The 127500-nt window shown below is 44.7% G+C and overlaps 3 protein-coding genes and 1 long non-coding RNA gene across 4 annotated transcripts in view; 1 reads left to right on the forward strand and 3 right to left on the reverse strand.

Moving 5' to 3' along the window:
- Positions 1–17930: 17930 nt before the first annotated feature.
- LOC143296339 (FHF complex subunit HOOK interacting protein 2A-like) lies at positions 17931–66482 on the reverse strand. The gene is made up of 18 exons (XM_076608217.1): positions 66340–66482; positions 64798–64876; positions 63795–63967; positions 62502–62606; positions 61794–61916; positions 59234–59368; positions 57520–57713; positions 54349–54534; positions 52094–52173; positions 50232–50341; positions 43087–43375; positions 41833–41881; positions 40629–40719; positions 38507–38647; positions 33323–33463; positions 32623–32726; positions 27856–27897; positions 17931–18173 (listed from the first exon to the last, which is right to left on the reverse strand). Exons 1-18 carry the CDS (start codon positions 66394–66396, stop codon positions 18065–18067), a joined length of 2208 nt encoding a protein of 735 aa, XP_076464332.1. The 5' UTR covers positions 66397–66482; the 3' UTR covers positions 17931–18064.
- A 135-nt stretch (positions 66483–66617) lies between these two features.
- On the forward strand, positions 66618–84675 carry LOC143296347 (protein farnesyltransferase/geranylgeranyltransferase type-1 subunit alpha-like). The gene is made up of 8 exons (XM_076608228.1): positions 66618–66774; positions 70454–70568; positions 71778–71882; positions 76125–76235; positions 78605–78766; positions 79970–80032; positions 82653–82827; positions 84078–84675. The coding sequence occupies exons 1-8, from the start codon at positions 66636–66638 to the stop codon at positions 84192–84194; spliced, it is 987 nt and encodes a 328-aa protein (XP_076464343.1). The 5' UTR covers positions 66618–66635; the 3' UTR covers positions 84195–84675.
- A 676-nt stretch (positions 84676–85351) lies between these two features.
- LOC143296359 (uncharacterized) lies at positions 85352–89945 on the reverse strand. The gene is made up of 2 exons (XR_013057133.1): positions 87778–89945; positions 85352–87691 (listed from the first exon to the last, which is right to left on the reverse strand). It is a non-coding gene; the product is annotated as an uncharacterized LOC143296359 (long non-coding RNA).
- A 6394-nt stretch (positions 89946–96339) lies between these two features.
- Positions 96340–127500, reverse strand: part of LOC143295936 (ATP-binding cassette sub-family B member 6-like) — a 48690-nt gene continuing 17529 nt past the window's right edge. The window contains exons 11-21 of the mRNA XM_076607628.1: positions 125780–125845; positions 123328–123542; positions 121464–121527; positions 118811–118896; positions 114834–114891; positions 113561–113665; positions 102094–102167; positions 100554–100654; positions 99705–99817; positions 98360–98523; positions 96340–96493 (exon numbers count right to left, since the gene is read on the reverse strand). Of these exons, the coding sequence (XP_076463743.1) occupies positions 96340–96493; positions 98360–98523; positions 99705–99817; positions 100554–100654; positions 102094–102167; positions 113561–113665; positions 114834–114891; positions 118811–118896; positions 121464–121527; positions 123328–123542; positions 125780–125845 (1200 nt within the window). The remainder of the gene's footprint in view (positions 96494–98359; positions 98524–99704; positions 99818–100553; positions 100655–102093; positions 102168–113560; positions 113666–114833; positions 114892–118810; positions 118897–121463; positions 121528–123327; positions 123543–125779; positions 125846–127500) is intronic.

Raw genomic sequence — 127500 nt, forward strand, 5'->3', positions numbered from 1 at the left:
CCCCACCCCCACCCCTACATCAGCCACAGGCATCCCTCTCCCACTTTTTTTTTATTTCGTTTTCTGTCGTCACACTAGAGGCAATGTTGCCGTGTCTTTGTGGGCTTTGGGGATCGATTTTCATCCCAAGTCCATTCCTCATTACACAGATCCTGCCTGTTCGGATACAGGACCACGTGACAGGCATTTTTGTCATGGAACATGGCCCGTGGAATAGGTAAACACATTTTCTTCAAAATAAACAAACAAAACATTCAATTTCTGCTCCATTTCTAACTGCCCTCTTTTTTTTCTTTTTTTTTTTAACCACACATTGCACAACGTCATTCCGACCTGTGTGCCAGGAATGATGGCTTCATCCACTTTAGCGAGGAAGTCCATCTCTTCCCCCCCCCCCCTCCATACACAACAGTGGAGGCATCATTTACTTTCTGACACTTGCTGTGGGCGGGGTCGAACAAACGAACTTAGCGGCCCTAGGTTTGCGTAGCGTGAAGAATTTTTTTTCTAACTCTGTGGAATTAGCCTGAAATGTCTGGACACTAAGCAAATGTATGGCTGTTAAGATAGCTTAATATAGTGTAGAACTGATTGATAGTGAGAAGACGATCAATAAAATAAATGAATGAATGAATAAACGAATGTATGAATGAATAGGCTAAATAAAAACAAAAACGAACAAGCAAATTGTGAGTGATGTTTTATCAAGTGATCTAACAAATGAAAATGATGCAATAAAGATGAAAATAAAGAAAACCTTTTTTATTTTTATTTTTTCAATTTTTTTTAACTGCAGTTCATCCGATTTGAGTTATATTCCATATTGATGACAACAGGATCGAATCTCTCCCGCTTTTGTTTATAGTTTTTGCGTGTATGTGTATGCTCCTCTGTGTGTGTGTGTGTGTGTGTGTGTGTGTGTGTGTGTGTGTGTGTGTGTGTGTGTGACTCAGTGAAGATTTTTTGCTCAGGATACTTATGTTTTATTACATATTTCTATCTGTCCACATCACCACCCTATGGACTTCAATGGCCGACTGCCCGCATGCGAAACGCTTTGCCTTCCGGGCGACAGTTGCTAGTGAAGGTTTGTTTTCTTCGCTCAGAACACAGTGTGCCGACAATGGGCCTGTCTTGATGGCATCTTTCCCAGAGCGAGATGAACTGTTTCAAGGAGCACTGTCTGCTGTAGAGAAAAACACAGTTGACACCAAATTTATTTGTCAGTGTCTCACAGGGCTTTGGAAAAGAGAAGAAGAAGAAGAAGAAGAAGAAGAAGAGAGGAGGAGGAGGAGGAGGAGGAGGAGGCGAAGAAGAAGAAGGAGAAGAAGAAGAAAGAACGAAAAACCTTTCAAGGAAGAAGAAAGACATTTTGAAAACACACCAACACCACGGAAAAGAAGTCTTACCGCTTGGACTAAAACCTGCATAGTGCAGTGAGCTTTGTGTGTGTGTGTGTATGATCAATTTTCTTCTTCGTCATCACGTTTTGGGATCAAACTTGTGCATCGTGGTATCATTTGACTGGAAAGCGCTACTGGTTGTTTTGCCACACCCACCTAGTTACCAACCACCCTCCCCCATCCTACATCTCTATCTCTGTCTCTCTCTGTCTGTCTCTCTGTCTCTGTCTGTCTGTCTCTCTGTGTCTCTGTCTGTCTGTCTCTCTCTGTCTCTTTCTCTGTGTTTCCCTCTATCTGTCTCTCTGTCTCTGTCTGTCTGTCTGTCTCTGTCTGTCTGTCTCTCTGTCTCTATGTTTCTCTCTGTCTCTGTCTGTCTGTCTCTCTCTCTTTCTCTCTCTGTCTCTCTCTCTGTCTCTGTCTCTCTCTCTGTCTCTCTCTCTGTCTCTCTCTCTCTCTCTCTGTCTCTCTCTCTCTCTCTGTTCCTCTCTCTCTCTCTCTTCCCCCCTCTCTCTCTCTGTCTCTCTCTCTCTCTCTGTCTCTCTCTCTCTCTGTGTTCCTGTCTCTCTCTCTCTTCACCCCCCTCTCTCTCTCTCTCTCTCTCTCAAACACAAAATATGCACACAGACCATCAGTTATATCTTTTAAGACCAAAAACATTCTTTTTTTTCAGCCAGTATGTACCGAAACAAAAAATTCCATTTCATATGTAAAGTTCCACAGCTATTTCTTCTATGCATGCATGCATGCGTGCGTGTGTGTGTGTGTGTGTGTGTGTGTGTGTGTGTGTATGCGTGCGGATGTACATATCATATGTGTAAAGATATGTGCGTTCATGAGTGCGTGCGTGCGTGTGTGCGCGTGTGTGTGGTGTGTGTGTGTATGTGTGTGTGTGTGTCTGTGTGTGTCTGTGTGTCCGTGTTTGTTTATGTGTTTGTGTTTATTTTTTTCATGACCACTTGTAAATGCAGACTGCATGGCAACAACAACAAAAGCAATGCGAATCTGTTCTTGTGAATCCTGTGAGCAGATCATGAACATGTGGGAGTGTGTTGTGAAACACAATGAAACAAGGTTGTCTTTAAACCTACGCTTCGGGAATATTAACACATGTTTTCTTGCGTTCAGTATAGCAGAATGATGCAGTGTATGTTGCTGGTTTATGTATGTGCTAAGCTTTCTGCTGATGACAGCAAATATTCCGCCCAAACCTGAGAGAAAATCGTTCTTAAGATAAACATTTATTTTCCATTTAATGCAATCTTTTGAGTCTGTTCTATTCGATAACAGGGTTCCGGTTTTCTGATTTTCTTTTGAGACAGAGAGAGAGGGGGGTGGAGGAGAACGAGATATACAGACAGAGAAAGGGGGTGGAGGAGAACGAGATATACAGACAGAGAGAGATGGGTGGAGGAGAACGAGATATACAGACAGAGAGAGAGAGGGGGTGGAGGAGAAGGAGATATACAGACAGAGAGAGAGGGGTGGAGGAGAACGAGATATACAGACAGAGAAAGGGGGTGGAGGAGAAGGAGATATACAGACAGAGAGAGAGAGGGGGGTGGAGGAGAACGAGATATACAGACAGAGAGAGAGGGGGTGGAGGAGAACGAGATATACAGACAGAGAGAGAGGGGGGGGGTGGAGGAGAACGAGATATACAGACAGAGAGAGAGAGGGGGGTGGAGGAGAACGAGATATACAGACAGAGAGAGAGGGGTGGAGGAGAACGAGATATACAGACAGAGAGAGAGGGTGTGGAGGAGAACGAGATATACAGACAGAGAGAGAGGGGTGGAGGAGAACGAGATATACAGAGAGAGAGAGAGAGAGGGTGGAGGAGAACGAGATATACAGACAGAGAGAGAGGGTGTGGAGGAGAACGAGATATACGAGATATACAGACAGAGAGAGAGGGTGTGGAGGAGAACGAGATATACAGACAGAGTGCGGGGTGAGGGGGGGGGGTCTGTGTTTGCGTCTGTGTGGGTCTGTGTGTGCGTGCATGTGGGTGTGTGTGTGTGTGTGTGTGCGCGCGCGTGCGTCAGTGTGTGCCAGTGCGCGCGCGCATGTCTGTTATATGTATGTGTGTGTGTGTGTCTGTGCGGGTGCGAGAGGGGTGTCTGTGCGTGCGTGAATGCGCGCGTGCGCGTCTGTGTGTGTGCGTGCGTGTGTGTGTTTGTGCGCGAGGATGGGGGGGGAGGTATGTGTGCGTCTGAGTGTGCGCGCGCGTATGGTGCGTCCTCCTCACTCGCTGATTTTTTTTTTCCCCCGCACCCTTCTTTCCAGAACAAATTTGTAACAAAGTTTGTTAGTGCTCAGACAATAATGAGGGGGCGTAGCTCTGATTAGCATAGCTCCCCTCCCGTCAGACACGGCCTCTGATTGGAGGGACTGTCAAGCACGTGCCGTGGAGCTAACCCCCACCCTCCCCTCCCCCCTCTCTGCTGTCACTGGGTGCTCCAGGTCTGACGTCTGATTGGGAAGGGGGACCACCCTCACGGCCAGAATCTGGGACCACTTCCCGAGACTTTCAATCTGCAACACTCGTCGTGTGCACGTCTGGTTGCCTTTCTGGTCTAAGTTTTTCTCCCACTGTTTTTGTTGTTTTGGTTTTGTTGTTCACGTTCCTCTGCCCAACACTCGGCTTATATCACAGATTGACATAAGTTTACATTTGGGCCAACAGCAAAGTGAGAGCTGTATTATCAATGGTTTCTCCAGTCAATGGGAAATCATTTACAGCTTAGTCTTTTGTGAAGGACTATGACTCTCAAACTAGGAGGCAAAATTGCACTGGCTCTTAGTGCTGCAGCCTTGTGGGCTAGCTGGCTTTTGGGAACCATCCCAACGCCGACTGTCCTAAAACCCTCTTGGCTGAGAGAGTGGGGATGTACTTGGGCAAGACACTCTCCACTATAATCAAATTCTAGCCCAAATAGTCGGAACAGCAGTTGCCTCCTCTGCTGTTCTGATGGTCATAGTCGGACACGACTGACTATCATATATATCACGTTCCTCTTCAAAGTGTGAGGACACAACAGTGTGAGTCGTACCATGCCTCATCTAATCTCTGGTATGTAAACGCATGGTGACAGTAGCGTTGTCATGGTAATAATGCTACTGCAACACAGTGGTAAGGGGTAAGTGGCAGAAGCAGAAACAGAATCCACACACCAATAGTTACAGCTTTCATACAGATAAACCACACTGCGTCTTTGGGGAAAAAAAAACAAATCAAAATTTATTTTTCTCTGATCATGGCGAACATGCATTACACTAAAATGGCAAATCCGCCATCACTTAAACAAACAATCTGCAATGGATTCCTGAAGAAAGTAACATAACCACGTCCTTCGTTTCCTTGTGATCAGCTGTCATGCTGCTACACAAACAAAACAATACAGTGCAGTGTTTTTTTGGTGTATGTTCTAATACAGAATGGACTCCAAAATAAAACTTAGCAAAATGACAAACTCGGTCCAGCTTGTACACAATTGCTCAGGTCTGTTTTGGGCTCTTCAATCATCACAATTCCTCAGAAATGGACTCTAAAATAAACAGAGCTGGGTTGTTTTTTTTCTGTAAAAAAACAACAACAAAATAATGTATAAGAACAGACAATATTGCACATTATGAGTCAGTCACAGAAAAAAGATGAATTCTCCATAAAGAAAATAAAGACTGTAAAAGGTTTGGCACAAGGAGCATGGTATTCATTGAAATGTTAATTCATAAGAAACAAAACAGTTATCTACACAGCTAGTTCAACACATTCCTTGACCCAGTTGCATGGTTCTCACTTCCACACACCATAGCACCAAGTCACTCCACATTCTGGTTTTAAGCACTGTGCGTTCACTGGTTCTCTGACACCATTTCAACTGGCACCAAGTCACTCCACATTCTGGTTTTAAGCACTGTGCGTTCACTGGTTCTCTGACACCATTTCAGTTGGCACCAAGTCACTCCACACTCTGGTTTTAAACACTGTGCGTTCACTGGTTCTCTGACACCATTTCAACTGGCACCAAGTCACTCCACACTCTGGTTTTAAGCACTGTGCGTTCTCTGGTTCTCTGACACCATTTCAACTGGCACCAAGTCACTCCACACTCTGGTTTTAAACACTGTGCGTTCTGTACACCATTTCAACTGACACCAAGTCACTCCACACTCTGGTTTTAAGCACTGTGCGTTCACTGGTTCTCTGACACCATTTCAACTGGCACCAAGTCACTCCACACTCTGGTTTTAAGCACTGTGCGTTCACTGGTTCTCTGACACCATTTCAACTGGCACCAAGTCACTCCACACTCTGGTTTTAAGCACTGTGCGTTCACTGGTTCTCTGACACCATTTCAGTTGGCATCAAGTCATTCCACATTCTGGTTTTAAGCACTGTGCGTTCTCTGGTTCTCTGACACCATTTCAACTGGCACCAAGTCATTCCACATTCTGGTTTTAAGCACTGTGCGTTCTCTGGTTCTCTGACACCATTTCAACTGGCACCAAGTCTCACGAGTCATTCTATCTTTTACATATCAACATGCTACTATTTTCTTTGATAACTTTTCAATTATTACAATGTTCAACAAGTCATTCTGTCTCTTGCATTCAGTAAGTCCACACTAAAAAAAAAAAGAAAGAAAGAAAAAAAAATCATCATAATTCCTTTCAGTCCTGGTAACAGCAGAGAATCCACAAGAAACGAAGTAAACCTACCATGCAGAACATCTGAAGCAGAAATGAAGTCTGTCACTTATTTCTGAACCCATATAGTTCACTGATTCATGTACATCAGTGTTGCTGTAAATTCTACACAGACTGCTCTTTCAAAACAATTATTCTGAGAATGAAGATTTATGACAAATATTATCTGTTGCTACTTTCGAGAAACTAACGATACATATACTGCTCCTTAAAAACAACATTTCGCCATCACAAAACGATCCAAGAAGTTAATGCCAATAAGCTAAACAAATGATATGAAACATATGAACATAATCATGCACATGCTTACATGCTATGGCACATGTGCTCCAATGCTATTCCTTAGCTGTTTTTCAACCAATGTGCACACAGGGATTAAAACACTAACAACCAATGTGCACGCAGGGATTAAAACACTAACAACCAATGTGCACACAGGAATTAAAACATCAACAAACTGTCATTCATATTACAGAGTTGAGAACACTGACGTGACACACCAAATATAAATGACCCCGTGTGCAGCATCAGCGATATGAGAACCAATGAAGGATGACAGCCTATAAAGCTGGGCTTCCATGTCCGCGCTGTGTGTCAACAAGAAAACTACATTACAGTTGACATCTGCAGGTACGGTGGGAGTTAGCATGCAGAGAAAAAGTCGCACATCTTCACCTTTCTCATCGGAAGGAAAGAGAAACGAGGAGAGGGAGAGAGAACACACGGACCAACAGAAAGCAGAATGGGAAACAAATTGAAACCAAAATACACATGTTTTACAAACAAGTCATGGTAATTCAAACCAAACTACAGATGTTTTACAAACAAGTCATGGTAATTTACAAATAAACTCCTCTTTCCTGAGGTAAGCTTGATCTTCGTAAACTGGTTTATTTACAAAACAGTACAAATGGCTGAGGTCGGTAATGTACATGCACTGCTCATAATCTGAAAGGAAAAAGGCAGACAGACGGCACATAAACACCATCCTCGTGTTAGACGTTTGATCTTTACATTCAGTAACAGACAGACAGACTGGTTTCATTACAAGTTCTGTAGGTATTCTCCAACATAACAACAGTGGCTAACTCCCAGCTGAGATCATTCAGTGCAACATCCAGTCTGCTGGGATCACATGACCACGGTCACCTGCCACGTTTCATTCTGAATACTGTTCAGTTTCACGTCCATGCATCAAGTGACAGACAATTCAGCATGCCAAACAGTATCAGTGTCAGTATCAGTCGCTCAAGGAGGCGTCACTGCGTTCGGTCAAATCCATATATGCCACACCACATCTGCCAAGCAGATGCCTGACCAGCAGCGTAACCCAACGCACTTAGTCAGGCCTTGAGAAAAAATAAAAAATAAAAAAAAATATTAAAAAAAATAAATGAATAAATAAATAATAATAATATAAATAAATTAATAATAATAATGAAAATAAAATAAATATACAGATAAATAAATAAATAAATAAAATAAGAAATAAATATAAATAACAATAAAAATAAATAAAATAAAAAAAAGTTAAAAAAAAAAGTAAATAAATAAATAAATTTTAAAAAAATAAAGATAAATAAATAACAATTAAAAAAAATAAATAAAAAAAAACAAAAAAAAAAAAAACAGTACAGGGATACTGTGTTGTGAACACAAGCACACTCTGCACTGCTGCCACATGCTGAAAGATCATGTCAGCTGGGTTTCTTTTTCTTGCTTCTCAAAAATAAACAGGATTTGATTCTGGACAAATGTAACACACACACACACACACACACACACACAAATGAACTTATTTAGAATAGGGAAAAAATGACAAACACACAAAATGAATGAAAAATGAACAAGATATAAATCAGGACAAAAATCACACACACACACACACACCAATAATTAACACTCAATGAAAAAACCCAACACAGTATGGATATCATATGAACAATGGAACCCAAACAACTATATATATATATACCCGGTGTGTGTTTATATATATAGAGAGAGAGATCCTATGTTTTAAGTGTGAAAAGAGTGCAAAACATGTCTGTGCCCATGGATTTCAAACCCAAGGCAGTGAAAAACAAGCGCTGCTGCCAACGTAAAATATCTCTGCCCAGCAAGGAAAGAACGAGACACACACACACCTCACACACAGTGCACATGTGGCTCAATACTGTTTGGGAAATGAAAACATCACAGTCACACTGCTGGAGACACACACACACCTCACACACAGTGCACACAATACTGTTTGGGAAATGAAAACATCACAGTCACACTGCTGGAGACACACACACACCTCACACACAGTGCACACAATACTGTTTGGGAAATGAAAACATCACAGTCACACTGCTGGAGACACACACACACCTCACACACAGTGCACATGTGGCTCCATACTGTTTGGGAAATGAAAACATCACAGTCACACTGCTGGAGACACACACACACCTCACACACAGTGCACACAATACTGTTTGGGAAATGAAAACATCAGAGTCACACTGCTGGAGACACACACACACCTCACACACAGTGCACACAATACTGTTTGGGAAATGAAAACATCACAGTCACACTGCTGGAGACACACACACACCTCACACACCGTGCACACAATACTGTTTGGGAAATGAAAACATCACAGTCACACTGCTGGAGACACAATGTATCTGAAAAATACCATCACAAGGAGCATGTCTAATAAAGTTCACAAGGAACACATTTCTTAAAGCAAGGAACAAGTCTTTTCAAAGATCACAAGGAACAAGTCTTTTAAGTTCACAAGGAACATGTCTCATTAAGTTCACAAGGAACATGTTTTTTTAAAGTTAGGAACAAGTCTTTTACGTTCACAAGGAACATGTCTTATTAAGTTCACAAGGAACACGTTTTTTTTTAGAACAAATCGTTTAAGTTCACAAGGAACATGTCTCATTAAGTTCACAAGGAACAAAGTTGTTTTTTTTTAAAGTTAGGAACAAGTCTTTTAAGTTCATAAGGAACATGTCTCATTAAGTTCACAAGGAACATGTTTTTTTAGAACAAATCTTTTAAGTTCATAAGGAACATGTCTCATTAAGTTCACAAGGAACATGTTTTTTTAGAACAAATCTTTTAAGTTCATAAGGAACATGTCTTATTAAGTTCACAAGGAACAAAGTTTTTTTTTAAAGTTGGGAACAAGTCTTTTAAGTTCATAAGGAACATGTCTCATGAAGTTCACAAGGAACATGTTTTTTTAAAGTAAGGAACAAGTCTTTTAAGTTCATAAGGAACAAGTCTTTTTAAAGTTCACATGGACCAAGTCTGTTGAAGTTCACATGGACCAAGTCTTTTCATGTGAATAATTACAACAAGAACTGGTGATTTAATTGTTTGCAAATCACTCGTTACTGAATGGTACATAACAATAAGTTAAATGCCCTGACAATACAATGTAGTGTAACATAGTGTCATTGCACAATGCTTGCACTAAAATGAGTCAAAGCCATTCTAGGGAAATACAGCAAGCCAGAACAATGATCTGACCACCACAGACAGGCACTGAACACCTCCCAAATTTCCTGACAGTAGCATCAGCATTCCTAACAATTCGGTTTTTGCCACACAATGCTGGTGCAAGTATGATTACGATTCTTCTTCTTTTTTCCTCCGTGAATGAATATGATTTTACACAGAGTACATTATCGTTTCCAATGAGAGGAATGACTTTCTCTGTTGTGCTTGGTGCAGAGAAGGTGGGGACAAGTCCATGGCTATTCAGCGTGACACTGGTGAAAACAGGACAAAACACGCAGTCCTACTGACCACAAGTAGAGGTGGGTAATGGCGCCTTATTCACCAAAGCGATGAATCGCTCACACGAATGACATAACTGGTAACATTCCAAACATGCCTTATTCACCAAAGCGATGAATCGCTCACACGAATGACATAACTGGTAACATTACAAACATGCCTTATTCACCAAAGCGATGAATCGCTCACACAAATGACATAACTGGTAACATTACAAACATGCCTTATTCACCAAAGCGATGAATCGCTCACACGAATGACATAACTGGTAACATTCCAAACATGCCTTATTCACCAAAGCGATGAATCGCTCACACGAATGACATAACTGGTAACATTCCAAACATGCCTTATTCACCAAAGCGATGAATCGCTCACACAAAATGACATAACTGGTAACATTCCAAACATGCCTTATTCACCAAAGCGATGAATCACTCACACAAATGACATAACTGGTAACATTACAAACATGCCTTATTCACCAAAGCGATGAATCGCTCACACGAATGACATAACTGGTAACATTCCAAACATGCCTTATTCACCAAAGCGATGAATCGCTCACACAAAATGACATAACTGGTAACATTCCAAACATGCCTTATTCACCAAAGCGATGAATCACTCACACGAATGACACAACTGGTAACATTACAAACATGCCTTATTCACCAAAGCGATGAATTGCTCACACGAATGACACAACTGGTAACATTACAAACATGCCTTATTCACCAAAGCGATGAATCGCTCACACAAAATGACATAACTGGTAACATTCCAAACATCCCTTATTCACCAAAGCGATGAATCGCTCACACGAATGACATAACTGATAACATTCCAAACATGCCTTATTCACCAAAGCGATGAATCAGTCACACGAATGACATAACTGGTAACATTCTGAACATGCCTTATTCACCAAAGCGATGAATCAGTCACACGAATGACATAACTGGTGACATTCCGAACATAACAAGCACAGCTCAGCAAACCTCCCATCTATGAACGACTGTACACGTCTCAACACCAACATGTGACTAGCTTCTGATGACAGATTCTGGACAGGATTTCATGGTAACAAATAAATTTTAAAAAATTCCAATACAATGCATGCAAATTAAGCCAAGCCTCCTAACTGTAGTAGTGATGCTTATGTCCCATATTATTTACAAATAAAACAAAGAAACGGGATCATTTTTTAAACAGAAACAAAACCAAAAAATCCCCCATATAGTGTTCAAAAAGCAGCAGTCCTACACAAAACTGGCTTCATTCAGCAGCACCTGTATGCACACAAAACACTTCCCACGTACATGTTGTGACTCCTCTGCTAGAAAATGGCAAGAAAATGTGACCTCATCTCATTTTGTGCTTGCGTTCATTATTCATTAATGTACATTTTGCTCTTTCGTTGAGAGAAAAAAGGAAACAGATTCATGACAAGGCAGCTGCCAACCAAAGACAGAAAGAAACATCAGTGTATGAACAAAGAGTGTCTCAATGGACCCTTCAGTGACGTGTTGTACAGACCAGACAAAGAAAGAAACATCAGTGTATGAACAAAGAGTGTCTCAATGGACCCTTCTGTACAGACATGCCTGTCCCACAGTCCGTCAATGCAACAGCCTCTACAAATCCAGAACAAACCAAAGTTACCATTACCACCACCTCACAATTCCATGACTCACAATACACCTGGATCTCCAAGTTCCTTGCACACCTAACGACCACACCTGTGCTGATCCTGCCTTTGTTGGTGGTCTGTACCCATCTCTATCACTGCTAAGTCTGTTCAGTGTTGGTGGTCTGTACCCATCTCTATCACTGCTAAGTCTGTTCAGTGTTGGTGGTCTGTACCCATCTCTATCACTGCTAAGTCTGTTCAGTGTTGGTGGTCTGTACCCATATCCATCACTGCTAAGTCTGTTCAGTGTTGGTGGTCTGTACCCATATCCATCACTGCTAAGTCTGTTCAGTGTTGGTGGTCTGTACCCATCTCTATCACTGCTAAGTCTGTTCAGTGTTGGTGGTCTGTACCCATCTCTATCACTGCTTCAAGTCTGTTCAGTGTTGGTGGTCTGTACCCATCTCTATCACTGCTAAGTCTGTTCAGTGTTGGTGGTCTGTACCCATATCCATCACTGCTAAGTCTGTTCAGTGTTGGTGGTCTGTACCCATCTCTATCACTGCTAAGTCTGTTCAGTGTTGGTGGTCTGTACCCATCTCTATCACTGCTAAGTCTGTTCAGTGTTGGTGGTCTGTACCCATCTCTATCACTGCTAAGTCTGTTCAGTGTTGGTGGTCTGTACCCATCTCTATCACTGCTAAGTCTGTTCAGTGTTGGTGGTCTGTACCCATCTCTATCACTGCTAAGTCTGTTCAGTGTTGGTGGTCTGTACCCATCTCTATCACTGCTTCAAGTCTGTTCAGTGTTGGTGGTCTGTACCCATCTCTATCACTGCTAAGTCTGTTCAGTGTTGGTGGTCTGTACCAATCTCTATCACTGCTAAGTCTGTTCAGTGTTGGTGGTCTGTACCCATCTCTGTCACTGCTTCAAGTCTGTTCAGTGTTGGTGGTCTGTACCCATCTCTATCACTGCTTCATGTTCAGTGTTGGTGGTCTGTACCCATCTCTATCACTGCTTCATGTTCAGTGTTGGTGGTCTGTACCCATCTCTATCACTGCTTCAAGTCTGTTCAGTGTTGGTGGTCTGTACCCATCTCTATCACTGCTAAGTCTGTTCAGTGTTGGTGGTCTGTACCCATCTCTATCACTGCTTCAAGTCTGTTCAGTGTTGGTGGTCTGTACCCATCTCTATCACTGCTTCAAGTCTGTTCAGTGTTGGTGGTCTGTACCCATCTCTATCACTGCTTCATGTTCAGTGTTGGTGGTCTGTACCCATCTCTATCACTGCTTCAAGTCTGTTCAGTGTTGGTGGTCTGTACCCATCTCTATCACTGCTAAGTCTGTTCAGTGTCGCTCTCACACTGTTCCTCTTCATCGCCATGGTGACCCAATTAATTCCGCAGCCTTTCTAAATTTCCAGTACTGACATGGTGGTGGTACATGCATATCGAAGCTGGCATTGCAATCATGTGAAGAAAGTAACCATGCTCTTTTGTTTAACCTGATGACATCTTTTGTTTTCCCCAAACAGCCACGTATCTTCTTAACGTGGTGACATCTAGGCTGGTTTTCAGGAAACAAATACAGTTTGGCGAATGTGGATGACAGGCATGTCTGACAGAATGAAACACTGAACTATCTTCACCACAATAATAATCATCTGGAAAGTACTAATCCGTTGCTGATATTTAATGTGACCAGGAATAGGAATACACTAACAAATACTGAAAAACAAAACAAAAAAAATGTCTCTGCCTTCTATGTGTTTATTAATCATTTTTTATGTCAAATGATATGGTGTATGTGTGTGTGAGCGAGCTAGTGTGAATGTATACACATGTGTGTGTGTGTGTCTGTGTGTGTGTGTGTGTGTGTGTGTGTGTGATGTACCTGTGTGAGTGTGTCTGTATGAATTTGGGGAAAATAAATCTTTTCCCCCTACACTGATTCGATTCGTGGTGGCGTGGATAATGTTTATTTCTACTTCAGAAACTGACTTAAGAGCTTATTCTTAAAACATATCTGAGTTAATAAAAGCTCATATGACACTGCCGTTAAAACACTTCTGGAATGTCAATACCTTGCAAAAAACAGCTTTCAATACCAGTGACCTGTTCTGATCATCCTGCTCATTAAAAAGCAGCAGCGATTGAAATAGATGCATTTTCTAGTTAATACATACGCCTAAAAATAACTCTAAAACACTGAATTTTACCTGAATTCTAGTCTTGTGCAATTCCACTGAATTAGACTGGAAATGAAATGAATTACTGAAGCACTGTCAATCATTATTACTGTTGAATTATACTGGAACGTTCATGAATGATCGCAGCACTTTCTGCAATACAGTAAGAACAGGGTATTTCCAAGAACTGCCTACAAGTGGCCTACATACATCCAGATGCTAACAGCACCATCACAGTCAGTCCAAACATTGTCAGACTCATTAATCAACCTCTGAAACTCGTCGTGACATTTCCTCGTGTCTCTTTCGTCTTCATTGGGTTTTTTTCTTTCTCTGCTGTTCCTTCTTTCTTTCCAGGAAAGGACGATAGCATCAACTAGCTGGGAAAGAAATCAAGGCCTTTTTTCAACTGGCACAAGCATCCATTTGTCGCACCTGATACCACCAATAACAGAAAAGAAATTTGTTTTAGTTCACATGCACATCTCCTTTCAATTTTCGCTCACATAAAATCAGTAGCAAAAATATACTTTCAGAACAGATGTTTTTTTGGGTTTTTGTTGTTGTTGTTGTTGTTGTTGTTTTTACATTCCTGAAAACAACATGACTTGTCATAAATGTTTGTTTTTTTCAAAAGAAGAAAAATCAGCAACATAGACTTGCTATTTGTACATCACCACATGTATATAGACTTTGTCCCTGTTACCTCAATACTCATCCCTCAATGTCATCAATAACTCTCTAAGCAGCAACATAATCACACACACAAATCATTTGGTCTGCTCCTTGGGAAAGGCCATTTGGCCAATCACCATTATTCTTTTCAACTAAGGCACTGAAAACAAACAAACAAAAAAGGTCAAGCAAGATTTGACAAAGCCATACAGTAAAATCATACAGCAGACTTTACAGAAAAGCAAGATTTTATATTCAGCGAAGGCTTTTTTTTTACAGTATGTGACCTGGCACAATAACATAAGTCACTGAGTACTTTCAGCAATAAAATATTTGGTTTATTCAAATCCTCCCTTTAAAAATGTCACATAAGAGACATATGACCTGCAATGAATTATGACATAAACACCACCATCAAATGTTCTAAAATGTGCTGGTTCTAAAAGGATGTGCAGCCACATGTACAAAGATTTTTTTTTTTAAGTTTTAAAAATACAATAATATAGATTTTTACTTTCTTTCACCTTTTTGCCGTACAACACTTACACACTCCAATCCACTCACAGAAACGTGCTTTAAAAACACACCCACCCCCTCTATCCTTAAAAAAAAAAAAAAAAAAAAAAAAATCAGCCACGCCTGATTAAAAGACCAATCAGTTTCCCCAGTCCAGTTCCACATCAATGTCAAACACCGTGCAGCCAACACTACCTGGACCACAGCATTGAACAAAGGGCATACTCCAAGCCCCACGACAACAATCAACGTGTCACGAAGTGTGTCACTGGGGGTCAGGCTAGCCGTCAGAATGTGGACAACACACCATCAACATTTCACCATGTCAACTGAAGACAACACACCATCAACACTTCACCATGTCAACTGAAGACAACACACCATCAACACTTCACCATGTCAACTGAAGACAACACACCATCAACACTTCACCATGTCAACTGAAGACAACACACCATCAACACACCATGTCAACTGAAGACATTACACCATCAACATTTCACCATGTCAACTGAAGACAACACACCATCAACATTTCACCATGTCAACTGAAGACATTACACCATCAACACTTCATGTCAACTGAAGACAACACACCATCAACATTTCACCATGTCAACTGAAGACAACACACCATCAACACTTTACCATGTCAACTGAAGACAACACACCATCAACACTTCACCATGTCAACTGAAGACAACACACCATCAACACTTCACCATGTCAACTGAAGACAACACACCATCAACACTTCATGTCAACTGAAGACAACACACCATCAACACTTCACCATGTCAACTGAAGACAACACACCATCAACACTTCACCATGTCAACTGAAGACAACACACCATCAACACTTCACCATGTCAACTGAAGACAACACACCATCAACACTTCATGTCAACTGAAGACAACACACCATCAACACTTCATGTCAACTGAAGACAACACACCATCAACACTTCATGTCAACTGAAGACAACACACCATCAACACTCCATGTCAACTGAAGACAACACACCATCAACACTTCACCATGTCAACTGAAGACAACACACCATCAACACTTCACCATGTCAACTGAAGACAACACACCATCAACACTTCACCATGTCAACTGAAGACAACACACCATCAACACTTCACCATGTCAACTGAAGACAACACACCATCAACACTTCACCATGTCAACTGAAGACAACACACCATCAACACTTCACCATGTCAACTGAAGACAACACACCATCAACATTTCACCATGTCAACTGAAGACAACACACCATCAACACTTCACCATGTCAACTGAAGACAACACACCATCAACACTTCATGTCAACTGAAGACAACACACCATCAACACTTCACCATGTCAACTGAAGACAACACACCATCAACACTTCATGTCAACTGAAGACAACACACCATCAACACTTCACCATGTCAACTGAAGACAACACACCATCAACACTTCACCATGTCAACTGAAGACAACACACCATCAACACTTCATGTCAACTGAAGACAACACACCATCAACACTTCACCATGTCAACTGAAGACAACACACCATCAACACTTCACCATGTCAAATAAAGATGACACAAAACTCCTAACACCAGCTGTCAGCAGCAGACCACAAATGAGATTTAACGTCAGCTGGAGAAAAGTAAAGAAGCCACTGACTGTGCTACAAATGCATGATCTTTGGACGCTACCAGCAGAAGAATAATTCAAGTCTGAAGAATATCAGTGAAAAAAAAAAAGAAAGAAAGAAAAAAGCCCCCAGTTCATGACTTGGTGACAGCGGAGTGATATTTGACAAAGGTATGGCAGACAGTTCATGGTGACTGCGGCATGATGTTTGACAAAGGTATGGCAGACAGTTCATGGTGACTGCGGCATGATGTTTGACAAAGGCATGGCAGACAGTTCATGGTGACTGCGGCATGATGTTTGACAAAGGTATGGCAGACAGTTCATGGTGACAGTGTCATGATGTTTGACAAAGGTATGGCAGACAGTTCATGGTGACTGCGGCATGATGTTTGACAAAGGTATGGCAGACAGTTCATGGTGACAGTGTCATGATGTTTGACAAAGGTATGGCAGACAGTTCATGGTGACTGCGGCATGATGTTTGACAAAGGTATGGCAGACAGTTCATGGTGACTGCAGAGTGATGCTTGACAAAGGTATGGCAGACAGTTCATGGTGACTGCAGAGTGATGCTTGACAAAGGTATGGCAGACAGTTCATGGTGACTGCGGCATGATGTTTGACAAAGGTATGGCAGACAGTTCATGGTGACTGCGGCATGATGTTTGACAAAGGTATGGCAGACAGTTCATGGTGACTGCGGCATGATGTTTGACAAAGGTATGGCAGACAGTTCATGGTGACTGCGGCATGATGTTTGACAAAGGTATGGCAGACAGTTCATGGTGACAGTGTCATGATGTTTGACAAAGGTATGGCAGACAGTTCATGGTGACAGCGGCATGATGTTTGACAAAGGTATGGCAGACAGTTCATGGTGACAGTGTCATGATGTTTGACAAAGGCATGGCAGACAGTTCATGGTGACTGCGGCATGATGTTTGACAAAGGTATGGCAGACAGTTCATGGTGACTGCGGCATGATGTTTGACAAAGGTATGGCAGACAGTTCATGGTGACTGCGGCATGATGCTTGACAAAGGTATGGCAGACAGTTCATGGTGACTGCAGAGTGATGCTTGACAAAGGTATGGCAGACAGTTCATGGTGACTGCGGCATGATGTTTGACAAAGGTATGGCAGACAGTTCATGGTGACTGCGGCATGATGTTTGACAAAGGTATGGCAGACAGTTCATGGTGACTGCGGCATGATGTTTGACAAAGGTATGGCAGACAGTTCATGGTGACTGCGGCATGATGTTTGACAAAGGCATGGCAGACAGTTCATGGTGACTGTGGCATGATGTTTGACAAAGGCATGGCAGACAGTTCATGGTGACTGCAGAGTGATGCTTGACAAAGGTATGGCAGACAGTTCATGGTGACTGCAGAGTGATGCTTGACAAAGGTATGGCTGACACTTCATGACTTGGTGACTGCGGCGTGATGCTTGACAAAGACATGGCTGACACTTCATGACTTGGTGACTGCGGCATGATGCTTGACAAAGGCAATGGCAGACAGTTCCTTACAGAACTCCTCCAAAACAATGATGGCCTCCATGCGACCTTGGTCTTCAAACCTGCACACAGCAACACTTCATACTGGTTCTCCACCAAAACAAAACATCAACAAACAGTATATACATCAGCAATCAGTATAAACATCAGTAAACAGCATATACATTAACAAATGAAATACATCCCCAAACATTACAAATCAACCAGCACTATACATCAACACACATTATACAACATTATACTTTAACAAACAATATAAATCAAATATAATCACAAACAGCTCTTTTCCATATTTTTGGTGTACATTAAAATAAACTTAAAGCTGAGAGATGCTGATCATCTGATTTATGTTTGTGTTTCAAGCTATACACTTAGTGTGGAGATTTAATGTTACCTCCCAACTGTTCCTTATTCTACAACCTTGTTGAACCAGTACTTATTTTATTGTTTTCAAAATCTATTCTTTCGATAAACATTTCAATTCTCTGGCAGAAGGACATTTTGCAACACAACTCACACTTCATATCCATAGCTTGGCATGCCAATACATGACACTAACACTGAGAAACATGCATACACACCATCGCTTACAGTGTTACCAATTTTACTCCACTCCTCTTCCATTTGAAATTTCATTTTCTAACCAATATTGTGAAAGTGATCTTAAAAAACAAAACCAAAAATCCCACAATTTGTGGCATGTGCAAAACTGTTTTTTTACAGTCATCAAAACACAGCTGAAAAAGAATTCTCATATGCATAAACAACAGGATTTTTTGTGCTCCCATTTACATGAATGAAGCCTGACTTTCTATCACATGTTCTGCTTTCATATGTAACACTGTCTTGTGGTGCTGTTCTTGCCATAATTGTTCACTACATATATGTATAAATAAAAGCCATTCCAATTTCTAAATTTTGGAAACCTGATGAACACTTCTCCATTAAAAAAACAACAACAAAAAACCAAACAAACAAAACAAAAAAACCCTGTCCCTATCACTTTTTCCTGACATATGTTGACTTTAACACTTTAAATGTCAGCTGTAAATGATAAATAATGCAAGCTGTTGACATAAATGAAGACACATGCTCTGTGCGTGAGAGAGAGAGAGAGAGAGAGAGAGAGAGAGAGAGAGAGAGAATCTGCATAAAAGTGCAAAATTCAAACAAACGCTTTTGCACTGCATTTTGTAACTGTCTTCATGCAAAGTTCTAAAACGTGAAAATCATACTGATTCATCTCTTTGTCAGCCCCACCCCCACCCCTCCTCCCCCTTTCACACACACACACACACACACGATTCAATGGCTGTGCTGGGCATTACGGGAACAGTGAAGGTTGGTGCAAAAAGCAAACTGAAAAGTTCTCTTCCTTTAAACAAGCCATGGTTCTGTTCTGTCCTAAACTTAACCCTTTGAGCCCTGACCACCGCTTTACCGGTGGTGGGGAGGGGTGGCATAATGCCTGGCCACTGGTTGAGCGGTGCGTAAACACTTGTGTCGTGTTTTGCTATTGGTTGACTTATATTGAAGAGCCAATCAGAAAAACCGTAATATTCTGACGTCAGCGAACGTAGTACCAACATTGCCGCGCCTTTTCACTGTGTTTTGTGCATGTGCTTTGGATAAAAAAGATCGATTTCTACCATGAAGCATGCAGAGTCTCAACCTGACACGCCTCCTTTGATCAACTGATTCTGCATGCTCAGATTCATTTTCAACATCACTATCTGTACCAAAATCATCCGATTCGAATTCCACCTCACTATCAGAGTAATCACTGTCATACTCTACGTCCGATAAATCATCGAGCAGATCAATTACTTGCTGCGTTGTGTACAGTTGTTTTCTCGCACGTTTTGTCCCTGATTTCTGCCCTGACGGGCCAAGTTGAGACTCAGCATGCTTCAAGTGTTTATGCACCGCTCTACCGGTGGCTGGGCATTATGTCATTTTTCTCTGCCACTGGTAAAGCGGTGGTCAGGGCTCAAAGGGTTAAACATACACCATACAACTGTTACACTCAGCTTCCTCTCTCCCAGCAGTCATTCACAGTGCCGGTTTAGTCGCCGGCAACCCGACCCTGAACAGGTTGTACTGGATTACAGGTTACCAGTAGCAGATCTAATGACCTGACCTGACAATACATTCACACCAGTCACCAAGAGAATGACGGTATGTTAAAAAAAATAATAATAAAGCACAAGTAGGTGAATGCAGAAGCTCCAATGGCTTGACCAAAATAACTACAGGTCAAAGCCCTGCTTTATGTCCTAGCACTGCACCTAACTGAAGCCTCTGCCGGTCTACACTTCATTCTGACACAGAGCCGCATCATCAGCACCACATTTCCTCCACATTCTGTAGGTCTACACTTCATTCTGACACAGAGCCGCATCATCAGCACCACATTTCCTCCACATTCTGCACAAACACTGAGCAATGACCATGCTCCTTTGCCCTCATGCTCCAAAGTTTCATGCATACACTGCACATCAAAATGCGACTCCAGTGCAGGGTCTCTACTGCTGTGTGGCCTCCTGGTGACCTAAAACCAGCAGTTCCCTGTGGACTGCCCAGTGCCTGCACTGTGACAGATAAACCTGTGTGTGGGTGTGGAGGGGTGGGGTGGTGGTGGAGGAGGTGGGGGGTGGGGGGGTGGACTGAGTGTGGGGTGAATGGGAACAGCGCAACCGTCACCATCAAGAGTCAACATCAACTGTGAACTCATCACCACTGCTGAACTCTGAACGCAACACTCGGTCATGCCGCCATGGACGGCACAACGTTAACAAACAGCTAACTATCACCATCAAACGAGAAACCCTTCCACACTTTCAGATCATAAATACTTTCACTGCCAGCCAATTCACAGTGCCGCACTCCTTGGTGCAAGCAGCGCAGAAAAGACGGCTTCTGAGAATAGCTGGGGATTCCCCTGTGACAGGCACAAAATGTGGCCAGTCCTACATCCCAAAATGAAGAGCAGTAGGTTCCTGAATAACCAACCCATGATCTGGTGATGCTTCAGTGACATCAGTGTTCTACCTGGCTGTGGTCACCTTTCAGTGACATCAGTGTCCTACCTGGCTGTGGTCACCTTTCAGTGACATCAGTGTTCTACCTGGCTGTGGTCACCTTTCAGTGACATCAGTGTCCTACCTGGCCGTGGTCACCTTTCAGTGACGTCAGTGTCCTACCTGGCCGTGGTCACCTTTCAGTGACATCACTGTTCTACCTGGCCGTGGTCACCTTTCAGTGACATCAGTGTCCTACCTGGCTGTGGTCACCTTTCAGTGACGTCAGTGTCCTACCTGGCCGTGGTCACCTTTCAGTGACATCACTGTTCTACCTGGCTGTGGTCACCTTTCAGTGACATCACTGTTCTACCTGGCCGTGATCACCTTTCAGTGACATCAGTGTCCTACCTGGCTGTGGTCACCTTTCAGTGACATCACTGTTCTACCTAGATGTGGTCACCTTTCAGTGACATCACTGTTCTACCTGGCTGTGGTCACCTTTCAGTGACATCACTGTTCTACCTGGCTGTGGTCACCTTTCAGTGACATCACTGTTCTACCTGGCTGTGGTCACCTTTCAGTGACATCAGTGTTCTACCTGGCTGTGGTCACCTTTCAGTGACATCAGTGTCCTACCTGGCTGTGGTCACCTTTCAGTGACGTCAGTGTTCTACCTGGCTGTGGTCACCTTTCAGTGACGTCAGTGTTCTACCTGGCTGTGGTCACCTTTCAGTGACGTCAGTGTTCTACCTGGCTGTGGTCACCTTTCAGTGACATCAGTGTCCTACCTGGCTGTGGTCACCTTTCAGTGACATCAGTGTCCTACCTGGCCGTGGTCACCTTTCAGTGACATCAGTGTCCTACCTGGCTGTGGTCACCTTTCAGTGACATCAGTGTCCTACCTGGCTGTGGTCACCTTTCAGTGACGTCAGTGTTCTACCTAGATGTGGTCACCTTTCAGTGACGTCAGTGTTCTACCTGGCTGTGGTCACCTTTCAGTGACATCACTGTTCTACCTGGCTGTGGTCACCTTTCAGTGACATCAGTGTTCTACCTAGATGTGGTCACCTTTCAGTGACATCACTGTTCTACCTGGCTGTGGTCACCTTTCAGTGACATCAGTGTTCTACCTGGCTGTGGTCACCTTTCAGTGACATCACTGTTCTACCTGGCTGTGGTCACCTTTCAGTGACATCAGTGTTCTACCTGGCTGTGGTCACCTTTCAGTGACATCACTGTTCTACCTGGCTGTGGTCACCTTTCAGTGACATCACTGTTCTACCTGGCTGTGGTCACCTTTCAGTGACATCACTGTTCTACCTGGCTGTGGTCACCTTTCAGTGACATCAGTGTTCTACCTGGCTGTGGTCACCTTTCAGTGACATCACTGTTCTACCTGGCTGTGGTCACCTTTCAGTGACATCAGTGTCCTACCTGGCTGTGGTCACCTTTCAGTGACGTCAGTGTTCTACCTAGATGTGGTCACCTTTCAGTGACGTCAGTGTTCTACCTGGCTGTGGTCACCTTTCAGTGACATCACTGTTCTACCTGGCTGTGGTCACCTTTCAGTGAGATCAGTGTCCTACCTGGCTGTGGTCACCTTTCAGTGACTGTCAGTGTTCTACCTAGATGTGGTCACCTTTCAGTGACGTCAGTGTTCTACCTGGCTGTGGTCACCTTTCAGTGACATCACTGTTCTACCTGGCTGTGGTCACCTTTCAGTGACATCAGTGTTCTACCTGGCTGTGGTCACCTTTCAGTGACATCAGTGTTCTACCTGGCTGTGGTCACCTTTCAGTGACATCAGTGTCCTACCTGGCCGTGGTCACCTTTCAGTGACATCAGTGTTCTACCTGGATGTGGTCACCTTTCAGTGACATCACTGTTCTACCTGGCCGTGGTCACCTTTCAGTGACATCAGTGTTCTACCTGGCTGTGGTCACCTTTCAGTGACATCACTGTTCTACCTGGCTGTGGTCACCTTTCAGTGACATCAGTGTTCTACCTGGCTGTGGTCACCTTTCAGTGACATCACTGTTCTACCTGGCTGTGGTCACCTTTCAGTGACATCACTGTCCTACCTGGCCGTGGTCACCTTTCAGTGACATCAGTGTTCTACCTGGCTGTGGTCACCTTTCAGTGACATCACTGGTCACCTTTCAGTGACATCAGTGTTCTACCTGGATGTGGTCACCTTTCAGTGACATCAGTGTTCTACCTGGCTGTGGTCACCTTTCAGTGACATCACTGGTCACCTTTCAGTGACATCAGTGTTCTACCTGAATGTGGTCACCTTTCAGTGACATCACTGTTCTACCTGGCCGTGGTCACCTTTCAGTGACATCAGTGTTCTACCTGGCTGTGGTCACCTTTCAGTGACATCAGTGTCCTACCTGGCCGTGGTCACCTTTCAGTGACATCAGTATTCTACCTAGATGTGGTCACCTTTCAGTGACATCAGTGTCCTACCTGGCCGTGATCACCTTTCAGTGACATCAGTGTTCTACCTGGCCGTGGTCACCTTTCAGTGACATCAGTGTTCTACCTAGATGTGGTCACCTTTCAGTGACATCAGTGTCCTACCTGGCTGTGGTCACCTTTCAGTGACATCAGTGTTCTACCTGGATGTGGTCACCTTTCAGTGACATCACTGTTCTACCTGGCTGTGGTCACCTTTCAGTGACATCACTGTTCTACCTGGCTGTGGTCACCTTTCAGTGACATCACTGGTCACCTTTCAGTGACATCACTGTTCTACCTGGCTGTGGTCACCTTTCAGTGACATCACTGTTCTACCTGGCTGTGGTCACCTTTCAGTGACATCACTGTTCTACCTGGCTGTGGTCACCTTTCAGTGACATCACTGTTCTACCTGGCTGTGGTCACCTTTCAGTGACATCAGTGTTCTACCTGGCTGTGGTCACCTTTCAGTGACATCAGTGTCCTACCTGGCTGTGGTCACCTTTCAGTGACATCAGTGTTCTACCTGGCTGTGGTCACCTTTCAGTGACATCAGTGTTCTACCTAGATGTGGTCACCTTTCAGTGACATCAGTGTTCTACCTGGCTGTGGTCACCTTTCAGTGACATCAGTGTTCTACCTAGATGTGGTCACGTTTCAGTGACATCAGTGTTCTACCTGGCTGTGGTCACCTTTCAGTGACGCCAGTGTCCTACCTGGCTGTGGTCACCTTTCAGTGACATCAGTGTTCTACCTGGCCGTGGTCACCTTTCAGTGACATCAGTGTCCTACCTGGCTGTGGTCACCTTTCAGTGACATCAGTGTTCTACCTGGCTGTGGTCACCTTTCAGTGACATCAGTGTTCTACCTGGCTGTGGTCACCTTTCAGTGACATCAGTGTTCTACCTGGCTGTGGTCACCTTTCAGTGACATCACTGTTCTACCTAGATGTGGTCACCTTTCAGTGACATCAGTGTTCTACCTGGCTGTGGTCACCTTTCAGTGACATCAGTGTTCTACCTAGATGTGGTCACCTTTCAGTGACATCAGTGTCCTACCTGGCCGTGATCACCTTTCAGTGACATCAGTGTTCTACCTGGCTGTGGTCACCTTTCAGTGACATCAGTGTTCTACCTAGATGTGGTCACCTTTCAGTGACATCAGTGTTCTACCTGGCTGTGGTCACCTTTCAGTGACATCAGTGTTCTACCTGGCTGTGGTCACCTTTCAGTGACATCACTGTTCTACCTGGCTGTGGTCACCTTTCAGTGACATCAGTGTTCTACCTGGCTGTGGTCACCTTTCAGTGACATCAGTGTTCTACCTGGCTGTGGTCACCTTTCAGTGACATCACTGTTCTACCTGGCTGTGGTCACCTTTCAGTGACATCACTGTTCTACCTGGCTGGTGTTGAAATGCAAAGTTGGCTGTGAAAGGGTTTACCATCAACAGTAACGTTTTACAACAATGACATATAACCTTCACCATGAAACATTAAACAAGTGGCGCTATCACAAAAGGACAGCAGAGATACAGCAATCCATCCTTGAGAAGGTCTGATCAAGTCAGTGAGATGACAGCTAACTCATCACTGCCTTCCAAGCACTAGCCATATACACCTTTGCGTACATAGGTGCCTATACCCTCCATCTCCATTATCTTGACAGCAACTAAGCACACACACCTCTCCGTCTCTGCAGGAATCTTCACCTGTCAGCAGTCCTCTTTCTGTCAAAGGTGGCACACACACATGACTGATGTCAAACTCTCAACTGACTGTATTCATGCAACAGTGAGGGGGTTCACTCCAACACTCAGGATGACACACAAAAAAGTCACACTTTGGAACACAGGTTATGTACAGTAGAGCACAGAGCAGACAGACAACATCTACAAACTGTACAGACACACAAAACAGCAGAATGCAAAACAGACAACATCTACAAACTGTACAGACACACAAAACAGCAGAATGCAGAACAGACATCTACAAACTGTACAGACACACAAAACAGCATCTACAAACTGTATCAGACAGCAAAACAGCACGAAAGCAAACAGACACATCTACAAACTGTACAGACACACAAAACAGCACAGTGCAGAACAGACAACATCTACAAACTGTACAGACATGCAAAACAGCAGAATGCAGAACAGACAACATCTACAAACTGTACAGACACACAAAACAGCACAGTGCAAAACAGACAACATCTACAAACTGTACAGACACACAAAACAGCACGGTGCAAAACAGACAACATCTACAAACTGTACAGACACACAAAACAGCAGATGCAAAACAGACATCTACAAACTGTACAGACATGCAAAACAGCATAGTGCAAAACAGACAACATCTACAAACCGTACACACATGCAAAACCAAAGTGCTGTGGGAAGTCAAACACAGATGTGGTTTACTTCACATTTTCAGTGATGTATCAACTGGTTTTGTTTTTTTAAATTTCATGCTATGTAACAACAGATTTTTTAATTCAAATTTCGTGCTTTGTTAATCTATAATAACTCCACTGTCAATCCACATCACAGACGTCACAAGGGGGTGACAAAAAACAAAACAAAAAAAAAAACCTCAAACACGTAAAAGCCACAACCAGACGAGGACCAACCGAACAAGACATGAGATAATCACAAAATATGGATGTCTCTTTCTTTATTTCTTAGACTTCATTTCCCAGACTGTCTCTTCCCATTCCTCAAGAGAAACCAAAGTTACAGCTATGCGTTAGTTACAGAGGAGAGAGATTTCACGTTCCGGAACATTCCATATTTTTGTGACTCTGACAACATACAGAATACACAATCCATGCATATTTACATTCAAACATCTGTCTGGAGTGACGTTCCGGACTTTCTCTTCCCTTCACACACACACAGACACACAGACATACACAACTCTCACACACACACCTATACACACAAACACACACAACTCTCTCACACACACACCTATACACACAGACACACACAACTCACACACACACACCTATACAGAGACACAAAAACTCACACACACACACCTATACACACAAACACACACAACTCTCTCACACACACACCTATACACACAGACACACACAACTCACACACACACACCTATACACAGACACACACAACTCACACACACACCTATACACAGACACACACAACTCACACACACACACCTATACACAGACACACACAACGCACACACACACACCTATACACAGACACACACAACTCACACACACACACCTATACACAGACACACACAACTCACACACACACACCTATACACACACCTATACACACAGACACACACAACTCTCACACACACACCTATACACACAGACACACACAACTCTCACACACACACCTATACACACAGACACACACAACTCTCACACACACACCTATACACACAGACACACACAAATGCAGTCCTACCTTCTGTTCAATAAATTCCCTCTGCACTTTCCTATCCTCCCTCCGAAATGAAACACTCAGCCAATGATAAGCAAAAAAAGAATAAAATAAAAACAAACAAAGGCACAGACAGACAAAGGCCCTTTCAAACAAGGACAGTTCCACACAGCACTCCAAAAGAAACCCAGACTGCATTCCTTTCCTGACAATGAACACAATGACAGCATGCCGTGTTATCACTACATTTATTTCACGTTGATGCAGGCATGAGTTGGCATGCCAAGGTCTGAAAGTACCCTTACCTCTCCCCGACACTGTTACAGAAAATAGAAACACAAACCGTTTTAACCACACAGACACGGGTTAACAGGGTGAACAGAACAGCAAAGCTATGTGCACTAAGCATAGTGATAACAAGGCTAATGATGCTGCTGTTTGAAACATCAAAGTTCTGATTTCTTCTCTTTTCAAAATGTACAGTATTGGACTGGATTAACCCCCTCTTACAGATATACACGGTTTTAACCGCTTTGACTGAAAAGTTATCAAGTGATGAAGCAAGCAAAATATAAAATAATATTGTACCATAATGCTAACAATACAGCACAGAAAGCAAAATTCAAATGCGCTAACGTGATTAAAACTGAAATGGTTAAGTACTTAAAACTATTTCTAGAACAAAACCAAAGCAAGCACAATCAACCCATAACTGTGTCCTCGTCTCTGTACACATGTGTGACACAGGAGACGGGTATGTTCAGGTGACACCAAGCCCCCAAGCAGTGAGGTATGGAGGTAAAGTGCAGCAGGTCCACACGTGTCAACTCACCACTGGCGCTCAACGTCTACAGGTAGTGCTGACTGTCTACAACTGTCACAGGTCACCACCGTCACATGATAACAAGGTAATAACCTAACATGTCCCAGGGTCTACAGGTAGTGCTGACTGTCTACAACTGTCACAGGTCACCACCGTCACATGATAACAAGGTAATAACCTAACATGTCCCAGGGTCTACAGGTAGTGCTGACTGTCTACAACTGTCACAGGGCACCACCGTCACATGATAACAAGGTAATAACCTAACATGTCCCAGGGTCTACAGGTAACGGTGACTGTCTACAACTGTCACAGGTCACCACCGTCACATGATAACAAGGTAATAACCTAACATGTCCCAGGGTCTACAGGTAGCGGTGACTGTCTACAACTGTCACAGGTCACCACCGTCACATGATAACAAGGTAATAACCTAACATGTCCCAGGGTCTACAGGTAACGGTGACTGTCTACAGGTGTCACAGGTCACCACCGTCACATGATAACAAGGTAATAACCTAACATGTCCCAGGGTCTACAGGTAGTGCTGACTGTCTACAACTGTCACAGGTCACCACCGTCACATGATAACAAGGTAATAACCTAACATGTCCCAGGGTCTACAGGTAGTGCTGACTGTCTACAGGTGTCACAGGGCACCACCGTCACATGATAACAAGGTAATAACCTAACATGTCCCAGGGTCTACAGGTAGTGCTGACTGTCTACAGGTGTCACAGGGCACCACCGTCACATGATAACAAGGTAATAACCTAACATGTCCCAGGGTCTACAGGTAGCGGTGACTGTCTACAGGTGTCACAGGGCACCACCGTCACATGATAACACGGTAATAACCTAACATGTCCCAGGGTCTACAGGTAGTGCTGACTGTCTACAACTGTCACAGGTCACCACCGTCACATGATAACAAGGTAATAACCTAACATGTCCCAGGGTCTACAGGTAGTGCTGACTGTCTACAGGTGTCACAGGTCACCACCGTCACATGATAACAAGGTAATAACCTAACATGTCCCAGGGTCTACAGGCAGTGCTGACTGTCTACAACTGTCACAGGTCACCACCGTCACATGATAACAAGGTAATAACCTAACATGTCCCAGGGTCTACAGGTAGCGGTGACTGTCTACAGGTGTCACAGGTCACCACCGTCACATGATAACAAGGTAATAACCTAACATGTCCCAGGGTCTACAGGTAGTGCTGACTGTCTACAACTGTCACAGGTCACCACCGTCACATGATAACAAGGTAATAACCTAACATGTCCCAGGGTCTACAGGTAGCGGTGACTGTCTACAGGTGTCACAGGTCACCACCGTCACATGATAACAAGGTAATAACCTAACATGTCCCAGGGTCTACAGGCAGTGCTGACTGTCTACAGGTGTCACAGGGCACCACCGTCACATGATAACAAGGTAATAACCTAACATGTCCCAGGGTCTACAGGTAGCGGTGACTGTCTACAGGTGTCACAGGTCACCACCGTCACATGATAACAAGGTAATAACCTAACGTGTCCCAGGGTCTACAGGCAGTGCTGACTGTCTACAACTGTCACAGGGCATCACCGTCACATGATAACAAGGTAATAACCTAACATGTCCCAGGGTCTACAGGCAGTGCTGACTGTCTACAACTGTCACAGGGCATCACCGTCACATGATAACAAGGTAATAACCTAACATGTCCCAGGGTCTACAGGCAGCAGTGACTGCCTACAGGTGTCACAGGTCACCACCGTCACATGATAACAAGGTAACACATCACCAGTCACATGATAACAAGGTAACACATCACCAGTCACATAACAAGGTACCACATCACCTGTCACATGATAACAATGTAACACATCACCAGTCACATGACAACAAGGTAACACATCACCAGTCACATGATAACAAGGTAACACATCAAAAGTCACATGATAACAAGGTAACACATCACCACTGTCACATGATAACAAGGTAACACATCACCAGTCACATGATAACAAGGTAACACATCACCAGTCACATGATAACAAGGTAACACATCACCAGTCACATGATAACAAGGTAACACACCACCACCGTCACATGATAACAAGGTAACACATCACCACCGTCACATGATAACAAGGTAACACCGTCACATGATAACAAGGTAACACATCACCACCGTCACATGATAACAAGGTAACACATCACCACCGTCACATGATAACAAGGTAACACATCACCAGTCACATGATAACAAGGTAACACATCACCAGTCACATGATAACAAGGTAACACATCACCACTGTCACATGATAACAAGGTAACACATCACCAGTCACATGATAACAAGGTAACACATCACCACCGTCACATGATAACAAGGTAACACATCACCAGTCACATGATAACAAGGTAACACATCACCAGTCACATGATAACAAGGTAACACATCACCACCGTCACATGATAACAAGGTAACACATCACTGTCACATGACAACAAGGTAACACATCACCAGTCACATGACAACAAGGTAACACATCACTGTCACATGACAACAAGGTAACACATCACCAGTCACATGACAACAAGGTAACACATCACTGTCACATGACAACAAGGTAACACATCACCAGTCACATGACAACAAGGTAACACATCACCACCGTCACATGATAACAAGGTAACACATCACCAGTCACATGATAACAAGGTAACACATCACCAGTCACATGATAACAAGGTAACACATCACCACCGTCACATGATAACAAGGTAACACATCACCACTGTCACATGATAACAAGGTACCACATCACCGTCACATGATAATAAGGTAACACATCACTGTCACATGATAACAAGGTAACACATCACCACCGTCACATGATAACAAGGTAACACATCACCACCGTCACATGATAACAAGGTAACACATCACCAGTCACATAACAAGGTAACACCGTCACATGATAACAAGGTAACACATCACCAGTCACATAACAAGGCACCACCGTCACATGATAACAAGGTACCACACCACCGTCACATGATAACAAGGTAACACATCACCACCGTCACATGATAACAAGGTAACACATCATCACTGTCACATAACAAGGCACCACCGTCACATGATAACAAGGTAACACACTAACATGTCCCAACACACACTGCACTGCACCAAACAATCTTTATGGAAATCACATCACTTTGTCAAAGCACAATGCTGTCTGCGCTATTTGGGGATTTCTCATGATGACACAGAGGCCCTGAGCACTGACAGTGTGTGAGGGAGGAGGGATGGTTACAAACATTAACAGTACAGGGCACTATTATCAACATCTTGTAAGCAAGACAAATGGAGAGTGTTGATGACAAAATGTACACACACACACACACACATACATTACCAACACCTAGACACCTGAACACCACCTGCCTCTGTATGTATCCAGCCCATCTGATCAGTGTGCAGCATTAGAGTGACCCTCTGAACGTAGTGTGGGACCCCCGACAATTACAGTAATACAGACTGATCACTGTGCAGCATTACAGTGACCCTCTGAACGTAGTCTGGGACCCCGACAATGACAGTAGTTTCAGTTTCAGTTTCACTTTCTCAAGGGGGCGTCACTGCGTTCGGACAAATCCATACACGCTACACCACATCTGTTGAGCAGATGCCTGACCAGCAGCATAACCCAACGCGCTTAGTCAGGCCTTGAGTGCATGCTTACATATTTGTGTACCTATGAAAGTGGATTTCATTTTACGTAATTTCGCCAGAGGACAACACTCTCGTTGCCATGGGTTCTTTTTCAGTGTGCCAAGTGCGTGCTGCACACGGGACCTCGGTTTATCGTCTCATCTGAAAGACTAGACGCTCAGTTTGATTTTCCAGTCAAACTTAGGAGAAAGGGCGAGAGCGGGATTCGAACCCACACCCTCACGGACTCTCTGTATTGGCAGCTGAGCGTCTTAACCATTCTGCCACCTTCCTCCTGACAGTAATACAGAGTGATCAGTGTGCAGCATTACAGTGACCCTCTGAACGTAGTCTGGGACCCCCGACAATGACAGTGATACAGACTGATCAGTGTGCAGCATTACAGTGACCCTCTGAACGTAGTGTGGGACCCCGACAATGACAGTAATACAGACTGATCAGTGTGCAGCATTACAGTGACCCTCTGAACGTAGTGTGGGACCCCCGACAATGACAGTAATACAGACTGATCACTGTGCAGCATTACAGTGACCCTCTGAACGTAGTCTGGAGCATTAGAGTGACCCTCTGAACGTAGTGTGGAGCATTACAGTGACCCTCTGAACGTACTGTGGGACCCCGACAATGACAGTGATACAGAGTGATCAGTGTGCAGCATTACAGTGACCCTCTGAACGTAGTGTGGGACCCCCGACAATGACAGTAATACAGACTGATCAGTGTGGAGCATTAGAGTGACCCTCTGAACGTAGTGTGGGACCCCCGACAATGACAGTAATACAGACTGATCACTGTGCAGCATTACAGTGACCCTCTGAACGTAGTGTGGGACCCCCGACAATGACAGTAATACAGACTGATCAGTGTGCAGCATTAGAGTGACCCTCTGAACGTAGTGTGGAGCATTAGAGTGACCCTCTGAACGTAGTGTGGAGCATTAGAGTGACCCTCTGAACGTAGTGTGGGACCCCCGACAATTACAGTAATACAGACCCTGGACCCCCAAGATGTCTGACTTATGGGAAGCGTTCAACTTACTTCTGGATGTTGTAGGTGATGCCCAGCAGCTGTTTGCGAGCCAGCGTCAGCTTCTGGGAAAACTCTGGCTCTCCCTTTATGTAGGAGCGAATTTCCCCTGACACCTGAATCACACAGTGTGCAACAACGTATGTACGTTTCACTTCGTTCACAAAAATGTAAACAATTTTTAATGCCAACACAAAAATTACTTTGCTTGTCTTTTTAACACTTATCTTTCAGTGAATCGTTCACATTTTGATATGTACCAAAAATTCTGGGGTTGTAAAAATTTTACTTTCATTTGTGTTTTTAATTTAAATGCTTTTTTTATTTTTTTTCACAATTAGGTCATTATTATCATAGATTTCTTAAAAAAGTGTTACATGCTTATTTGCAAGCACTTGTGTATGCTTGTACACACACACACACATAACACACATCACACAGATAGACACCACATACACATACAAACACCACATGCACATACACACCATATACACAAAGACACACACCACACACATACACACAATAACTATGTCTTGTGGATTATCCTGCGTGTGCTCACAACTTACTGCTTTTACTTTGCTGTGTTTAGTTTTAGTGTCTGTAATTCCTCTGACGGGTTTTTTATGACAATTAAATGAGTTCGGAGTTCACACACACACCCACACACACCACACCACCCCCTCCCCCTGACACCCACACATCCCCCACAGACCTTGGTGAGGGTGAGGAAGAGGGAGTGTGCCCCAGGAGAGAGGGCCAGGAAGGGGTCCAGGAGGAACTCATGCAGGGCAGGGTGAGGCATCAGCGCCAGACGGGCCGCCAGTCCTGTCACCAGCAGGTTCACCTCGTGGCTCTGTCACAGGGTCGTCGCCATGGAGACACACACCCCAACAACACGCACACACACACACACGTCATGACAACATGTCGCCATGGATACACACACACACCCCCCAACAACACACATACATTTTATCACAGCATCTCGCCATGGATACACACACCCCAACAAAACACACACAAACTTGAGGACAACATGTCGCCATGGTTACACACACCCAAACAACACACACACAGACGTCATGACAACATGTCGCTATGGTTACACACACCCAAACAACACACACACACGTCATGACAACATGTCGCCATGGATACACCACACCCCAACAACACACACACAGACTTTATGACAACATGTCGCCATGGATACATACACCCCAACAACACACACACAGACTTTATGACAACATGTCGCCATGGAGACACACACCTCAACAACACACACACACACACACTTTATAATAATAATAATAATAATAATGGTATTTGTATAGCGCTAAATCTTGTGCATAAACAAATCAAAGCGCTTTCGCACCAGTCATTCTCACGCAAGCATAACTCTAAAACTGAAAAAAACTAAAAAGACAAGGAAGAGGCAGGGAAGGGAGGCTACTTTGGGAAGAGGTGGGTTTTAAGGCCAGACTTGAAAGAGCTGAGTGTGGAGACTTGACGAAGCGAAAGAGGAAGTTCATTCCAATTGCAAGGTCCAGAGACAGAGAAAGAACGGTGGCCAACAGTCGAGAGTTTGAATCTGGGTATATGTAAGTGGAGTGGATCCGAAGCTGATCGTAGTGAGCGAGATGGAGTGTAGAGGTGAAGGCAGGCACAGAGATAGGAAGGGGCTAATTTGTGAATACATTTGTAGCATAGAGTGCTGATCTTGTACTTTATTCGGTGTGAGACAGGGAGCCAGTGGAGATGTTGCAAAAGAGGAGTGGTGTGCTCAGATCTTTTCTTTCTGAGGACGAGTCGGGCAGCAGAATTTTGTATGCGCTGAAGGGACTGAATGGATGAAGCAGGCAAACCAGACAATAGAGAGTTACAGTAGTCAAGGCGAGAGAGAATGAGAGAAACGACAAGTCTAGATGTTGCGTCAGTGGACAGATATTTCCGGATGGAACTGATGCGCCGCAGTTGACAGTAGCAGGATTGACATGTCTGATTGATAAATGTTTGCATGGACAGTGTGTTGTCAAGGACAACGCCGAGGTTCCTGACTGAAGTGGACAGAGGGATGGATGTACTGCCAAGTTTGATTGTATTAGTTGTAATGGAAGAGAGTTTTTGTTTAGTTCCTATGATCATTGCTTCAGTTTTGTCCGCGTTCAATTGTAACTTATTTAGAGTCATCCAATTTTGAATATCCAGGAAGCAGTTAGATGTTTCTTGCAAGAGCGACAACAGTTTTTCAGGTGTATCACTCTTCTGGAGTTGAGTGTCATCAGCGTAAGAATGATGACTGACATTATGGCGGTTGATAATTTCAGCGAGAGGAGCAGTGTACAGTGTGAAGAGCACTGGGCCTAAAACAGATCCCTGTGGGACTCCATGTTCAATTTTAACGGGTTCAGACTGGAAATTATCAACAATGACAGACTGGAATCGATCAGTGAGATACGATTTGAACCAGTTTAGAACAGTGCCGTTGATACCAAATGTATAATGAAGACGGGAAAGAAGGATTGAATGGTCTATCGTGTCAAAGGCGGCTGACAAGTCGAGAAGAGTGAGAAGGGAGATCTGTCCTGAGTCGGACGCTAGCAGTAGGTTATTCAGGATGTGGAGGAGAGTGGTTTCGGTGCTGTGGTCAGCACGATAGGCAGACTGAAATGGGTGGATGAGATTGTTGAAACAAAGGTGATTGTTGAGCTGCTTCAGGACGGCTTTTTCAAGGAGTTTGGACAGGAATGGAAGATTAGAAACTGGTCGATAGTTTTTCAAAATGTTTGCGTCAAGGTTGGATTTCTTCAGAAGAGGCCGGACTATTGCAGTTTTGAAAGTGGATGGAAACGTTCCAGAGAGAAGGGATGAGTTGACAATGTTGGTGATTGTGGGGAGAAGCTGTGAGACACACTGAGAAAAAACAGAGGCTGGTATAGGATCGAGCTCACAGGATTTTATTGTCATTTCTTTGAGGATTTCATGGACATCTGTTTCAGTTAATGGATTAAAGGAATGGAGAGGAGTGCCGTTGAATTGAGGATCAGGATGAGTAGGTTGGAAAGGCATTTGGTCTAAGATGGTACGAATATTCTGGACTTTGTCAAAAAAGAAAGAAGAGAAGACATTGGGGAGTTCAGATAAAGTGTAGGCAGAAGGAAGAGGAGTCTTTTTTGCAGTGCCGAGAAGATTTGACATGATAGTGTAAAGAGATTTGGTGGATGTGGCATCGAGAACTTGAGAAGAAAAGAAGTTTGTCTTCGCTGATGAGATCATATGTTTGACTTTATTTATTTGTTTTCGGAAGATTTGATTGTGGACTTTCAGTTTTGTTGATCGCCATCGCCGTTCCAATTGACGACGTTTGCGTTTTGCAAATCGAATGTCTTGTGTGTACCACGGGGCGGAAGGTCTATCAGGGAGCATGCGGGTAGTGGGGGGTGCATGTTCATCCAGCAGTTGAGAGAGGACAGAGTTGTAGTGTGTAGAGACATTGGTGTGGGAAGAAATTCTGGAAAGGCGTTCAGCAGCTTGAGAAGAAAAAGTGTTAATGTTGATGGATTTCAGGTTGCGACGAGTAACGGATTTTTTGGTTCTGGTAGGTTTTGAAATATTAAGCAAGAATAATACAGCAGAATGGTCGGAAGAGAGTTCGTCAGTTACAGTCACTGACGCAATCATAGCATCGGAGTCACGTGTGATGAGCCAGTCCAACGTATGGCCAGATCTGTGTGTTGGTTCTGTAACGAGCTGAGAGAGAGAATGATTGGACAGAGATAGATAGAGGCGTTTGACATCAGAGGAAGTTTGGTTGTTGAAATGAAAATTGAAGTCTCCGAGGATGATAAGTTTGCCAGAACGAAGGTTGTAGTAATCAAGTAATGTTCGGAACTCATCGTGAAACAGAGAAGACGTTAGGTTATTTTTACGACTAGGAGGAGGACGATAGAGACAACAGAAGATGATTGAGTGACCGGGAACATTGAGAGTGACTTCGAGCATTTCAAAAGTGTCATGTGGAAAGGCGTGGTTATGGGAGAAGGAAAGGGAAGACTCCAAGATGTCTCTGTAGACGATGGCGATGCCACCTCCACGAGACAGTCGAGGAAGTGACTTGGTTTTGTATCCAGGGGGGGTCAGTTGTTTAATTTTGGGTTCGTGACCTTGTAATTTCAACCAGGTTTCAGTGAGAAATACGATATCAAAATTATTTTCAAAAATATAATCAGAAATATAGTCAGTCTTTTGATCAGGGCAGACAGATTGAGCATTGAACAGGCAGGCATGAAAGAGATCAGAGGCAGGCTGAGAGGAATCTAAAGGTGAAGCAGGTGAGTCAGACAGACAGGCAACGGAAGGAGACGATGGTGACTGAGCAGTGAAGGACAGTGGGAAGGCAGAGAAAGGTCCGGGAGTTGAGACAGGTGTGTAAGGGGTAGAAAGCAGACCAGGGCCAATCACGGGAGATACACCACATTTTGGAACAGTGTCAGAAAGGACAGTGTCACGGGAAGTAAAGGAGTCAGCTTGAACATGAGTGTTGAGGTTGTCGTTGACAGTCACAGCAACAGCAGGGCTGACATCGGAGACAGGACGATCAGTGCTGGGGACAGAGATCCACAAACGGCGAAGTCTGCCCGCTCTAGTTCCTCTTTTTGTCTTTGCTCTGCCGATGCCCAGGCTGATTATGCGCTGCGTCGTGTCATCGTGTCGTTGGAGTTGTTTTTGACTTTATGACAACATGTCGCCATGGAGACACACACCCCAACAACACACACACAGACTTTATGACAACATGTCGCCATGGAGACACACACCCCAACAACACACACACAGACTTTATGACAACATATCGCCATGGAGACACACACCCCAACAACACACACACAGACTTTATGACAACATATCGCCATGGAGACACACACCCCAACAACACACACACACAGACTTTAAGACAAACAATAACCTCACTCTGCATTCCTGACACTCACCATGACACACGGTCAGCACACACGTCACCATGGATACACACCATAAAAACAAACAAAAAACCCCAGACGTTATGGCAAACAAGGTACTCACTCAATTTGCATTCCTGACATTCACCACTGACATTTACATAGTTGTTGTTTTGGGGTGGGTTTTTTTTCAAATAAATTTATGTTAAGTAATGAAATATAATACACATATCTTCCAGTTCCAGAGAGAGGCAGAAAATGTCCATCATCAATTTGATCTGCATTATGAATCCTCGTCACCGTCATCACTTGTCTCATCAACAGGACAGCACAGTGGAGGGATGGCCCAGGAAGCGAGAGAATCTGAGCGCGCTGGTTCAAATCACGGCTCAGCCGCCGATATTTTCTCCCCCTCCACTAGACCTTGAGTGGTGGTCTGGACGCTAGTCATTCTGATGAGACGATAAACCGAGGTCCCGTGTGCAACATGCACTTAGAGCACGTAAAAGAACCCACGGCAACAAAAGGGTTGTTCCTGGCAAAATTCTGTAGAAAAATCCACTTCGACAGGAAAAACAAATAAAACTGCACGCAGGAAAAATTTTTTTAAATGGGTGGCGCTGTAGTGTAGTGACACACTCTCCCTTGGGAGAGCAGCCTGAATTTCACACAATCTGTTGTGATAAAAAGAAATACAAAAATACAAAAAAATGGGTGGCGCTGTAGAGTAGCAACGTGCTCTCCCTGGGGAGAGCAGCCCGAATTTCACACAGAGAAATCTGTTGTGATAAAAAGAAATACAAAAAAAAAATATATATATATATCTTGGCCAGGGAAAATCTGCACCTTGATCCACTTTACACAGCAGTAAGCAGACATGTCTTGAGATGGCTGTAACCTGTAAGCACCCAGTCACCTGTCCCAGCAGCACTGACCTGCAGCAGCATGGTCTCCACCTTGCGGAACAGCATGTGGAGGAAGGATCCCTCGTAGAACACGTCCTGCCGGTACTCCTCTGTGGCCTGCACCCGCCGGGGCCACGACCACCCCTTGCACATCTCCTCCAGGTTCGCGTACTGGGTGCATGAGTGTACACACACAACACACACACACACACACGATGCACATACACACACACAACACACACACACATACACACACACACACGATGCACATACACACACACGATGCACATACACACACACAACACACACACACACAAACACAATGCACATACACACACCCACAACACACACACACACACACACACACGATGCACATACACACACACACACACACACACGATGCACATACACACACACACAACACACACACACAACACACACGCAACACACATACACCCACAACACACACACACACACACAACACACACACACGATGCACATACACACACACACGATGCACATACACACACACAACACACACACACACGATGCACATACACACACACGACACACACACACACACGATGCACATACACACACACAACACACACACACACACAAACACACACGCAACACACATACACCCACCACACACACACACACACACACACAACGCACACAACACACACACACACACACACACACACACACACACGATGCACATACACACACACACACACACACGCATACACCCACAACACAAACACAAACAAGCACACACACATACACACAACACATTCAAAAACACACACACACAATAAACACACACACAACAAACACATAATACACATCACACACATACACAACACAACACAACACACACAAACACACACACAACACATACACACACACACACGCAATATTCATGATTTCTCCACACTGCTCAGCTGCTCAAGGAACACACAGTCCCTGAAGACTGACTCATGGTCAATCCTGCATCATTTCCAAAAGGCACAGAAAGAAAAAGGAAACTACAGTGAAGGGACTTTCAATCCAAACCAGTTCATCATAATATTCAATAATGTGAAAGTAACCAACGATTCCATCGAAAAACACACGTGTGAAAGGACGTTAATGGAAACAAAGACAGACCAAATAAACCATTAATGCAGGGTATGTACATACACACATGTATGTGTGCCATCATGAGTTACATCATGATCAGTTTCAGTTTCAGTTTCAGTAGCTCAAGGAGGCGTCACTGCGTTCGGACAAATCCATATACGCTACACCACATCTGCCAAGCAGATGCCTGACCAGCAGCGTAACCCAACGCGCTTAGTTAGGCCTTGAGAGAGAAAAAAAAAGATACAGCCATGACATTATCTGCGTCTGTTCATCATCACATTGTTCTTTGACTGTTGTTCTAGGTAAGGGTATAACTTTTTGTTACAGAAACAATCATATCCAGTATTTACCCAGAATAAAGATCATTACCATTAGTGTCAATTACAATATTTCATTTTCCTCTAGACAAGGTATAAAGGCAAAGAGTAAATAAATATATGTACTAAATGAATATAACTGAAGCACTGGGTCAAAAAAAATACCCAGCACATTTATCAAGGTGCACATGGCTTTCCCTGATATGCTTGGCTCTAAGTAATCAACATATTCTTACAATAAGAAATACTCAAATACCTCAAAATACTGGATGCTGCAGTGACCACAAACAATAAGACATCAAGGTTTCACAAAGTGTTTCCTTGATACGTTCGTGCCCGTGTGTGTATGTGCTGTGCTTTCTAATTCTACTTCTGTTCTAGTGTTCATGGTCTCAAAAGCAGCACTGTAGAGTCATGCCAGGTAAAAAACCTTCAATTTTCTGCACAGAAAAGACTGCTACCTGTTTGTGTGCGTACTGTATATACATGTCATAGCTGTCATGCCAGTTAAAAACCTGTTTTCTCCAGAGAAAAGACTGCTACCTGTTTGTGTGCGTCACGTAGATACATGTCATAGCTGTCATGCCAGTTAAAAACCTGTTTTCTCCACAGAAAAGACTGCTACCTGTTTGTGTGCGTCACGTAGATACATGTCATAGCTGTCATGCCAGTTAAAAACCTGTTTTCTCCACAGAAAAGACTGCTACCTGTTTGTGTGCGTCACGTAGATACATGTCGTAGCTGCTGTCAGCTGTCTGATAGGACGACTTGGCCTCCTCTGGCAGCAAGGACAGAAAGCTGAAAGATAAGAGAATAAAAAAATGTAATAATATACAGCTTTACTGTCTGTAAATTCACAGCTATTCCTTTCTGCATGTAACAGTAAACATATAAAGCACAAACGCTTTTAGAACATGACCATTCACTGAAATATGCTGTGTAAACAATAATCCAATCAATAAAATTAAAATCAAATTTAATAGACCCCTGCTGGAGTCTGTACTAGTGGGTCACGGTTAAGTATGTGTAATTAAAAACGAGTTTAATATAAGAAAAGCATTACCATACCAAGAGCAAGGTAAGATCTTTAACAGTCTCTACTACAGGTGTGTTATAATCAGCATGCTCAGTGTTGGTCTCTTACCTGTTCACTACTTTATGAACTTCAGGTTTTCCCCTGTCTGTGCTACAGGTGTGTTATAATCAGTATGTCCAGTGTTGGTCTCTTACCTGTTCACTACTTTATGAACTTCAGGTTTTCCCCTGTCTGTGCTACAGGTGTGTTATAATCAGTATGTCCAGTGTTGGTCTCTTACCTGTTCACTACTTTATGAACTTCATTTTTTCCCTGTCTGTGCTACAGGTGTGTTATAATCAGTATGTCCAGTGTTGGTCTCTTACCTGTTCACTACTTTATGAACTTCAGGTTTTCCCCTGTCTGTGCTACAGGTGTGTTATAATCAGTATGTCCAGTGTGGTCTCTTACCTGTTCACTACTTTATGAACTTCAGGTTTTCCCCTGTCTGTGCTACAGGTGTGTTATAATCAGTATATCCAGTGTTGGTCTCTTACCTGTTCACTACTTTATGAACTTCAGGTTTTCCCTGTCTGTGCTACAGGTGTGTTATAATCAGTATGTCCAGTGTGGTCTCTTACCTATTCACTACTTTATGAACTTCAGGTTTTCCCCTGTCTGTGCTACAGGTGTGTTATAATCAATATGTCCAGTGTGGTCTCTTACCTGTTCACTACTTTATGAACTTCAGGTTTTCCCCTGTCTGTGCTACAGGTGTGTTATAATCAGTATGTCCAGTGTGGTCTCTTACCTGTTCACTACTTTATGAACTTCAGGTTTTCCCCTGTCTGTGCTACAGGTGTGTTATAATCAGTATGTCCAGTGTGGTCTCTTACCTGTTCACTACTTTATGAACCTCTGGTCTGCTGGGGGACATGGGAATGCCTGTGAGGAAAATAACATATGTTTTTTATCAGGTCACAGGAAGCAATGTAAAGCAATGTCACATGGGGACATGGCAATGCCAAAAAGGAAAATAACATATGTTTTTTTTTATCAGGTCACAGGAAGCAATGTAAAGCAATGTCACATGGGGACATGGGAATGCCTATAAGGAAAATAACATATGTTTTTTTTTATCAGGTTATAGGAAGTAATGTTCGTACTGCCCTTCCTTTCTTTATATTCCTTAGACTGAACATATTCATTTTGTATGTTGTGTGAAATGTGTGTGTGTGTGCGTGTGTGTGTGTGTGTGGGAGAGGCTTGGGGGGTGGGGGGGTATGTCTGTGTGTGTGTGTGTGTGAGAGAGAGAGAAGGAGAGAGCGAGCGAGAGAGACAGACAGACAGACAGACAGAGACAGAGACAGAGACACAGAGACAGAGAGAGAGAGGTGCAAGTGTGAAAGGCTATTTTCCTCAAACAGATCCAAACTTTGTCAACATTCAGACAGGAGACAGGGGAGCAAGCAGGACTGAATGGGGATGGCACACAACTAATTTTTTTTTTTTTAAGTCATTAAAGAAAAACATCACACCACATGGCTGGTAGCAAAATAATCCTCAACAAAGCAGTGGATTCAATCCCAGTGAGAATACACTAGCTCTGGTCAACATGCCAGACTTGAACTTGACTAGTTAGCAAATAAATAATCTGCATTCTGTTCTGTTGAAAGAAATGTGGATGTGTAGCCCAGCTGGTAACAACCACACAAAATCATTGACATTCCCATACTGCCCAGAATGGAGCATGTAAAAAGAGCATGGATGTACAAAACACGTGTTGGCCTGTGTGTCATGATTTCCAAGTCCGAGTCTTTTGCTTTAAACGTGGTATTCAATTATTAGTTAATAATCTTTCATATCTTTGATTCTGATCTATGCATGCATGTGAACGACAGGTATGAAAATGCTTTGATTCGTCTCTGCATAAAATTCAGCACTACATCAATATTCCAGTTGTATGCCTTTATCAAACAAGGTAACACCAAAAAAAAAACCAAAAAAACAAACAAAACAAAAACACACAAAACAAAAAGAACCCACCCACATCCACACAAACAAAAGCCACCAAATATATATATTTTTTTTAATAACTGCTTCACTGAAGTCGTGCTTCATGCAGACAGACAGACAGACAGACAGCTCACCTGTCAAATCACTGAGGGATCCTATGGACACCACAGGAGAGACAGAACAGCTGCTGGTCGACGACTGTGAATCCTGTGGTGTTGGCCCCGCCCCCTCACCACCCTGCTCACTCTCTGAATTACCCACTGTGCCCTCTGCTGTGCAAGCTGGGTTTGAACCAGACTTTGAGTCTTCCCGAGACTGGAAATAGTCCCGCCCGAGTAAATTGCGAAGTACCAAGCTGTGGAGAACGTGCTCGTCTTCTTTCTGCAGGAGAGTGTCGAACAATCGTAGAGTCACCAAACACACCTGTGGACAAAGAGCGCCATGAAAATAAAACCACTGACACCTGAAACACACTTTTGTAAACCCTTTCACAAACACGCTAAACCTATCACTCATTCACCCTCTCACACCCCCACACTCCTCACCACCGTCCCACACCCACGACGATCAAAGGAGTTAACTCTCCTCACCTCGCAGACAACTTTCCTGCAATGCTGGACGAAAGCAACAGAGTGTGTTATTCGGACACACAGCACACATGACACAGCACAGCACAGCACCCATGTGTTCTGTGATGTACACTGTACACCACCAGCACTGCCACAGACCCATGTGTTCTGTGATGTACACTGTACACCACCAGCACTGCCACACACCCATGTGTTCTGTGATGTACACTGTACACCACCAGCACTGCCACAGACCCAAGGAGTGGGAAGAAACAAGTTCTTCAGGAAAAGATGATGATGATGATGATGATGATGGTGACTTTGAACAGCAGGAGGGACAGCAGCTACAACTGCAACACTGAAAGATGACCCAGAAGAAAAACATGTAACAAACGAATCTGCTACAATTTGTGTGTGTGTGTGTGTGTGAAATAGCCCACCAAAGAAACCACATTCACAGTTGATCAACACCATGTGAAGAATGCTTTTCAAACTCACCATGGTTACACTTACTTCTGCAGTAAAACAACAACCACCAATCATGGTACACTGTTCAACAGCAAAAACTTTTACTGGTAATACAGTCAAAATGTTCCTTTCTTCACAACATTCTTTCCCTGGGTTATAACAACTTCTTATCGATGCTATTGATGGCCCTTGTGGTCAGCTGAGCCAAAACCAACTAATAAGACACACCATGGATACCTGTATCTCACCATGGATACCTGTATCTCTCCACAGATACCTGTATCTCACCATGGATACAGATACCTGTATCTCACCACAGATACCTGTATCTCACCACGGATACCTGCATTTCAACATGGATACCTGTATCTCACCACAGATACCTGTATCTCACCATGGATACCTGTATCTCACCACAGATACCTGTATCTCACCATGGATACCTGTGTCTCTTCAAGGAGATCTGTATCTCACCACGGATACCTGTATCTCTCCACAGATACCTGTATCTCACTGTGGATACAGATACCTGTTTCTCATCACAGATACCTGTATCTCACCACGGATACCTGCATCTCAACATGGATACCTGCATCACGCCACAGATACCTGTATCCCACCACAGATACCTGTATCTCACCATGGATACCTGTATCTCACCACAGATACCTCTATCTCACCATGGATACCTGTATCTCACCATGGATACCTGTATCTCTCCGAGATCTGTATCTCGCCACAGATACCTGTAACTCACCACGGATACCTGCATCTCAACATGGATACCTGTATCTCACCACGGATACCTGTATCTCACCATGAATACCCTCCCCTCCCCTTCCCTCCCCTCCCAGTAAGTCCAGATGAAAACAGACGGGTGTCATTAAATGCTGTTCTGTCAGTCTGCACTACGTCCATTCAATCCTTCACCCTTGAACTCCCCGAGAAGTCCCATCAAACTGCACAACGTCACACACAACAGAGAACCAACCTGACGCCCCACAACCCACAGCACTCACTGCCCGCGCCATGACACACTTCTGGCAAACTTCCACACAAACTCGGGACATCCATTCACCCAAAATCGTTAAACATCCATCATCTTCCGCGTGCCTGACCTCTTCAAGTGTCACAAACGGCACCACGCCTGGCGAGCATGCCGGCTGACAGGTTTCTAATCACATTACACCACAGCAGTGGTTCTCATCCACAGTGGGCACGGCGAGGAACACGCCAGAGTTACCCTTTCCCCTCCCACTTCATTTCCTGAGACACCGCCTTCGCTTCCACCAGCCGGCAGACATGGGCCCTCAGTCATGTAGCCGTATTGATTTTCAATCAGAGGGTGGGTCTGAAGTCACTCTCCATGCTCTCCCCCCTCTTCAGTACAGTCCCCCTTCCCAGGCCTGTATCTGTCAGAGTAGCAGGTCACTCTCAATGTCCCCCCCGCCCCCCACCCTCTTCACCCTCTGCAATACAGTCCCCTTCCCAGGCCTGTATCTGTCAGAGTTGCAGGTCACTCTCCATGCTCCCCCCCCCCCAACCCCTCCCCCCGTCCCCCTCTTCACCCTCTGCAATACAGTCCCCTTCCCAGGCCTGTGTCTGTGCTGAGTGACAGGGTGTGCAGTGTGGAGGGCCTGTCAGTCCGAGGCCTTCAGGCAGAAGCAGCACTCTGCCTTTGGCACGGACCTCCGTGTGGCAGCAGGGAGCACCATCTATCACAGCTGTCCAGCTATCTCTTCTTTCAGACACTGGTTCCTCAGTCCCCACCCTGTCTGTCCACCCTGTCTCCCTGTCTGTCCACCCTGTCTCCTGTCTGTCCACCCTGTGTCCTGTCTGTCCACCCTGTCTGTCCACCCTGTCTCCCTGTCTGTCCACCCTGTGTCCTGTCTGTCCACACTGTCACACCCTGTCTCCCTGTCTGTCCACCCTGTCTGTCCACCTGTCTGTCTGTCCACCCTGTCTCCCTGTCTGTCCACCCTGTGTCCTGTCTGTCCACACTGTCACACCCTGTCTCCCTGTCTGTCCACCCTGTCTGTTCACCCTGTCTGTCTGTCCACCCTGTCTCCCTGTCTGTCCACCCTGTCTCCCTATCTGTCCACCCTGTCTCCTGTCTGTCTGTCCACCCTGTCTGTTCACCCTGTCTGTCCACCCTGTCTCCCTGTCTGTCCACCCTGTTTGTCCACCCTGTTTCTCTGTCTGTGTACCCTGTCTGTCCACCCTGTCTCCCTGTCTGTCCACCCTGTCTGTCTGTCCACCCTGTTTCTCTGTCTGTCCACCCTGTCTGTCCACCCTGTCTCCCTGTCTGTCCACCCTGTCTGTCCACCCTGTCTCCCTGTCTGTCCACCCTGTCTGTCCACCCTGTCTCCCTGTCTGTCCACCCTGTCTCCCTGTCTGTCCACCCTGTCTGTCCACCCTGTCTCCCTGTCTGTCCACCCTGTCTGTCTGTTTGTCCACCCTCTCTGTCCACCCTGTCTCTCTGTCTGTGTACCCTGTCTGTCCACCCTGTCTCTGTCTGTCCACCCTGTCTGTCCACCCTGTCTCCTGTCTGTCCACCCTGTCTCCTGTCTGTCCACCCTGTCTGTCCACCCTGTCTCCTGTCTGTCCACCCTGTCTCTCTCTGTCCACCCTGTCTGTCCACCCTGTCTCCTGTCTGTCCACCCTGTCTCCCTGTCTGTCCACCCTGTCTCCTGTCTGTCCACCCTGTCTGTCCACCCTGTCTCCTGTCTGTCCACCCTGTCTCCCTGTCTGTCCACCCTGTCTCCCTGTCTGTCCACCCTGTCTGTCCACCCTGTCTCCCTGTCTGTCCACCCTGTCTCCCTGTCTGTCCACCCTGTCTGTCCACCCTGTCTCCCTGTCTGTCCACCCTGTCTCCCTGTCTGTCCACCCTGTCTCCCTGTCTGTCCACCCTGTCTGTCCACCCTGTCTCCCTGTCTGTCCACCCTGTCTCCCTGTCTGTCCACCCTGTCTGTCCACCCTGTCTCCTGTCTGTCCACCCTGTCTCCCTGTCTGTCCACCCTGTCTGTCCACCCTGTCTCCCTGTCTGTCCACCCTGTCTGTCCACCCTGTCTCCCTGTCTGTCCACCCTGTCTGTCTGTTTGTCCACCCTGTCTGTCCACCCTGTCTGTCTGTCCACCCTGTCTCTGTCTGTCCACCCTGTCTGTCCACCCTGTCTCCTGTCTGTCCACCCTGTCTCCTGTCTGTCCACCATGTCTCTGTCTGTCCACCCTGTCTGTCCACCCTGTCTCCTGTCTGTCCACCCTGTCTCCTGTCTGTCCACCCTGTCTCCTGTCTGTCCACCCTGTCTCCTGTCTGTCCACCCTGTCTCCTGTCTGTCCACCCTGTCTCCTGTCTGTCCACCCTGTCTGTCCACACTGTCTCCTGTCTGTCCACCCTGTCTGTCCACACTGTCTCCTGTCTGTCCACCCTGTCTCCTGTCTGTCTGTCCACCTTGTCTCATGTCTGTCTGTCCACCCTGTCTCCTGTCTGTCCACACTGTCTCCTGTCTGTCCACCCTGTCTCCTGTCTGTCCACCCTGTCTGTCCACACTGTCTCCTGTCTGTCCACCCTGTCTCCTGTCTGTCCACCCTGTCTCCTGTCTGTCTGTCCACCCTGTCTCCTGTCTGTCCACACTGTCTGTCCACCCTGTCTCCCGTCTGTCCACCCTGTCTGTCCACCCTGTCTCCTGTCTGTCCACCCTGTCTCCTGTCTGTCCACCCTCCTGTCTCCTGTCTGTCCACCCTGTCTCCTGTCTGTCCACCCTCCTGTCTCCTGTCTGTCCACCCTGTCTCCTGTCTGTCCACCCTGTCTCCTGTCTGTCCACCCTGTCTGTCCACCCTGTCTCCTGTCTGTCCACCCTGTCTCCTGTCTGTCCACCCTCCTGTCTCCTGTCTGTCCACCCTGTCTCCTGTCTGTCCACCCTGTCTCCTGTCTGTCCACCCTCCTGTCTCCTGTCTGTCCACCCTCCTGTCTCCTGTCTGTCCACCCTGTCTCCTGTCTGTCCACCCTGTCTCCTGTCTGTCCACCCTGTCTGTCCACCCTGTCTGTCCACCCTGTCTCTCTGTCTGTCCACCCTGTCTCCCTGTCTGTCCACCCTGTCTGTCCACCCTGTCTCCTGTCTGTCCACCCTGTCTGTCCACCCTCTCTCCCTGTCTGTCCACCCTGTCTCCCTGTCTGTCCACCCTGTCTCCCTGTCTGTCCACCCTGTCTGTCCACCCTGTCTGTCCACCCTCTCTCCCTGTCTGTCCACCCTGTCTGTCCACTGTCCACCCTGTCTCCTGTCTGTCCACCCTGTGTCCCTGTCTGTCCACCCTGTCTGTCCACCCTGTTTCCCTGTCTGTCCACCCTGTCCACCCTCTCTCCCTGTCTGTCCACCCTGTTTCCCTGTCTGTCCACCCTGTCTGTCCACCCTATCTTTTCACCATGTCGTGGATGTGCTCACTGCTCCCTGAGCCCTTCCTGTTAGTGCACTGTCATTATAACTAGGATTTGTCGAAACAGTTCTTTATTATTATTATTATTATTACCGTAAAGTTCGGTCTATTGAGCTCACTGGTATATAAGCCGCACCCACTAAATTTAGGAAAAAATTAAACTTTATACATACATAAGCCGCACCGGTTTATAAGCTGCACTTATTTCCGGTACCGGAACATATACTGATACTACAGTAAAGCTGTTGATACTGTAGGTTATGAAATAAACACAAGCGGAAACAACAAAAAGAAAAGCAAGCGAAAATACTGCTGGTGCCACAAAAAAATAATAAATAAACACAACGAAAATAAGATCCATAATTTAGGGATAGTCATATTTATTCAACGTCATCCTGCTCACTGAATCCACCAAAATCTTCGTCTTTAGTGTCCAAGTTGAAGAGAACCAGCACAGCTTCCTCCGCCATCTTGTCACTGACTTCAACCTTGCTTTCACTTCATGAACATGAAGGTGGAGGTCGCTGCTGGTTCGTTGCTTGCACTGTCGTCTGCTAGGTCGATCACCTTCAATTTGAAGGCTGCATCATAGGCATAACGTCGCATTTTCGGCATGATGAGGGTGTATGCTTGTGCAAAGTAGAACTGAATGCTGATCTGAAGGCTTTAATGTGTGCAGATTTGATTTATAAAACACAAACAGTTAGCACACTATCCTGAAGCTCATCCAAAAATTCATGGACAGAAATCATGATTTTGGTGAGTTGAAGGGCAGCTTAGAATAGATGAGAACCTGACACTCCCAGGATCGTTGAAATCCGCAAATAAGCCGCATCATTGTATAAGCTGCAGAGGTTGATGCTGGGGTAAAAAGTCGCGGCTTATAGACCGAACTTTATGGTACTATTATTGTTCCTTATAGTCCAGCCAACCGCATGGGGCCATATCAGGAATGTCAAACCATACAAATGCTGAACCGCATCAACACAAAACTGTCACATCTACGAAAAAAAAACAACCACTAATACAAACCCACAAAACACAGTTCATGGCACAGTATCCCAACCATTTAGCTCCTTACGGCAAATAAGACTAGGCCGTGCTGAGGAAGCCAGCCGTTACGCTTAATTCATCATCCCCAGATTACAAAAAAATCGTAAAAAAGGGAAAAAGAATACTTCAGAGCCAAACCAAAAATACATAAAAAAAGGCCACAAAGGCAAACAGCACTGAACAATGAGCAGCTAGTGCCCATCCCAGTGTTTACATCTCACTACCTAATCGCCAGAGCAAAACAGTACAGATAGTACATCACAGACTGCGGAAAAGAGAAAAAAACATGTGAAGGATAGTACATCACAGACTGCAGAAAAGAGAAAAAAACGTGTGAAGTCTTGCTTGAAAAAAGAAAGTGGAATGGACTGCAAAGGCAGAAAAAGGAGACAACAGTGAAGATAGAAAAAAGGGCAGAAACAACGAGAGCGATAGAAAAGAGGAAATTTCTAGCACAAAATTTCCAGAAAGCGGAGATGCTGTTTACACTGAAAGACCTCTGGCGTCCCCAGGGTTTTTTGTGTTTTTTTTTTATCTAACCTGAAGTCAAATCTGGTGTCAAAAGACAAAGTATTTCCAGAGCAAATGACAACATTGACGTTCACAACAAACAAACCCATCCCACTCTCCCCTCCCCTACACACACACACACACTAAGACAGACACACAGACAAGTGAAACAAGGTTACAACCCTGACTTACCTTGGTTCAGACACGTGAGCAAAACATGACAAAAGGCAGGACAGGGGCACGTACCTCCTCTGACAAGTGGTTGCAGCGTTCCAGCAAACGGTATTTCAGTTTTGGTTCACACTGCTCTGCCGTCTCCGGTGTACGATCAGATCCCACGATGAAATGACAGAATTCTAAAACAAAAATAAACAAAAATGTGTTTATACTCTATCAACAGAACCAGAGATTCCAAGTGGTTTATTCATGCACAGGCCTAGGCCCCTTATGAAGGGTATGTGAACATTATTCTTTTTTTTTTTTTTAAATCACATAAAATGCATGTCAAATATAAATTAATAGTCAAACAAAAATATAAGTAAAAAAGTGCTATGGTTCAATATGTTGGACAATAAAATGTTCTCAAAAAGTAACAATCTCTCTAAACTTGAAAATTTTATATAAAATAGAGATTCACAGAACATTTTCAAACAATTTCAAAGGAGGTTGATGACATAAATAAAATCAATGTGTGTTGTCAATGACATTCAGGCAGAACAAATTCTTCTCTCCCTTCCTGACCAGACACAGTACCTCAAGGATACCACCGCTGGTTTGCTGGACATTCAGTCCTATGTCAAAGGCACTTCCGCAGACCTGGGCTGGGTTGCAGGAGGCCATTTTTGCAGCACTAAGTTTGCTCCAAGATAAGAATGCTCCAAACTATACGGAATTTACCATGGACTTCTTAACGATAAGCAAACTTACCACTGCTCAGTTCACTCGTGTAACCCAGCCAGCTGTGGGAACAGTGTGAAGCAGTGCAGAGACCGCCCTGCCCTCACCTTTCAACACAGCCCTGGAGCACACTGCCCTCACCTTTCAACACAGCCCTGGAGCACACTGCCCTCACCTTTCAACACAGCCCTGGAGCACACTGCCCTCACCTTTCAACAGAACCCTGGAGCACACTGCCCTCACCTTTCAACAGAACCCTGGAGCACACTGCCCTCACCTTTCAACAGAGCCCTGGAGCACACTGCCCTCACCTTTCAACAGAGCCCTGGAGCACACTGTCCTCACCTTTCAACACAGCCCTGGAGCACACTGCCCTCACCTTTCAACAGAGCCCTGGAGCACACTGCCCTCACCTTTCAACAGAACCCTGGAGCACACTGCCCTCACCTTTCAACACAGCCCTGGAGCACACTGCCCTCACCTTTCAACACAGCCCTGGAGCACACTGCCCTCACCTTTCAACACAGCCCTGGAGCACACTGCCCTCACCTTTCAACACAGCCCTGGAGCACACTGCCCTCACCTTTCAACACAGCCCTGGAGCACACTGCCCTCACCTTTCAACACAGCCCTGGAGCACACTGCCCTCACCTTTCAACACAGCCCTGGAGCACACTGTCCTCACCTTTCAACACAGCCCTGGAGCACACTGTCCTCACCTTTCAACACAGCCCTGGAGCACACTGCCCTCACCTTTCAACAGAGCCCTGGAGCACACTGCCCTCACCTTTCAACAGAACCCTGGAGCACACTGCCCTCACCTTTCAACACAGCCCTGGAGCACACTGCCCTCACCTTTCAACACAGCCCTGGAGCACACTGCCCTCACCTTTCAACAGAACCCTGGAGCACACTGCCCTCACCTTTCAACAGAACCCTGGAGCACACTGCCCTCACCTTTCAACAGAACCCTGGAGCACACTGCCCTCACCTTTCAACAGAACCCTGGAGCACACTGCCCTCACCTTTCAACACAGCCCTGGAGCACACTGCCCTCACCTTTCAACACAGCCCTGGAGCACACTGCCCTCACCTTTCAACACAGCCCTGGAGCACACTGCCCTCACCTTTCAACAGAACCCTGGAGCACACTGCCCTCACCTTTCAACACAGCCCTGGAGCTCACCTTTCAACACAGCCCTGGAGCTCACCTTTCAACAGAGCCCTGGAGCACACAGTACGCAGACACCTGGTGAGGTAGGCAGTGGACAGGATGATGCCCGACTCTGACCTGAAGCACACAACACCTTTCTCCTCACTTTCACTTCCACACAGCTGTCATAGCATGCACACTGACCCCTTCAGGTCACATCACATGCTTTTTTTTTTTAATCAATAACATGGATATAGACAGATATATAGATAGATCAGTAGGTTCTGAACAAAAAGATACTGAAGCACTACATATGTACTGACTCAGTATTGAAGCCCTACATATGTACTGACTCAGTATTGAAGCCCTACATATGTACTGACTCAGTATTGAAGCCCTACATATGTACTGACTCAGTATTGAAGCCCTACATATGTACTGACTCAGTATTGAAGCCCTACATATGTACTGACTCAGTACTGAAGCCCTACATATGTACTGACTCAGTATTGAAGCCCTACATATGTACTGACTCAGTAATGAAGCCCTACATATGTACTGACTCAGTTTGCTTGTCAGGCCTTGAGAGCCTACCAAAGTCTTTGGGAAAAAAAAGAAAAAAAAAGGTGGTCGGGGGGTGGGGGGGGGGGGGGGGGGAGGCAGGGGGCTTGGGACAAATTCTCTGTCGTAACATCATCTTCAACATTCCCCACATGTAAAAAAAAAATATATATATAAATTAAAAAAAATATATATATTCATCCATTTGGGAAGAAAGGTACTAAAATAACAATCAAAAGCAATAATTTTGTATAAAAAAAAAAGTAATACCATGATCAATCTACCCAAATGATATCTTTTCCATGCATCTATTCACAATGCCAACTTCAGAAATGAAAAATGGTTCAGGGGAGCTAATCTTATCTAAAAAAAATCATCTTTGCTTCTCTCAAGGACATGTTAGCCTCCCCTGGCTGATCTCTCTCTCTCTCTCTCTCTCTCCAGGAATCCCAGTGGACAAAATGGAAATAAAGAGGAGGAGGTCTGCCAAGCTCAGCAACATTTCTTCAGGGCAACGCCTATTCCATTTCATCTGTGGCCAAAAAATTACATGAAGATTCACGGAACAATATTTGTAAAAGACTGACACGGAATGGCTCTGAGTACACATGATTCATGGGGAAAGATCTGGAGACAAATCTTGAAAGATAAATATAACAGCTACAGAAAAAGCCCCCTACCCTCCCCACCCCCACAAAAAAAGAAAAAGAAAAAAGAACAAAAACAAAAACAAAAAAGAAGAAGAACTACTGAATCACTGTATGACATCTAGACAAACTCAGCTCCCACAAACCTTCCCTGTTCTCTTAGTAGGTGGTGTCCTAAGTAGGTTAAATCAGAACAGGCACCACTGAACACCACCGAAGTGACTCAGCAGCAGTGCAGGGTCTCCGCTGGTGTGTGGCCTCCTGGCGACTTAACACTGATGGTTCCCTCAGGGCTGCCGACACTGGAACTGTGACGGACGAATCCGAGTGTGGCCGTGTATGGGGGAATCTAAATGTGCGGCGTGGAAGTAATGCCACTGAAACGGTGCAGATGATGGGGCAGCAAAAAAAAACAAACAAAAAAAACCTTCCCTGTTCTCCTGTCATCGTGTGGTATTTTGGAATATAGCATATGGATCAGCTTCAAGGTTTTTCCTTTTTGTTTCTTTCTAATGGGTATACAAAATACATTTTTTTAAAAATAAATATAACTATATATCAGCTTAACCCCAATACTCAAACAATTAATATAATAACCTGTGTGATATGTTCCACTTTTTCTAAGCTCAGACATTTGATCTTCCTCTTTTAATAATGTAAGAAAAATGCACTGTTACATCTTGTTTTCTAAATGACCTGGCGTATCAACATGTGCACGTTCTTCACGATCAGGGAAAGTAAGCACATTACAATCCTTATCATCAGCAAAACCCAAACAAATGAATGATGACAGGAATGAATAAATGATGTTTGTCCTTTGGATTTGATGATGACCATGGCTTCAAGAATCACATGGCAGATCGGTGACTGTGGATCCGGAGGTGACTGATGAGGCCAATCCGGGCCCTGAAGGCTCGTCCACATGTGGGACACAAGTGAGTGGGTGCTGTCGTGGCAGTGGATGCTGCTCGGGCCTTGCCCATGTCATGAATAAAGAAAGAAATAACCATAACACTGATATCAACAACAACAAGAAAAATACATTATGGGGGAGAGGCTTCAGCTTGGAGTTACTGAGGATGAAGAAACAAAACTGAGACATTACGTTTGCAAGAGAGCGGGTTCCAGTCGGCTGACCAGCAGCTGCTGTGAGACGTGTCTGGAGAGGGCGGTGGCCACGATGGGGTTGGCAGCCTCCGTCACCCGGTCAATGTAGTCCAGCCACGACACCATCGCCCCCACACGCCGCCTCCCCGCCTGGTCCTCCTCCCTCTCCCCCACCGTGTCAAACCTGTGTCACACACAGTCATCCCCACTGTGTCAAACCTGTGTCACACACAGTCATCCCCACTGTGTCAAACCTGTGTCACACACAGTCATCCCCACTGTGTCAAACCTGTGTCACACACAGTCATCCCCACCGTGTCAAACCTGTGTCACACACAGTCATCCCCACTGTGTCAAACCTGTGTCACACAGTCATCCCCATTGTGTCAAACCTGTGTCACACAGTCATCCCCATTGTGTCAAACCTGTGTCACACAGTCATCCCCACTGTGTCAAACCTGTGTCACACAGTCATCCCACACTGTGTCAAACCTGTGTCACACACAGTCATCCCACACTGTGTCAAACCTGTGTCACACACTGTCATTCCACACTGTGTCAAACCTGTGTCACACACAGTCATTCCACACTGTGTCAAACCTGTGTCACACAGTCATTCCCCACTGTGTCAAACCTGTGTCACACACAGTCATTCCACACTGTGTCAAACCTGTGTCACACAGTCATTCCCCACTGTGTCAAACCTGTGTCACACACAGTCATTCCACACTGTGTCAAACCTGTGTCACACAGTCATCCCACACTGTGTCAAACCTGTGTCACACAGTCATTCCCCACTGTGTCAAACCTGTGTCACACACAGTCATCCCACACTGTGTCAAACCTGTGTCACACAGTCATCCCACACTGTGTCAAACCTGTGTCACACACAGTGATTCCCCACTGTGTCAAACCTGTGTCACACACAGTGATTCCCCACTGTGTCAAACCTGTGTCACACAGTCATTCCCCACTGTGTCAAACCTGTGTCACACACAGTCATCCCCACTGTGTCAAACCTGTGTCACACAGTCATCCCCATTGTGTCAAACCTGTGTCACACACAGTCATTCCCCATTGTGTCAAACCTGTGTCACACACAGTCATTCCCCATTGTGTCAAACCTGTGTCACACACAGTCATCCCCATTGTGTCAAACCTGTGTCACACAAAGTCAGGACAGTGAAAAACATTGCATAAAAACTGTATCTATGGCTCAGCGGAGGAAGCTGGGACTCAATCCTGAATACAAATTATGACAAGCATGTTAATTCATATGAACACATTGAATGAATTTGGAAATCAGTTGATGAAAATGAAAAAGTATGTACTTTTGAGTAGTTTTCACATATTCTTAGTTGTTTCAAACATAAAATACACCATTTCAAGTGAAAAATGGGAAATACAACTGGAAACATAGACATAACACAATAAAAGACAATGTGCACTCACCTATGTGCAGAGATGAGAAGCACACACACACACACACACACACACACACACACACACACACACAGAGTATCACCAGCAGAAAACACCAACACCACACACACTGTATGTTGCAAAACTGGAAGGTTTCATTGTTCCTTTCACATATGTCATTGTACATTATTAAATAATGTATTTGTGTCAATTTGATATCGCAAAAAACCCCAAAAAACCACATCCTATTTAGAAACACCAACACCACACACACTGTATGTTGCAAAACTGGAAGGTTTCATGGCTCCTTTCACAAATATCTTTGTACATTATTAAGTGTCTTTGTGTTACTTGTCAACCATTCTCAATGGTCTGGCAATTTCTTCTCCACTGTCACTGTCAGCAATCGCCACTCCAGCAGGCGAATCATCATCTAAAATCATTTGCAATGCCTCCGTGGTGTTGTAAACACCCTTTCGTTTGCTTCCTGAAATGCTGGCCATGCTTCGACTGGAGAAATCTGCTAAATAATTCTGAAATATTCAACAACGTGTGTCGTCTTGCATCTCAAACCTAGAACAGACGTTCCGGAAACACGTGGTGGACATTTCAAACTTGTGAGGTTTCATGAAAAGAAGAACGAGCAAGGTTGGTAACTGTAGTGTACAAGTTGCTGATCGGCGCCTGAAGTGTTCAACTAAGAAGTCGCCTATCAGCGCCTGAACCGTCGAAAGTGTTAAGGCAGAATGAAAGAACGGCAGACATGATCTTTATTGGGCGTGTAAAAATGTCCACATTCAGTGTTCGCAGCACCCCCCACACATACACACACACAGAGAAACAACAAGAAACAATCAAATGCCTGCACAGCAGACAACACACACATACATACACGCACATGCACTCACAGACAATGCCACACACACACACGCACACACGCATGGGCACACACACACACAAACACACAAAGAGACAATGCCACAAACATGATACACAATACTACACACACACACACACATACACACACACAGGCAATGCCACACACATATATACACAATGCTACACACACACACACAACACACACTCACACACACACACACAATGCCACACACATATATACACAATGCTACACACACACACACAACACACACTCACACACACACACACAATGCCACACACATATATACACAATGCTACACACACACACACACAATGCAACTGATTTAGAAACTGAAAAGGGAAACAAAAATGTTCATGCCTTTGGCTAACACTGGAAGCAATATTTTTACTACATTTACTGCAATTTCCTGTAGCATGTTTCAAGTGATTAGGATTCACATTGAAGACCCCTGAAATAATACAGAAGGCTCATCCCTACTTTGCGTCCACAGAGTCAATCAGGGTGAGCGTGACAGTAAAATAATACAGAAAGCTAACAAGGGCTCACCCCCACTTTGTGTCCACAGAGTCAATCAGGGTGGACGTGACAGTAAAATAATACAGAAGGCTACCCAGGGCTCATACCCACTTTGTGTCCACAGAGTCAATCAGGGTGGACGTGACAGTAAAATAATACAGAAGGCTACCCAGGGCTCATACCCACTTTGTGTCCACAGAGTCAATCAGGGTGGACGTGACAGTAAAATAATACAGAAAGCTAACAAGGGCTCACCCCCACTTTGTGTCCACAGAGTCAATCAGGGTGGACGTGACAGTAAAATAATTCAGAAGGCTAACAAGGGCTCACCCCCACTTTGCATCCACAGAGTCAATCAGGGTGGGCGTGACAGCAGCAGGCAACGCGTCGTACAGTGTACCCAGGCGACGGGCTAGGTAGCTACAGAAGTGTGTGTGTTCCACCATGCAGGTAGCAGCGTTAGATTCCGGGAGACTGGCACACAGCATCAGCCCTTCACACGCCTTCACTGCCACCCATGCGTCCTGTGTGATGAAAACAAAAACAATGGCAACTCCATAACTAAGCAAGCTCATCCCAAGCAGATACATATACCCAGATAGCATTTCATATCATTAAACATATTTCTAGCAATATCCCCAAGCCAGGTAATTTTGTTAAAAAGCATTCCAGACACTAAACAACATCATTTCAGCAATCTCCCCATAGGCAGATTTATCAAGAAAGCATTTAAGATACTGCTGCTTTCGACAGAGAAATATTTCTTGATTGAGTTATTTGCACCACTTACTTGCTTATTGGTTTTTTTCTTTCTGCTGTTTGTTTCTTTCTATTCTGTCCTTTTAAAGGACTACAGAGGTACCAGCAGAGGTACCAGAGCACTACAGAGGTACCAGAGGACTACAGAGGTACCAGCACTGCAGAGGTACCAAAGGACTACAGAGGTACAAGAGGACTACAGAGGTACCACAGCACTACAGAGGTATCAGCACTACAGAGGTACAAAAGGACTACAGAGGTACAAGAGGACTACAGAGGTACCACAGCACTACAGAGGTATCAGCACTACAGAGGTACCAAAGGACTACAGAGGTACCAGCACTGCAGAGGTACCAAAGGACTACAGAGGTACCAAAGGACTACAGAGGTACCAGCACTACAGAGGTACCAAAGGACTACAGAGGTACCAAAGGACTACAGAGGTACCAAAGGACTACAGAGGTACCAGCACTACAGAGGTACCAAAGGACTACAGAGGTACCAAAGGACTACAGAGGTACCAGCACTGCAGAGGTACCAAAGGACTACAGAGGTACCAAAGGACTACAGAGGTACCAGCACTGCAGAGGTACCCGCATTACAGAGGTACCCGCACTACAGAGGTACTCGCACTACAGAGGTACCAGCACTACAGAGGTACCCGCACTACAGAGGTACCAGCACTCCAGAGGTACCCGCACTACAGAGGTACCAGCACTACAGAGGTACCCGCACTACAGAGGTACCCGCACTACAGAGGTACCAGCACTACAGAGGTACCCGCACTACAGAGGTACCAGCACTACAGAGGTACCAGCACTACAGAGGTACCCGCACTACAGAGGTACCACAACACTACAGAGGTACCCGCACTACAGAGGTACCCGCACTACAGAGGTACCAGCACTACAGAGGTACCCGCACTACAGAGGTACCAGCACTACAGAGGTACCAGCACTACAGAGGTACCACAACACTACAGAGGTACCAGAGGTACCAGCACTACAGAGGTACCAGCACTACAGAGGTACCAGCACTACAGAGGTACCACAACACTACAGAGGTACCAGCACTACAGAGGTACCACAACACTACAGAGGTACCAGCACTACAGAGGTACCACAACACTACAGAGGTACCAGCACTACAGAGGTACCACAACACTACAGAGGTACCAGCACTACAGAGGTACCAGCACTACAGAGGTACCAAAGGACTACAGAGGTACAAGAGGACTACAGAGGTACCACAGCACTACAGAAGTATCAAAGTACTACAAACTCACTTCACTCTGCGCAAGACACACCAGAGCGTCCACCAATCCAAACTGAAGAGAGACCACTGCAGGTTTAGGAGGGGACACCACCGCCTCCCCACTCTTTGTCTCCCCTTTTTTGTCCTCCCGTCTCTGTTTTGGACTCTGTGACAATCAGACAGTCAGTGAGTAACAGACCACTTTCACTCTGTGGCAATCAGACAGTCAGTCACTAACAGACCACTTTCACTCTGTGACAATCAGACAGTCAGTCACTAACAGACCACTTTCACTCTGTGACAATCAGACAGTCAGTGAGTAACAGACCACTTTCACTCTGTGACAATCAGACAGTCAGTAACAGACCACTTTCACTCTGTGACAATCAGACAGTCAGTGAGTAACAGACCACTTTCACTCTGTGACAATCAGTCAGTCAGTCAGTAACAGACCACTTTCACTCTGTGACAATCAGACAGTCAGTCAGTAACAGACCACTTTCACTCTGTGACAATCAGTCAGTAACAGACCACTTTCACTCTGTGACAATCAGTCAGTCAGTCAGTAACAGACCACTTTCACTCTGTGACAATCAGACAGTCAGTCAGTAACAGACCACTTTCACTCTGTGGCAATCAGACAGTCAGTCACTAACAGACCACTTTCACTCTGTGACAATCAGACAGTCAGTAACAGACCACTTTCACTCTGTGACAATCAGACAGTCAGTCAGTAACAGACCACTTTCACTCTGTGACAATCAGTCAGTAACAGACCACTTTCACTCTGTGACAATCAGTCAGTAACAGACCACTTTCACTCTGTGACAATCAGACAGTCAGTCACTAACAGACCACTTTCACTCTGTGACAATCAGACAGACAGTCAGTAACAGACCACTTTCACTCTGTGACAATCAGTCAGTAACAGACCACTTTCACTCTGTGACAATCAGTCAGTAACAGACCACTTTCACTCTGTGACAATCAGTCAGTAACAGACCACTTTCACTCTGTGACAATCAGTCAGTCAGTCAGTAACAGACCACTTTCACTCTGTGACAATCAGACAGTCAGTGAGTAACAGACCACTTTCACTCTGTGACAATCAGTCAGTAACAGACCACTTTCACTCTGTGACAATCAGTCAGTCAGTCACTAACAGACCACTTTCACTCAGTGACAATCAGACAGTCAGTCAGTAACAGACCACTTTCACTCTGTGACAATCAGACAGTAACAGACCACTTTCACTCTGTGACAATCAGACAATCAGTCAGTAACAGACCACTTTCACTCTGTGACAATCAGACAGTCAGTGAGTAACAGACCACTTTCACTCTGTGACAATCAGTCAGTAACAGACCACTTTCACTCTGTGACAATCAGTCAGTCAGTCACTAACAGACCACTTTCACTCAGTGACAATCAGTCAGTCAGTCACTAACAGACCACTTTCACTCTGTGGCAATCAGACAGTCACTAACAGACCACTTTCACTCAGTGACAATCAGTCAGTCAGTCACTAACAGACCACTTTCACTCTGTGACAATCAGACAGACAGTCAGTAACAGACCACTTTCACTCTGTGACAATCAGACAGTCAGTCAGTAACAGACCACTTTCACTCTGTGACAATCAGACAGTCAGTAACAGACCACTTTCACTCTGTGACAATCAGACAGTCAGTGAGTAACAGACCACTTTCACTCTGTGACAATCAGACAGTCAGTGAGTAACAGACCACTTTCACTCTGTGACAATCAGACAGTCAGTCAGTCAGTGACCACTTTCACTCTGCGGCAATCAGACAGTCAGTCAGTAACAGACCACTTTCACTCTGTGACAATCAGTCAGTCAGTAACAGACCACTTTCACTCTGTGACAATCAGTCAGTCAGTCACTAACAGACCACTTTCACTCTGTGACAATCAGTCAGTCACTAACAGACCACTTTCACTCTGTGACAATCAGTCAGTCAGTCAGTAACAGACCACTTTCACTCTGTGACAATCAGTCAGTCAGTCAGTAACAGACCACTTTCACTCTGTGACAATCAGACAGTCAGTCAGTAACAGACCACTTTCACTCTGTGACAATCAGTCAGTCAGACACTAACAGACCACTTTCACTCTGTGACAATCAGACAGTCAGTCACTAACAGACCACTTTCACTCTGTGACAATCAGACAGTCAGCAACAGACCACTTTTCACTCTGTGACAATCAGACAGTCAGTGACAGACCACTTTCACTCTGTGACAATCAGACAGTCAGTGACAGACCACTTTCACTCTGTGACAATCAGACAGTCAGTGACAGACCACTTTCACTCTGTGACAATCAGACAGTCAGTGACAGACCACTTTCACTCTGTGACAATCAGTCAGTCAGTCAGTAACAGACCACTTTCACTCTGTGACAATCAGACACTACAATCAGACAGTCAGTCACTAACAGACCACTTTCACTCTGTGACAATCAGTCAGTCACTAACAGACCACTTTCACTCTGTGACTGTCAGTCAGTCACTAACAGACCACTTTCACTCTGTGACAATAAGACAGTCACTAACAGACCAGCTGCCGTACCTCCAGGAAGAAGCTGACCAGGTAGGGGTCGGACTTGATCTTGGCGCACACAGTGCACAGGAACTCTATCTCCTCCTTCTCTGTGGGTGCCGCCTTCACTTCCCCACACGCCTTCACTAGCCTCTGGACACACAACACACGCACGGAAGTTAGGCTGATATTTACATCAACAGGTGAAAACGTTTTCGGTAATCACTTATATTCTTTGACTCAGAATGGACACAAGTATCCTTTGATGAAACCTCCAACTAAAACTACCTCAAAATAAAGACAAACTACACAACCATCCTATGATGAAACCTCTAACTGAAACCACCTCAAAATAAAGACACAAACATTCTTTGATGAAACCTCCTACAACCTCAAAATAAAGAAGCAAAGCACACAAATGTCCTTTAATGAAACCTCCCTTAAGACAAAAACTACATTAACATCCTTTGATGAAACCTTCTATTGGAACAACCTCAAAATAAAGACACAAACTACACAAACATCCTTTCACGAGACTCCAACTAAAACAACCTCACATCAAAGGCACAAAGTCCACAAACATCCTAGAATGAAACCTCCTACTGAAACAACCTCAAAAAAGCAAACTCTAATTGTTGTTCTCTCCCTCTCCACATCATTTCTCCAGCTTTCCATCCACATTTCAAAGTGAAATAAGACAGGCGTAAAGAGCAGGCCATGGCATCAGCATCGACCTACCTGCACAGCTCGGTGCACGTTGACATGGGGCAGCAGAGGGTGACGCAGCCGAGACAACAAACGTGTGAAGAAACTGAGCACCACCTGCTTCATGCCTGGTGGTTGCTGCAAAATAAATAAATGAATTACACACACACACACACACACACACACACACACACACACACACACACACGCACACACACACACACACACACACACACAAACACACGCACACACACACACACACACTATCCTGGATTACAATTTGTGAAGGACAGACAAAAGAGTAGGGACAATAAAACGTATCATGCATTCTGTTGCTGTTACTTCAAATGTGTGTGAGTGCAATTCAATATGCTCTGCAAACAAGCATGCTCACCACAGACACAGAAACAGATGTAAAAGAGAAAAAGGAGGAGAGAATTTTAACCATTTAAGATACACATATCACAAAGATCTGCACGAATACACATGAAAACACAAACACTACATATACACTTATTTTCTATAACTATGCAGGATGCTTTCTCCATCTGGAATTGAATCATTTTTTGCATGTGTATAATGAACAAATGCAATGTCCTTAAACTTAAAGAAAACAGAACTAAGAATATTTGCAGTATGTGTCAGAACAATGTTATGGGGACATGATCTCAGTACATCAGTCACTCACAGTGCTATGTTATCTGCACAACTGTTCTCAGTGCAAAACTGTACACTGCACAGCAATGTCTGTATCTTGTCCTTGTAAGTTGGAAACAGTTTACCACGCATACAGGAACGATGTGAAAGTAACAAAGCGTGCTGGTACTTGTGTTAGGATGCGTGCATGTACGTGTGTGTGAGGGTGAGTGGGTATGTGTGTACATGCATGCACATGAACAAATGCATGCATATATGTGAGTATGCACAATGTACAACTCCACAAGTGGATGTGAATGTGTCCGCAGGGGTGTGTGTGTGTGTGTGTGTGTGTGTGTGTGTGTGTGTCTGCGTGTGTGTGTGTGTGTCTGCGTGTGTGTGTGTGTGACTCTGTGTGTGTGTGTGTGTGTGACTCTGTGTGTGTGTGTGACTCTGTGTGTGTGTGTGTGTCTGCGTGTGTGTGTGTGTACATGCTTGCATGCCTTGGCGAGGGGCCTCTGCCGACAGGAGACATTCTCGATCAGAGTTGCCGTGTTCATGGTGATCTAGTATCCCAAGTCCCATCTGTTTGCTTACATATATAAATACAATTTTCCACCTGGAAACTTGACACAAACATTAAACATACGAAGAGAAAGAGGTGGGTGAAAATAGAGAAAGCGGCCGTACGTCAGTGCGCCCCAAGGTGTAGAGCGTGTCCAGCAGTCTGTGCTGCAGCAGGTACTCCAGACAGGGCCCTGTGGTCCCTATCTCTCCTGCCCCACTTTCCTCTCCCTGGAGTATCTCCAACATGCGCTCTATGTGGCCCCCCACTGCCGTCTCCTCAATCCGCTGTCGACCATCTGCACGCCAACATGACTGACAATCAGCTGATGCATGCTTTTAATTTCAGATTTTTTTTTTTTTTTTTTTTTTTTTTTTTATCTTAGTTGAACAATATATGACACTTGAAATTAGCTAAAAGTCACACAGAGAGAGAGTGAGAGAGAGAGACAGACAGACACAGAAGGAGAAAGAAACAGAGCGCTTCCACTGTCTGTTCAGTGTGATATTGGTTTTTGTTCTGTCTACAAGTTTGTGACATTGAAAATCAGGTGGTTACTCATAACTACGTTCAGATGCAGTTCAGGACAAATTCATTTGTAATTATTACCTTCGATTTCCTTGCCCACTAAAGGTGAAAGCTATATATAATTCATATGCAAATTTGGTACATGAAATCACATCCCTCAATGTAATTAATCTGAGTATAGCAGTGTTGTATAATTCTAAGAAGTGTGTGTTCAAAACTAACTGATGTGCTTTAACATTCTCATCTGAGACAGCACACACACACACACACACACACACAAATCACACTCACATGCACACTCACATGCAAACACACACACACACACATGTATACACACAAGACAAAAATAACTTATTAAACTAAAGTAAAATGGATAGAATAAATCAAATTGTTTCTTTCACATTCAGCACTCACTTCTTCAGTCTCTCTTCTAAAAATTCTTTGCTCAATCATTTAAATTTCTTCCAATAATTTATTATATTTACTAACATCCACACCCACTCACACACCTTTCCTCCCAACATTCACCAAAACTTTCCTGTTACTTAAGAAAATCTGTGCTGCTATTTCTAACCAATGTTCATTGCAAACTGATCAAACCTTTATTGTCCACAAAGTAACTTGTCACACACTTCCAGTGATACACAAATTCTTCCTGTGGAGTGAGATTTGGTGCAAACTGAAAAAGAAAAACATAACAATCAATTATGATGTGTTTTAAAACAGTCTTTCTACTTGATAGTAGTTTTGTCCTATGATCCTAACTTCTAAAGTATGATGCAAGTCAAAGGATTCTAAATCTGAACATTTCATAATTTTACATCTTTTTTTTTTAATATCTTGTCTAATAAAGTCTTAAAAAACAAAAGTGTGATTCTTACCTGTTTACTCTCTCTATATACAAACACAGACAATATATTTACTTTTTCAGAAGAAAATAAATTACTGTTAATCAAACATATGCCAACAGTGCCATACTGAAAATGGTCAGTAAAATGGAAAAAGAGAGGAAACTAACCTCCCTATGAAATAACCACTGTGAGTCGAGTTTTGTTCACTATGATATCAGGATACTTATGAATCATTGTACTTCACAAAACTGTTCTTATTCTATTCTATAAAAAAATTTTAAAATAAAAAAAATGTGGGTTTTTTCCTGTGAAAATGAACTAATCTTTCTCATCAGACTCCATCTACTGCAAATGTCATTCTTTAATCACTACATATTTTGTACCATTTGCTGAAAGTCTGCCACTTCAGTACGCTTTGTGAAGCATAATGATTCCTTCATTTTACTGCAAAATGAAAAATGTCTGATGCACATCTGTGCATCATCTGAAATACTGCATGGTACTAGTACAATAAAATGACAAGTCAATAACTTCACTAAGCTTCAACATAAAAATTCTGCTCAAAACCACATTTGATTTTTAATCTGAAACAATCACTGTATCAGTGCTTTCTTTGCACTGCCAGCTAAAACGCACAGTACATTATGAAATGATAAGATTGGTAAGGCTGTTCATCCTCTATATCAGTATATGTTATACTAAAGTACATCTTATCTTGTCTTGATGATCTCTCTTGGTCTGCTCTTACTTCCCATCTAATCTTATAGTCTGTTGACTGTGACCTAGTATGACACTTTTAACTGTGTCAAGGCCAGTGAACATGGCACTAGTGGAAGCCTACAGTATCACTCAGGCAGTACATATCCATTCTATTTTTTCAGCTGTCATGTACAAAGAGCCGAAGGAAAAGAGTGCAAGAAAAATATGGGGGCCAGCATGTGTGGGGAAGGAGATGTGGTGGTGGAAATGAGTGAGCTGGACAGGTTGACAGAACAGGCTGACTAACTTATTTTCATACTTTAATTGATTAACATTGATCTTACAGTTTACACAGTGAAAGATTAATCATTAACTTAAGACAATGATGGTTTGAAAAACAATAAGTCACAAACAGTATCACAGAGAGAGAGAGAGAGAGAGAGAGAGAGAGAGAGAGAGAGAGAGAGAGAGAACGGACGAGTTTCACTGGTACCCGTCCAAATGCAAACAAAACTTTTGCATTGTTTTAATGTTTATCAAATGAAATTGGCACGTTTCATATGCTTGCATGCACCACCATGCACACATTTACCGTATCAACAGCTTGCTGTATGAAGTTGGATAACTTGGAAAACATCCTTCTATTCATCTGTGATGTTTATCGGTAGTCCGACTTTTCAAAATATTTAACTTTTAATTAAAATCACCATCCGTCGGACTTCGATGAGTTGTCACAGAAAGTACCTAGCTAACCTCTCGACTGAGACAGCCAAAATTACTTCCGGTGCGAGACTTCGGTAAATTCCGCAGCTCGTCCGCTACTTTTCGGCCAAACTCGTGCTTTAGCGGGAACCCGGAAAGATCGCGAAACGTAAGTCCTCTGGCAACATGTCGGAAGGTAGTTCAGACAGCATAAACTCCGACACGTGGGTGCCTTATAAGGACCGCCCAGAATGGAAAGATGTCACTCCGGTCCCGCAGGATGACGGTCCTCAGCCTGTCGTACAGATCGCTTATTCTGAAAAATGTAAGTAATGATCTTGTGCTCGTATGCAGGGTTGCTTTTGGGGGGACACCCCTCTGTTCCAGTCAGTGTTTGTGTGGGTGGGAGGGGGGGTGGTGCTGACTGCAAGCATTGCTGCGTAGCTGCCGCATCGCATGACATCCCGCCTGCCGCCTATTGTGTGAAGTTATAGCAGGGGTCAAGATTATCAGCTTGTGCAGATAAGATTTACAACACTACAGATTTGCTGCTTGTGGTATTGACAAGTTGTACAGTTGATGCTGTTTACTTGATGTATGCGAATGAACAGTAAACACAGACCTATTTCAATTTCAAGTGAAAAGTCATTTCCATGGAAACGATTCAGCAGTTGGCATGTCTCCAAGGGCATTCATTCCCAGGATCAGGCTTCATGCTTCCACTGGCATTGCACAGTTGTGCCAAGAACAGGTTGGACCAGGATACAAAGAAAAGAAAGAGAAAAAAAAGTAAGAATCCACCAGCAAAGTGAAATCATCATGGTGGTCCAGTTGCAAAACTATATGCATACTGCACTGCAATCAGTCTACAAACTGAGGCACTCAGAGTAACATTTTCAAGTGGAATACGCCAGGTAGTTGTTTGTTCAGTATGTGTGTCATGCTAAAGGAATCACAGACTGACCTAGTTTTGGCTGTTTGTCCTGGCAGAAAGCTTTTGATGATTTGATTGTTATGTTGATTTAAAAGGCAGTGTTAAAACTATTTTCAATCACTGTTGCATTTCTGGTCATCACATCTACATGTATGATCAGTTGAGAAATGTGTGTGACATTTTGCATACAGTGAAGATGTGGTAATAATGTTTGTGACATTGTGCATAGAATAAAGATGTGATAATTCAGTCACAGCTGATGACATTGCAAGTTGGGAACTTATATACATGTCAGGATGTCAGAGAAGAGGAAGTTGTTAAACATTTGATTCTATCTCTTCAAGTTCAAACATTACTACATTGTGCTATCTTTTTAGTTCTGTTAACTGCTGTTACCTGACTCAGGGATTATGATTGTGACCTCTCTTGGAATGACAGTATTATTCACTGCAGCTGATACAACTAATGCGACATCTCACAGTCTTGGTGAAGACCTGCATACTCTCTCTCTCTCTCTCTCTCTCTCTCTCTCTCTCTCTCTCTCTCTCTCTCTCTCTCTCTCTCTCTTTCTTTCTCTCTCTCTCTCTCACAAACACACACACACACACACACATGCACACACACATACACACACACACACATACACACACACACACACACACACACACACACACACACACACACACACACACATCTGAGCATGCATGATGATTAACTTGCAATACTTGTGGACTTAAATTAGTTATTCCCTAATTTTATTTGATCTCTCTCTCACTCTCTCTCTTCTCTCTCTCACACACACACACACACACACACACACACACACACACACACACACACACACACACACACACACACACACACACACATCTGAGCATGCATGATGATTAACTTGCAATACTTGTGGACTTAAATTAGTTATTCCCTAATTTTATTTGATCCTGTTTATCTTATGTGTACATACTTTTCCTCATGGAAGAGTGTAACTTCAGTGAGAGAGGGATGGGGGATAGTTAACTGTCACAGCAGTTACAACAAAATCGTCCTTCTCCAAGTTCCTTCCCCCCACCCTGTTTTTGTGTGTGTTTGTATACAGGTATTATTTTTGATAATACTAGATTTCTTCATTTCCATGACAAGTTTATTTCGAATAAATGCATTGATGTAAAGTCATTAAATTTATTAATGATTGATGACTTGTTTGGTTGTTGATCAGCACCTGTTTTCCACCACTGTCATGTTCAGTGTATTAGCTGAGATAGATGATATTAACAGCAGTCAAAAGCAAAATAATAATAATAAGAAGAAGAAGAATGATGATAATAATGATAATAATGCATAGTTTTTCTATGGCGCGATATCCAGCACCAGTGCTGCTCAAAGCGCCTTACATCATCCAGTTGACTATAAACATGCCTTAAAAAAACACATGAACCGCTATCTGACAATGGAAAACATCCAGTGTGTTCATATGAATGAAAAAGCACACTTAAGAGATGAATCAGATTATAAAAGCTATGAAGTAAATAAGGCTTAGAATAAAACAAAATGCATTTCATAGAGCACACACACACACACACACACACACACACACACAGAGTGAAGTATTGGCCTAGAGGCAACACGTCTGCCCATGAAGTGACAGGATCAGAGCACACTGGTTCGATTCCCACACATGCTAGTATTTTCGCCCCCTCCACTAGACCTTGAGTGGTAGTCTGAACACTGGATAAGATGGTGGACGGTGGTCAAGTGTGCAGCATGGTATTTTCGCATGTAAAAGAATCCATGGCAACAAAGGGGTTGACGCTGGAAAAATTCTGTTGACAAATCCACTTTGATTTCCAGACAGTTACACTTGCAGGCAGAAAAAAAAGGGGGATAATTTATGTGACATGCTCTCGCTGCACAGAGCAGCTGGAACTTTACATGGAGAATACACAGTACAGTACAGGACAGTATAATACAATGCCATACAACACAACACAATGCAACGCAACGCAATGCAACGCAACACACAACACAACACAACACACAACACTACACTACACTACACAACACAACACAATGCAACGCAACGCAACACACAACACAACACACAACACTACACTACACAACACAATACACACAACTAAGAACAAGATTCACAAATTGACTGTGTTTCTCTTTCCACTTGGTGGTTTGGCCAGACCATGCCTTCAGTTGGTGTAGCACCTCTGCATCAAGGGACCTGAACTGTCTGACAGCAGTCATTACTGGAATGCAATACCCAGGACTATAACCAGATAATGTGTCTCAGCTCAGAGAGCTGCCAGCAGTTGTCAGCTCTTTGTGGCTGAATATTGTAATCTGCTGCCTTCTCAATGGCATCTCCCAAATGCCACCCTTCATACTGTGATGTGTCTGCTACATCTTTGATACTGGTGCCAGTAGGAGACATAGGAAGAAGATTCTGTCCTCAGTTATTGTACGCTTTATTAACTTGTGTTGTGCCTGCAGGCAAGGAGCTACTGTTTACCTGCTCTCTGCCAGCATTTTGTGCCAGCTGATGCATCCGTCTTCTCTCTCTCTTTCAGTCTGCTGTGCCTCGCTTTTCTCTCTCTCTCTCTCTCTCTGTCTCTCACTCTCTCTCTCTCCCCCCCTCTCTCTCTCACACAGTGTACACACACACACACACACACACACACACACACACACACACACACCAGAGTCAGAGTTGATAAACAATGTGCTGCTTCCTTAGAGGCTTTTAAACATTTATAAAGAAACTTTACCTCATACTGTGAAATCCTTTTATCCAGCCAGCTAAACCTCTGTGTATGTGTGGGGGCGGGGGCGTGGGTGAGGGGGGGGTGGGGGGGGGAGTTTGCGATGCTAACCACCTTAGTGGCTGGTAAATTATTGATTATTATGTCACTTAATCACACTTTTTCTGTCTTTTCTCTGAGTGAATCTTCCCACAACCTCAGGCACTGTCAGATACTGGATCAGTGAAAGCAAAATGATTAATACAAAGGAGTTCTGTGCAGCGTCTAACATGTCATGACTTTTCCCCTCAACCTGTTTGCAGTCAAGGATGTGTACGACTACTTTCGAGCGGTGGTTGCCATGGAGGAGAGGTCGGACAGGGTGCTGCAGCTGACCAAAGATGCTGCTGACCTGAACCCTGCAAACTACTCTGTGTGGTCAGTCACTGCTTCACACTCACAGGCTTTTGTTCTTCTTTTTTTTCCCTTGCACAGGCTATATTTTCATCACGGTAACATTTTCAAGTTACGCATTACATCAATACAGCGAAAATGCAACTTATGACACATTTAGTAATATCAGTACATGTATAGCATGGAACCAGTTTGCAAGGGTATTTCTAAACAAAAAGCTAAAAAGAACAAACAAACAAAAAGAAAAAAAACAAACCACAACAACACTGATTAACACTTGTTATATCAGTGTATGACACCTCGATTCTTAATTAGCTGCACACATTTGACAGTCGGATTACATGGATCACAGGAGACATCAGAAACTACAAGTGATTGACACAAAGGTAATATAGTCAGAATCAACTTTAATTGTCAGTTAAACCTTAACAAGGTTAATATGACAGACGTATGCTGTCACACGTTAAGGTTTATAAGACACACATAAACAGTCACACGTACACCACACAAGAAGTAAATCAGAGGTGTAGAAGGCACTGCTGTTCAGTGTATAATATCCAGATGACATGATTGTCTTCAGAGCATTAATTTAATGTTTGTAGAAGGCACTGCTGTTCAGTGTATGTATATGTGACTTGATTGTCTTCATACACGTGGCAAGATTGTCTTCAGATCATTAATATTTGTACAAGACATTACTGTTCAGTGTAGAAGCCACTGCTGTTCAGTGTATATATACATGTGACAAGATTGTCTTCAGATCATTAATGTTTGTAGAAGGCACTGCTGTTCAGTGTAGAAGCCACTGCTGTTCAGTGTATATATACATGTGACAAGATTGTCTTCAGATCATTAATGTTTGTAGAAGGCACTGCTGTTCAGTGTAGAAGCCACTGCTGTTCAGTGTATATATACACATGACAAGATTGTCTTCAGAGCATTAATGTTTGTGGAATGTGTTACCTGTTGCAAGTACAAAGTGATGTGATGCAATGCCGTGTGAACAAGGTGTTACCTGTGTGATGTGATGTGATGTGATGCGATGCCATGTGAACAAGGTGATACCTGTTGCTGGCACTGTGTGATGTGATGATGTGTTTAGATGTGATGTGAACAAGATGTTAACTGTTGCAGTCACAATGTGCTGTGATGTGATGTGATATGTGATGCAATGTGATGTGATGTGATATGTGATGTGGTATGCGATGCGATGTGATGTGATACCTGTTGCAGGCACTACCGCCGCATGGTGCTAGCAGACCTGGACAAGGACCTGACAGAGGAGATGCGTTACATCACCACCGTCATCGAGGATCACCCCAAAAACTACCAGGTTTGGTAAGTCAGCCCTGAAAACAACCCCAAAACTACCAGGTTTGGTAAGTCAGCCCTGAAAACCCCCAAAACTACCAGGTTTGGTAAGTCAGCCCTGAAAACCCCCAAAACTACTAGGTTTGGTAAGTCAGCCCTGAAAACAACCCCAAAACTACCAGGTTTGGTAAGTCAGCCCTGAAAACCCCCAAAACTACCAGGTTTGGTAAGTCAGCCCTGAAAACAACCCCAGAACTACCAGGTTTGGTAAGTCAGTCCTGAAAACCCCCCAAACTACCAGGTTTGGTAAGTCAGTCCTGAAAACCCCCCAAACTACCAGGTTTGGTAAGTCAGCCCTGAAAACCCCCAAAACTACTAGGTTTGGTAAGTCAGCCCTGAAAACAACCCCAAAACTACCAGGTTTGGTAAGTCAGTCCTGAAAACCCCCAAAACTACCAGGTTTGGTAAGTCAGCCCTGAAAACAACCCCAAAACTACCAGGTTTGGTAAGTCAGCCCTGAAAACCCCCAAAACTACCAGGTTTGGTAAGTCAGCCCTGAAAACAACCCCAAAACTACCAGGTTTGGTCAGTCAGCCCTGAAACCCCCCAAAACTACCAGGTTTGGTAAGTCAGCCCTGAAAACCCCAACAACTACCAGGTTTGGTAAGTCAGCCCTGAAAACAACCCCAAAACTACCAGGTTTGGTAAGTCAGCCCTGAAACCCCCCAAAACTACCAGGTTTGGTAAGTCAGCCCTGAAAACCCCAACAACTACCAGGTTTGGTAAGTCAGCCCTGAAAACCCCCAAAACTACCAGGTTTGGTAAGTCAGCCCTGAAACCCCCCAAAACTACCAGGTTTGGTAAGTCAGCCCTGAAAACAACCCCAAAACTACCAGGTTTGGTAAGTCAGCCCTGAAACCCCCCAAAACTACCAGGTTTGGTAAGTCAGCCCTGAAAACCCCAACAACTACCAGGTTTGGTAAGTCAGCCCTGAAAACCCCAACAACTACCAGGTTTGGTAAGTCAGCCCTGAAAACCCCCAAAACTACTAGGTTTGGTAAGTCAGCCCTGAAAACCCCAACAACTACCAGGTTTGGTAAGTCAGCCCTGAAAACAACCCCAAAACTACCAGGTTTGGTAAGTCAGCCCTGAAACCCCCCAAAACTACCAGGTTTGGTAAGTCAGCCCTGAAAACCCCAACAACTACCAGGTTTGGTAAGTCAGCCCTGAAAACCCCAACAACTACCAGGTTTGGTAAGTCAGCCCTGAAAACCCCAACAACTACCAGGTTTGGTAAGTCAGCCCTGAAACCCCCCAAAACTACCAGGTTTGGTAAGTCAGCCCTGAAAACCCCAACAACTACCAGGTTTGGTAAGTCAGCCCTGAAAACCCCCAAAACTACTAGGTTTGGTAAGTCAGCCCTGAAAACCCCAACAACTACCAGGTTTGGTAAGTCAGCCCTGAAAACAACCCCAAAACTACCAGGTTTGGTAAGTCAGCCCTGAAACCCCCCAAAACTACCAGGTTTGGTAAGTCAGCCCTGAAAACCCCAACAACTACCAGGTTTGGTAAGTCAGCCCTGAAAACCCCAACAACTACCAGGTTTGGTAAGTCAGCCCTGAAAACCCCAACAACTACCAGGTTTGGTAAGTCAGCCCTGAAAACCCCAACAACTACCAGGTTTGGTAAGTCAGCCCTGAAAACCCCAACAACTACCAGGTTTGGTAAGTCAGCCATGAAAACCCCCAAAACTACCCCATCCCCACATGCATTGGAACTCATCATTACACAGGGGTCCATTTCTGTTTTTCAAAGTAGCATTTTGATGAGTAAATTCCGTTGAGTTGGGGAAGAACCTTCCTTTGTTCCTGACAGTCTTAAATTTGTGGCAGTGTCTTCCAGAAGGAGGTAGTTGATGCTGATTTGCAAGGACATGTTTTCATCACAAATGGCTGTCCTTCCCTGACATCACAGCTCCCCACAGACACATGGCCGTCCTTCCCTGACATCACGGCTCCCCACAGACACATGGCCGTCCTTCCCTGACATCACGGCTCCCCACAGACACATGGCCGTCCTTCCCTGACATCACGGCTCCCCACAGACACATGGCCGTCCTTCCCTGACATCACGGCTCCCCACAGACACATGGTCGTCCTTCCCTGACATCACACCACAGACACATGGCCGTCCTTCCCTGACATCACGGCTCCCCACAGACACATGGCCGTCCTTCCCTGACATCACAGCTCCCCACAGACACATGGCCGTCCTTCCCTGACATCACGGCTCCCCACAGACACATGGCCGTCCTTCCCTGACATCACGGCTCCCCACAGACACATGGTCGTCCTTCCCTGACATCACACCACAGACACATGGCCGTCCTTCCCTGACATCACACCACAGACACATGGCCGTCCTTCCCTGACATCACAGCTCCCCACAGACACATGGTCGTCCTTCCCTGACATCACACCACAGACACATGGCCGTCCTTCCCTGACATCACAGCTCCCCACAGACACATGGCCGTCCTTCCCTGACATCACAGCTCCCCACAGACACATGGCCGTCCTTCCCTGACATCACACCACAGACACATGGCCGTCCTTCCCTGACATCACAGCTCCCCACAGACACATGGTCGTCCTTCCCTGACATCACACCACAGACACATGGCCGTCCTTCCCTGACATCACACCACAGACACATGGCCGTCCTTCCCTGACATCACAGCTCCTGTACAGTGCACTCACACCCCTTTGCTGTTGACCCACAGTCTTTTTTCCTGCGTGCACCAGATTTTCAAGAGCATTCCTGCACTTAACATTCAGCCTGCCGTACTGGCACAGAAATAAGAAAGTCAAAACAATTTCCAACAAGGGAGTGTAAAACAGCCGGAGTATATCAGTATTTTTGTGAAATGATCTTAGCGTGTATAAGCAGTACAGCCTGGTTTGACATTTCGTATGAATGCAGTCAGTTTGAGGCTTCAAATTCAGCTTGTTCTAAAACTGTTTGTGAGTATTTGTGTGTGTCCACTTACAAAATTTCAGTGCTATTAATGAAAATAGACAGGACAACATTAGCTATTTTCCAGAAATCAAGTAGCATTTATTTGGTATTAGTAACATTTAGATCAAAGTAATTTTGATTGCGCCTGTCTACAAATCTTGCCACTTCCTGAAAATATGTGGAACTGTAGTTGGACAAGTCTTCAAGTGCAGTATCATCAGAGTATTTGATTGAAGGTATGGTACTCCCTTTGCAGTCATTTTCATTTGTGTACAGTGTGAATAAGACAGGAGATTAAACAGTATCTTGAGGTGCACTCGTTAAAATTCAGTGGTTCTGGAAGATGAAATAGCTGTTTGGTATTTGATCCTGGGTCCACTAAGATTATTAAAAAAAACATCAGCTATCCAGAGAATGTGCATGCTGTTTGCATTTGGAGAATGAGAACAGTGTTGTATGTGTCTTTGTCTGTGTGTGTGTGTGTGTGTGTATGGTATATGTGTGTGTGTGTGTGTGGTATGTGTATGGTATGTGTGTGTGTGTGGTGCATGTGCGTGTGTATATGTGTTTGTGGGGGGTGGGGAGGGGGGGTTGGTAGTGATGTGTGTGTGAGTGTGTGGTGTACGTCTGTATGGTGTGTGTATGGTGTGTGTGTGCGTGGTGTTTGTGTTGTGTTTGTATGGTGTGTTAAGGAGGAAGGTGGCAGAATGGTTAAGACGCTCAGCTGCCAATACAGAGAGTCCGTGAGGGTGTGGGTTCGAATCCCGCTCTCTCGCCCTTTCTCCTAAGTTTGACTGGAAAATCAAACTGAGCGTCTAGTCTTTCGGATGAGACGATAAACCGAGGTCCCGTGTGCAGCACGCACTTGGCGCACTGAAAAAGAACCCATGGCAACGAGAGTGTTGTCCTCTGGCGAAATTACGTAAAATGAAATCCACTTTCATAGGTACACAAATATATGTAAGCATGCACTCAAGGCCTGACTAAGCGCGTTGGGTTATGCTGCTGGTCAGGCATCTGCTCAACAGATGTGGTGTAGCGTGTATGGATTTGTCCGAACGCAGTGACGCCTCCTTGAGAAAGTGAAACTGAAACTGTATGGTGTGTGTGGTGTATATCTGTGGTGTTTGTGTATGATATGTGTGATGTGTATGGTGTGTGTGTGCGGTGTGTGTGTGCTGTGTATAATGTGCATGGTATTTGTGGTGTGTGCTGTGTGTGATGTGCATGGTATGTGTGGTGTGTGTGCAGGCATCACCGCAAGGTGCTGGTGGAATGGCTGGAGGACCCCAGCCAGGAGCTGGACTTCACTCAGAGGATCCTGCGTGACGACGCCAAGAACTACCACGCCTGGCAGCACCGGTATGCACTCATTGGATTGGATTTGATGTGGATACTTACATAGCGCCTTACCTTGGTCGGAGACCTAGCTCTAAGCGCTTTACAAACTCGGGGTCATTTACACAACAGGCTGCCTACCTGGGTAGAGCCGACTGACGGCTGCCATTGGGCGCTCATTATTCGTTTCCTGTGTCATTCAATCAGGTTTCAGGCACACATCCATGCACACTCAGACAGACATGTAACACTTTACGTGTATGATGGTTTTGTTCATTTACCCAGCCATGTAGGCAGCCATAATCTGTTTTGGGGGGTGTGCATTCTGGGTATGTTCTTGTTTCCAGAACCCACCAAACTCTGACATGGATTACAGGATCTTTAACGCGCGTATTTGATCTTCTTTGTGCATATACACTTGAAGGGGGTTCAGGCACAAGCAGGTCTGCACATATGTTGACCTGGGAGATTGGTAAACTCTCACCCTTAACTCACCAGGCGCCGTTACCAAGATTCGAACCCGAGATCCTCAGATTGAAAGTCCAACGCTTTAACCACTCGGCTTTCGCGCCAGCAGCAGGGCCAACAAGCGCCACAGCGTAGTGGTTAGACCCTTTGACTTCCAGTCCAGGGTTTGAATCCCAGGCTGCGTCTGGTGAGTGAAGGGTGGAGGTTTTCCCCATGTCCCACACCACCGTTTGTGCAGAACGGCTAGTGCTTGAACCCTTTGACCACTCCGGAAAGCGTAGCTTGGCTGCCTACATGGGGATGTAAATGAAAAAATAAGGAGCTACTGGCGCTGAGGTTGTGACTTGGTAGTGGGTGGTCATTGAGGTATGGCTGGGTGGTCAGTGAGGTATGGCTGGGTGGTCAGTGAAGGTGGTCAGTGAGGTATGGCTGTGGGTGGTCAGTGAGGTATGACTGTGGGTGGTCAGTGAGGTATGACTGGGTGGTCATTTGGGTGTGGGTGGTCAGTGAGGTATGACTGTGGGTGGTCAGTGAGGTGTGACTGTGGGTGGTCAGTGAGGTGTGACTGTGGGTGGTCAGTGAGGTATGACTGTTGGTGGTCAGTGAGGTATGACTGTGGGTGGTCAGTGAGGTATGACTGGGTGGTCAGTCAGGTATGGCTGGGTGGTCAGTGAGGTGTGACTGTGGGTGGTCAGTGACTGTGGGTGGTCAGTGAGGTGTGACTGTGGGTGGTCAGTGAGGTATGACTGTGGGTGGTCAGTGAGGTATGACTGTTGGTCAGTGAGGTATGACTGGGTGGTCAGTGAGGTATGACTGGGTGGTCAGTGAGGTATGGCTGGGTGGTCAGTCAGGTATGACTGGGTGGTCAGTGAGGTATGACTGTGGGTGGTCAGTGAGGTGTGACTGTGGGTGGTCAGTGAGGTATGACTGTGGGTGGTCAGTGAGGTATGACTGGGTGGTCAGTGAGGTATGACTGGGTGGTCAGTGAGGTATGGCTGGGTGGTCAGTGAGGTATGGCTGGGTGGTCAGTGAGGTATGACTGTTGGTGGTCAGTGAGGCATGACTGGGTGGTCAGTGAGGTATGACTGTGGGTGGTCAGTGAGGTATGACTGTTGGTGGTCAGTGAGGTATGACTGTTGGTGGTCAGTGAGGCATGACTGGGTGGTCAGTGAGGTATGACTGTTGGTGGTCAGTGAGGTATGACTGGGTGGTCAATGAGGCATGACTGGGTGGTCAGTGAGGTATGACTGTTGGTGGTCAGTGAGGTATGACTGTGGGTGGTCAGTGAGGTATGACTGGGTGGTCAGTGAGGTATGACTGTTGGTGGTCAGTGAGGTATGACTGTTGGTGGTCAGTGAGGTATGACTGGGTGGTCAGTGAGGTATGACTGTTGGTGGTCAGTGAGGCATGACTGGGTGGTCAGTGAGGTATGACTGTTGGTGGTCAGTGAGGTATGACTGTGGGTGGTCAGTGAGGTATGACTGTTGGTGGTCAGTGAGGTATGACTGTGGGTGGTCAGTGAGGTATGGCTGTGGGTGGTCAGTGAGGTATGACTGTGGGTGGTCAGTGAGGTATGGCTGTGGGTGGTCAGTGAGGTATGACTGGGTGGTCAGTTGGGTGTGGGTGGTCAGTGAGGTATGACTGTGGGTGGTCAGTGAGGCATGACTGTTGGTGGTCAGTGAGGCATGACTGTAGGTGGTCAATGAGGTATGACTGGGTGGTCAGTGAGGTATGACTGGGTGGTCAGTGAGGTATGACTGTGGGTGGCCAGTGAGGTATGACTGTTGGTCAGTGAGGTGTGACTGGGTGGTCAGTGAGGTATGACTGTGGGTGGTCAGTGAGGTATGACTGTGGGTGGCCAGTGAGGTATGACTGTTGGTCAGTGAGGTGTGACTGGGTGGTCAGTGAGGCATGACTGGGTGCAGGCAGTGGGTGCTGCAGAAGTTCAGCCTGTGGGACAAGGAGCTGAGCTATGTGGACGGCCTGCTGAAGGAAGACCTGCGCAACAACTCCGCCTGGAACCAGCGACACTTCGTCATCTCCAACACCACCGGCTTCACCGACGACGTTGTCAAGAAAGAAGTCAAGTAGGTATTAGATAGTTTGCCTGTGTATGGAGGACTCTAAAGATCTGTATCTGTGTATGGAGGACTCTAAAGATCTGTATCTGTGTTTGGAGAAGATCTGTATCTGTGTTTGGGGGACTCTAAAGATCTGTATCTGTGTTTAGGGGACTCTAAAGATCTGTATCTGTGTATAGGGGACTCTAAAGATCTGTATTTGTGTTTGAGTGACTCTAAAGATCTGTATCTGTGTTTGGGGGACTCTAAAGATCTCTATCTGTGTATGGGGGACTCTAAAGATCTGTATCTGTGTTTGGGGGACTTACTTATATTGTAATCGATCTTTTTTTATCCAAAGCACATGCACAAAACACAGTAAAAAGGCGTGGCCGTGTTGGTACTACGTTCACTGACGTCAGAATATTACGGTTTTTCTGATTGGCTCTTCAATATAAATCAACCAATAGCAAAACACGACACAAGTGTTTACGCACCGCTCAACCGGTGGCTAGGCATTATGTCATTTTTCTCTACCACCGGTAAAGCGGTGGTCAGGGCTCAAAGGGTTAAATTGTTACATGATTATTTGGACACACCTTTTGGTGAAACGTGCCACAGCCTTTAACGGATATGTGGGGCAGTGAATTCATATCCACTGTGTCTGGGGATAGGGAAGGTGGGACCCAGATCCTCTCCTTCCGCAGTTTTAACTCACTCAGTACGGCCAGTCCTCTCTTCTCCTCTACACAGACCCCTCAGATGTCCAGTGGGTGTCTGAATGACCCAACCTTTAGCTTCCGTCGTCAGAATTGTGGTATTCTTTGTCAACATTCACCTCTTCAGTATAAGAGCCTTCCGCTTGCAATATTTTGATGATGGTAATTGGGGTGAAACGCTGTTAACGTCGTCTCTTTCGCCGTTGGTATGGAGAGAGTTAAACTTCCCCTTCCAAAGTCTTGTTGCCGCTCACACCTGGGTGGAGTGAGGAGAATCAGTACAGTGCCTTTCCCAAGGACACAGCAGCATGCCAACACTTGGCCTGGAACCCTCACTGATCAAAGGTCGGTGTTTGACCGCTTCTGTCACAGCGCGTTTCAGTTCTTGGTGATCACTTCAAAGATATCATTCTACTGCAGTTATTGAAATTGTTATGAATAGGATTCATCAAAATGTGTGAATATGATTCATCAAAAACATTTTGATTTTGTGTGTGTGTGTGTGTTGCAGGTATGCCCAAGACTTCATCAAAAAGGCACCCAACAATGAGAGCTCCTGGAACTACTTGAAAGGGTAGGCTGCTTTTCTTGTGCAGTGTTGATCATCTTCCATTCCTCTCCACGTGTCTCAGATAATCTTGTGTGTTTTGTAGTTGTTGTTGTTTTTTTGTTGTTTTGTTTTTTCGTTGTTTTTGTTTGTTTTTGCCTGTGCGCCATTGTTTTGTGTCCATCTAGTTACATTTCAGTGTTCTCGGAACTACTTGAAATGGTAGGTTGATTTTTTTGTACAGTGCTTACCCCATATTCCTTTACACTAGTCTGAAACAATGTGTGAATGAGTTTCTGGTTGGAGACATAATTTGACAAAAGAACAAGAACGCCAGAGAATCGACAGACAGAAAATACAAAAAAAAACTTAGCCGTATGAAGAGCACAGGAACAGGAGTCATGATGGCTGCCGGAAAAATAGAGCGCTAGGCAGGGGGGCAAAGGGGAGGTTACCTACTTCCGGGAGGTTATCGGCCGTAGCTACTTTCGTTTTCTCCACATAGGTGGATAGTAGTTTGCACAGGACAGGAATGTCAGACCCCTGCCGGAGTCTGCACTAGTGGGTCACGGTAAGTATGTTATTTAAACGTAATTTTAGATAGAAAATTTCCTTTTTGGTTTGTTTGTAGTTTGTTTGTTTCTTGTTATTGTTTGTTTGTTTGTTTAATATAGCCTTTGCAATTTTGTTTTTGTCCAGTTTAGTTCCATTTCTGTGTAGGACCAAGTGTTGGGATTCACCCCCCTACCAACCTCCCCTCCCCCTGCCTCCCCTCCCACAGCCTGCCCTCCCCCTACCTCCCCTCCCCCTACCTCCCCTCCCCCTACCTCCCCTCCCCCCTACCTCCCCTCACCCTGTTGGTGAAAGGGTTTTTTTTTTCTGCTTGACTCTCAGAAGTGATGTGATTTCGTTTTAGCCAGACAGTTGTTTGTGTTGAACCATGTCAGAAGTGATGTGCTTTCATGTTAGCCAGACAGTTTTTTGTGTTGAAACATGTCAGAAGTGATGTGCTTTCATGTTAGCCAGACAGTTTTTTGTGTTGAAACATGTCAGAAGTGATGTGCTTTCATGTTAGCCAGGCGATTTCATGTTAGCCAGACAGTTGTTTGTGTTGAAACATGTCAGAAGTGATGTGATTTCATGTTAGCCAGACAGTTGTTTGTGTTGAAACATGTCAGAAGTGATGTGATTTCATGTTAGCCAGACAGTTGTTTGTGTTGAAACATGTCAGAAGTGGTGTGATTTCATGTTAGCCAGACAGTTGTTTGTGTTGAAACATGCCCCCCCACACCCCCCCCCCCACCCCCCCATTGTCCCCCTGAGTCAGAGGACTGACTGACACACACGTGCACAGTGAGATATGAGAAGCGTACAGGTCAAGGTGCCAGTACAAACGGTGCAGTTGTTGAGACGCTGTGGAGTGTGGGTGTTTGGCAGCCTTCCCTGTGTGCCCACCTCTTCCTCTTTGGCCATGTGCCAAGGAAAAGATAATTACTCATCCAAACCAGAAGGCGGTTTTTTTTTTGGATAGTTTAGCTTGTAGTGCTTCCAGCATCCTGCTTTTCCATGTTTAAAGTTTTTTATCAATGTTATTTTTGACTCACTTGTGTAAACAAAGTGAGTCTATGTTTTAACCCGGTGTTCGGTTGTCTGTGTGTGTGTGTGTGTGTGTGTGTCCGTGTGTGTGTGTGTCCGTGGTAAACTTTAACATTGACATTTTCTCTGCAAATACTTTGTCAGTTGACACAAAATTTGGCATAAAAATAGGAAAAATTCAGTTCTTTTCAGTCATCTTGTTTAAAACAATATTGCACCTCTGGGATGGGCACAAAAAAATAAAAAAAAGAAGCCTAATTATATGCAAACTGCATTTATTTTTATATTTATATTTTTTGTATTCTCTAAACTTGGCATTTTGACCTCTTATTCTGACACAACAACAAGAGGAGTCATTATTATCATTTTTTGTTCAAACAGGAACTTCTTTTGCTAAGCATGGAAGTTTTATTTATTTTGCAAACGTTTTGGTGCAGATAGTAAAAAAGGGAAATTACTCTGTAATTAATGCTAGGGGACTTAATTTATCACAAGTGAGTCTTGAAGGCCTTGTCTTTCTTGTATATATATTTTATTGTGAAGTGCATTTTTCAGACGCCTGTTCTCCCCCCCTCTCTCCTTCCCTCACCCAGCCCATTCCCTCGTGGATGTGAAGCTGTTGAGGGAGGGGAGGTGTTAGGTTTTCATCTTTCTTACTGCAGGCTTCTTTCTTCGCTACTCTGGCTGTCCTTCTGTGTTTTAAAGATACGTAATGATTGCTCAGTGCACACGCACACACACTCATTCACGTTTTAAAGATACGTAATGATTGCTCAGTGCGCACACACACACACTCATTCACGTTTTAAAGATACATAATGATTGCTCAGTGCACACACACACACACTCATTCACGTTTTAAAGATACGTAATGATTGCTCAATGCACACGCACACACACTCATTCATGTTTTAAAGATACGTAATGATTGCTCAGTGCACACACACACACTCATTCACGTGCAACATAGATACACAGAATAACACAGACAATCACCCAACGCAGACACAGCACAATACCAAAACTTCATTGCTGTGGCATGGCATTGCAGGGCGCTGAAGGACCGGAAGCTGTCCCAGTACCCAGGGCTGGACAAGTTCTGCCAACAGCTGTACGACCAGGGCACACGATCCCCCCACCTGCTGGCCTGCATGGTCGACTCCTACGAGGAGATGCTGGAGCTGGGCTGTGACAGTGCCGACGCCGTGCTGCAGAAAGCTCTGCAGGTCTGTCTAGGTTGTGCTGGCTTGTATTAATAAGAATAATAATAATAATAATGGTATTTATATAGCGCTGAATCTTGTGCAGAGACAAATCAAAGTGCTTTCGCACCAGTTATTCACACGCATGCATAACTCTAAAACTGTAGAAACTAAAGACAAGGAAGGGCAGGCAAGGGAGGCTATTTTGGGAAGAGGTGGGTTTTAAGGCCAGACTTGAAAGAGCCGAGTGTGGAGACTTGACGAAGCGAAAGAGAAAGAACGGCGGCCAACAGTCAAGTGTTTGAATCTGGGTATGCGTAAACAGAGTGGATCTGTATTGTGTTGTGTCCTATTTTATTTTATTTTATTTCAGTGCATCGTATGACATTTTATCCTGTTGTAATGTATTATATCTATTGTATCATATATCGTATTGTGTTGTATTGTTTTGCATCGTATTTTATTGTATTATGATGTATTGTATGACATCTTACTGTATTGTAATGTATTGTATCTATCTATTCTTAGAATGTTTAAAGTATCCCTGGTTTCTGTGTTTAGTCTTTACAGACATCATCATGTGTAACATCATGTGTAACATACCCCTGGTTTCTGTGTTTAGCCTTTACAGACATCATGTGTAACATCATGTGTAACATACCCCTGGTTTCTGTGTTTAGCCTTTACAGACATCATGTGTAACATCATGTGTAAGATACCCCTGGTTTCTGTGTTTAGTCTTTACAGACATCATCATGTGTAACATCATCTGTAAGATAGCCCTGGTTTCTGTGTTTAGTCTTTACAGACATCATCATGTGTAACATCATCTGTAAAATACCCCTGGTTTCTGTGTTTAGCCTTTACAGACATCATCATGTGTAACATCATGTGTAAGATACCCCTGGTTTCTGTGTTTAGCCTTTACAGACATCATCATGTGTAACATCATCTGTAAGATACCCCTGGTTTCTGTGTTTAGCCTTTACAGACATCATCATGTGTAACATCATCTGTAAAATACCCCTGGTTTCTGTGTTTAGCCTTTACAGACATCATCATGTGTAACATCATCTGTAAAATAGCCCTGGTTTCTGTGTTTAGCCTTTACAGACATCATCATGTGTAACATCATCTGTAAAATACCTCTGGTTTCTGTGCTTAGCCTTTACAGACATCATCATGTGTAACATCATCTGTAAAATACCCCTGGTTTCTGTGTTGTTGAGTCATGGTGGGTTGCAGCGTCCTGTATTTGAACCTGCCTGTTGCAGCTGTGCGGGGCCCTGTCCGATGAGCACGACATCATCCGGCGGGAGTACTGGCAGTACATGTCTCGCAACCTGGCCTCCAAGTACGGCAAGGAGATGCCCTCTGAGATGTCCTCATGACCGTCACGTGACCCCCCCCCGCATGCTGACCCCTGACCCCTGACCCCCCCTCCTGACCCTGACCTTAGTGCAGTGTTGTCGCGCCGTCAGCCGCCCCCACGCCCCTTCCCCCCCTCTCTCTCCCCGCACCTCCATGCACTGCCTGCAGAGATGTGTCCTGTGCAGCTTGCTCTGCCGTAGCCATGCTGACCACTTCACCGCCAAAAGACAGGATCCCACGGGGTGCCAGTCTGTTTTGTGTCACTTTCCACCGTTGTGTCACGTGTTGTTTGGTTCATCGTGTCACGTGTTGTTTGGTTGGTTGTGTCACATGTTGTTTGGTTGGTTGTGTCACATGTTGTTTGCTTCGTTGTGTCACCTGTTGTTTGCTTCGTTGTGTGTTGTTTGGTTCGTTGTGTCACCTGTTGTTTGGTTCGTTGTGTCACGTGTTGTTTGGTTCGTTGTGTGTTGTTTGGTTCGTTGTGTCACGTGTTGTTTGGTTTGTTGTGTCACCTGTTGTTTGGTTTGTTGTGTCACGTGTTGTTTGGTTTGTTGTGTCACGTGTTGTTTGGTTTGTTGTGTCACCTGTTGTTTGGTTTGTTGTGTCACCTGTTGTTTGGTTTGTCGTGTCACGTGTTGTTTGGTTCGTCGTGTCACGTGTTGTTTGGTTGGTTGTGTCACATATTGTTTGGTTTGTTGTGTCACGTGTTGTTTGGTTTGTTGTGTCACCTGTTGTTTGGTTTGTTGTGTCACCTGTTGTTTGGTTCGTTGTGTCACGTGTTGTTTGGTTTGTTGTGTGTTGTTTGGTTCGTTGTGTCACCTGTTGTTTGGTTTGTTGTGTCACGTGTTGTTTGGTTCGTCGTGTCACGTGTTGTTTGGTTGGTTGTGTCACATGTTGTTTGGTTTGTCGTGTCACGTGTTGTTTGGTTCGTTGTGTGTTGTTTGGTTCGTTGTGTCACGTGTTGTTTGGTTTGTTGTGTGTTGTTTGGTTCGTTGTGTCACCTGTTGTTTGGTTTGTTGTGTCACCTGTTGTTTGGTTCGTTGTGTCACGTGTTGTTTGGTTTGTTGTGTGTTGTTTGGTTCGTTGTGTCACCTGTTGTTTGGTTCGTTGTGTCACGTGTTGTTTGGTTTGTTGTGTGTTGTTTGGTTCGTTGTGTGTTGTTTGGTTCGTTGTGTCACGTGTTGTTTGGTTTGTTGTGTGTTGTTTGGTTCGTTGTGTCACGTGTTGTTTGGTTCGTTGTGTGTTGTTTGGTTCGTTGTGTCACCTGTTGTTTGGTTCGTTGTGTGTTGTTTGGTTCGTTGTGTCACGTGTTGTTTGGTTCGTTGTGTCACGTGTTGTTTGGTTTGTTGTGTGTTGTTTGGTTTGTTGTGTCACGTGTTGTTTGGTTTGTTGTGTCACGTGTTGTTTGGTTTGTTGTGTCACGTGTTTGGTTCAATGAACTGTTCTGTGTTCCACTGTTGTGTCATGTTCAGTGAACTGTTCTGTGTTCCATTGTTGTGTCATGTGTTGTTTGGTTCAGTGAACTGTTCTGTGTTCCACTGTTGTGTCATGTTCAGTGTACTGCTATGTGTGTCACTTTCCACTGTTGTCATGTTAGTATACTGTCTGGCCATCTCTTCAGCAAACAGTGTGACGATGCTGAGAACAGCAGGTGATGGGCGGACTCTTTGGATGGACAGTGTCTGAGAGAGAGGTGTTACTATTGTCCAGAGCTGTTGGCTTTACTCTGTCACTCCAAGCGACATGTTGTAGTTGTTGTCCCAGCTTTGAGCCCAGCTGGTCTCCAACATGTTGGGATTTGCTGTGTAATCCAAATTGACATGTAGCAGAAGTAGTTTGTTCCTCTCTGTAGTGTGACTAGTATCCAACATCTTGGAAGTTACATTGTCATTCAAATTAACGTATGTTCTCAGACGTTTGTAGTCTGATTTGTATCCAACATTTTGGGATTTACTTTGTCATCCAAAAAGTGATCATGTAGTTTTCATCCCTGTTTGTAGTCTGGCTAGTGCCCAACATCTTGAAATTCATATTGTCAAACTGACCTGTGTTCTTGGAGCCGTTTGTAGTAAGACAATCAGCAAATTCACATTCAAAGTCTGATTCAAAGTACCTAGTATTCAAATTCTCCATTATTTCTTTTTCAACAGAAAACTTAGACATTGAGCAGTGATCCAGTCACAACTTGGAATTTGTGGAAGACAAACTTTGGTGATTACTTTTTCTATGTCTTTTGATTTAAAAGCAAAAGCAAACAAACCATGTCCCAGTTGTTATTTGACTTGAGGAGTGCCATTGACTGATCTCACTGTGAAGCCTGTAGATTGTAGGAAGCCGGCAAAGCAGACCAGTGATGTGGGCTTGGCACTGAAATGAGTGAGGAAGCCTTGACAGGTTTGTCTTGCTGGGTATCTGATGCAGCCACTGACCCCCCCGCCCATCCCCCCCTCCCCTGTCCCTCTCCACAAGTTTTGTATGGACAACATGTCCTTGAGTATGTTATGTTGACAATTTCCTTGATTATGTAATGTTGACAGTTTCAATGAGTATGTAATGTTGACAATTTTTAACAACTTCTTTCTTTATTGGAATCAATCATTTTTTTTTTTTTTCAAAAATGGATATATAGTAAGCAATTTACTAAAAGATAAAACAAGTTTCTTTTTTTTTTTTTTTTTGAGGAGTGTAAAGTACGTATGTTGGTCATTATTTCAAAATCTAAAATCGTTGAAAATGGGAGATGCATTTTACTTGTAGGCGCATTGTTTTAAACGTAGGAAGTCCAGGATTTTTAAACACAAAAAACTGGGACTGGAAAACAGTCAGCTTTGTCAGTGGCAGTCTGTTCAATTGTCAGGAGAAAGACGACAGTGAAATGCCTGTAGCAGTGGAAACCATCAGATCAACAGCATGATGTCTTACAGTGTCTGAAAATGTGCACGATTCTCACCATGTTGTTTGACCTGACCTGAGAAAACCTGCACGAGTCTCAGCATGTTGTTTGACCTGACCTGAGAAAACCTGCACGAGTCTCAGCATGTTGTTTGATCTGACCTCAGAAAACCTGCACGATTCTGCCTTGTGGTCACTAAGAGGAGACAGCAGAGTCACTGGTGAAAGACGGATGACCTCAGTCACTCAGCAGCCTTCATGTGTTGATCAGTGTGGCAGACATTGCTTCCATGCTGAAGTTGCTGTTCATTCAGCATCTTGTGCTGAGTTTGCGATTCAAGTGGGACTGCACACAGAATTCAGAGGCTGTCCTGCTGTCAGCAGTAGTTACTTTCAGTTCAGAGTCAAACAGTGACTGTCTATACTTGTGTGTAGACAATAAAAGTCTTGAGTATTGTTGTTTTTTCGGTTTTTGTTTTTTCCCCATTGTTGTGGAGATAACAACCGCAGGGGAGACACCAGCACTACTGTCTTTACCCTTCAGCTTGAGATGAGGTGGAAGCTACCAGTGCTGCCCTTTACATAGTTATGTGAGGACCTGACAGCCACAAAGATCGTGCAGGACCTGACAGCCACAGGACCTGACAGCCACAAAGATCGTGCAGGACCTGACAGCCACAAAGATCGTGCAGGACCTGACAGCCACAGGACCTGACAGCCACAAAGATCATGCAGGACCTGACAGCCACAGGACCTGACAGCCACAAAGATCGTGCAGGACCTGACAGCCACAAAGATCGTGCTGGACCTGACAGCCACAGGACCTGACAGCCACAAAGATCATGCTGGATGGCAGGGCATGTGAACAAGGCAACGCTGGTGAAGCATACTGTCATCACCATCTGTTGTCAACTTCATCCACACACACAATGTTTACTGTGTAACTTACAGGAGGTGGAGAGATCTGGTTTTGAAATCTTCTCACTGCAATAGGAATCGACTTTTGCGAAATGGAGTGGGGTTCCAAAAAGGTTTTTTTTTTTTTTTTTTTGAATAAAAGAACGAAACATGGGCCTTTTCTTTAAATGATTCCAGTTTTGAATTGATATGTTTGGGTATAAAAAAAATTGCATGTTTTCCTGTTCAGCATTTGGCATGTCTTACACTTTAATTTGTATTTCTTTTCTTCCCATTTAATGAATTCAATAAAGGCAAATCATCAGATGATGAAAATACTCAGATGGTTCAGCTGTTGTTTTTTGTTTTGGTTTTTTTCTGTTCTTCTGATTTGCCTGGGCAACAGATCAATCAGTTCCACTATGTATCTGCCGTTGTTTGATTTCTGTTGATTGTATATCTGGATCAATATCACTTGTATATTTGGCTCATACCATTTGTAGTTTCACTGCAGAAGATAATCGTTTCTCGAACGTTGTCTTGGTCAATATTGTGTTGGGAAGTATGTGCTGTGCCTAGCTTGGCATTCCATTTATTAACATGAATGTTTTTATATTGTTTTGTTGTTAAGTTTTTGTTGTTGTTGAGTGTTTGCTTGTGACAGCAGCTGATAAATAATAAGTATGCTTAATGTAAAGATCCACTCAGACTTTAACAGATTTAAGTCTTGGTGGGTTTTCTTCTTCTTGTGTTTGTTCTAATTATTTTCCATCTTTAAACAAGTTTGATCCCTTGACTGGTGAATACGAGTGTTTATTACATCAGTATCAGTGTGTGTTGATGAGTAGGGCCACCAGTATAGGTTCTAAAGGGCAAGGAGATGTACTTCGGCCGCAGAATATGCAGAGAGAGAACACCCTTCACTAGATGCATGTAAAAGAACCCATGGCAACAAAGGGGTTGACTGTAGCCAAATGATGATAGTAAAAACGAACATTAGCAGAGAGAAAGACGTGAGGAGAAAAAGGGTAGCCCTGCACTGTAGCGACACACTGTGGGGAGAGCAGCCCAAATTTCACTCAGAGCAATGCATTGTGACAAAACGTACTACAGTTCATTTCAGTACAATACAGTAGGAAGTCAACTTATTTCCACCCAAATCCTCACTGACAGTCAAGACACTCTCCTTAGCAGTCAAGGGCTTGAAAGGTTGTGTGTGTGTGTGTGCTGTATATTTGCTCACTAATGTTATTATTATCAGCATGTATACAATAACTGTATTCCGCTTTTTGGTCTCAGGCATGTGTGTGCTTTTTTTAATCAAAGTTTTCCAACACACAGTATTGTGAAACAACACAGATCTGTTGGTCGTGCAGCACAGGCAGAGGACATGTGTTTGTTTCAGTATAACAATAATTAAACAGGAAATATCCTTGTCTTGTTTGAGTTGTTTAAGGGAACTAATTTAAACCTATTAAGAATGATCAAGATAGCTGAATAACCGTGCATATGCTGAATAAAAGTACATATTCAAACACCAAAGGAAAAAACAATCCAAAGAATAATGTGAAGGAAAAGATTTTACAGAAATGATGTCATCAGACATGCAAAGAAAAGGGTCAGATAAAATGATGTAGCAATTTTATTGTACAAGGTTGGTGCCCACTGAATATTAGCCATCGGTTTTTTTGTTTGTTTGTTTTTTTCTTGCATTGTGATCAGCAGCTTGAGCACCCAGTTAGTTTCACTGTTTAGTTCGTCTTGTGTCTGCAGATTGAGGAAGCTTTTCTTTTTGAGGAAACATATTTTTATGATGTTTTGTTTGTGTGTTTCAAAAATGTAAAGAAAGAAAAAAATTACTGTTGTGACATGAAGTCAGTCACAGTTATATTACAGGAAAAAAAAAGTTTGGGTTGAGGCAATATCAATTCAAGAGAAAGAATAAAAGGCTGAACAGTGAATGCAGTGTGGAGAATCTGGTTTGTTATATAAACGAGAATGTGCGTGTGTGTGTGTGTGCTTGAGAGAGAGAGAGTCTGGATCAGTGCTGGCTTTGGCAGGCAAACAAGCTCAACACTCATCCCACAGAACACTGGAAATAATTCAGAAATCGTAGTATTTAAATTCCAGAAAATTTATTCTCAAAAGTAAACATGAACAATGATTTTCAACAAAACTACACGTATCAGGGCTGCAAAATATCAGCCACTGCAATTCTTTTAATTAATGAAATTTGTTAGATTTATGTTAAAAATATAAACTGATCATATTTGGTTATAAATTGTTTCCCATCTTTTAATCAATGAAATATGTTTGATATATGTTAAAAATCTAATCTGATCATATTTGGTTATGAATTGTTTCCCCACCCCACCCGTTCCAGATCTGGTTACATTTGGTTACGGCTCCTCCTCCACAAATAAAGAAATTGAATTTGTCCAGTGCATGCTCAACTCTTTCCATACGAACGGCGAAAGAGACCACATTAACAGCGTTTCACCCCAATTACCATCATCAAAATATTGCAAGCGGAAGGCTCTTATACTGAAGAGGTGAATGTTGACAAAGAATACCACAATTCTGACGACGGAAGCTAAAGGTTGGGTCATTCAGACACCCACTGGACATCCGAGGGGTCTGTGTAGAGGAGAAGAGAGGACTGGCCGTACTGAGTGAGTTAATCCTTAAACTGATTACGCCTGGTTATGAAAACTTTGTGAATGCTCCTTTCACTCTCTCGCTCTCTCTCATTCTCATTTCCTTGCAGTATAAGACAAAAAAACACACACACAAAAAGTGAAACACTCTGCCTGTCCCTCCACTCCCCAGCCCTATCATGACAGGTGAGCTGCAGTGTGTGAGGTGGGCTTCCTGTCAGCACACACCTTCACACCTTTCAGCAGAGAAAGTCTGCCCCCTGTCACACCTTCACACCTTTCAGCAGAGAAAGTCTGCCCCCTGTCACACCTTCACACCTTTCAGCAGAGGAAGTCTGTCCCCTGTCACACCTTCACACCTTTCAGCAGAGGAAGTCTGCCCCCTGTCACACCTTCACACCTTTCAGCAGAGGAAGTCTGCCCCCTGTCACACCTTTCAGCAGAGGAAGTCTGCCCCCTGTCACACCTTCACACCTTTCAGCAGAGGAAGTCTGCCCCCTGTCACACCATCACACCTTTCAGCAGAGGAAATCTATCGCACAGTATCAACACCAGGAAATCTATCGCACAGTACTGAGTATCAACACCATCAACACGCTCAACATACCCTTTCTGGCAACGTCAGTCAGATTATTCCTTAGCCGTTAGGCAGTTTGTATCAATATATTGCAACAAGAGATTCACTCAAAGCCTGAAAGTGATTAAAGCAACAAAACGTATTGGTAAAACAACCAACCAACCAAGTAAAAACAACAAAGTATAAACAGAAACTCAGGATTTCCTAAGACTGAGACACATCAGCGACCATACTTCACCCTGCAAGCAGTGGGTTTTTCTGTAATCAGCACACAAACCCCACTGCTCACTCACTGGCTGTATCTATGTTTCCGTCAAGGCCTGATTCTCAGACATTGATAATGCCGAGATAATCATCCAACAATGGCAAGAAACATCATAAACAACACAAGTAAATCAGTGCACAAATCTACATGAGCTAAATACTGTAAAATACCTGTGCGTGAAAATATAGGAAAAATTTTTTGCAATCAAAACTTCTAAAAGGGTTGATTTCTATACATCTTCTTAATCTTGGCGTTTTATTTCTTGTAGCGTTGAGTTTTATGTACAAGTGTGGGCATTACTCCCATAATGTTGTTGGTCCTGTCAGTGCACGCACTGAGGGCCTGTACAGGAGCAAAGAAACAAAGGCTGCATCTGTCTTAGCTCTTTAACTGATCGACAATAATCCACATTCACCATTCTGAATTTCCCATCCAACATGAAATGGACTGGATTATCTCTCTCTCTCTCTCTCTCTCTCTGTGTGTGTGTGTGTGTGTGTGTGTGTGTGTGTGTGTGTGTGTGTGTGTGTGTTATTTCTGGTTTATCCTTGTCCTTCGGTACACAGACAACAAAATGCTCAGAACTCTGAAAAGCAGAGCAGAAATATTTTGTGGTCTCAGAAACATGTACATTTCTCAGTGCATATCTTAAAATCCTGAATCAAGTTCACAGGCGTGGGTTCTCAGACCCTTTAGTCCACACCACATATCACTCGAGAAATATATTTAAAATCAATCTGAGTTAAATTATGTTATCACTCAAGAAACATTAAAAATCAATCTAAGCTGAAAGCCATGTCACACAAGAAATATATTTAGAATCTATCTAGTTTATTCACATGTCAGTCAAGAAATCTATTAAAAATCAAACTAATTTACATTTCACATAACTCAAATACATTGAAAATCATTCTAAAATGAATAAAAGTTGTCAATAGCATGTTGCTCTGATAGCAGTGTACAGCATGAAATAAAGCCTGGATGAAGTGATGACCATACAGCATGAAATAAAGCCTGGATGAAGTGATGACCATACAGCATGAAATAAAGCCTGGATGGATGAAGTGATGACCATACAGCATGAAATAAAGCCTGGATGAAGTGATGACCATACAGCATGAAATAAAGCCTGGATGAAGTGATGACCATACAGCATGAAATAAAGCCTGGATGAAGTGATGACCATACAGCATGAAATAAAGCCTGGATGGATGAAGTGATGACCATACAGCATGAAATAAAGCCTGGATGGATGAAGTGATGACCATACAGCATGAAATAAAGCCTGGATGGATGAAGTGATGACCATACAGCATGAAATAAAGCCTGGATGAAGTGATGACCATACAGCATGAAATAAAGCCTGGATGGAGTGATGACCATACAGCATGAAATAAAGCCTGGATGGATGAAGTGATGACCATACAGCATGAAATAAAGCCTGGATGAAGTGATGACCATACAGCATGAAATAAAGCCTGGATGGATGAAGTGATGACCATACAGCATGAAATAAAGCCTGGATGGATGAAGTGATGACCATACAGCATGAAATAAAGCCTGGATGGATGAAGTGATGACCATACAGCATGAAATAAAGCCTGGATGGATGAAGTGATGACCATACAGCATGAAATAAAGCCTGGATGGATGAAGTGATGACCATACAGCATGAAATAAAGCCTGGATGAAGTGATGACCATACAGCATGAAATAAAGCCTGGATGGATGAAGTGATGACCATACAGCATGAAATAAAGCCTGGATGGATGAGTGATGACCATACAGCATGAAATAAAGCCTGGATGGATGAAGTGATGACCATACAGCATGAAATAAAGCCTGGATGAAGTGATGACCATACAGCATGAAATAAAGCCTGGATGGATGAAGTGATGACCATACAGCATGAAATAAAGCCTGGATGATGAAGTGATGACCATACAGCATGAAATAAAGCCTGGATGGATGAAGTGATGACCATACAGCATGAAATAAAGCCTGGATGAAGTGATGACCATACAGCATGAAATAAAGCCTGGATGGAAGTGATGACCATACAGCATGAAATAAAGCCTGGATGGATGAAGTGATGACCATACAGCATGAAATAAAGCCTGGATGGATGAAGTGATGACCAGACAGCATGAAATAAAGCCTGGATGGATGAAGTGATGACCATACAGCATGAAATAAAGCCTGGATGGATGAAGTGATGACCATACAGCATGAAATAAAGCCTGGATGAAGTGATGACCATACAACATGAAATAAAGCCTGGATGGATGAAGTGATGACCATACAGCATGAAATAAAGCCTGGATGGATGAAGTGATGACCATACAGCATGAAATAAAGCCTGGATGGATGAAGTGATGACCATACAGCATGAAATAAAGCCTGGATGGATGAGTGATGACCATACAGCATGAAATAAAGCCTGGATGGATGAAGTGATGACCATACAACATGAAATAAAGCCTGGATGGATGGAGTGATGACCATACAGCATGAAATAAAGCCTGGATGAAGTGATGACCATACAGCATGAAATAAAGCCTGGATGGATGAAGTGATGACCATACAGCATGAAATAAAGCCTGGATGGATGAAGTGATGACCATACAGCATGAAATAAAGCCTGGATGGATGAAGTGATGACCATACAGCATGAAATAAAGCCTGGATGGATGAAGTGATGACCATACAGCATGAAATAAAGCCTGGATGAAGTGATGACCATACAGCATGAAATAAAGCCTGGATGGATGAAGTGATGACCATACAGCATGAAATAAAGCCTGGATGGATGAAGTGATGACCATACAGCATGAAATAAAGCCTGGATGAAGTGATGACCATACAGCATGAAATAAAGCCTGGATGAAGTGATGGCCATACAACATGAAATAAAACGTGGATGAAGTGATGGCCATACGGCATGAGTTTCAGTTTCAGTAGCTCAAGGAGGCGTCACTGCGTTCGGACATATCCATATATGCTACACCACATCTGCCAAGCAGATACATACAGCATGAAATAAAGCCTGGATGGATGGAGTGATGACCATACAGCATGAAATAAAGCCTGGATGAAGTGATGACCGCAAGGAATGGACACTGACAAAATGCACTCACCTCACCAAACTGCCTTGTATAATATCTCGGTAATCAATACTCAGCGATGGTGTACATTTTGTGAACACATATCCACTTCACACCTCCCATGTCATATATCACACACTTTCTCTGATTAACACCCTTCTGCAGACACTCAAGCATGCACACAACAGACAAAAAAAATGTTTTCGCTGATCAACAGAACACATGGGCAGCAGGATTTCACGCATTATAACATGTGATACACTGCTGCTGAGATCTCAGTGAAAGCCAGGTTTGAACGGGGTTTGGTGTTTGTGGGGGGCACAGTCTTCTGCTGCCTCCTAGCCTGCTGCTGGCACAGCCCGTCAGAGTGGTTCGCTCCCTTCAGCACTCAACGCTCCTGCCCTTTATCATCCCGCCGACCTGACACCTCAAAGTCTGCGGTCTGTCAGGGCTGGAGCCCGACACGGCACGCCACGAGACAAGACCGGCTTGGCCTCAACCATGACTTGAGTCTCCAGACATTGAGAGAGAAAGGAACTGATCAAGGGTAGCAACAGACTGCAGAGGTAACAGGTACTGCTACAGGAGAGAGGGAAAGTGAGCCACAGAAAATATATGGACAGTTTGTATGGTACACTAGCTATACCATATATACATATCTATGTCTATATCTATCTATCTATCTCCCTCTCTCTATATATATATATTTTGGGGTTTTTTTGTTTTTTTTTGTTTTTGTTTTGTTTTGTTTTTTTACCATGTGAAATTGATGCGTTTAAGCCAGACATAGTACAGTCTACAACAGGACACCATGCAAAGGATAAACTGTCAATGAATACTGGCCTTGATGTGAGACCGCAAGAAAACCTGCACAATGTTCAGTCCACAGATGGCCACAGAATGTATAACGACGAAATGCTTTGCAATGACAGGAACCACCTGACTCTCTGTCTCTCTCTTTGTCTTGCTTTAGTCATGAAAAACTGATGACAGGAACAACATGACTGTCTTCTCTTTGTCTTACTTTAGACATCAAAAACTGACAAGACAACAACCTCAAAAAGAGAAAAAAAAAAAAAAAAAACATGAAAAAAATCAAAGCCAAGTATTTCTAAAAAAAAAAATTTTAAAAAAAAAAAGAAAAAAAAAAAGAACGTTTGAAAAGCTACAGACCAAACAAAAGTAAAGCCAGATGATTTAAAGCCAGGTATCCACTCCCTCACTTGTGCTTTGCTCTCTCCATGCTTCAAAGCAGGATAAATGCATGAACAAAGAGCTGGAACTGCACTCTGCTGCCATGGCTCCTGTCAGTGGGTCATGTCTCATCCTGTAAGAGGGCCTACTTCCACACTGTGTGTAACACTCGTGTGTGTGTGTGTGTGTGTGTGTGTGTGTGTGTGCATGTGCATGCGTGCATGTGCACGCGCTTGTGTGTGTGTGTGCGTGCGTGCGTGTGTGTGTGCATGCATGTGTGCGTGCATGCGTGTGTGTGTGTGTGTGTGTGTGTGCCTGTGCGTGCGTGTGTGTGTGTGAGAGAGAGAGAGAGAACTGTTGTTGTTTTGTTGTGCGTTTTTCAGCTGTCGGTGGGGTGAAAGCTGCAAAATCACAGCCAAATTGTGAACATGCACATTCCATGCTGGGGGGGGGGAGGGGGGCTCAGAAACCCAAACCTCACGTTTCCTTTAACTCCCCCCCACACCCCCCACCCCCCCTCCCCTTCACCTAATGCAGAATGTCGACTCCAGGCGGCAGCACCTGTCTCTCTTTCCTTGCTCACTGACTTCCTGCCTGGCTCTCTCCCGCCCCCCCGTTGGCGTCCGCCTCTCCCCCGTTCCCCTCTGCCTCCTCCTCCTGTTTGGCGGCCGCCTGAAGCTGCTGCTGCCACATGTCTGCATAGTGACCTCCCTTCTCCAGCAGATCTTCGTGACTGAGGGAAACAAAACGTCATGTACATGTAGTGAGTGTGGGAAACATGTACATGTAGTGAGTGAGGGAAACAAAACATGTACATGTAGTGAGTGTGGGAAACAAAACGTCATGCACATGTAGTGAGTGTGGGAAACATGTACATGTAGTGAGTGTGGGAAACATAACATCATGTACATGTAGTGAGTGTGGAAAACATGTACATGTAGTGAGTGAGGGAAACAAAACATGTACATGTAGTGAGTGTGGGAAACATGTACATGTAGCGAGTGTGGAAAACATGTACATGTAGTGAGTGTGGGAAACAAAAACATTCTGGTACTGTGAAAACATGCCTTACACTGCAAATCACCTTACAGCCAGTAAAACATGCCTTACACTGCAAATCACCTTACAGCCAGTAAAACATGCCTGGTACTGCAATCACCTTACAGCCAGTAAAACATGCCTGGTACTGCAATCACCTTACAGCCAGTAAAACATGCCTTACACTGCAAATCACCTTACAGCCAGTAAAACATGCCTGGTACTGCAATCACCTTACAGCCAGTAAAACATGCCTTACACTGCAAATCACCTTACAGCCAGTAAAACATGCCTTACACTGCAAATCACCTTACAGCCAGTAAAACATGCCTTACACTGCAAATCACCTTACAGCCAGTAAAACATGCCTTACACTGCAAATCACTTTACAGCCAGTAAAACATGCCTGGTACTGCAAATCACTTTACAGCCAGTAAAACATGCCTTACACTGCAAATCACCATACAGCCAGTAAAACATGCCTTACACTGCAAATCACTTTACAGCCAGTAAAACATGCCTGGTACTGCAAATCACTTTACAGCCAGTAAAACATGCCTTACACTGCAAATCACTTTACAGCCAGTAAAACATGCCTTACACTGCAAATCACTTTACAGCCAGTAAAACATGCCTTACACTGCAAATCACTTTACAGCCAGTAAAACATGCCTTACACTGCAAATCACCTTACAGCCAGTAAAACATGCCTTACACTGCAAATCACCATACAGCCAGTAAAACATGCCTTACACTGCAAATCACCATACAGCCAATAAAACATACCTTACACTGCAAATCACCTTACAGCCAGTAAAACATGCCTTAAACAGCAAATCACCTCACAGCCAGTAAAACATGCCTTACACTGCAAATCGCCTTACAGCCAGTAAAACATGCCTTACTCTGCAAATCGCCTTACAGCCAGTAAAACATGCCTGGTACTGCAAATCACCTTACAGCCAGTAAAACATGCCTTACACTCCAAATCACCTTACAGCCAGTAAAACATGCCTTAAACAGCAAATCACCTCACAGCCAGTAAAACATGCCTTACACTGCAAATCGCCTTACAGCCAGTAAAACATGCCTTACTCTGCAAATCGCCTTACAGCCAGTAAAACATGCCTTACACTGCAAATCACCTTACAGCCAGTAAAACATGCCTTAAACAGCAAATCACCTCACAGCCAGTAAAACATGCCTTACACTGCAAATCGCCTTACAGCCAGTAAAACATGCCTTACACTGCAAATCGCCTTACAGCCAGTAAAACATGCCTTACACTGCAAATCACCTTACAGCCAGTAAAACATGCCTTACACTGCAAATCACCTTACAGCCAGTAAAACATGCCTTACACTGCAAATCACCTTACAGCCAGTAAAACATGCCTTACTCTGCAAATCGCCTTACAGCCAGTAAAACACGCCTGGTACTGGAAATCACCTTACAGCCAGTAAAACATGCCTGGTACTGCAAATCACCTTAGAACCAGTAAAACACAGCACTGTCAAAACAAAGACCTGAGCCACATATAAGAGACGAGTCCCCCACTTACGTGCCACGTTCGATGACCTCTCCCTCGCTGAGGACAAGGATCTGGTGTGCGTGGATGACAGTGGACAGACGATGAGCGACGATGACGGTGGTTCTGTTCTCACACACCTGCTCCAAGGAACGCTGGATCTGTCGCTCCGTCTTGGTGTCCAGTGCTGACGTCGCCTGCAAGGGAAGCAACTCCTACTGTTACAGCTGTCTGGGTGGGGTTCCTTCCACTTCAGTCAACATGGCCTGAATAACTGCGTTGGGTTACGCTGATGGTAACACACCATGACTGCAGCAGTGTACAGTGTGTAACACATCATGACTGCAGCAGTGTACAGTGTGTAATACATCATGACTGCAGCAGTGCACAGTGTGTAACACATCATGACTGCAGCAGTGTACAGTGTGTAACACATCATGACTGCAGCAGTGTACAGTGTGTAACAGGACCATGACTGCAGCAGGGCACAGTGTGTAACACACCATGACTGCAGCAGTGTACAGTGTGTAACACATCATGACTGCAGCAGTGCACAGTGTGTAACACATCATGACTGCAGCAGTGTACAGTGTGTAACACACCATGACTGCAGCAGTGTACAGTGTGTAACAGGACCATGACTGCAGCAGGGCACAGTGTGTAACACATCATGACTGCAGCAGCGCACAGTGTGTAACACACCATGACTGCATCAGTGTGCAGTGTGTAACAGGACCATGACTGCAGCAGTGCACAGTGTGTAACACATCATGACTGCAGCAGTGTACAGTGTGTAACACACCATGACTGCAGCAGTGTACAGTGTGTAACACACCATGACTGCAGCAGTGCACAGTGTGTAACACACCATGACTGCAGCAGTGTACAGTGTGTAACAGGACCATGACTGCAGCAGTGTACAGTGTGTAACACAGCATGACTGCAGCAGTGTACAGTGTGTAACACATCAAGACTGCAGCAGTGTACAGTGTGTAACACAGCATGACTGCAGCAGTGTACAGTGTGTAACACACCATGACTGCAGCAGTGTACAGTGTGTAACAGGACCATGACTGCAGCAGTGCACAGTGTGTAACACAGCATGACTGCAGCAGTGTACAGTGTGTAACACACCATGACTGCAGCAGTGTACAGTGTGTAACAGGACCATGACTGCAGCAGTGTACAGTGTGTAAAACACCCTGACTGCAGCAGTGTGCAGTGTGTAACAGCACCATGACTGCAGCAGTGCACAGTGTGTAACAGCACCATGACTGCAGCAGTGCACAGTGTGTAACACACCATGACTGCAGCAGTGCACAGTGTGTAACAGGACCATGACTGCAGCAGTGCACAGTGTGTAACAGGACCAGCTGACCTCGTCCAGCAACACGATGGCCGGGGCCTTGAGCAGTGTGCGGGCGATGGCCACTCTCTGCTTCTCCCCTCCGCTCAGCTTCAGTCCCCGCTCCCCCACCACCGTGTCGTACTCTGTTCCAACACACAACACGTGTCGTACTCTGTTCCAACACACAACACTTGGCATACTCTATTCCAACACACAACAGATCTCACCACCATATCGTACCCTGTTCGAACACACAACACATCTCACCACCATGTCGTACTCTGTTCCAACACACAACACGTGTCTTACTCTGTTCCAACACACAACACATCTCGCCATCATGTCGTACTCTATTCCAACACACAACACGTGTCCTACTCTGTTCCAACACACAACACGTGTCGTACTCTGTTCCAACACACAACACATCTCACCATCATGTCGTACTCTGTTCCAACACACAACACGTGTCGTACTCTGTTCCAGCACACAACACATGTCATACTCTGTTCCAACACACAACACATCTCACCATCATGTCGTACTCTGTTCCAACACACAACACGTGTCGTACTCTGTTCCAACAAACAACACGTGTCGTACTCTGTTCCAACGCACAACACATCTCACCACCGTGTCGTACTCTGTTTCAACACACAACACATCTCACCACCATGTCGTACTCTGTTCCAACACACAACACATCTCACCACCATATCGTCCTCTGTTTCAACACACAACACATCTCGCCACCATGTTGTACTCTGTTCCAACACACAACACACAACGCAAACCATGAAACACTTGTCCACACTGATTCTTCCAGAACTCTGCTATCATGACAGAACACTGGAGGAAAACCACACAACACAGACATACTCTTAGGAAAGGTGAGGATGCGGTCATGGATTTCTGCGAAGCGAGCAGCATCCTCCACGTCGGAATCACTGGCAGTCACTCGTCCGTACCGGATGTTGTACCTGGGCACAGCCAGCCAGGGGGAGCATGTGAGGGGGGGGTGGGGGGGGGGGGCACAGGGGGGTGGACATCATAAATGTTTTCAATAAGTGAATGTACAAACAAATAAATAAATAAATAAATGAATTATTGATTGATTGATTAATGAACCAATCAATTCCATAAATAATGCATAAACAGATAAGCAGATGAATAATTAAATGAATGAGTTTCAGTTTCAGTTTCACTTTCTCAAGGAGGCGTCACTGCGTTCGGACAAATCCATACACGCTACACCACATCTGTTGAGCAGATGCCTGACCAGCAGCATAACCCAACGCGCTTAGACAGGCCTTGAGTGCATGCTTACATATTTGTGTACCTATGAAAGGGGATTTCATTTTACGTAATTTCGCCAGAGGACAACACTCTCGTTGCCATGGGTTCTTTTTCAGTGCGCCAAGTGCGTGCTGCACACGGGACCTCGGTTTATCGTCTCATCCGAAAGACTAGACGCTCAGTTTGATTTTCCAGTCAAACTTAGGAGAAAGGGCGAGAGCGGGAATCGAACCCACACCCTCACGGACTCTCTGTACTGGCAGCTGAGCGTCTTAACCATTCTGCCACCTTCCTCCTTTGAATGAATGAATGAATGATTAATAAACAAATCAGTAAAAAAAATCAATAGATAAATAAACAAATAAACGAACAGATAAATAAACAAATAAACAGATATACAGATAAATGAATACATAAATAAATAAATAAATAAATAAATATATATTTGTATCCCATTTTTTCCAACACACAGAGCACAGACACTGACACAACCTCCACACATCAGTCTGACACAGACCACACATGAACCCCCACCCCTCCAACATCCTCCCTGCTCGTCCACTCACTCACACACACACACACACACACACACACACACACACACACACACACACACACAGTGTACAGATACATGCACGCAGAACACAGGCTGCACAGTGGAGTGCCTTGTGCCTGCTTGAAAAGAAATGGTTCCAGATGTCTTTCTTCAGAAGGAGTGACAGCGTGCAACAGAGAGAAAAAGGCAGTGTTCGTGATTTGTACAGATCACAAGCTGAACTACAATCACCTTCACTTTGAATTGGATGTCATATACATTTTGAATTCAGTTCAACAGGGATATACTGCAGTTGATAAGTGTTGCTGTTCATTGTGATGGAGTGTCTTTGCTATGATCAGATAAAGTCAAGTACGGAGTTTGTTGTGACAGGTGGCACCAAGTCGTGTCTTGTTTTCTGACACAGACATGGCACATACATCCGGTATGATGCAAGGGGTCAGATCTGAGCTGAATAAAAATGCTGCACATTCTGAGCACATAAAGCTTCAAGAACATGCACAACAGTAAGACATCATAACAAACAACATTTTTTTTACAGGCCGGAAAGTGGGGTGAATGACTCACCGTATATCACTGTTGAAGAGTACCGTGTCCTGTGGTACCACTCCAATACTCTGCCTCAAGGATTTCTGACTGACCTGCAAACAACCATGTGATAAAGCAATACTCTGCCTCAAGGATTTCTGACTGACCTGCAAACAACCATGTGATAAAGCAATACTCTGCCTCAAGGATTTCTGACCAAACAACCATGTGATAAAGCAATACTCTTCCTCAAGGATTTCTGACTGACCTGCAAACAACCATGTGATCAGACACAGGCAGACAGGTCAGATGACATCACACACACCACACTGATCAGACACAGACAGGTCAGATGACATCACACACACCACACTGATCAGACACAGACAGACAGGTCAGATGACATCACACACACCACACTGATCAGACACAGACAGACAGGTCAGATGACATCACACACACCACACTGATCAGACACAGACAGGTCAGATGACATCACACACACCACACTGATCAGACACAGACAGGTCAGATGACATCACACACACCACACTGATCAGACACAGACAGGTCAGATGACATCACACACACAGCACACTGATCAGACACAGGCAGACAGGTCAGATGACATCACACACAGCACACTGATCAGACACAGACAGACAGGTCAGATGACATCACACACACCACACTGATCAGACACAGGCAGACAGGTCAGATGACATCACACACACCACACTGATCAGACACAGACAGGTCAGATGACATCACACACACCACACTGATCAGACACAGACAGGTCAGATGACATCACACACAGCACACTGATCAGACACAGACAGGTCAGATGACATCACACACAGCACACTGATCAGACACAGACAGGTCAGATGACATCACACACACCACACTGATCAGACACAGACAGACAGGTCAGATGACATCACACACACCACACTGATCAGACACAGACAGGTCAGATGACATCACACACACCACACTGATCAGACACAGACAGACAGGTCAGATGACATCACACACACCACACTGATCAGACACAGACAGGTCAGATGACATCACACACAGCACACTGATCAGACACAGACAGGTCAGATGACATCACACACACCACACTGATCAGACACAGACAGGTCAGATGACATCACACACAGCACACTGATCAGACACAGACAGGTCAGATGACATCACACACAGCACACTGATCAGACACAGACAGACAGGTCAGATGACATCACACACAGCACACTGATCAGACACAGACAGGTCAGATGACATCACACACAGCACACTGATCAGACACAGACAGACAGGTCAGATGACATCACACACAGCACACTGATCAGACACAGACAGACAGGTCAGATGACATCACACACACCACACTGATCAGACACAGACAGGTCAGATGACATCACACACAGCACACTGATCAGACACAGACAGGTCAGATGACATCACACACACCACACTGATCAGACACAGGCAGACAGGTCAGATGACATCACACACAGCACACTGATCAGACACAGACAGGTCAGATGACATCACACACACCACACTGATCAGACACAGACAGACAGGTCAGATGACATCACACACAGCACACTGATCAGACACAGACAGGTCAGATGACATCACACACACCACACTGATCAGACACAGACAGGTCAGATGACATCACACACACCACACTGATCAGACACAGACAGGTCAGATGACATCACACACACAGCACACTGATCAGACACAGACAGGTCAGATGACATCACACACACCACACTGATCAGACACAGACAGGTCAGATGACATCACACACACCACACTGATCAGACACAGACAGGTCAGATGACATCACACACACCACACTGATCAGACACAGGCAGACAGGTCAGATGACATCACACACAGCACACTGATCAGACACAGACAGACAGGTCAGATGACATCACACACACCACACTGATCAGACACAGACAGACAGGTCAGATGACATCACACACACCACACTGATCAGACACAGGCAGACAGGTCAGATGACATCACACACACCACACTGATCAGACACAGACAGACAGGTCAGATGACATCACACACACCACACTGATCAGACACAGACAGACAGGTCAGATGACATCACACACAGCACACTGATCAGACACAGACAGACAGGTCAGATGACATCACACACAGCACACTGATCAGACACAGGCAGACAGGTCAGATGACATCACACACACCACACTGATCAGACACAGGCAGACAGGTCAGATGACATCACACACACCACACTGATCAGACACAGACAGGTCAGATGACATCACACACACAGCACACTGATCAGACACAGGCAGACAGGTCAGATGACATCACACACAGCACACTGATCAGACACAGACAGACAGGTCAGATGACATCACACACACCACACTGATCAGACACAGGCAGACAGGTCAGATGACATCACACACACCACACTGATCAGACACAGACAGGTCAGATGACATCACACACACCACACTGATCAGACACAGACAGGTCAGATGACATCACACACACCACACTGATCAGACACAGACAGGTCAGATGACATCACACACACCACACTGATCAGACACAGACAGGTCAGATGACATCACACACACCACACTGATCAGACACAGGCAGACAGGTCAGATGACATCACACACACCACACTGATCAGACACAGACAGACAGGTCAGATGACATCACACACACCACACTGATCAGACACAGGCAGACAGGTCAGATGACATCACACACACCACACTGATCAGACACAGACAGGTCAGATGACATCACACACACCACACTGATCAGACACAGGCAGACAGGTCAGATGACATCACACACAGCACACTGATCAGACACAGACAGACAGGTCAGATGACATCACACACACCACACTGATCAGACACAGACAGGTCAGATGACATCACACACACCACACTGATCAGACACAGACAGACAGGTCAGATGACATCACACACAGCACACTGATCAGACACAGGCAGGTCAGATGACATCACACACACCACACTGATCAGACACAGACAGGTCAGATGACATCACACACACCACACTGATCAGACACAGGCAGACAGGTCAGATGACATCACACACACCACACTGATCAGACACAGGCAGACAGGTCAGATGACATCACACACAGCACACTGATCAGACACAGACAGGTCAGATGACATCACACACACCACACTGATCAGACACAGACAGGTCAGATGACATCACACACACCACACTGATCAGACACAGGCAGACAGGTCAGATGACATCACACACACCACACTGATCAGACACAGACAGACAGGTCAGATGACATCACACACACCACACTGATCAGACACAGACAGGTCAGATGACATCACACACACCACACTGATCAGACACAGGCAGACAGGTCAGATGACATCACACACACCACACTGATCAGACACAGACAGACAGGTCAGATGACATCACACACACCACACTGATCAGACACAGACAGGTCAGATGACATCACACACACCACACTGATCAGACACAGACAGGTCAGATGACATCACACACACCACACTGATCAGACACAGGCAGACAGGTCAGATGACATCACACACACCACACTGATCAGACACAGACAGACAGGTCAGATGACATCACACACACCACACTGATCAGACACAGGCAGACAGGTCAGATGACATCACACACACCACACTGATCAGACACAGACAGACAGGTCAGATGACATCACACACAGCACACTGATCAGACACAGACAGGTCAGATGACATCACACACACCACACTGATCAGACACAGACAGGTCAGATGACATCACACACACCACACTGATCAGACACAGACAGGTCAGATGACATCACACACACCACACTGATCAGACACAGACAGGTCAGATGACATCACACACAGCACACTGATCAGACACAGACAGGTCAGATGACATCACACACACCACACTGATCAGACACAGACAGGTCAGATGACATCACACACACCACACTGATCAGACACAGACAGGTCAGATGACATCACACACACCACACTGATCAGACACAGCAGACAGGTCAGATGACATCACACACAGCACACTGATCAGACACAGACAGACAGGTCAGATGACATCACACACACCACACTGATCAGACACAGACAGACAGGTCAGATGACATCACACACACCACACTGATCAGACACAGGCAGACAGGTCAGATGACATCACACACACCACACTGATCAGACACAGACAGACAGGTCAGATGACATCACACACACCACACTGATCAGACACAGACAGACAGGTCAGATGACATCACACACAGCACACTGATCAGACACAGACAGACAGGTCAGATGACATCACACACAGCACACTGATCAGACACAGGCAGACAGGTCAGATGACATCACACACACCACACTGATCAGACACAGGCAGACAGGTCAGATGACATCACACACACCACACTGATCAGACACAGACAGGTCAGATGACATCACACACACAGCACACTGATCAGACACAGGCAGACAGGTCAGATGACATCACACACAGCACACTGATCAGACACAGACAGACAGGTCAGATGACATCACACACACCACACTGATCAGACACAGCAGACAGGTCAGATGACATCACACACACCACACTGATCAGACACAGACAGGTCAGATGACATCACACACACCACACTGATCAGACACAGCAGACAGGTCAGATGACATCACACACACCACACTGATCAGACACAGACAGGTCAGATGACATCACACACACCACACTGATCAGACACAGACAGGTCAGATGACATCACACACACCACACTGATCAGACACAGACAGGTCAGATGACATCACACACACCACACTGATCAGACACAGGCAGACAGGTCAGATGACATCACACACACCACACTGATCAGACACAGACAGACAGGTCAGATGACATCACACACACCACACTGATCAGACACAGACAGGTCAGATGACATCACACACACCACACTGATCAGACACAGACAGGTCAGATGACATCACACACACCACACTGATCAGACACAGGCAGACAGGTCAGATGACATCACACACAGCACACTGATCAGACACAGACAGACAGGTCAGATGACATCACACACAGCACACTGATCAGACACAGACAGGTCAGATGACATCACACACAGCCACACTGATCAGACACAGACAGACAGGTCAGATGACATCACACACAGCACACTGATCAGACACAGGCAGGTCAGATGACATCACACACACCACACTGATCAGACACAGACAGGTCAGATGACATCACACACACCACACTGATCAGACACAGGCAGACAGGTCAGATGACATCACACACACCACACTGATCAGACACAGGCAGACAGGTCAGATGACATCACACACAGCACACTGATCAGACACAGACAGGTCAGATGACATCACACACACCACACTGATCAGACACAGACAGGTCAGATGACATCACACACACCACACTGATCAGACACAGCAGACAGGTCAGATGACATCACACACACCACACTGATCAGACACAGACAGACAGGTCAGATGACATCACACACACCACACTGATCAGACACAGACAGGTCAGATGACATCACACACACCACACTGATCAGACACAGCAGACAGGTCAGATGACATCACACACAGCACACTGATCAGACACAGACAGACAGGTCAGATGACATCACACACACCACACTGATCAGACACAGACAGGTCAGATGACATCACACACACCACACTGATCAGACACAGACAGGTCAGATGACATCACACACACCACACTGATCAGACACAGCAGACAGGTCAGATGACATCACACACACCACACTGATCAGACACAGACAGGTCAGATGACATCACACACACCACACTGATCAGACACAGACAGGTCAGATGACATCACACACACCACACTGATCAGACACAGACAGACAGGTCAGATGACATCACACACACCACACTGATCAGACACAGGCAGACAGGTCAGATGACATCACACACACCACACTGATCAGACACAGACAGACAGGTCAGATGACATCACACACACCACACTGATCAGACACAGGCAGACAGGTCAGATGACATCACACACACCACACTGATCAGACACAGACAGACAGGTCAGATGACATCACACACACCACACTGATCAGACACAGACAGACAGGTCAGATGACATCACACACACCACACTGATCAGACACAGCAGACAGGTCAGATGACATCACACACAGCACACTGATCAGACAGACAGACAGGTCAGATGACATCACACACACCACACTGATCAGACACAGGCAGACAGGTCAGATGACATCACACACACCACACTGATCAGACACAGACAGGTCAGATGACATCACACACACCACACTGATCAGACACAGGCAGACAGGTCAGATGACATCACACACACCACACTGATCAGACACAGCAGACAGGTCAGATGACATCACACACAGCACACTGATCAGACACAGACAGGTCAGATGACATCACACACACCACACTGATCAGACACAGACAGGTCAGATGACATCACACACACCACACTGATCAGACACAGACAGGTCAGATGACATCACACACACCACACTGATCAGACACAGACAGGTCAGATGACATCACACACACCACACTGATCAGACACAGACAGGTCAGATGACATCACACACACCACACTGATCAGACACAGACAGGTCAGATGACATCACACACACCACACTGATCAGACACAGACAGGTCAGATGACATCACACACACCACACTGATCAGACACAGCAGACAGGTCAGATGACATCACACACACCACACTGATCAGACACAGCAGACAGGTCAGATGACATCACACACACCACACTGATCAGACACAGACAGACAGGTCAGATGACATCACACACACCACACTGATCAGACACAGGCAGACAGGTCAGATGACATCACACACACCACACTGATCAGACACAGACAGACAGGTCAGATGACATCACACACACCACACTGATCAGACACAGACAGAGGTCAGATGACATCACACACAGCACACTGATCAGACACAGACAGACAGGTCAGATGACATCACACACAGCACACTGATCAGACACAGACAGGTCAGATGACATCACACACAGCACACTGATCAGACACAGCAGACAGGTCAGATGACATCACACACACCACACTGATCAGACACAGACAGGTCAGATGACATCACACACACCACACTGATCAGACACAGACAGGTCAGATGACATCACACACACACACTGATCAGACACAGAGACAGGTCAGATGACATCACACACACCACACTGATCAGACACAGCAGACAGGTCAGATGACATCACACACACCACACTGATCAGACACAGACAGGTCAGATGACATCACACACACCACACTGATCAGACACAGACAGGTCAGATGACATCACACACACCACACTGATCAGACACAGACAGGTCAGATGACATCACACACACCACACTGATCAGACACAGACAGGTCAGATGACATCACACACACCACACTGATCAGACACAGACAGGTCAGATGACATCACACACACCACACTGATCAGACACAGGCAGACAGGTCAGATGACATCACACACACCACACTGATCAGACACAGACAGACAGGTCAGATGACATCACACACACCACACTGATCAGACACAGACAGGTCAGATGACATCACACACACCACACTGATCAGACACAGACAGGTCAGATGACATCACACACACCACACTGATCAGACACAGACAGACAGGTCAGATGACATCACACACAGCACACTGATCAGACACAGACAGACAGGTCAGATGACATCACACACAGCACACTGATCAGACACAGACAGGTCAGATGACATCACACACACCACACTGATCAGACACAGACAGACAGGTCAGATGACATCACACACAGCACACTGATCAGACACAGGCAGGTCAGATGACATCACACACACCACACTGATCAGACACAGACAGGTCAGATGACATCACACACACCACACTGATCAGACACAGGACAGGTCAGATGACATCACACACACCACACTGATCAGACACAGGCAACAGGTCAGATGACATCACACACAGCACACTGATCAGACACAGACAGGTCAGATGACATCACACACACCACACTGATCAGACACAGACAGGTCAGATGACATCACACACACCACACTGATCAGACACAGCAGACAGGTCAGATGACATCACACACACCACACTGATCAGACACAGACAGACAGGATCAAGCACTGATCAGACACAGACAGGTCAGACATCACCACACTGATCAGACACAGACAGGTCAGATGACATCACACACACCACACTGATCAGACACAGGCAGACAGGTCAGATGACATCACACACACCACACTGATCAGACACAGACAGACAGGTCAGATGACATCACACACACCACACTGATCAGACACAGACAGGTCAGATGACATCACACACACCACACTGATCAGACACAGACAGGTCAGATGACATCACACACACCACACTGATCAGACACAGGCAGACAGGTCAGATGACATCACACACACCACACTGATCAGACACAGACAGGTCAGATGACATCACACACACCACACTGATCAGACACAGACAGGTCAGATGACATCACACACACCACACTGATCAGACACAGACAGACAGGTCAGATGACATCACACACACCACACTGATCAGACACAGGCAGACAGGTCAGATGACATCACACACACCACACTGATCAGACACAGACAGACAGGTCAGATGACATCACACACACCACACTGATCAGACACAGCAGACAGGTCAGATGACATCACACACACCACACTGATCAGACACAGACAGACAGGTCAGATGACATCACACACACCACACTGATCAGACACAGCAGACAGGTCAGATGACATCACACACACCACACTGATCAGACACAGACAGACAGGTCAGATGACATCACACACAGCACACTGATCAGACACAGGCAGACAGGTCAGATGACATCACACACACCACACTGATCAGACACAGACAGACAGGTCAGATGACATCACACACACCACACTGATCAGACACAGACAGGTCAGATGACATCACACACAGCACACTGATCAGACACAGGCAGACAGGTCAGATGACATCACACACAGCCACACTGATCAGACACAGCAGACAGGTCAGATGACATCACACACACCACACTGATCAGACACAGACAGGTCAGATGACATCACACACACCACACTGATCAGACACAGGCAGACAGGTCAGATGACATCACACACACCACACTGATCAGACACAGACAGACAGGTCAGATGACATCACACACACCACACTGATCAGACACAGACAGGTCAGATGACATCACACACACCACACTGATCAGACACAGACAGGTCAGATGACATCACACACAGCACACTGATCAGACACAGGCAGACAGGTCAGATGACATCACACACAGCACACTGATCAGACACAGACAGGTCAGATGACATCACACACACCACACTGATCAGACACAGACAGACAGGTCAGATGACATCACACACAGCACACTGATCAGACACAGGCAGACAGGTCAGATGACATCACACACAGCACACTGATCAGACACAGACAGACAGGTCAGATGACATCACACACAGCACACTGATCAGACACAGACAGGTCAGATGACATCACACACAGCACACTGATCAGACACAGGCAGACAGGTCAGATGACATCACACACAGCACACTGATCAGACACAGGCAGACAGGTCAGATGACATCACACACAGCACACTGATCAGACACAGACAGGTCAGATGACATCACACACAGCCACACTGATCAGACACAGCAGACAGGTCAGATGACATCACACACAGCACACTGATCAGACACAGGCAGACAGGTCAGATGACATCACACACACCACACTGATCAGACACAGACAGACAGGTCAGATGACATCACACACAGCACACTGATCAGACACAGACAGGTCAGATGACATCACACACACCACACTGATCAGACCAGCAGACAGGTCAGATGACATCACACACAGCACACTGATCAGACACAGGCAGACAGGTCAGATGACATCACACACAGCACACTGATCAGACACAGCAGACAGGTCAGATGACATCACACACAGCACACTGATCAGACACAGGCAGACAGGTCAGATGACATCACACACACCACACTGATCAGACACAGACAGACAGGTCAGATGACATCACACACAGCACACTGATCAGACACAGACAGGTCAGATGACATCACACACAGCCACACTGATCAGACACAGGCAGACAGGTCAGATGACATCACACACACCACACTGATCAGACACAGACAGACAGGTCAGATGACATCACACACACAGCACACTGATCAGACACAGACAGACAGGTCAGATGACATCACACACAGCACACTGATCAGACACAGGCAGACAGGTCAGATGACATCACACACAGCACACTGATCAGACACAGGCAGACAGGTCAGATGACATCACACACAGCACACTGATCAGACACAGCAGACAGGTCAGATGACATCACACACACCACACTGATCAGACACAGACAGGTCAGATGACATCACACACAGCACACTGATCAGACACAGGCAGACAGGTCAGATGACATCACACACAGCACACTGATCAGACACAGCAGACAGGTCAGATGACATCACACACAGCACACTGATCAGACACAGACAGGTCAGATGACATCACACACACCACACTGATCAGACACAGACAGGTCAGATGACATCACACACACCACACTGATCAGACACAGACAGACAGGTCAGATGACATCACACACAGCACACTGATCAGACACAGACAGGTCAGATGACATCACACACACCACACTGATCAGACACAGACAGACAGGTCAGATGACATCACACACACCACACTGATCAGACACAGACAGGTCAGATGACATCACACACAGCACACTGATCAGACACAGACAGACAGGTCAGATGACATCACACACAGCACACTGATCAGATCAGGAAAACTGTAAACAAACAGCTGTGTGACCGCTGCTTTGTACTGAAGATGGCATTACACACACACACACACACACATATCTGTCTGTCTAGCTATCTATCTATCTCTCTCTCTCTCTCTCTATGGAAATGTGTGTGTGTGTGTGTGTGTGTGTGTGTGTGTGTATCTATATGTCTGTTTCTTCTTCTTTTTTTTAATCTCTTTTATTGTAAAAAAAAAAAAAAAAATCTCATTATCTTACAATGGTATATATAAGAATGTTTCCTTTGTGAGGAAAGAAAAGAAGAAGAAAACATGTAAGAAAAAAAAAAGCCCTGCTCATTGAGAGCAGCGTTCCCACACTGACCATGGTGATGTCCTTGCCGTCGATACGGATGACCCCGGAGTTGATGTCATAGAATCGGAACAGCAGGCGTATGATGGTACTCTTGCCGCTGCCAGTGTGACCCACCTGCACACCACACAGTCCTCTCTTCACTGTTCACTGATGTGTGTGTGTGTGTGTGTGTGTGTCTGTGTGTGTGTCTGTGTATGTGTAACTCTGTGTGTGTGTGTGAATCTGTGTATGTGTGTGTGTTAATCTGAGAGTGCAGGCGTGCATGCGTGCACGCATGTGTGTGTGTGCATGCATGCATGCATGCATGCATACTTGGAAAAGTGTGTCATGTCTGAATGTGTTGGTGCATGTGTGTATGTGCACAAGTGTGCATAATCATATGAGCATACATGTACATCTCTGTAAGTGCAGGCATGCATGGAAGGCATATGTGTGTGTGTGTTGGGTGTACCGGCTGGGAGGTTATTGTGTGTGTGTGTGTGAGGGGGGGGAAATATCTGCATGTGTGAAAATGTGTGTAACTGTGGGCATGTGCATGTGGGCACATTCATTTTGTCTTTTTCATGGGTTTTGCAAAAAAAACCCAAAAACACACACACACACACACAAATTTGCAATGGTTAGGTATTCTAGGTACAGCACAGCCACAAAGCACACCCATGAACAGAACCAACAAACTTTACAGTAACCACCCCTTCACACAAACGCGTGCACGTGTCTCTCCTGACCATACGGGGTCGGTACTGACTGCCTTACGGATGAAAAGGGGCACCGCTTTTTGGTTTACTGATTTGAGAAACAGACCCCAGCTTCCTGACACACAGCCACAAAGTGTTTACTGATTTGAGAAACAGACCCCAGCTTCCTGGCACACAGCCACAAAGCGTTTACTGATTTGAGAAACAGACCCCAGCTTCCTGACACACAGCCACAAAGTGTTTACTGATTTGAGAAACAGACCCCAGCTTCCTGACACACAGCCACAAAGCGTTTACTGATTTGAGAAACAGACCCCAGCTTCCTGGCACACAGTCACAAAGTGTTTACTGATTTGAGAAACAGACCCCAGCTTCCTGACACACAGCCACAAAGCGTTTACTGATTTGAGAAACAGACCCCAGCTTCCTGACACACAGCCACAAAGCGTTTACTGATTTGAGAAACAGACCCCAGCTTCCTGACACACAGCCACAAAGCGTTTACTGATTTGAGAAACAGACCCCAGCTTCCTGACACACAGCCACAAAGCCAGCAGGGATCAGGTAAACCTTTCAGATCTTACCAGCGCTAGAGTCTCTCCGGGCTGGACCACGAAGGAGACATTCTTCAAGATGGCTTTGCTGAAAGCAGAGAAAGAAAACATTCACAAAGACAGCAGTACACAAAGTATCACTGAACACTGAACACTTTAATGTCAATAGCTTTACAGCCCTAATGACATGGGGGTTCATAATACAAATAACAACATGCATCAATAGTAATAATATTGATGAAAACCAAAACCAAAACGAAATCAATCAATCTGTGCAACAAAGTGCAGTTCGACCATCCATTCAAAGTAATGGCATGTAGTGAGAAATAAAAACAAAAACATATATAAATGTATAACATAATATTTTCCATATGAGAGTGACAACACAGATTTCACTTTTCACAATGAGCAACACCTGATACTATTTTATTATTGTTGAGTTTTTTTTCGTCGCATGTTATTCGCTTCTGCAATATATTTTGCAAGTGACTGTAGTGAAGTTTCCTGATTTAAATTAAGCACTCCAAAAATATCTTCATACTTCACAAAGTATCACACAATATACATGAAGGGAGCTGTTGACTGAACTTCCCACCACAATGTGTCAGACAGCAGTACACAAAGTATCACACAATATACATGAACGGAACTGTTGACTGAACTTCCCACCACAATGTGTCAAAGACAGACAGCAGTACACAAAGTATCACACAATATACATGAAGGGAACTGTTGACTGAACTTCCCACCACAATGTGTCAATGAAAGACAGCAGTACACAAAGAATCACACAATACACATGAAGGGAGCTGTTGACTGAACTTCCCACCACAATGTGTCAGACAGCAGTACACAAAGTATCACACAATACACATGAAGGGAGCTGTTGACTGAACTTCCCACCACAATGTGTCAGTCAGCAGTACACAAAGTATCACACAATACACATGAAGGGAGTTGTTGACTGAACTTCCCACCACAAAGTGTCAGTCAGCAGTACACAAAGTATCACACAATATACATGAAGGGAGTTGTTGACTGAACTTCCCACCACAATGTGTCAGACAGCAGTACACAAAGTATCACACAATATACATGAATGGAGCTGTTGACTGAACTTCCCACCACAATGTGTCAAAGACAGCAGTACACAAAGTATCACACAATATACATGAAGGGAGTTGTTTACTGAACTTCCCACCACAATGTGTCAAAGACAGCAGTACACAAAGTATCACACAATATACATGAAGGGAGTTGTTGACTGAACTTCCCACCACAATGTGTCAGACAGCAGTACACAAAGTATCACACAATATACATGAATGGAGCTGTTGACTGAACTTCCCACCACAATGTGTCAATGACAGACAGCAGTACACAAAGTATCACACAATATACATGAAGGGAGCTGTTGACTGAACTTCCCACCACAATGTGTCAGACAGCAGTACACAAAGTATCACACAATATACATGAAGGGAGTTGTTGACTGAACTTCCCACCACAATGTGTCAATGAAAGACAGCAGTACACAAAGTATCACACAATATACATGAAGGGAACTGTTGACTGAACTTCCCACCACAATGTGTCAATGACAGACAGCAGTACACAAAGTATCACACAATATACATGAAGGGAGCTGTTGACTGAACTTCCCACCACAATGTGTCATGACAGACAGCAGTACACAAAGTATCACACAATACACATGAAGGGAGCTGTTGACTGAACTTCCCACCACAATGTGTCATTGAAAGACAGCAGTACACAAAGTATCACACAATATACATGAAGGGAGCTGTTGACTGAACTTCCCACCACAATGTGTCAATGACAGACAGCAGTACACAAAGTATCACACAATATACATGAAGGGAGCTGTTGACTGAACTTCCCACCACAATGTGTCAGACAGCAATACACAAAGTATCACACAATACACATGAAGGGAGCTGTTGACTGAACTTCCCACCACAATGTGTCAATGACAGACAGCAGTACACAAAGTATCACACAATATACATGAAGGGAGTTGTTGACTGAACTTCCCACCACAATGTGTCAAAGACAGCAGTACACAAAGTATCACACAATATACATGAAGGGAGCTGTTGACTGAACTTCCCACCACAATGTGTCAATGGAAGACAGCAGTACACAAAGTATACATAAAGAAACACAATCATCTAGATCCTTTCACCAAAGTTTGGAAATTCCAATGAAGAGGATCAAAATGCCTGTACAACTTTCTGTTATGCATGCTCCCTTGTGCACTCCCTTCGTAAACCTGATGTGTAGAATCTGTTATTTCTTTATGATCTGTTTGCTAACCTTTCCAAACATATCATTCATATATAGATAGACAGATAGATAGATAGATAGATATATCTTTAATCTTGTAGATGACTCATTTTTTCAGACATTGATTTGTCTCCTTATTTCTTCTTTCTTTGTTTATTCCCTTAGTTTCGATCAATGTGTATACATAAATGTTGACAATGAAGGTGTTTACAGAGAAAAAAAGAAGAAATTTTCAAAAGCATTCAGAAAATAATCACAGTCAACAAAAGAAAAGACACACAACCAACCAAATAGGCAAATATATAAGCTTTGTTTGTAGTAAGTTATACCTTAATACAGACAAGTCCTGTGTACAATATGTTACACTTCCAAAGAAATAAGGTCCGTGTGCAAGATGTTACATTTCAGAGCTTGTTTTAATTCAAGTTTAGGCTTCTATCATTTATGATGCTTTCAAGTTTCAAACATTTAACGGTACCAGATTTGTGTCACAAAATGACTTTGCAAAAACAGCATCAAAGGAACAAAGAACCATGTTCATTTGCCAGGAAAAATCACAGAATAAACACAGTCATCACTTGACAAGGAAGAAAATACTGTTATAATTTGCTGGTCATCGTTTAAAGAACCATGTTTAGCTGCCAGGAAAAATCACAGAATAAACACATTCATCACTTGACAAGGAAGAAAATACTGTTATAATTTGCTGGTCATCGTTTAAAGAACCATGTTTAGCTGCCAGGAAAAATCACAGAATAAACACATTCATCACTTGACAAGGAAGAAAACACCGTTATAATTTGCTGATCATCGTTTAAAGAACCATGTTTAGCTGCCAGGAAAAATCACAGAATAAACACATTCATCACTTGACAAGGAAGAAAATACTGTTATAATTTGCTGGTCATCGTTTATCTTCAGCTTATTTCTGCTGACCTCAGAATTTCATGACCAAGAGATTTCCATTTCTTTCAATCAAAATCCTCAGTCAGTTCATGATTGAGAGGTTCTGATTTAACTGTCTTTCAATCAAAATCATCAGTCAGTTCATGATTGAGAGGTTCTGATTTAACTGTCTTTCAATCAAAATCATCAGTCAGTTCATGATTGAGAGGTTCTGATTTAACTGTCTTTCAATCAAAATCCTCAGTCAGTTCATGATTGAGAGGTTTTGATTTAACTGTCTTTCAATCAAAATCCTCAGTCAGTTCATGATTGAGAGGTTTTGATTTAACTGTCTTTCAATCAAAATCCTCAGTCAGTTCATGATTGAGAGGTTCTGATTTAACTGTCTTTCAATCAAAATCCTCAGTCAGTTCATGATTGAGAGGTTCTGATTTAACTGTCTTTCAATCAAAATCCTCAGTCAGTTCATGATTGAGAGGTTCTGATTTAACTGTCTTTCAATCAAAATCATCAGTCAGTTCATGATTGAGAGGTTCTGATTTAACTGTCTTTCAATCAAAATCATCAGTCAGTTCATGATTGAGAGGTTCTGATTTAACTGTCTTTCAATCAAAATCATCAGTCAGTTCATGATTGAGAGGTTCTGATTTAACTGTCTTTCAATCAAAATCAGTCAGTTAGTTCATGATTGAGAGGTTTTGATTTAACTGTCTTTCAATCAAAATCCTCAGTCAGTTCATGATTGAGAGGTTCTGATTTAACTGTCTTTCAATCAAAATCCTCAGTCAGCGTACCTTGGCTCATATCTGAAGGAAACATTTTCAAATTCGATCTTGCCATGTCGGACAACAATATCGTTAGCATCAGGGATGTCCTTCACCTGAACAAAAAACAAATGACATAAGCTCCATTACTTCCGGTCAACAAAATGTACACAGTATACCTGATACATTCACAACACAGTGCACGTAGTCATACATTTTTGCAAGCATACATACACACACACACACACACACACACACACACACACACACACAATACACACTCTTTCAAACATACACAGACAAACACACACTCTCTCTCTCTCTCTCTCAAACACACACACACACACACACACACACACACACACACACACACACACCACACACATGCACACACACACACTACACACAGATATATATATATATATATGACACACATAGATACATACACCCACACAACTTTCACATTCCACATTCCCATCCAGCTTGTCAGAGTAACGTCAATACCTCCACAGTTTTCCCAGTTGCTGTGGACACACTGACGACACTCTGCAACACCTGTTCTTGGAGTTACAGCCATGCCTGATGGTAATCACTTGTTTTGCAGCATACCCCCTTCAGGAGTTTCAATCTCAAGGTCCAGGGTTTGAACCCTGGCCCCCAGGTCCTGCAGGCTGGAGGTGGACATTTTTCCACTCTCCCTGATCTACAGATGTACAGACCTGCCAGCGCCTGAACCCCCTTCATGTGTACCCGCCATGGAAAAGATCACATGCACAGGCTAAAGATCCTGTACTCCATGTCAGTGTTCGGTGGGTTATGGAAACAAGGGCATACCCAGCATGCGCACCGCTGAAAACAGATTATGGCTGCCTACCAGGTAGGGGTAAAACAGTCATACATGTAAAATCCAACTTGTGCAGGCAAATGGGAGTTGCAGCACACAACGGGCGCAATAGCCGAATGGTTAAAGCGTTGGACTTTCAATTTGAGGGTCCTGGGTTCGAATCTCGGTGGCGCCTGGTGGGTAAAGGGTGGAGATTTTTCCGATCTCCCAGGTCAACACATGTGCAGACCTGCTTGTGCCTGAACCCCCTTCATGTGTATACGCACGCAGAAGATCAAATACGCACGTTAAAGATCCTGTAATCCATGTCAGCATTCGGTGGGTTATGGAAACAAGAACATACCCAGCATGCACACCCCCAAAAACGGAGTATGGCTGCCTACACGGCGGGGTAAATAAACAAAACGGTCATACACGTAAAATGTTAAATGTTACAAGTTTGAGTGTGTAGGTGTGCGTGCCTGACATCTGATTGAATGACACAGGAAACGAATGATGAGCGCCCAATGGCAGCCGTCAGTCGGCTCTACCCAGGTAGGCAGCCTGTTGTGTAAATGACTCAGTGTTTGTAAAGCGCTTAGAGCTTGGCCTCTGACCGAGGATAGGCGCTATATAAGTATCCTGATCAAAACAATGGCAGAAGAAGGCGGTGGAACTCAACAGCAGGTCTGTCATTCAGATCTTCTTCGTTCATGGGCTGCAACTCCCACGTTCACTCCGATGTACACCAGTGGGCTTTTAACCCCACCATGTATTTGTAATTGTATTTCTTTTTATCACAACAGATTTCTCTGTGTGAAATTCGGGCAGCTCTCCCCAGGGAGAGCACATCGCTACACTACAGCGTCACCCTTTTTTTTTTCTTTTTTTTTTCCTGCGTGCAGTTTGATTTTTTTTTCCTATCGAAGTGGACTTTTCTACAGAATTTTTCCAGGAACAACCCTTTTGTTGCCGTGGGTTCTTTTACGTGCGCTAAGTGCATGCTAGCATACGGGACCTCGATTTATCGTCTCATCCGAATGACTAGCGTCCAGACCACCACTCAAGGTCTAGTGGAGGGGGAGAAAATATCGGCAGTCGAGCGGTGATTCGAACCAGCGCGCTCAGATTCTCTCGCTTCCTAGACGGACGCGTTACCTCTAGGCCATCACTCCATGTAGGCAGCCATACTCCGTTTTCGGGGGTGTGCATGCTGGGTATGTTCTTGTTTCCATAACCCACCGAACGCTGACATAGATTACAGGATCTTTAACGTGCGTATTTGATCTTCTGCTTGCGTATACACACGAAGGAGGTTCAGGCATAAGCAGGTCTGCACATATGTTGACCTGGAAGATTGCAAAAATCTCCACCCTTTACCCACCAGGCGCCATTACCAAGAGTCAAACCCAGGACCCTTACATTGAAAGTCCAATGCTTTAACCACTCGGCTACTGTGCCCAACATTCAGATGAGATGATAAAGTGCAGCATGCACTAAGCCCAGGTAAAAGAACCCATGGCAACGAAAGGGTTGTCCCTGGCAAAATCGTCTAGAAATTTCACTGTTGTAATAAAACAATTACGCCTGCAGACAGACTAAAAAGACCACACACAACAATGTACACGTGTGACACTGCACTGTGGGAGGTTCTCCCTGAGGCAGTTTGAATTTCACACACACACACACACAAATCAGCTGTGACAAAAGTAATATGATACAAGAGAATATAATACAACAGAAAATGATACAATAGAATACAATACAATACAATACAATGCAGTACAAGACAAGACAAGACAAGACAACACAATACAACACAACACAAGACAAGATCTGAGCACTGTTTGTCAGACTAACCTCAGTGTCTTCAGCCAGCAACTCAAACATGTTCTCCATGTCAATGAAGGCCTGCTGGATCATCCTGCACACACACACACACACACACACACACACACACACACACACACACACAATCATTTAAGTATCCCCTTCACACACACACACACACACACACACACACACACACTGATCTGAGGATTGTCTTTTATGCACACATACATACAAACATACATGCATACATACATACATACACACCACACCACACCCCACCACACACACACACACACACACACAAACACATACACACACACACCCACACACACCAGTACACAGCCAGTTGAGCAGCACAAACACCCCCCTCCCACACCCACACCCACACCCACACCCACCTGTAGTAAGTACCCAACCAGTTGAGCAGCACAAACACCCCCCTCCCACCCCCACCCCCACACCCACCTGTAGTAAGTACCCAACCAGTTGAGCAGCACAAACACCCCCCTCCCACACCCACACCCACACCCACCTGTAGTAAGTACCCAACAAGTTGAGCAGCACAAACACCCCCCTCCCACACCCACACACACCTGTAGTAAGTACCCAACCAGTTGAGCGGCACAAACACCCCCCTCCCACACCCACACCCACCTGTAGTAAGTACCCAACCAGTTGAGCAGCACAAACACCCCCCTCCCACACCCACACCCACCTGTAGTAAGTACCCAACCAGTTGAGCAGCACAAACACCCCCCTCCCACACCCACACCCACCTGTAGTAAGTACCCAACCAGTTGAGCGGCACAAACACCCCCCTCCCACACCCACACCCACCTGTAGTAAGTACCCAACCAGTTGAGCAGCACAAACACCCCCCTCCCACACCCACACCCACCTGTAGTAAGTACCCAACCAGTTGAGCGGCACAAACACCCCCCTCCCACACCCACACACACCTGTAGTAAGTACCCAACCAGTTGAGCGGCACAAACACCCCCCTCCCACACCCACACCCACCTGTAGTAAGTACCCAACCAGTTGAGCGGCACAAACACCCCCCTCCCACACCCACACCCACCTGTAGTAAGTACCCAACCAGTTGAGCGGCACAAACACCCCCCTCCCACACCCACACACACCTGTAGTAAGTACCCAACCAGTTGAGCAGCACAAACACCCCCCTCCCACACCCACACCCACCTGTAGTAAGTACCCAACCAGTTGAGCAGCACAAACACCCCCCTCCCACACCCACACCCACCTGTAGTAAGTACCCAACCAGTTGAGCGGCACAAACACCCCCCTCCCACACCCACACACACACACCTGTAGTAAGTACCCAACCAGTTGAGCGGCACAAACACCCCCCTCCCACACCCACACACACACACCTGTAGTAAGTACCCAACCAGTTGAGCAGCACAAACACCCCCCTCCCACACCCACACCCACCTGTAGTAAGTACCCAACCAGTTGAGCGGCACAAACACCCCCCTCCCACACCCACACCCACCTGTAGTAAGTACCCAACCAGTTGAGCGGCACAAACACCCCCCTCCCACACCCCCCAACCCACACCCACCTGTAGTAAGTACCCAACCAGTTGAGCAGCACAAACACCCCCCTCCCACCCCCACACCCACCTGTAGTAAGTACCCAACCAGTTGAGCGGCACAAACACCCCCCTCCCACACCACACCCACCTGTAGTAAGTACCCAACCAGTTGAGCAGCACAAACACCCCCCTCCCACACCCACACCCACCTGTAGTAAGTACCCAACCAGTTGAGCAGCACAAACACCCCCCTCCCACACCCACACCCACCTGTAGTAAGTACCCAACCAGTTGAGCAGCACAAACACCCCCCTCCCACACCCACACACCCACCTGTAGTAAGTACCCAACCAGTTGAGCGGCACAAAGAGCTGTGCAAGGTAGGTGCCGAAAAGGACGTAGTCGCCGACAGTCAGCTTCAGGCCGGCCACCCCATGCACCACGGCCCAGGCACACAGCAGGGCCCCTGCCATGTAGCCCAGCGTTGTCACCACGTTCTGTGCCGAGTTCAACAGGTTCAGGCTGGCCGTCGACTTCCACTCCGCTTTCTGGTCAACAGGGGTCAACATGGATAGTTATAGTCATCATCATCATCATGACAGTGATGATGACGGTGATGATGATGATGATGATGTTAATAACAATAATAATAATAATAATGATGATGATGATGATGATAATAATAGTGATGATGATGATAATAAAGATGGAGATAATGATAATGATTATAATGATAATAATGATGGTTATAATAATAAGAAGAAGAATTACAATGATATTAATAATAGTAATAATAATAATGATGATAATGATGATGATGATGATGATGATACTAATAATAATGATACTACTACTACCACTACCACCACCACCACCACCACTACTACTACTACAAATTGTAATAATAATGATGGTAGTAACAGTAATATTCATGACAATGGTAACATTAATACTACTACTACTACTACTACTAATGATAATAATAATAATGATCATGGTGATGTCTAAATACTCAAACGCTCAATACTTTTCTAACAATAGTATCATCATCAGCATCAGCCATGTCTTTCCTCTGCATGAAAAATAAATGGCACGAACATTCATGACTCTTTGATCAATTCACCACTCGGAGCAAGACCTGTCCAAAGCCGATTTCACGGAGCTCCACACCTTGTCTCCCTGCTGGAGAACCAAAGCACACATAGTGCTTCACACCATACTGACAGAGAGGCCATAAGGTGAATCAACACATAGTGCTTCACACCATACTGACAGAGAGGCCATAAGGTGAATCAACACATAGTGCTTCACACCATACTGACAGAGAGGCCATAAGGTGAATCAACACATAGTGCTTCACACCATACTGACAGAGAGGCCATAAGGTGAATCAACACATAGTGCTTCACACCATACTGACAGAGAGGCCATAAGGTGAATCAACACATAGTGCTTTATACCATACTGACAGAGAGGCCATAAGGTGAATCAACACATAGTGCTTTACACCATACTGACAGAGAGGCCATAAGGTGAATCAACACATAGTGCTTTACACCATACTGACAGAGAGGCCATAAGGTGAATCAACACATAATGCTTCACACCATACTGACAGAGAGGCCATAAGGTGAATCAACACATAATGCTTTACACCATACTGACAGAGAGGCCATAAGGTGAATCAACACATAATGCTTCACACCATACTGACAGAGAGGCCATAAGGTGAATCAACACATAGTGCTTCACACCATACTGACAGAGAGGCCATAAGGTGAATCAACACATAGTGCTTCACACCATACTGACAGAGAGGCCATAAGGTGAATCAACACATAGTGCTTTACACCATACTGACAGAGAGGCCATAAGGTGAATCAACACATAGTGCTTCACACCATACTGACAGAGAGGCCATAAGGTGAATCAACACATAGTGCTTCACACCATACTGACAGAGAGGCCATAAGGTGAATCAACACATAATGCTTTACACCATACTGACAGAGAGGCCATAAGGTGAATCAACACATAATGCTTCACACCATACTGACAGAGAGGCCATAAGGTGAATCAACACATAATGCTTCACACCATACTGACAGAGAGGCCATAAGGTGAATCAACACATAGTGCTTCACACCATACTGACAGAGAGGCCATAAGGTGAATCAACACATAGTGCTTCACACCATACTGACAGAGAGGCCATAAGGTGAATCAACACATAGTGCTTCACACCATACTGACAGAGAGGCCATAAGGTGAATCAACACATAGTGCTTCACACCATACTGACAGAGAGGCCATAAGGTGAATCAACACATAGTGCTTCACACCATACTGACAGAGAGGCCATAAGGTGAATCAACACATAATGCTTCACACCATACTGACAGAGAGGCCATAAGGTGAATCAACACATAATGCTTCACACCATACTGACAGAGAGGCCATAAGGTGAATCAACACATAGTGCTTTACACCATACTGACAGAGAGGCCATAAGGTGAATCAACACATAGTGCTTCACACCATACTGACAGAGAGGCCATAAGGTGAATCAACACATAGTGCTTTACACCATACTGACAGAGAGGCCATAAGGTGAATCAACACATAGTGCTTCACACCATACTGACAGAGAGGCCATAAGGTGAATCAACACATAATGCTTTACACCATACTGACAGAGAGGCCATAAGGTGAATCAACACATAATGCTTACCTGACATCCGCAGAGAGCACATAAGAAAACAGAAATCAACACATAATGTTTTACCTGATATCTGCCAATGGCACCGTCGTACCTCTCCGTTTCAAAATCTGATGCTCCATAGTATTTAACCTGCAACAGTAAAATGATCACGCTTCAGCTTTTAAGATCCTCTTCTGAATAAACATACAGACAAAGAAGACATTTCATTACAACACAGAAGACATTTCATTACGATATAGAAGACACTTTATTACAACACAGAAGACACTTCATTACGATATAGAAGACACTTCATTTCAATATAGAAGACACTTCATTACAATATAGAAGACACTTTATTACAACACAGAAGACACTTCATTACAATATAGAAGACACTTTATTACAACACAGAAGACACTTCATTACAACATAGAAGACACTTTATTACAACATAGAAGACACTTCATTACAATATAGAAGACACTTTATTACAACACAGAAGACACTTCATTACGATATAGAAGACACTTTATTACAACACAGAAGACACTTCATTACGATATAGAAGACACTTCATTACAATATAGAAGACACTTCATTACAATATAGAAGACACTTCATTACAATATAGAAGACACTTCATTACAATACAGAAGACATTTCATTATGATATAGAAGACACTTCATTACAATATAGAAGACATTTCATTACAATATAGAAGACACTTTATTACAACACAGAAGGCACTTTATTACAACACAGAAGACATTTCATTACAATATAGAAAACATTTCATTACAATACAGAAGACATTTCATTACAACATTGAAAAACCTCTGTGGCAATATCCAACAGTATTTATCAGGAACTGGTCACATTCACTTAAATCACAACAACAGTGACATCAGTTTATGCCAAAGCAACTCTTTTTGTTTTGTTTTGTTTGTTTTTTTAATGGAAGAAATTAGTTCTAGCACACCTCATTCTCGTCACCACGATAATCTGCTGATTCTGTTTGTGTTTGCTGATTCTTTTCGTGGCCTTTCTAAATTTCCAGTTCCAACAGACTGCTGGTGAACATGCATCTTCTTCTTCTTCTTTGTTCGTGGACTGCAACTCCCACGTTCACTCGTACACCAGTGGGATTTTTAGTGTATGACCGTTTTTTTACCCTGCCATATAGGCAGCCATACTCCATTTTCAGGGGTGTGCATGCTGGGCATGTTCTTGTTTCCATAACCCACCAAACGCCGACATGGATTACAGGATCTTTAACATGCGTATTTGATCTTCTGCTTGCGTATACACATGAAACATGCGTCTAAGCTGCCACTGAAATCGTCTAAAGAAATCAACTGCACACATTTTTTTTCCTCTTCACACAGAGACACTCTTTCTTGATTTTCTGAAACAAACACTGACAACAGACATGTCTGTAGCAAACAGTCACAGTGAAGCTGAAACAAACACTGACAACAGACATGTCTGTAGCAAACAGTGAAGCTGAAACAAACACTGACAACAGACATGTCTGTAGCAAACAGTCACAGTGAAGCTGAAACAAACACTGACAACAGACATGTCTGTAGCAAACAGTCACAGTGAAGCTGAAACAAACACTGACAACAGACATGTCTGTAGCAAACAGTCACAGTGAAGCTGAAACAAACACTGACAACAGACATGTCTGTAGCAAACAGTCACAGTGAAGCTGAAACAAACACTGACAACAGATTTGTCTGTAGCAAACAGTCACAGTGAAGCTGAAACAAACACTGACAACAGACATGTCTGTAGCAAA

This window comes from Babylonia areolata, chromosome 2, assembly GCF_041734735.1.
Source record: "Babylonia areolata isolate BAREFJ2019XMU chromosome 2, ASM4173473v1, whole genome shotgun sequence".
NCBI classification, from domain to species: Eukaryota; Metazoa; Mollusca; class Gastropoda; order Neogastropoda; family Buccinidae; genus Babylonia; species Babylonia areolata.

Excerpts from the sequence above, each read along its gene's own strand:
- LOC143296339 (XM_076608217.1), bottom strand. The coding sequence starts at position 66,396 with ATGAATAGAAGGATGTTTTCCAAGTTATCCAACTTCATACAGCAAGCT. Across the intron at positions 38,648-40,628 it reads TACGTGACGCACACAAACAG|TACGCGAACCTGGAGGAGAT; the intron begins GTAGCAGTCTTT and ends TCATGCACCCAG. Across the intron at positions 27,898-32,622 it reads ATCACCTACAACATCCAGAA|TTGTAGACAGTCAGCACTAC; the intron begins GTAAGTTGAACG and ends GACCTGTGACAG.
- LOC143296347 (XM_076608228.1), top strand. The coding sequence starts at position 66,636 with ATGTCGGAAGGTAGTTCAGACAGCATAAACTCCGACACGTGGGTGCCT. Across the intron at positions 76,236-78,604 it reads TACCACGCCTGGCAGCACCG|GCAGTGGGTGCTGCAGAAGT; the intron begins GTATGCACTCAT and ends GACTGGGTGCAG. Across the intron at positions 82,828-84,077 it reads TGCTGCAGAAAGCTCTGCAG|CTGTGCGGGGCCCTGTCCGA; the intron begins GTCTGTCTAGGT and ends TGCCTGTTGCAG.